Below are 132,263 nucleotides of genomic sequence, written 5' to 3' on the forward strand. Positions count from 1 at the left end.
TTTGTTTTCTTTCCTGGCTTTGTGGACTCTGTTGTTTTTCTGCTGTAACTTGACTAACTAAACCTGAGGAGGGTGATTCTTACCTGAGGGACTCAGGCCAGGGATCAGTCGGTTCCTGATTGAGAGTTAGCTCAGAGTCTTGTTGGCTTGTAGCTTTTCTGGACCAGGGGTTCACCACATTTTTATTTATTTTTTTATTTCACCTTTATTTAACTAGGCAAGTCAGTTAAGAACAAATTCTTATTTTCAATGACGGCTTAGGAACAGTGGGTTAACTGCCTTGTTCAGAGGCAGAACGACAGATTTTTACCTTGTCAGCTCGAGGATTCGATCTTGCAACCTTTCAGTCCAACGCTCTAACCACTACCTGCCGCCCCTTTGGATTTTAAAGTGGGCATGTCATGGTGTCTGTGTTCTAAGATGATTACCTTATACTAAACAAAAAAAATGAAAATCATATCAGCATCTGGTGAATACGATTTATCAATGGCTGTCAAAGCATACTTTATGAATGAAAACCTTGTTGAGTTTGTCTCCAGAACACTCCAGGGGTTCAGCATGCTGCTGCTGTGTATTTAACAGGCTAATGTCATGTTCTCCAGTAGGGCTGTGGTAGGCACCAGTACAGGAGGAAGTGGTCTCTGCCTCACCCCATTCTCCAAATGGGCACCAGTATGAATCAGTCCCTGCCTGGATGTTGTTATCAATCACGCTGGGTCCCAGGGGGGGCTGGTGAGGGGAGGGGAGCTTCCCTGATCCTGGTCCATATAAAAGTCTGTGATGTATTAGAGCAGATGAGCATCGGACTGTTCTGACACATGACTGACATCTCATTTGACAGCCCCGGGAAAGTGCGCAGTGGAACTTTCAATCTCATTTAACATTGGGAAAGAGTGGAATTGTGGTGGGGAGATTTAAAAAAGATTTTGTTTCACCCCCTTTAAGTCAATTGTAAATGAGAACTTGTTCTCAACTTGCCTACCTGGTTAAATGAAGGTAAAAAATAAAAAAATATTCCTGTCCATGCTCCACTCGAAATTAAATACAGACATCTAAACTATTCTTCCTGATTAGCTGCTCTCTCTCCGTTGGAGGTCCGGTGCTCCAAATTTGTATTGAGGGGAACCAGTCTTGAGTACAGTATTATTAGCATGTGGTGGTGCTGCCAAGCTAATGACCACTTGGCACATAGACAGCTATCCATCCCAATCTCAGGTCACACTAATCCAATTCATGCGACCTGCTTGGCATCAGAGAGACTCATCTGTCTTTACTGTTCATTAACAGACCTCCTCTTGGACTAAACGCATTCACATTCCTCCTCTGGATTTCCTGAAAGGGAACACTAGCATATAACCCCCGATCTAATCTGAAGAGTCAACAGAAGGGATGGATACACAGCATCAGAGATTGTACATAAAGCTAAAAACCACATTCAGTTCACTAAAGGGATATGTTTTTCGGTAAAACTGAAGCTCGTTTCTGGACTGTTACAGTACATGTTCCTTCAGACCAGTATAGGAAGATCTTCACTCAAACAAATCTAATCCCTCCATGTGATGAGCAGCAGGAGCAGCAGCAGTGGAGGGGTATGTCAGAGAGTCTGGAAGTGATAAGTACATCAGTTGCGGCTGTCGTGAGTAAAAGTGTGTGAAGCGATGTAATCATGGCAGTCACAGGGCTGAGGACCTAATCCTGGCCTAGCATCACAGCTATTGACCATGCTATGATAGGACGCTGTGGGTAAACAGACCTGTCCTGATAATCACACACACACACACACACACACACACACACACACACACACAAGTTCCATCATACATTACATCAATCTTTGAATCCAGATCCGGATGACAGGGAATTAATGCCTTTGACAGGAAATCATGCTCACTTTCTCTCTATATCTCTCTCCAACTGAGACGCTTGATCTAGTCCAACTGTTTCTCTTGATCTAGACACTGTCATACATCCAACTGTCTCTTTGAATACTCTCCATTCAAATAGCATGAAAAAGCTCTTCTGTAGATTTCCCCCATATCCTACTCAAAAATATATCAGAATACTTGTATTCACGTCAAATCCTATGCGTTTATTCCACACCATCTCAGTGTTGTCACAAGCTGAGTGGCTACATGGGATCCCCCCTCTCTTCTCTCCTCTCGCTCAGGCTGTGACAGGGACTTTATGTCTGGGGGTGGAATGATAATAATGTTTCTAATCTTGTTACATTGCACACAGAATTGTGTTCCATGTTAATGAACTGGCCCCCTCCCGGCCCTGCCGATCTGCTTACTTTCAATTTGTGTACTGTCATCTCCCCGCGACGCTGCTGAAATTGATGCACCCTCTTCCTTTTAATTAAATCAAACCCAGTCGGGGGCCGGGCAGGGGGGGGGGGGGGGGGTACATACCTCAAAAAGACCTGCCTGACTTCACGCCAAACCTGAGTGCTGGTAAAACTCTGGTTTGGGTTTGGTAATCCATTAGCTAGTGTGTACTTCACTGTTCTCTCTAAGTGTGTTTTGCATGGCAGTGTCTTTGAGGCAGACAGGACATCCAGCATACTGTAGTTTACCATAGAGGTGTAACCCACTGATTCCATGAAAATGTATTCAAAATATAGACAGTTGACATCCCGTGCCTATATTAACATGTAAAGATTTAACACAAAAGTTACCTTTCTTTGTCTCTCCCAATCAGCCAAAATAAGTAATACGATGTTGGTAGGGTAATGAAAATCAAGACTTTCTTTAATCTGGAATTATGTAGGCTACATCACAATACAATAGTCATAGAATAATTGATGGCAGCTGAAACGATCCAGTTTCCCAATCTCAATTCAGCCATTTTGGAGTTCTATGGACACTGCTCCTAATCTACAAAATCTCTGCTAGAAAAATAGTCCCTCCAACCTGCCTTGTAGCTTGCACAGGTACAGTGGAATGTTGGAGCCAGCCAGAGCATAAAAAGGGAAGCGTAAAATTCCCACAAATTATAGGGAGGATAATTGGATTCCGAGCTTTGTCCTGTACGGTGGGCTGTGGGCGGTGGCGCTCCTGAAGCTGTGACATTATCAATGTAACATAACCTGAAGGCTGCGGTGCTGTGGCGCAGGGCCGCCGGTATGGCCCGTCCTCCAGGTTCCACATCACTGCCTGCTTGGCTATTCATCCCGTGGACCCTGCAAATGAAATTATGGGAGGAAGAGCAAAGGACATTGTTTGGGAATTAATCCTATTTATGCCTAAACCCACTTCAAAATGTTATAGTGAGGTACTCTTAAAATGTAAGGCGCATTTACAATTAGACAAGGCACTGGGAGGATTGGAGCACACAGTATGGCTGTTTCTTGGTAAGTAGAACAGATGTGAGAGATATAGCAGAGTGTCTGGAAATAATCAAACAGATGGATAAACACTGAACAAATAAAGACATTCAATATACTGATTTCACACTCAAACAATCTGAAAGAAAGATTCTCACCAGGTGTCCACTAGACCAGGGTTTCCAGTCCTGGGGTCCCCCCTTGGTGCACATTGTGGTTTTTGCCCTAGCACTACACAGCTGATTCAAATAATCAAAGGGGAGTTTGGGAAACCCTTCATTTTGGACTGTATCTGCACCTGTTTGAACAGTTAGAAATGTATGTTTTGTCTTCTCCAAACCTACACCAAATTTAATTTAAATTTTTTTTTCAAAGGGTAGTCATCTCAAATATTTTGTCATTGTCATTTCCCACACACACACCTCTACACCAAAATATTGCCCTCTACAATGATGAAAATGTTGTTTTTGTTTTTATATCTAGGCGTACCTTAAACTCCAATAATCTTCTTCCTTGATCAGAAAAGGTGTGAGCATTGTTGTCGGTATTTATGGAAGATTTTTCATTCAATGGATTAAATTCATTAGATCTAGTCTACAGTAGAGGCACTTTGATGTGAAGGCATGCCAAAGTAATCAAAATGACCGCGCAACACATCAACAAGCACTGGCTCGACACCGTGCTTCGTTTTAGCGTCTGAAATATAACACTGTTTTGAATTAAATAATGTAAGAAAAAATATGTACATAGATTTTATGTTTGGTCTAGGCTTTTGATTTGTTTAGCCCATAGGCCTATAATTGTATTTTTATATAAAGTTTTCATGTATACATTTGTTCAAACTTCTGTCATTCTAAGAATAACATTGTTGTTTTGGTGAAAATAAAACAATCATTCTAAAAAAAGTTCCTCAGTCTCGATGGGCCTGTAGTTTGCAAACGTTTTTATAACGCATCAGTTTTACAGCGCATAGCAGTAGCCTAGCTGGTGGCCATACACAATCCACCTGGCTGTCACTACGAAACAGCGCGTGCTGTATATAAACAATATCAATGCATGGACTTTCTTGCATTCAAATGAAACACTGTCAAAAAAAGTAGAGCCTAAACGGTCACAATTGTTCCATTTGTTGAAATAATATACCTAATTATATTTAGGCCAGCTGTGGAAATCCGACAAAATCTGACATTTTGAATAAAGGCTACCGAACATAAATAAATGTCTGCTGTTTCGCCATTATTTTTAAATACATTTGGCCATGCAAATTATACAATTACAATAATATGACTATTACAGTATGGCCTAATAATTTAAATATGAATATGAATGAAGCATAAGAGCAATGTTAGGCTTATTGAGTGCTGCAATTTTGAAATAAAGTTGCAGGATTTACCTGTCATTTAACAAAGAAAACCCCAATCTAACCTGCAATTATGTGATCAGAATGTATTAAATCCTAATCAGCCAATTTACGTCAAAACACAATATACTGTTAGAACAAAACGATTAAACTGAAGCCAGAAATAGGCTACGGATTTTGACATGCCACTGCGTTATACGAAGTGAACCACACTGGAGCGTCTTCCGACCCTCTCGGAATTGCAGATAAACACTGCCCCCTGCTGATAAATACGAAAACAATGACGATTCAAAAATGCCTTTTAAAAAATCTGAAAATTGCACATTATTTTATTCAAACATAATTGCACAAATTATTATATTTCCATACACAGCAGCTTTGAAAGCATTCATTAAGAAAAAGCAAATCGAGCCTATATACCCAGTATGATTTTCACTAGAAATCTCATTGTTGTTTGTAACAACGATATGAATACAACATACATTTCTGCCTGTCCAAAAGAGTAAAACATTATTTGATGGGGCTTATATGACTAATTACTATTACCTGTCCCAAAAACATGGAGGTGTATATTGTAAAATATAAGATGAGGTATAAGCTTATTGTCAGCAGTGAGAGGTTTAATATCAGGTATCCTTGTATTTACAGTTGTTTTTATTCCAAAACATTTATATATTCTATATATTTAAATAAAAATCATGTTAGACTAGAAAAGAGGACAACATAAACACAGATATACTATATACACATTCCAGGGAGGGCAGTGGCCATTATGGTTCTATAGCCTAATTACATGATAGGTCCTTTACCCTCCTCATCAGGAGCAGCACAGACCCCAGCCAGAGTGAAGAGGCCACACCACAGAGCCTGTCTCTTCTCCCTGGTTACACGCTATCTCCCCCACCCACCGCAAACACACACGCAAGATGCACAGGAAAGAGGATACTGACACATACACACACGCAGATGTACACACGCACGTGTACAAACAAACAATAAAACACACACACACACCAGAGGAGGCTGGTGGGAGGAGCTATAGGAGGACAGGCTCATTGTAAAGGCTGGAATGGAATCAATGGAATGGTATCAAACATATGGAAACCACACATTTAACTCCATTTATTCCATCCAGACATTACAATGAACCCGTCCTCCTATAGCTCCTCCCACCAGCCTCCTCTGACACACACACACACGAACACTCAGTCAGACCCACAGCTACTGCTTCACCCTGCCATTATCCCCTCCTCTACCCCAAACACACAGTTTTAATTTCAAAGCTCTGATTAGCTGATGATTGCATGACAGCCGCCGACCAGGTTCCCTTTTCGCCTGGCTCCCAGACTGCAACTCAATCATGCCCAATTAGTGGGTCCCCAAACACTCTCTCTTATTAGAGGACTCATAATCGACTCATTGTGTCCTGATTTGGCAAATAAATCACTCTGGAGGCTTCTCTCTCTCTCTCTCTCTCGCTCGCTCTCATTCCCCCACCTCTCCCACTATGTCTTTCACTGTCCCCCCTCTTTACCTTGTCCAGGGGTACAGTGAACGTTTTCAAGCAAGCTTTTCAGTGAGGCTGACAGTTTGAGCTACTCTGCTGGAATCCTTTTTTATTCCCCCAGAAGAATAAATAATCATTTAGCAGCGAAGGCAAGGCAGCCAGCATGCGGGTGTCCTTGTCCTACAAGGTTAAGAATCCATTCCGTCTGAGCAAGAAAGGAGTGAATTAAAATAAATGACGGACAGATATTTATTGCGAGTTTGTAGATGAAGTTAAGTCACTCCAGCGGACCAGCGAGGGCTGGGCTGCCAATGGCTCTCCGTCACTGCATGACCTGCTAGCTCTTTTTGCGTGGGACAAGGGAATCACACTCAATGTCACATTACGCATTTCCTGATTTTATATATTTCTATTTATTTATATATATATAAATGCATGTGTTGCTGCGGACGTTAAGGGGTAGATGTCAAATGAGATAGTAAGGCAAATGAAATTATCTAGTGCTGGATGCTAAACATATTTGTAATTTGATCGAAAGAGAAGATCGTGAGAAATGTAAGCTTGGTAAAAAGACAGCACTGGCAGCTGGCATAGAAAACGAGATATAGAATGAAGGGGACGGATGGGATAAAAGAGGACAAAGTTTCCTTGATATTGTCATTGAATGTGGAGACACCAAACTCAAAGCCACTGCTTTCGTCCAGTATCTGTAATTGAACAAATATGATAAATGTTAATGTTCAGGAACAAGGAGACAGGTTGGTTGGGAGGGGGTGTGGCCCCTTGACACTGTCCATTCATATAACATTCCAGAGACTCCCAGCAGACATCTATATACAGTATGTTAGCCCCAGATCTCAGCACAAGGGTATAACAGCCTAATTAATTAAGTGGAGATGAAGTAGCTTCGTCATAGTAAAAATACCTCCTGTGCCAATGATTAAAATAAGGTTTTCAGTGTTTCCACACAGTGATCATGTGCTATGTTCATAGATAGTTGTGTTCTGTACGTCGCTGAGCTTCACAGGCTCTGTGGGGTGTACTGGGTTGAGCTCCAAGGGCTTGAGGAGCAGGCAGGAGGCCTATGAAGTGACAGACTTAGAGGGAACCGTCGGACTCTGATGTAGTGGACTCAGAACCCCATCTTACAGAGTGGAGTCAGCGGTCTCCTACTGTGATTCTGAGCCTGGCTATTGGGCTCAAACGGCTTCTGCCAGTACGGAGGATTTGCGCATGCTTAGTGGGCTCTCAGAGTGGTTTGTGAAGTAACCTCTGAATTGTACGTACCTGCTCAGAGACAGACAGTACAGTAGTCCCCAACAGGGTGTAGCTGGGGGGCTGTGCATGTTCAGATGTCCCTCGCATACCTTAACATGATGATTGTGTGAGCGGCCTTTACTGTCAGAAGCCTCATGCTCTCTACTGTGTCCATATCGCACAGCAGAACACAGTCCTCATCATAGTCTTTACTTTAACCACTTGACCCTTTGGCATGTGTGTCTCCCTTAACTCTGAACCAACTCATTTCCCCTTAACTCTCTCTTTCACACTTCACCCAGTGTGTGTGGATTGAGGCTGTGTATTTGTGTGTTGTGGTCATTAGTCTCTGTATAAAAGGTAAAAGGAAATGTCCTGGCCAGCTGGCGTGGTGTGGGGTGCAGAGTGGGGTGGTCTGCCACTGTGAGACTCCCACGGCAGAACCACTGAGGCCTGGTGCCCCCCGCCCACCGACGGACCGCTGTGAGCACCACAGGCGCTCAGCAGATGGAGCCTCCTGCTCTCCTCTCTCTCCTCTCTTCCACAGGAAGGCAAGGAGATTTGGGCTAGGACTGGCCTAACTAACCTCCGTCACAGATGCCAGAAGAAGCCTGGGCCTCCAGTGGAGCCCTGCTGGGGAGATGCTGGGCTGCAGCAGGTGTGATCTCAGCCTCTCTCTCTCCCCCCTGTCAGCACCTCAGTGGTGGAGCCCACACTCTGCACTCTCTTCCTGCCCTCGCTCCTCCTCACTTAGACACCGTCTGTGCTGAGGTAACAGGACCACATCCTCCCACTCACTAACCAAAGACATGTTCACTACAGTACATTTCACATCTCTTTAGATGCAGATATTCTGACAAACCAGGCTTTATCATTCACTAAAACGATGAACGAGGGCGAACTGGGACCAGAAATCGGCTCTGCCATTTCTAACACCCTGGCAAATTTCTTCCCCGAGGCCCCCACAACGGTCAAATGTTTTCGCCAAAAAATAATTTTATAATTATCACTTTCGCCACAAAAAAAACAAGTTAAACAGGTCCACTTGGCAAAAAATGGACCACCCCTTCTGGCATTTGCCAGATATGTCAGATGGCCAGTCCGCCCAAACGATGAATGAGAGGTTACTGACAGATGACTGACTGATTCTGGCTGTGGACTGAATTGGATATAACACATGAAGCATGAGGTATGGCAAATAATATGAAGTACCAAGATCAAAGTACAATAACCAAAGTATATGTTTTTGCCCCTTTGAGGGCAAACTGTCTGCCTGTTGACTCAAGTGTTTTCCACTGCTGGTGATGATAAGCTCTCCTTCTGACCTCACCACCGCCATGGGGCCCAGCCCACACTACCACTCTCCCTTCCATCAGCCCCTTCTTTATCGCCAGCAGCTACAAGACAAACAGGTTCTGCTGCAGGTCACACACTGCTGCAGCCAGTGTTCTCTGTGATGGAGAGGGTTTACATGGGGGTGCCGTCGCACCACGCGGCTGAGTCCCCCACCTTGACCTGTCCCTGTCTATAAGGCCTCAGTGAACGCTGTCCCCTGCCCCCCCCCGGTCCTCCCAGCCTCTCTGACCGCCGCTGAGTTATTATCATAATTTCCCAGAGAGGAATTGCGGGGCCTCCACAATGAGAGTGTCGCCCGTGTTTTACAGAATGTTTTGTGTTTTATTGCCTTTAAGTCACTCGTAGGCCAGTAGAGAGGCCCACAATGATAAGAAAACCACTCATGTGAAAAATGAAGGGCCTCATGTCCTGGACTGAGAGAAGAGAGGAAATAATAAAATCCATGGCAAATGTGGACCCTGACTGTAATTCATGTTCACACCTCCCCTCCAACCCAAACCAATTCCCCAAAATTGTAGAAGAATGAGGAAAAAAAGCATAATTAATTCAGCCAATCTCTGCGTTACAAAAAGAACAGCAGCTTTTTTCTCGTTTGGTTTGTACTTGAAAAAAACTCCCATAAAACACCACCCGCCCCTCTCATTCCCCCTCCCGACTCCCAAGCCCTTGACAACATGACACCTGTAAAATGCCCAGGGGCATTCCAAGCTGCCACCGTCCCAGTCATTTCATGTCCAAGCCCACCTGGGGTAAACAAAAAAGGGACCAAGAGCGATAGAATATTAACAAAAGAGGGGGGGGGGGGGGGGGGAGCACTGTCGAAACTGAAAACACCAACTCACACAACTCTGGACTCTTAAATATAAAGCCTTTGTCTCTAATGTGGTCAGGAGAGCCTCTCCCCCACAGGCCCCTGTGGCACCGCAGGATAAAGGTGCAGCATATCTCATGGAAAATAAAACATCTGTTTAATCTATTACTTTCAAACGCAAATCCCCTTTTGATCAAATAATGATATTGATCTGCCTGCCTCTGTCTATGACAGGGATTTCTCTTTCAAACTTGAAATATCATCCAGTCTGTGTGGCAAATTAATACAGGGGCTAAACAGCTCTCCTTTTTCAAGTCATTTTCAAAGTGCACTGAAACCATTTGAATATAGTTGCATTTGCATTTATTTCAACCATATAAAATACAAATTCAGCTTGCCCATGTAAACAGAACGTATGTAGTGTGGTAGACATTTGCCCTAGAGTTAAAACACTGCTAATGTTTCATCCTACATAGAGCCTACAAAGCCTAATAATGAACAGACTGAGGGTCTGATGACTTATTTACTGCATCTCTGGAATAATCAAACCAACATCAGAGATGCTGGACATCCAGGCTTGGTTCATGGCACCTGACTCAGCTTGTAAAGCCCTGATCAGGCCAGTGACTGACTGAAGACCTGTGACAGGCTAGGCGCCTGGCCCCTGGTGGAACGAGCAGGTCAGGTCTTAATATCCCGTGAGCTTTGGCGTGTCTGTCCTCACCCGTCACTCTGTGTGTGACGGGCCCTGGCTGAAGGCCCCGGCTATCTTCACATCTCCCCATTTTCTTAACACTTTAATTACACATCAACATATTGCTTTTGGGCCATATGGAAGGCAGATATTGAGACCAGATAAGATGTATAAACTTCTGTCAACACCACAGCATATTAGGGAGAGTTGGAAGCATAGTACCTCTATTCCTTCTTCCAATTAGCGCCCTGTATCAAAATACATTAAGACAAGCCCATCAACCCCGAACAGGAAAATAGATTTTTTAGGAGGCCTTGGCCCAGTTTTATTAAAATTGTATGACTTCCCCTGTTTGTTTCTTTGCCACAAAATGAAAAGTCATTTCCACACAGGGATTCAATAAAAACTCAGATAAAGGACCCAGTAAACTCGACGGCCTGAGAACTGGTCCTAGTCCACTGGCTCAGATTGGACTCTCAAGGTTCTACAGTTGGACTACAAATATAAGAAAACATCCATAAAAAAATAACCAGTAATAATTCACATGAGAATAAATAAATGATGAGAACTTAACTTTTACATAACTGATGTATATTTACATTTTATATGGGACCCTGACAAAGAGTTCAAACGAACAGTTATTTATTCCAATCTGCTGAATAAGGATATCATATTCCACATTAAATACTGTGTATTTCTTTCTGTACTAATGAGGTCAGAAGATCCCACTACAAAATCATTCACCATTCCCAAAGATGACCTCAACACAAATGAGACCTAATCCTCCTAAAATAGCTCCCTACGTTTTATCAGAGGCACACAAAGAAGTCTCTGCTCACCTCTGCGTGACACGGTGTTCTTCTGGAGCTAAATACATCTACACTGCGAGGAGCTCTAGGAGCAAGGGCCGTCTCTCTTCGTAGAAATAACGTATGTGTTACAGTTGGTTTGACGTGATTCAATTCAGTGCGCCCAGCTACCGAGAGGTCATTCTAAGCCTTGCTGCATCAGGATATAAGAGAGAGGAAGAGAGATGGAGAGAAAGAGAGAGGGAGGGGGAGCACGAGAGCGAGAAAGAGGAGAGTATGAGGGACAGAGAGAGGTCACTTTGAGGAGCTGGATGCAGGCACATGCCAAACAGCGTCTCCTCTCCCTCTCTAATCCCCACTATGATCCACTGGTGTTCCAGCCAATCGTCTGAGACAGGCCACAACCCGTGATCACTAGGCCCTAATCTGGGTCCTCCGCCCGTAAGCCGTCCACCTCAAACGCCAGCGGCCCGGCGCCAGCAGAGGACTGGCAGGCACAGCCATCTCCAGAGAGACAGCTAGAGGTTGTCTCTACATGGCTGGGCACTTCGCAGCTCCGCGGGGGTGGGAGGAAGGGGCAACGCGGCAGCTGCTCGGGGCATATGGGCAGAATTCATTAAGGCTGGCTAAATAAGCCAATTGTGGAGAGACTGTAAGTGTGTGTAAGTGCTGGAGAGAGAGAGGGAAAAAGAGAGATGGAAGAGGGAGAAAGGCTGACCACTCGTTACAGTAATTCTGAACATCCCCTCCATCTGTAATACCCATGAAGACTGATTTGAGGCCTACGAAATGACTGGCTGAATGGTTATCTATGTGTGACTGGAGATAATTGAGCTGTGAGCTGCGTAGATTGTGTCCTCCAGGCCGTTGGCGTATCCCCAACTGTCACGAGACCTCTCTCTGCTTCAGGGAGAAATAAACCTAATCACAGTCTGTAAATGTTAAACCTGTTTTCCCAATAGTCTCAGTGTAGCTTTGGAGGCCTGCGTCTTTATTCACACACATGATCCAAAGACCAATCTAAGTGGAGACAAGGCATAAACACACACTGATACATATTAAACATTTGTGTGCAAACTATGACAGTGAGAGGATCTTAGGTATAAATGATTCCATCCTTACATATAAAAAGGTAAAGAGCAGAGGACATACTCCACTGAAGGCTTCTTTGCTACTAATAATCTGTATTATGTTGAATTGGACTCATGTTCAGGCCCATAGGCATATATAGTATTACAGCCTCTCCTAAGGCCCTGTGGTTTGGGTTTGATGCATGGTTGTTATGTAAGTTTGGAGAGAGCATGCATCTGGACACCTCCAGCCATCTCCAAAGGAGGAAGATGTCTTCCTTATATAATGTATGCTAATCCCCCATTTGTCAATAGGAAGTGTGTTCAATGCATTTGAGATAATAGTGAAGAGGGGGCAGCTCTTTTTGAAGAGCTGGAAGATAAAGTCAATGGCACAGTCAATAACAATAAAGTTGTGGGCTTTAATGAAGAACGTTAATTTGACCACAATCAAGCGGATTTCAGCTTAGGTGATTGTCAACCTTGGACTAGTATCTGACTGAGGATGTAGGGGGGTAGATAATGCAGGTGGGAGATGAGAGGGCATTTTGATCTGTATCAGACCATTTAGGCATTCAGCATTTTTAAACAGAAGTGAGTTGTCTTCTAGCACTTTTGGTAGATTCAAACAGATAGCATTGCAGTGAAATACGTGTCGTTAAACTTCTGTGTCTTAGAGAAGATAATTTAATTTGCAACCTACTATAGAAATTACAGTAATTAATTTCACAATAAATATACCTACAAATGTGGTGTGTTTAAATTTATTTGAAAAAATAAATACATTTTGCATTGAATTTTGAATATGAACAACAAGCTACATATATTTGATGGTCCCTATGTTTGGACAGAGCATTGACATGCACCCACCCAGGTCCCAGAGGAGGCGTCCTGGTCCACCCTATCCCAACCTGGGGATTCTCGTCATCATAACACAGGCAGCGGAACCTGCTCCTCCTTCTCTCCTTGATCCCATTCCGTCAGTAGCTCTGAGGACACCTCCGTAAACAGACGATCCCAGTCCCAACCCACGTCCTCCTGATAGATAGAGAGAGAGAGAGAGAGAGAGAGAGAGAGAAAGAAAGAGGGAGGAAGAGCAGATGAAGAAAAAGAGGGAGAAAGAAGAAAGCAAGGAAAATAATAGGGGAGAAGCAGAGCAAGACAGAGCGAACATCCCAGGGAAGGTGGGAGAAAGATAGTAGAGCGTGTTAATGCACACATCATAAATCTTGATTACCTAGGAGAATGGAAGGCAACCTCCCCTGGTGCTTCAGAAACAGCTGGACACCCCCCTCACAGGGAACACAGCAGCTATATTTACAAAAAAACTCACTCACCTCCCGCACCTCCTGCTCTGGAGCCAAAACCTTGGTGAGGAGCTTCAAGTCAATCTCCCCATCCTAGGGAGAGGCATAGACCTTATGAGAACACCCTGAGCGTGCAGAAACATACTCCTCAGAGAGAGGGGATTGATATTGGATGCATCCTAAAAGGACCTCCTTAAAAGGCAGGCTGGGTAATCTATTACAAAGAAAAATAAATGAGCAGTTGAAACCTGGCTGTGTGTGTGGGGCCCATATGAGTTGTCTTACCAGGGTCTGGAAGGCAGAGTACTTCATGAGGTCATTGTCCAGATCTCTGTATGTCATTACCCGGTTCACCTGGATGCTGAGGAGAAGAACAAACACTAAGTAAACAAAAATCCTATAGTAGACGTGCTATACTAAATGTTGGCATGCTTTTCCTCATTAGAGGCTGTCTATTCAAATACAGTAGCCACTACCTGCATCAGTAAGATATCACCAATCGACAAACTGTATCATAGTACAGTACAACTTGCAAGTATAACTCTGTGAGACAGATAGCTTCTCAGAAGTTTAGGGTAGTGCTTACAGGGCACAGAGAGTTCATAAAGGACAGAGAGATCAGGAGATGGGCGCCAAGTGGTAACCGCCTCAAATTGAAACCCAGCTGCTTATCTGTAGTTGGAATTAAGAGGAGGGCTCTGAAAGTGGCGAGGGCCTAGCAGTGCATGCCAGTCCTACTTACTGCACATTACACGCTACATTGCCCCCTCAATAAGTTCAATGTGGATATTATCTCGTACAGAGCGGGCCCCAGCCTAATAACCCCTGCCGCTGTCATAGCCGCGCTACATAGCGGACACATGTCGGCGCATCTCTCACTGCCCTGTAAATCAAAGGGCCCCACTAGTAAGGGCCCAGCTAACAGCCGTGCATAAATCACACCTTAACTGTTATTTCTGCATAACGGCCCAATATGCCAAGACACCTTCATTACCATGATGAGAGGAGGCAAGGTAACAGTCAAGACACCATCTAAGACCAGTGTATTAGTATCTTTAACTCTCCTTGATGTTAAAATGTATCCCAGGTACTGTACATGGCACTGAGGATGGGCTGGGTCTGTAACCCTCCAGAGGTATCTGAACTCAGCTGTCAGGTCCTATTAGGTCACTTCAGAGACATGAACAGTTATGCAGCCAGTGAGGGTGAGGAGGCATGTCTGTATTCACAAGACAGACCAAATGGATACACTTCATCAACTCTGAAAACAGAGTGATGGGATACCATCTAGGAGTTTGAGTAACTGGAGTCAACTAAAGGGGAGGCTGGTGTTGTTTACAGTACCTTGGAGGAGCAGCAACTTGCATGGTAAGGTCTTCCTCTTGTACTTCATCAAGGTCTGGGATCACTGGTATATCTTAAACACAACAAAACATATCAATATCTCATCAATGTCACCCTCTCCATTATTTAGTCATTCAATCTGTACATCTAAAGTGTTAACTGAGACGCAATAGTGGTCAATCACATAAAAACTGGACATGGATTACAGAAACACTCATTTCAAAGATACAGTCTGCTTTGTGTTTAGTATGACAGTTTGTGTGTGTTTGTGTGTGTATGTGTGAGTGTCTCAGAGTAAATTGGCACCTGATTCATCCCCTCCCTCTCTCTCCCTACATCCTCCGTAGAGCTGCCCTGTCACAATAGCCAGGCGGCCATGAATATTCAGGAGGCCAGGCAGCAGCTCTTCCTGCTGCGAGAGGGGCGCTGGCCAGGGGCTCCCCGGAAAGCACCCCCCGCTACCCCAGCATTTGGGCCCTGTCAGCGCCGCCCACCCCCAGGACCCGCGGTGGCCGGCAGGCCGACCTCCGTGACCACTCTGCCACTCGGACCGGGGCGGCATCCAGCCATGTGCAAAAGTATTTGCTGGCGGGCCCATCTGTGTGGGGTCGGAAGTCACGGTGCGGCCTGGCAGGGGCTGCGGTGCCAGGAGCCGCCAGCCCGCTGCTCAAACAGTGGGAACTCGCTTTAATTGGCAAAACGCAACAGGACAGAGGATGGCTCCGCTCCCAAGAAGGACAGGGCAAACTTTCACAGCACTTTTGTTAGAGTGAGCGAAGGTGTGTGTGTGTGTGGGGGGGGGCAGACAGACTGAGGAAATAGGATGAATATTGAAATGTTAAAGACATTTAAATGCACCTGTATAATTCATATGAAATTAATACATGCATTATACCATGCTAGAAACAAACATTACAAAATATGAAATAGATGAACTACAAGTATATTACATCATATTTGAGGGAAGGTGGTCTCCGCTACTTCCACAACTGAAAACAATCAATTCATACTTGTGCAAGCTTGGCCATTAGAGTTGCCTGTCAACATCAAAGTCACAGAAATCTATCTAATCCTTGTTGCCATGTAACAACTCTAAATTAGCAGACTCTAAAACAACTCTTAACAACTCTAAAAAAAAACAGACAGAAACAACTCATGTGCACTCAGAGGACAGGTCTGATTTTCTGTTGTTTCGTCTCTTAATTCAATACTGGTTTTGGTTGAAGGCAATTGAAAAGTGCAGCTACATTTCCTTCTGACTTCCTCCAGACAGACAGTGTGCTAGGTGTCAGTGGAGAGGCTGGAAGAGAGCAGGGGAGCGGGAGGGAGAGAGGGAGCAGGAATGTCAGTAATCTCTTAACACAGCGCTGCACCCTGAGGGGAAAGTCAATAGTGGAGCTAGATAGAGGCCAGGAGATGGGAGGCACGATCTGATGGGAGGAAATATCTGTAGATCTGTCACTATACCTTCAAAATACTTCTTAGAAAATACACTGGTGGTTGCAAAATACATATTTTCTCGGAGGGTTAGTCTACTATTCTCATATAACAGTTAAGCAAATATTTCAGCAATGACAAAAGAAAAAGTTAAAAAGGAAGTTATTTATGTTCCTAGAATGAGCTAAATGAGCAAAACGATTAAGGTTTTGAAGGATTCTTCAGTTGAAGGAAACAGAAAATAACCCCAGCAAATCCCAGCAACTTTACACAGATAACAAACATCATCATCAGTTGATAACTAATTCCGTTCTCTTTTTTTAATTAAATAAAATTTAAAATGCCACACTCGTTTAGCCGCTGACAAGATTCATCTGTGTTTCTGATATCCAAATAAACGCAAGCGCGGGTATTTCATATTCATGAGGCCTCGGTGACACTTTGTCCTCTCATTTACAAAGTACAGTGTTCAGCAGAATCCATCCCCTCCGGACCCCCAATCAAATTTAATGGTCTTAGCGCAATGACATCAAAAAGCCTCGCTGTCCAGCTCTTTGCAAATAGCTTCCTGGGTTGTTTCCCGCTCCACTCTCTCAGCCAATAATGCACTATTAACACTATTCTACGAGAGTTCAACGTGAAGCAGCAAGGGTTAGGTTCTCTATATGCAAACACTTTACTTGACACCCAGTGTCATAACATGTTATAATGTCATAACAGCTAACATAACTTCTCATAACCCGTCATAATTTGGTCATAACACAGTCATGACCCATATACAGTACAAGTCAAAAGTTTGGACACACCTACTCATTCCAGGGCTTTTCTTTACTTTTACTATATTGTAGAACAATAGTGATGACAACTAAATGAATGAAATAACACATATGGAATCATCTAGTAACCAAAGAAAAGTGTTAACAAACCAAAATATATTTGAGATTCTTCAAAGTAGCAACCCTTTGCCTTGATGACAGCTTTGCACTCTTGACATTCTCTCAACCAGCTTCATGAGGTAGGCACCTGGAATGCATTTCAATTAACACCTGTGCCTTGTCAAAAGTTATTTGTCGAATTTGAGTTAATGAGTTTGAGCCAATCAGTTGTGTTGTGACAAGGTAGGGGTGGTATAAAGAAGATAGCCCTGTAGATCTTGTAGAATCTACCCTCCATGGTCGAATTGCTGCAAAGAAACCACCACTAAAGGACGCTAATAAGAACAAGACTTGCTTGAGCCAAGAGACACAAGCAATGGACATTAGACCGGTGGAAATTTGTGCTTTGGTCTAATGAGTCCAAATTTCAGAGTTTGGGTTCCAACCGCCCGTGTCTTTGTGAGACGCAGAGTAGGTGAACGGATGTGTGGTTCCCACCATGAAGCATGGAGGAGGAGGTGTGATGGTGCATTGCTGGTGACACTGTTGGGAGATTTATGTAGAATACAAGGCACACTTAACCAGCATGGCTACCACAACATTCTGCAACAATACATCATCCCATCTGGTTTGCGCTTAGTGGGACTATAATTTGCTTTTCAACAGAACAAGGGCCCAAAACAAACCTCCAGGCTGTGTAAGGGTTATTTGACCAAGAAGGAGAGTGATGGAGTGTTGCATCAGATGACCTGGCCTCCACAATCACCCAACATCAACCCAATTGAGATGGTTTGGGATGAGTTGGACCGCAAAGTGAAAGAAAAGCAGCCAACAAGTGCACAGCATACAGTTGAAGTCGGAAGTTTACATACACCTTAGTCAAATACATTTCAACTCAGTTTTTCAATTCCTGACATTTAATCCTAGTAAAAATTCCCCGCCTTAGGTCAGTTAGAATCACCACTTTTTATTTTAAGAATGTGAAATGTCAGAATAATAGTAGCGAGAATAATTTATTTCAGCTTTTATTTCTTTCATCACATTCCCAGTGGGTCAGAAGTTTACATTCACTCAATTAGTATTTGGTAGCATTGCCTTTAAATTGTTTAACTTGGGTCAAAGGTTTCGGGAAGCCTTCCACAAGCTTCCCACAATAAGTTGGTTGAATTTTGGCCCATTCCTCCGGACAGAGCTGGTGTAACTAAGTCAGGTTTGTAGGTCTCTTTGCTCGCACACGCTTTTTCAGTTATGCCCACAAATTTTCTATGGGATTGAGGTCAGGGCTTTGTGATGGCCACTCCAATACCTTGACTTTGTTGTCCTTAAGCCATTTTGCTACAACTTTGGAAGTAGGCTTGGGGTCATTGTCCATTTGGAAGACCCATTTGCGACCAAGCTTTAACTTCCTGACTGATGTCTTGAGATGTTGCTTAAATATATCCACATAATTTTCCTCCTCATGATGCCAACTATTTTGTGAAGTGCACCAGTCCCTCCTGCAGCAAAGCACCCCCACAACATGATGCTGCCACCCCCGTGCTTTATGGTTTGGATGGTGTTCTTCGGCTTGCAAGCCTCCCCCTTTTTCCTCCAAACATAACGATGGTCAGTATGGCCAAACAGTTCTATTTTTGTTTCATCAGACCAGAGGACATTTCTCCAAAAAGTACGATCTTTGTCCCCATGTGAAGTTGCAAACCGTAGCCCGGCTTTATTGCGGTTTTGCAGCAGTGGCTTCTTCCTTGCTGAGCGGCCTTTTCGCACCAAAGTACGTTCATCTCTAGGAGACAGAACACGTCTCCTTCCTGAGCGGTATGACTGCTGCGTGGTCCCATGGTGTTTATACTTGCGTACTATTGTCTGTACAGTTGAACATGGTACCTTCAGGCATTTGGAAATTGAGTTTTAAGGTAGGCCTTGAAATACATCCACAGGTACACCTCCAATTGACTCAAATGATGTCAATTAGCCTATCAGAAGCTTCTAAAGCCATGACATAATTTTCTGGAATTTTCCAAGCTGTTTGAAGGCCCAGTCAACTTAGTATATTTAAACTACTGACCCACTGGAATTGTGATACAGTGAATTATAAGTGAAATAATCTGTCTGTACACAATTGTTGGAAAAATTACGTATGTGTCATGCACAAAGTAATTGTCCTAACCGACTTGCCAAAACTATAGTTTGTTAACAATACATTTGTGGAGTGGTTGAAAAACGAGTTTTAATGACTCCAACCTAAGTCTATGTAGACTTCCGACTTCAACTGTATGTGGGAACTCGTTCAAGACTGTTGGAAAAGCATTCCAGGTGAAGCTGGTTGAGAGAATGCCAAGAGTGTGCAAAGCTGTCATCAAGGCAAAGGGAGGTTACTTTGAAGAATCTAAAATATATTTTGATTTGTTTAACATTTTGTTGGTTACTACATGATTCCATGTGTTATTTCATAGTTTTGATGTCTTCACTATTATGCCACAATGTAGAAAACAGTAAAAATAAAGAAAACCCTTTGAATGAGTAGGTGTCTCCAAACTTCTGACTAGTACTGTATTTATACCTGTTGTTACATATATTGCATTCTTTTATGGCAGGTACATAAGAGTGTCAAAAACCACATATTTTCAAATAAGTTTTCCCTGCCAAGAAGTGTCCTTCCTTTCTTTTGTTGTTGTATTTCATTATTTGTCATGTTTTTTTTCTTCATATTTCAAATAACTTGTAGAAAATAGATTTTATGACACTGTCAACAAGCATTATGACCATCCTGTGTCACTTTACTTGGACTAAGAAAATACACTTTAAGACACTGTCAAGAAGCATTTATGACCATCATAATCATATACGCAAGATAGACCTATCACGTACATGCTCTTATATCAGTCATCAGTAACAAAGAGGGTGTCTTGTCCTGCTCCTGAAATCTGCTCCTACATTCATCCGTCTTCAGCAACAGGGCACTGGGGTAGGGGCATGTCTGACATTAATCTGTGTGCAATTACAATGATAATGGAACATGGTACATTTTTAAAATATATATATATAGGTGTACCTGCGGATGTATTTCAAGGCCTACCTTAAAACTCAGTGCCTCTTTACTTGACATCATGGGAAAATCAAAAGAAATCAGCCGTTGACATGGTTTTGATCGTGGTTATGATCATGTCATAACGTGTTATGACGCTGGGTGTCAAGTAAAGTGTTACCCAAACTCTATTATTAAGTGACATTTTTTTTTCAAACATTTTAAAATGAGCTTCAAATTCAACCCATTACTGGACGTCAAGAGAGTATTAATAGGAGCTGCAAACAAGCTGCCGTTTTTCTTTCTGAAGGAAAGGGCAACGCCATCAGAAAGAGACGTCTGTTCCCAGCACTGCTGGCACACATTACCTGATACATTTCCTCCGTTCCCCATTGCAGCCTGGACATCTATCAAGGTTGCTTTGTCTGGCGGCGACTGGGCAAAGCCTATCCTTATTACACGGTCATGGCGAGTTTCCTCGCTGAAGCATGTAAATATCAAAAGGGGATAATTTGCTGTGAATGTAGACATACTCCCAGCAGGCACGCCGCAGTCAGCGACTTTGGGGACACCTCCACACATCACCAGGCAGGGCTGCTATAATCTAAGCAGGGAGGCTATGGGATGATTACCTAGGCACGGACTACATTTGAAAAGCTTATGGGACAATATTCAGCAGATCACTGACAGAGAGAGAGACAGAGACAGAAAAGAAACAGATTGAGAACAGTTTAGTGTGTTTGTAATGGCAGTTCTTTGCAATGAGACTGGCAGGCGACTGAAAGCCAGCCAAGGGGGAGAGGGGGAAAGGGCTAGCCCTCTCTCTCTCTGCTTCTAGCCAGTGGACATAAGGGATAGGGTAGGGGACATAATCAAGATCGGAGGGGCTATCTCACTAACCCTCAGCACTGCAATTTCCACTGCCCCAGCCGCCGGCACTGTATTAAGAGGTGGCCCTCCACTGAGGAATTATCTTTCCAGCTGCATTTGCTGGGTAAGAACGGTACCACTGGGGTCTCAGCACAACTGACCCTTTCAGTGTGTGTAAGCATGTGTGTGTGTGTGTGAATGTGATTATGACTGTGTGTGTGTGTTATCTTGTGAGCAACATAAAAGCATTGTCAAAAACATTTATTACCATTTGTTATAATCGTAAAAACAAAACAGAAGAACAATGAAAAATTAAAAAGGCTTTGTAAAAACAAAGTGGCCATAAAACTAAAAGATGTCAAATGTTCACATTATTTTGTAAATCTAATTCCAGTATTGAAGTTCATAACATCTAAACCTACAACATCTAGAAGATGAAACGTGCAAATACACTTTATTAGGATTCTAAGCACGTATAGTGCATTCGGAAAGTATTCAGACTCCTTGACTTTATCCACATTTTGTTACGTTACAGCCTTAATCTAAAATGGATTAAATTGCAATTTTTCCTCATCTACACACAATCCCACATCATGTCAAAGCAAAAACACATTTTTAGAAATGTTTGCAAATGTATTACAAATAAAAACAAAAATACCTTATTTACAGAAGTAAGTACCCTTTGCTATGAGACTGGAAATTGAGCTCAAGTGAATCCTGTTTCCATTGATCATCCTTGAGATGTTTCTACAACTTGGTTGGAGTCCAACTGTGGTAAATTCATTTGATTAGACATGATTTTGAAAAGGCACACACCAGTCTATATAAGGTCCCACAGTTGACAGTGCATCTCAGAGCAAAAACCAAGCCATGAGGTCGAAAGAATTGTCCGTAGAGCTCCAAGACAGGATTGTTTCGAGGCACAGATCTGGGGAAGGGTACCAAAACATTTCTGCAGCATTGAAGGTCCCCAACAACACAGAGACCTCCATCATTCTTAAATGGAAGAAGTTTGGAACCACCAAGGCTCTTCCTAGAGCAGGTCGCCCGGCGAAACTGAGCAATCGGGAAAGAAGGGCCTTGATCAGGGAGGTGACCAAGAACACGACGGTCACTCTGACAGAGCTCCAGAGTTCGTCTGTGGAGATGGGACTACCTTCCAGAAGGACAACCATCTCTGCAGCACTCCACCAATCAGGCCTTTATGGCAGAGTGGCCAGACGGAAGCTACTCCTCTGTAAAAGGCATGACAGCCCCCTTGGAGTTTGCCAAAAAGCACGTAAAGACTCTCAGACCATGAAAAACAAGATTCTCTGGTCTGATGAAACCAAGATTGAACTCGTTGGCCTAAATGCCAAGCATCACGTCTGGAGGAGACCTGGCACCATCCCTAAGGTGAAGCATGGTGGTGGCAGCATCATACTGTGGGGATGTTTTTCAGCGGCAGGGACTTGGAGACTAGTCAGGATTGAGGGAAAGATGAACGGAGCAGAAATAGAGAGAGATCCTTGATGAAGCCCTGCTCCAAAGCCCTGAAGAGCTCAGACTGGTGCAAAGGTTAACCTTCCAACAGGACAACAACCCTAAACACACAGCCAAGACAATGCAGGAGTGGCTTCAGAACAAGTCTCTGAATGTCCTTGAGTGGCCCAGCCAGAGCCCAGACTTGAACCATATTGAACATCTCTGGAGAGACCTGAAAACAGCTGTGCAGCTATACTCCCCATCTAACCTGACAAAAATTTCTACAAACTTGCTTTTGCTTCGTCATTATGGGGTATTGTGTGTAGATTGATGAGGGAAAAAACATTAAATCAATTTTAGAATAAAAGGCTGTAATGTAACAAAAAGTGGAAAAAGTCAAGGGGTCTGAATACTTTCCGAATGCACTGTAAATCCACAGAAGAGGGCTATAATGGTGGGTAGGTGTTTCATTAAGTATGAGATTAGTAACTCCAGCCGCAGACACAGTGCTTCTGTTCCTCATCAATATGTCAGTTTAATACCTCAAAGAAAACCTCCTTATACAACGCCATCCAGCCCGGCCATTGGCATGTACAGTGGGGAGAACAAGTATTGGATACACTGACGATTTTGCAGGTTTTCCTACTTACAAAGCATGTAGAGGTCTGTAATTTTTATCATAGGTACACACATAGGTATCACATTGTATGATTTTTAAGTAATTACTTTGCATTTTATTGCATGACATAAGTATTTGATACATCAGAAAAGCAGAACTTAATATTTGGTACAGAAACCTTTGTTTGCAATTAAAGATCATACGTTTCCTGTAGTTCTTGACCAGGTTTGCACACACTGCAGCAGGGATTTTGGCCCACTCCTCCATACAGACCTTCTCCAGATCCTTCAGGTTTCGGGGCTGTCGCTGGGAAATACGGACTTTCAGCTCCCTCCAAAGATTTTCTATTGGGTTCAGGTCTGGAGACTGGCTAGGCCACTCAAGGACCTTGAGATGCTTCTTACGGAGCCACTCCTTAGTTGCCCTGGCTGTGTGTTTCGGGTCATTGTCATGCTGGAAGACCCAGCCACAACCCATCTTCAATGCTCTTTCTGAGGGAAGGAGGTTGTTGGCCAAGATCTCGCGATACATGGCCCCATCCATCCTCCCCTCAATACGGTGCAGTCGTCCTGTCCCCTTTGCAGAAAAGCATCCCCAAAGAACGATGTTTCCACCTCCATGCTTCACGGTTGGGATGGTGTTCTTGGGGTTGTACTCATCCTTCTTCTTCCTCCAAACACGGCGAGTGGAGTTTCAGACCACATGACCTTCTCCCATTCCTCCACTGGATCATCCAGATGGTCATTGGCAAACTTCAGACGGACCTGGACATGCGCTGGCTTGAGCAGGGGGACCTTGCGTGCGCTGCAGGATTTTAATCCATGACGGCGTAGTGTGTTACTAATGGTTTTCTTTGAGACTGTGGTCCAAGCTCTCTTCAGGTCATTGACCAGGTCCTGCCGTGTAGTTCTGGGCTGATCCCTCACCTTCCTCATGATCATTGATGCCCCACGAGGTGAGATCTTGCATGGAGCCCCAGACCGAGGGTGATTGACCGTCATCTTGAACTTCTTCCATTTTCTAATAATTGTGCCAACAGTCGTTGCCTTCTCACCAAGCTGCTTGCCTATTGTCCTGTAGCCCATCACAGCCTTGTGCAGGTCTACAATTTAATCCCTGATGTCCTTACACAGCTCTCTGGTCTTGGCCATTGTGGAGAGGTTGGAGTCTGTTTGATTGAGTGTGTGGACAGGTGTCTTTTATACAGGTAACGAGTTCAAACAGGTGCAGTTAATACAGGTAATGAGTGGAGAACAGGAGGGCTTCTTAAAGAAAAACGAACACGTCTGTGAGAGCCGGAATTCTTACTGGTTGGTAGGTGATCAAATACTTATGTCATGCAATAACATGCAAATTAATTACGTAAAAATCATACAATGTGATTTTCTGGATTTTTCTTTTAGATTCCGTTTCTCACAGTTGAAGTGTACCTATGATAAAAATTACAGACCTCTACATGCTTTGTAAGTAGGAAAACCTGCAAAATGTGTGTGTATCAAATATTTGTTCTCCCCACTATATATAATATAACTTCTTAAATAATCAGGGGCTCACCACTCCTATCTTTGCTAAGGCAATTTCACCCTTATTTCCCCTGGTGCTTTGCTCCGAAAAATGGAACAATTATCCCAAGCCGTGCTTTGTTGAAATGTCTACTCCGACATTGTTTGTGATGCGGAGAACCAGGCCCTGAGGTGACCGAGTCAGAGGCTAGTGTTGAGCGTTCCCACTGGTTCAACGCTCTGAAGCACCTGCCCCAACATGTAGATGTGTGTGTGTGTGTGTGTGTGTGTGTGTGTGTGTGTGTGTGTGTGTGTGTGTGTGTGTGTGTGTGTGTGTGTGTGTGTGTGTGTGTGTGTGTGTGTGTGTGTGTGTGTGTGTGTGTGTGTGTGTGTGTGTGTGTGTGTGTGAAGACGTGTGTGTGTGTGTGTGTGCGTGTGTGTGTGTGTGTAACGCTCAAAGGGAAGAGACACTTAAATCCTGCTTCAGCCACTGAATAGGATATTTCATTTAGTGAATACTGTATTTGAGGTCTGTTATGGACTGTGAGTGATGTGATTGAATGAGGGAATAACCAGTGATCAGCTACAGTTCTCTAAACTTACCAAATGAACATATTCACCTGTCACTTTCATCTAAACGATTGTGTTCTCTGGTAAATTTTGGGTGTCTCACAGTAGGTGGTCAGAAGCAGATTTGCTACAGAGGATTACTCACTAGCACTGAGAACAAATATGTTGGGAGTGTTAAAGAAAGCGATAAGACGAGAGGCAGATTCATCTATTTTGGATGAATGTGCTGTGGAGGGACTGGAGGACTTAGCTCTGCCCGCCAGAAGAGACACGGGACTGGGATACAAGGGTGCTCTCACCTCCTTCATCATCCGAGCCCTGGGGGGTTTGTGGTCGAAGGCGTCGGCTGCAGAAACAGGAAGTGGGAGAGTATTAATTATTGAAGGGTTTCAGTGGTGAGGTCATCACAGGGAGCCAGACTTAGACTGGGCTGCTGTGCTTTGATGATGGGCCGGTTTCTGTGGGCTGAGTGAGGCTCTAGATCAGCCTGATAGGAGGCTTGCTCTGCCTCTGTCTGTCTGCTGCAGACTGACTGGGACTGTTTCTACAATACAGCAGCAGACACCACCTAAAAGCATCAGTGGGACTGCCTGGCTGATTGTCTCTGTGAGCAGCCCAGGGCTTCAGTGAACTCAACAGTATCCCTCTAAGAATGAATCAAAAACACAACGGAGGCAGCAAATAAATGGAACTGAGATGGGCTGGTGGTGAAAAGAACATAGATCAAAAGGACTATTTTGTAGCGCTGCCTGTGTTTCTTTCAAAGCCTGTGTCTCAAAAAATCAAATCAAATTTATTTATATAGCCCTTCTTACATCAGCTGATATCTCAAAGTGCTGTACAGAAACCCAGCCTAAAACCCCAAACAGCAAGCAATGCAGGTGTAGAAGCACGGTGGCTAGGAAAAAGTCCATAGAAAGGCCAAAACCTAGGAAGAAACCTAGAGAGGAACCAGGCTATGAGGGGTGGCCAGTCCTCTTCTGGCTGTGCCGGGTGGAGATTATAACAGAACATGGCCAAGATGTTCAAATGTTCATAGATGACCAGCAGGGTCAAATAATAATAATCACAGTAGTTGTCGAGGGTGCATCAAGTCAGCACCTCAGGAGTAAATGTCAGTTGGCTTTTCATAGCCGATCATTCAGATTAACTCTACCGCTCCTGCTGTCTCTAGAGAGTTGAAAACAGCAGGTCTGGGAAAGGTAGCACGTCCGGTGAACAGGTCAAGCATGTTCCTCCAGCCGTGATGAGTAAAACACACCATGTCCTCTAGTCTCCTTCCATCTCACTACTGTCTATTCAAGGCCTAATATGCAAGTTGGCAACATGGAAGAACTAAAATAACAGGCTAACTTGGCTCCCAACAACAATAAAAGTGATGACAACTCAGTCACACTGGCTTTTAATCATGTTAAGTGATTGTTCTTGGAAGGCGAGGATTAGTTGCAACCAAGTACAGCAATTTCCAAATCAGAGCATCGGGCAAACATTTAAATTGGTCCAATTTCAATTCCTGTATTTTTTTAAACCAAATAGTTATTTAATTTAATCAACAACTGAGGGAAATATTTCAGAGTGAAAAGACGAGACCAAGTGAACTTACTCTTCCACGTCCTCCACCATGGCAGGCCTTCTTCCAGACCTAAGAAACAAACAGTGAACATAATTGATAGATTATACAACAAAGGAACACAGACAAAATACTTTTGTGCCACATAAATAAAATAACCAAAATCTATTCAATTTTAAACAGACAAACCAATGACCAATTAGCTTATTGAATAGTTGTTGTATTTATATTTGAAATCTTAAAACCACTAATGGTTTCTGATGTAGGCTAGTTGCTCTGTCAGATTGGAGCCTCCTAAGGCCTAGGTGAGGGATGGGCAACTGGCAGCCCCCCTTTTGTAGGCCCGTGGATCAATTTCCCAAAAATGAAAATAGAAACAGAGTCAGAGTCTTAGCCTAGGCAGATTCAGGCTCCAAAGGCACAACTTTCCTCCTTAACTCATGTTAATGGCAACACGTCGGGAAAAAACGAGGAAAATATGTGTAATGTCTTAATAAAACTATTTTCGGATTTTCAGACAATTATGCCTCCTGAATGGAGGATGCTTTATCTGTACGTGCCGGTTCAAGGGGGACATGAGTGTATTACCAGGAATGCAAATCAAATTTAACTAAAGGCTCCTAAGAGGCTAGAGCTCTGACTGCATGTATAAGTATGGATGTGGGTACGCAACCCTGCGAGCCACTGCGTCCCCTCATGATGAATTCAGATTTTTTTGTGTCCCCAACCCCCATCAAAGTTGCTCATCCCTGTCCTAGGTTGTATTCTCTGTTGTTCCTCTTCTCTGTTGTTCCTCCCCTGCTGGACCACGGGGCTATTTTCAGACACCTCCATTTACACAGCCCAGCTTGACTGCATGCCACGCCCTACACGCACTGACAGAATCACTGTCTTTTCACACATTCTCACCTCAACACACTATTCTTGGCATAACACTGTTTCACACCAGGGTTAGGGGAGATAATAAAACAGGGCTACTGTCAAATAAAGGTATCCTCACCACAAGCAGCATTAGAACGGCAAATCAAGTCTTAAAATCTTAACATTTTAGACCAAGACAGTCTGTGAATTTTTGGCTATGAAGACAACTTTTTACAAAGTTACTTTTACATAAGAGTGTTTCAGGATAATGTTTTGGAGGAGATACACGGTACCGGCAGGTTCTACTGGTAGAGGAGTGCCCCCTACTGGTTTTGAAGAAAACAGATACTGTAAAATTCTCTGGACTGAAAACAGCTTTTTAAGGCAAGAGAATGTATCAATAACCTATTTTTTTATTTTTTATTACATTATATACGTTTATAAATTGTACTTTATGAATAATCCATTCAATAATCTCTGGAGGCTCCCCTCTCTACAATAGATCAGCATATTCTCTGGGGTTGAAGCCACCACAGGTCCATAGGAGTGTTAAGGGCTCCTCCATCGAGAAGCAGGAGACCAGTAGTGTAGATGGCAGACACTGGCCAGGGTCCAGACAGAGCTCAGGGGAGACAGAGACAAAGCGGACATGCCCCCCGAGCCAACCCCCTGGCCTTAGGGCCTCGTCTGGAGGGGAGCGGAAACAGACTCAGCAGAGCCTCACACATGGTCCTCATCCACCCTCTAGTCCACACCACAACCAGCTACGCTAGGGACACTTCACTGCTGTGCAACCTGATCTCTGCTGTATTATGTATTTGTTTATTTAGCCTTCATTTATAAAGGCTATACATTTATTTATAATTTTAGCTTTTATTTATACAGCCTTTATTGATCTTTTTGTTGAGACAAATACAATAAAAAAAATACTTCAGTCCAACCCACCTTAACCAACCCTGTCCATCCATTTTCCCATATTTGTATGCTATTCAAAGCGACAACAACAGCAACAGAAGCATCGTGATCAGCTCTGGAGCCTGATGGTCTGAGAGAGATCAGAGAGGGAGCCCTACCTTGCTGCCCTTGGACTCTGTCCTGGGCTGGTGACGCTTAAGACACATTACAGGCCCCTTGATTAAGACTCATGTCGACTGAAGTGGTAGACATGGTAAAACTGTCTGGAAAAAGTTGTTAGGGATCAAATATATTGTGACAACCCGGCTTCAAAAGGTTCATCAATAAACTGACAGATCATTTAGTGTCAATTAGGAGTGATAGATCGACAAATCCTGGGATTTCTGGGCTGGGATTAGTGGGAGGAGGTGATTGAGCACAAGGGTTGACATTGAAGGGAAAAGTCCTTGCCGGTTCCAGGGGGGCCCATTACTTACTTTGTTTCAGAGAGGATCAATGCACGTGAGAAACCCTTAACACCTCCGGTATTCCAATCTCTCTGAACGCAGGAATCAAGACGAGTTACGCTAACGCAAGGACGAGACACTCTGACCTTCCCAGAGTGAGAAAGATATATTTAGTTTGCTGTTGTCTTTACTGGCTCTGCAAATAAATAATAACTATGCAAATAAACCCAATTGAACCAGCTTGTTCGCTTCAATGTATAGATTCTCCCCGGCTCTCCTCCCCACAGAGACTGGAGTAGAGTGGTGGACGGAGCCATCTGGAAGAGTGCAGAGCCAGTTCCAGTCTGACTAGAGTCACACTGACAGCACATAGGGAGACGTACAGTAACGAGCGAGGGGTAGTGCATTTTCAGTCCTATAGTTGGCCCCCCTTTTCAAATCATAAAAAAATGGACAGTTAAGAGGAATATGTTACTTAATGTAGAGAAATAATTATGCATATTTTTGGTCATAAAGTTAATTTACAAAAAATGTCTATTTAACAAGCTAGCTGACTAGCTAACATTAGCCAACTAGCTATACATTTAGCTTGCTATATGGGCGTTTGACATTTGCATGAATTGTAATTTGTAGTTGTTTAATGTTTTAGGGACTTCTGAGCAAACCAGCAAGCCAGTGCCGTCATCTGTGAAAACCAGCAGATGTACATAATCTACCTAGAAAGCATTTACTGCTAATTGAATGTACAATATTGTCAGGTTGCCTTGCTGTCAATCACTTGTCAATGTTCTTTATTGTAGTAAGTAACGTAACGTTAGTGTTAGAGATTGAAGATATTTGCCATAGCAGGTACATAGCAGTAGCTAACTCTTATCTTGCTTATTGTGTAGTGGAGGATACAAAGACCTGTATGATATGGATGTGTAGCTATCTGTGTATGGACCGTAAAACATTTGGTATACATATTAGTTCAGAACAGTGGTTTTAATTGTTCTAGAATGCTTCCACTAGTAATGACTAAGTGAAGGAAATGGAACTGTTACATGTTAAACTGTTATGGAATGGAAGTCCTGCTTCAGTATTGAACCACAGCCAAAAGATGGGTACGTTACGGGCACATTGTTGTTCTGGTGCTCTCAAATGTTGCTCATATGGTAGGTAGTAAGTACGCATTTGTTGCATCAGAAATATAAGGAAAGCTGTTACTGCAACCAGTACGGGCATTGTGAAAACACATTCCAAGTGTCTGTGGTAGGAAATATTCCTACCTGTGCCTTTAAAAGAGAGCATGCATTGGTTAGACAGCCATCATAAGAGGTGATAAAGTGGCCTAACCCTGTGATGAAGTGGATAACTGACTAACAGTGCCCTCCTGTGGCTGATACATGAACCATGTCAATTGCCACCTCTCGCTCAGCTGAAGAGGATTTGTGGGGTTCACTACTCAGATAGGCTCCCTGGAATGTTGTTGATTCAGAGTGCAAAGTAGAGAAAATCTGCATTGATTAATAACCTATTCTCTGTTTCAGCATGAGAGATCATTAGTAACAAAAGAACATTGCTCCCAATCTCAAACGCATGCCAGAGACACACATTCTGGAGACTGTGAGGTGGAGTTACCTAGTCTACAGGCTGGAGGTGAGTAGAGAGAAGGAGATACTCACTTGGCTGATCCAGATCCAGAAGTCTCCTCAGCCCAGCCGCCCTGCCTGCGGGCTGGTTTAGGAGGGGGTACCTGAGGTTAGAGAGATACTTAATTACAGGCATAACAGACAACTTCTTTAAACTATTAGGCTAAATTCTACACTTCGGCTGAAAACATACAGGAGGAGGAAAAGGGGTCCAAAATAGCAAAAGGGTGTTGTGGCATGTAATGGTCTCTAAATCCATGTGAAGATTATGCTTTCTGTCAAGCTTAATCAGAAAAATAAAGTAAAAGCTTAGTTCCAAAACTGAGCAGACCCTAATACATTTTGAGACAATTCAAGAAAGGTCCCTCTTATCTTTAAAAACATAAACTTCCCCTGGAACTGTATTCTGGAGTTGTAGGCTAGTACAACAGACCAAGTAACCCTTGGTATCCCATATCACTGGGGAGAGACTATTTTATCTCAGAGATCTTTTTAAGTTACTAGAGGTAATATGTCATAAACCCTAAAAGTTCCAGAATGGGGTGAAAATGGCAGTATTATTGGTCAGCGTGAAATTCACACCACTCTAATTGAGTATTTGCTAAACCCCGCCCCAGGATTTTGGACAACCAATCGCAGCACACCAATGGATAGCAACTGCTCATGTTTGAAACGCATGAAAGCCAGTGAGGGCAGTGGGAAAAACAGAGTTATCTTTTTTTTAATTATTATTTTTAAATGGCTAAATAATTGTGCACCTGGGGTACTTGCCACTGTGATTCCTGAAATACAGAGCCAGTTGGAGTATTTTTCAAATAACTAGCTAGCTCTCAGTCTCATTCATTGACCACCAAATGTTGCTAACGCTAGCTAGCCCCTTAATATAAAGTTCCCTCGAAATGTGCAGTACCTATCAAAAGTTTGGACACACCTACTCATTCAAGGGTTTTTCTTTATTTTTTCTATATCGTAGAATAATAGTGAAGACATCAAAATTATGAAATAACACATGTGGAATCATGTAGTAACCCAAAAAAGTGTTAAAACAAATCAAAATATATTTTATATTTCAGATTCTTCAAAGTAGCCAACCTTTGCCCTGATGACAGCTTTGCACACTATTGGCATTCACTCAACCAGCTTCATGAGGTAGTCACCTGGAATGCATTTCAATTAACAGGTGTGACTTGTTAAAAGTTAATTTGTGCAATTTGTTTCCTTCTTAATGTGTTTGAGTCAATCAGTGTGTTGTGACAAGGTAGGGGTGGTATACAGAAGTTAGACCTATTTGGTAAAAGACCAAGTCCATATTATGGCAGGAACAGCTCAAATAAGCAAAGAGAAACGACAGTCCATCATTACTTTAAGACATGAAGGTCAGTCAAGTGCTGTTGCAAAAGTGCTGTTGCAAAAACCATCAACTGCTATGATGAAACTGGCTCTCATGAGGACCGCTACAGGAAAGGAAGAACCAGATTTACCTCTGCTGCAAAGGATAAGTTCATTAGAGTTAACTGCAGCTCAGATTGCAGCCCAAATAAATGCTTCACAGAGTTCAGATGACCTGGCCTCCACAATCACCCCACGCCAACCCAATTGAGATGGTTTGGGATGAGTTTGACTGGAGAGTGAAGGAAAAGCAGCCAACAAGTGCTCAGCATATGTTGTAACTCCTTCAAGACTGTTGGAAAAGCATTCCAGGTGAAACTGGCTGAGAGAATGCCAAGAGTGTGCAAAGCTGTCATCAAGGCAAAGGGTGGCTACTTTGAAGAATCTAAAATATGAAAAATATTTTGATTTGTTTAACACTTTTTTGGTTACTACATGATTCCATGTATGTTATTTCATAGTTTTGATGTCTTCACTATTATTCTGTAGAACGTAGATATTATAAATAAATAAAAACCCTTGAATGAGTAGGTGTGTCCAAACTTAGCTTAGCTTAATCGGCTATATTAGGAATATAACTCTCATCTGCTGTCAACATCAGCAAACGATTGGCTCCAAAAGTGGTTTGTAGCTTTGACTGCATGCACAGTGCATTCAGAGCCATTAAGAGGCTAGCCACACTACAAACATCATTTCACCTGGTTGACGTGAAGCAATTGTAATGACAGTTCACCACAACATACCCAAGATGATCCTGATTAGCCAGGAGTAGTCAAGTATTAATTTAATTGTGTATTAAAAACACAGTTGGAGATCATTGTGAGCGGATTTCGCCAGTGGTTAGAAGGGGGAATTGGGCTTCCCGGAAAAATGTTGTCCAAGGTTGCAACAGTAACCAAGGGGGGTGGGGCTTAGAAATAGTTTATACATGTTCTGTATAAATAGCCTCTAAAATATATGTGAACAGGCCATAAATGTCTCAATTTTTGTTTTCTTGGAAAGCTGTGAGTGCTATTATATGATATAATATCAGTACTTGTTGCATCATCAACTGATTTCAGCCAGTGATTGACTGCATTGTTTTAATGGAATGTTGGCATATAGGCAGTACATTTTAAAACTTAATGGAACCATTCCTCTAAAACTGACTGGCTAGGTAGCTAACAAACATTCTTCAAAGTCATTATTTTACACATTATCTTATCACAGCACTGGCAAACCATGGTTTACCAACTCCCTGACCAAAATGGCTGACCTTTATACCATCATAAGAAGGTTCATTGTCATTCTAGTATTCTAATTCTATATTTGATCAGTGTTCTGTCATTTTGTTTTATGCACTATACCATGCTACAGATAGATAGATGCATGTTTCTGGCAAAGATTACATGCCTTCTCACTAAGCCCACATACAAAATACTTAGGAATGGCATGCACAACGTCTTGCCATCTATATGCAAACCATTGTGATGCTTATTATGGTTTTAACTCCTGTCCAATCATAGAGCCTGAACAAATGGAGCAGAGTGTGGGAACTGCCACACAGAGGACAGCCCGGGTGGACTGCGAGTCTGACCTAAAATAGCTTCACATGAAAAAAATGACCCTCTCCCTCTCATTCTTTGATTCTGAAAATAGTACTGAAAATAGTGAATTGAATTTGGATTGTGGTCCTGAGACCGGGGCCCGGGGAGTTGGGGACCAGCACTTGAATGAATGAATTCCTCAGAGCACACAAGGGTAGGCAGCAGACAAATGAATTTGGAAAAAAAACACAACATTCTCATTACCAAATTGGGTCTGCAAAGGACATATTGGTCAGGAGGAATTTCTTACTTTCGACATGAAAGAGGAAAACATCTTTCATGGCTGGTTCCTTCAGCAAACCCATTTATAAATGTGAATGTCAGCGTCTACAGAGGAAGGGGAGGCTGGCTGATGGTATTAAGCTGGGAGGTTGAGGCTGAGCAAGTAATTTCATGCAAGAAGCAAGGAAAACTATTTCAACAAGAACATCCGGTTTGGAGCGAGCGGTCGCATTTGCATTCGCTCTGCATTCGCTCTGCAGGTAGTATAACTTTTCATTTCATTTTCATTACATTTCATTACATTTCATTATAGTACAACGGTTTAATTTGTCTAACCTTAGCAATTTCTTCTTAGCTAGCTACTTAGCCGTCTGTGTATAAAAGATAATTGCGTAATTATCGTATTCCGTCGTCTATCGTAGTCCACACTGCTATCTGCCCAGCAGCTAGCAAACGTCCACCGTCTACCGAATAGTAGTATAAACTCTTCATTACATTTCATTATAGTACAACGGTCTGATTTTCATTTTCACTACAGTACAACGGTTTGATTTGTTTGATCTTAGCTAGCTACATAGCCGTCTTTGCATCAAACATAATTGTGTAGTTATTGAGGTTCGCCAGCCAGCTATTTTCGCCCTAACGTAACGCAACGTAGCCAACACTGCTAGCTAGCCAGCTTGCCACCGAATAGCAGCATTGTAGAAACGAGTGCATTACAACGGAACGACTTGATCAGTGTAGTGTTGGCTGACTACACAGTTGTCTTTGCTATCTTTGATTTGTATTTGTTCGATCTTAGCTAGCTACTTAGCTGGCTACATAGCCGTCTTTGTATCGGTGATAATTGTGTAGTTATCAAGGTTCGCTGAGGTTCGCTAGCCAGGTATTCTCGCCCTAACGTAACGTAACGTAGTCAACCCTGCTAGCTAGCCAGCTAGCCACCGATTAGCAGCACTGTAGAAACGATTGCATTACAACGGAACGACTTGACTTGTGTAGTGTTAGCTAGCTACATAGTTTTCTTTGCTATCTTTTTATCTAAGATAATTGTGTAGCTTTGAGTAATTATCGGTTAGCTAGCCAGCTATTTTTCGCCTGCCGCGCTGCCGTCCTCCTACCTAGCCAACACTGCTAGCTAGCCAACTTCTACCGAATAGCAGCACTGTAGAAACTTACATTACAACGGAACGACTTGATTAGCGTAGTGTTAGCTAGTTGTCTTTGCTGTCCTTGTATCCATGATAATTGTGTAGTTTAGAGAACTTTAGTGAAATTGTCGAGGTTACCTAGCCAGCTTCACTTTCAACAACGTAGCCACTGCTAGCCAGGCTACTTCACCAGCCAGCAGTACTATATCATTTTAGTCAATAAGATCTTGTATTTTATTTTTATTTTTTTGCAACGTAAGCTTAACTTTCTGAACATTCGAGACGTGTAGCCCACTTGTCATTCTAATCTCCTTTGCATTAGCGTAGCCTCTTCTGTAGCCTGTCAACCATGTGTCTGTCTATCCCTGTTCTCTCCTCTCTGCACAGACCATACAAACGCTTCACACCGCGTGGCCGCGCCCACCCTAACCTGGTGGTCCCAGCCCGCACGACCCACGTGGAGTTCCAGGTCTCCGGTAGCCTCTGGAACTGCCGATCTGCGGCCAACAAGGCAGAGCTCATCTCAGCCTATGCGTCCCTCCAGTCCCTCGACTTCCTGGCACTGACGGAAACATGGCTCACCACAGATAACACTGCTACTCCTACTGCTCTCTCTTCGTCTGCCCACGTGTTCTCGCACACCCCGAGACCTTCTGGTCAGCGGGGTGGTGGCACCGGGATCCTCATCTCTCCCAAGTGGTCATTCTCTCTTTCTCCCCTTACCCATCTGTCTATCGCCTCCTTTGAATTCCATGCTGTCACAGTTACCAGCCCTTTCAAGCTTAACATCCTTATCATTTATCGCCCTCCAGGTTCCCTTGGAGAGTTCATCAATGAGCTTGATGCCTTGATAAGCTCCTTTCCTGAGGACGGCTCACCTCTCACAGTTCTGGGTGACTTTAACCTCCCCATGTCTACCTTTGACTCATTCCTCTCTGCCTCCTTCTTTCCACTCCTCTCCTCTTTTGACCTCACCCTCTCACCTTCCCCCCCTACTCACAAGGCAGGCAATACGCTTGACCTCATCTTTACTAGATGCTGTTCTTCCACTAACCTCATTGCAACACCCCTCCAAGTCTCCGACCACTACCTTGTATCCTTTTCCCTCTCGCTCTCATCCAACACTTCCCACACTGCCCCTACTCGGATGGTATCGCGCCGTCCCAACCTCCGCTCTCTCTCCCCCGCTACTCTCTCCTCTTCCATCCTATCATCTCTTCCCTCTGCCCAAACCTTCTCCAACCTATCTCCTGATTCTGCCTCCTCAACCCTCCTCTCCTCCCTTTCTGCATCCTTTGACTCTCTATGTCCCCTATCCTCCAGGCCGGCTCGGTCCTCCCCTCCCGCTCCGTGGCTCGACGACTCATTGCGAGCTCACAGAACAGGGCTCCGGGCAGCCGAGCGGAAATGGAGGAAAACTCGCCTCCCTGCGGACCTGGCATCCTTTCACTCCCTCCTCTCTACATTTTCCTCTTCTGTCTCTGCTGCTAAAGCCACTTTCTACCACTCTAAATTCCAAGCATCTGCCTCTAACCCTAGGAAGCTCTTTGCCACCTTCTCCTCCCTCCTGAATCCTCCTCCCCCTCCCCCCCCCCTCCTCCCTCTCTGCAGACGACTTCGTCAACCATTTTGAAAAGAAGGTCGACGACATCCGATCCTCGTTTGCTAAGTCAAACGACACCGCTGGTTCTGCTCACACTGCCCAACCCTGTGCTTTGACCTCTTTCTCCCCTCTCTCTCCAGATGAAATCTCGCGTCTTGTGACGGCCGGCCGCCCAACAACCTGCCCGCTTGACCCTATCCCCTCCTCTCTTCTCCAGACCATTTCCGGAGACCTTCTACCTTACCTCACCTCGCTCATCAACTCATCCTTGACCGCTGGCTACGTCCCTTCCGTCTTCAAGAGAGCGAGAGTTGCACCCCTTCTGAAAAAACCTACACTCGATCCCTCCGATGTCAACAACTACAGACCAGTATCCCTTCTTTCTTTTCTCTCCAAAACTCTTGAACGTGCCGTCCTTGGCCAGCTCTCCTGCTATCTCTCTCAGAATGACCTTCTTGATCCAAATCAGTCAGGTTTCAAGACTAGTCACTCAACTGAGACTGCTCTTCTCTGTATCACGGAGGCGCTCCGCACTGCTAAAGCTAACTCTCTCTCCTCTGCTCTCATCCTTCTAGACCTATCGGCTGCCTTCGATACTGTGAACCATCAGATCCTCCTCTCCACCCTCTCCGAGTTGGGCATCTCCGGCGCGGCCCACGCTTGGATTGCGTCCTACCTGACAGGTCGCTCCTACCAGGTGGCGTGGCGAGAATCTGTCTCCTCACCACGCGCTCTCACCACTGGTGTCCCCCAGGGCTCTGTTCTAGGCCCTCTCCTATTCTCGCTATACACCAAGTCACTTGGCTCTGTCATAACCTCACATGGTCTCTCCTATCATTGCTATGCAGACGACACACAATTAATCTTCTCCTTTCCCCCTTCTGATGACCAGGTGGCGAATCGCATCTCTGCATGTCTGGCAGACATATCAGTGTGGATGACGGATCACCACCTCAAGCTGAACCTCGGCAAGACGGAGCTGCTCTTCCTCCCGGGGAAGGACTGTCCGTTCCATGATCTCGCCATCACGGTTGACAACTCCATTGTGTCCTCCTCCCAGAGCGCTAAGAACCTTGGCGTGATCCTGGACAACACCCTGTCGTTCTCCACCAACATCAAGGCGGTGGCCCGTTCCTGTAGGTTCATGCTCTACAACATCCGCAGAGTACGACCCTGCCTCACACAGGAAGCGGCGCAGGTCCTAATCCAGGCACTTGTCATCTCCCGTCTGGATTACTGCAACTCGCTGTTGGCTGGGCTCCCTGCCTGTGCCATTAAACCCCTACAACTCATCCAGAACGCCGCAGCCCGTCTGGTGTTCAACCTTCCCAAGTTCTCTCACGTCACCCCGCTCCTCCGCTCTCTCCACTGGCTTCCAGTTGAAGCTCGCATCCGCTACAAGACCATGGTGCTTGCCTACGGAGCTGTGAGGGGAACGGCACCTCAGTACCTTCAGGCTCTGATCAGGCCCTACACCCAAACAAGGGCACTGCGTTCATCCACCTCTGGCCTGCTCGCCTCCCTACCACTGAGGAAGTACAGTTCCCGCTCAGCCCAGTCAAAACTGTTCGCTGCTCTGGCACCCCAATGGTGGAACAAACTCCCTCACGACGCCAGGACAGCGGAGTCAATCACCACCTTCCGGAGACACCTGAAACCCCACCTCTTCAAGGAATACCTAGGATAAAGCAATCCTTCTGCCCCCCCCCCCCCCCCCCCCTTAAAAGATCTAGATGCACTATTGTAAAGTGGCTGTTCCACTGGATGTCATAAGGTGAATGCACCAATTTGTAAGTCGCTCTGGATAAGAGCGTCTGCTAAATGACTTAAATGTAAATGTAAATGTAAACAAGGCAGGATAAATGAATGACAAATGTGGCAACTTATTAACAGTATTAAATTCCTCTGGGTAAATACTACTTTTACAGTCTGCTACCAAAAAGAACACTCAGAGCGCTCTATGTAATTAGGAATTAATGAGGATAAATACTGATGACAAAGACGATACAAAAGCAGTTGATCTTTGAAGATGAAGGCCTATCTTTAGCTTATGATGAGTTATTTGAACATGAAAAATAACTAAACTCAGCAAGAAATATATATAATTTTGAAAGCACTTACGCCTGTAATCATTTTCTGTGTGACTGTGAGAGGTGAGGGTCCAGGAGCAAGTGCAGGTATGAATTAGTACACGGCACTGAACAAACTTCAGACTAACTGAAATCTATCCTCTCTCTTCATAACAGCCGAAGATATAGAACGGGCAACGATGTACCAAAGCAAATAGCCTAGGCCAATTTAAAAATAACATATATGGTGAGTTTCCACTGAGGATTTACCCTGGTGTTTTACCAAAAATACTCTGTTTGCATCTATGCGGACCGGCCACCGTGTCTCATGGCTTCGGCGGACCTGCCCGGACTTGAGGCCAAACCTAGGCATCTGGGTACTATTCAGCTAGCGTTTACATAATAAAAGCTAACTGTGAACTTTAACACCTTCTCACAAAACAACTGTCGAATGATGCAGAGGTTGTTGATTCTGTACGCTCCAAGTCTTTACTGTCACACTCCTGATGGAAACACAATTACACTAGAGCAGGGTTCCCCAACTGGCAGACCGCGGGTGATTTTATTTGGCCACCCAAGTTTTCTGAGCAAAACATTTTTGGTTGTAAAAACAAAAGCAAATCAGCTCCAAGTGATTTTCATTTTGGAAATCTGTTCCAAAGTATTCCCACAGACCACACATAATAGAGATATATGTGGCCGTATACAAATGTAAGCAAAGTTTGAAATGGTTATGTTTTAGTCAAATAATTATGATATCTGTCTGGGCTTCTTGCAGTCAATTTTCAATCTACAAATAATTTGTAAATATGTTTTGGCTGAATCTACTTGATGATCCCCTGGTGTGGGGGTAAATCTCAATTGAAAAGTACCACTAGTCCCTATTCCTACAATTTCCTAACTGATGGAACTGGGTAGCAGGGCGTTTGCATAAAAAACAAGCAACTCAAGACCACCAGGTACATAGGACAACTTTTAAGTCAAAGAAACTGCAGGATCAGGGGTGTAGTGCTGCTGGTGCGCGGAGGAGTGGCACTCCCTCACTTTTTTCTATTTGAGAATACACAGAGCTGGTAAAACTATTTCTGGAAAATTCATGCGGATAAATTGTAAATTATATTTAATTACTACAAAAAATCCATGAAAAACGATAGATTGACAAACCAAATAAATATGTATTGCAGTCTTCTCTCTGGTTGTGGCAAGAATGATGAAGAAGTATAGGCTACGTGCACTTCGGAGGCCCGTCAGAGGCTTGACCACTTTCGCCAATCAGAATGTTAAAAAAATATATTAAAAAGGGCAAACTCCAAGGACCCGTTGTGCATTAGAATCCAGAACGATATGTGACCACTTGGTTAAGGCGACTACATTATGCAGAGGACACCCAAACCAGAGTGGCCACTGCAAACCCAAAGAGCCTGACCCTCTCTGTAAGTTGCTGTAGCCCTGCTTGGGATATTTAGCCTACATTGGCTATTGGTTGAGATGCAGGGCCCGTTCTAGCTTGGTATGTCAGGGTGGGAAATTGGAAATGTGAATTGGGCCAAGTTGGAGGTAATAATGCATTTAGGTTATCGTTTATTGAGATGCATGAATATACCACACCAAAAGCTTGATTTCATGGCCTGTTTTAAAACAAATGTCCTACTATTCTACATAGTGATAATTTATGCTCATTACATCTCGGAATTGATAGTTCACCTCTGTTTTCTTAAATTCTGTAATAGGGTATACTGTAACCATGAATTCAAGCTAATCAGAGTTTACTTATGATACAGCGTGTAAGATACACAATACAATGAAATGTCTACTCGCAATAAAGCGCTCCTCGCAAACAGTGCAATGATATTAAGCTATATGTATTTGTATTTAGATTAGGCTATAGCCTACAAATAGGTATACCACATAGTCGTAGGCCTATTAGGCTACAGGCCTACTGCAAATGATTGTTGTTTGTTTCTGAACTGGCCAAATGGCAGAGCTATCCTTCAGCACCACAAGTTGGTTCAACTTCTTTAGCATCATTGCGTGATCCTGGTGCTGACCTTTCAGCATCATGAAGGACGGTCCAATCGCTTAAAATTACATCTCATCAAGATCTGTTGCCTACGCCTAATAGTCATACTCATCACTTATTATTATTACAAATATAATATTATAAACTGGGTGGTTCAAGCCCTGAATGCTGATTGGCTGACAGTCGTGGTATACAGTGCCTTGCCATAGTTTTCCCCCACCCTTGGCCTTTTTCCTATTTTGTTTCAATACAATCTGTAATTTAAATTGATTTTTATTTGGATTTCATGTAATGGACATACACAAAATAGTCCAAATTGGTGAAGTGAAAAAAATAAAAAATAATTGCTTATTTCAAAAGATTCAAAAAAATGTAAAACTGAAAAGCGGTGCGTGCATATGTATTCACCCCCTTTACTATGAAGCCCCTAAATAAGATCTGGTGCAACCAATTACCTTCAGAAGTCACATAATTAGTTAAATGAAGTCCAACCGTGTGCAATCTAAGTGTCACATGATCTCAGTAAATACACCCGTTCTGAAAGGCCCCAGAGTCTGCCACACCACTAAGCAAGCGGCACCACCAAGCAAGTGGCACCATGAAGACCAAGGAGCTCTCCAAACAGGTCAGGGACAAAGTTGTGGAGAAGTACAGATCTGGGTTGGGTTATAAAAAACATCCCACAGAGCACCATTAACTCCATTATTAAAAAATGGAAAGAATATAGCACCACAACAAAACTGCCAAGAGAAGACCGCCCACCAACACTCACGGACCAGGCAAGGAGGGCATTAAATCAGAGAGGCAACAAATAGACCAAAGATAACCCTGAAGGAGCTGCAAAGCTCCACAGCGGAGATTGGAGTATCTGTCCATAGGACCACTTTAAGCCATACACTCTGCAGAGCTGGGTTTTAGGGAAGAGTGGTCAGAAAAAAAAGCCATTGCTTAAAGAAAAAAATAAGCAAACACGTTTGGTGTTCGCCAAAAGGCATGTGGGAAACTCCCCAAACATACGGAAGAAAGTACTCTGGTCAAATGAGACTAAAATTGAGCTTTTTGGCCATCAAGGAAAATGCTATGTCTGGCGCAAACCCAACACCTCTCATCACCCCGAGAACACCATCCCCACAGTGAAGCATGGTGGTGGCAGCATCAAGCTGTGGAGATTTTTCTATCGCAACCAGAAACCTGCTCCTTTTGCTCTCTGTTCCGAACGTAATAGACAACCAGTTCTGATAGACTTTAGCTGTACCCTTATCCTACTCCTCCTCTGTTCCTCTGGTGATGTAGAGGTTAATCCAGGCCCTGCAGTGCCAAGCTCCACTCCTACTCCCCAGGTGCTCTCATTTGTTGACTTCTGTAATTGTAAAAGCCTTGGTTTCATGCATGTTAACTTCTCTAGGGTAGGGGGCAGCATTCGGAATTTTGGATGAAAAGCATGCCCAAATTAAACGGCCTGCTTCTCGGGCCCAGAAGATATGATATGCATATAACTGGTAGATTTGGATAGAAAACACTCTAAAGTTTCCAAAACTGTTAAAATAGTGTCTGTGAGTATAACAGAACTGATTTGGTAGGCGAAAACCTGAGAAAAATCTATTCGGGAAGTTTTTTTTGTTTTGTTGTTGTTGTAGTTTTCTATTCAATGCCATTACAGTATCCATTGACTTAGGACTCAAATTGCAGTTCCTATGCCTTCCACTAGATGTCAACAGTCTTTAGAAATTGTTTCAGGCTTGTATTCTGAAAAATGAGGAAGTAAGAGCAGTCTGAATGAGTGGACCCTAAAGTGTGACAGAGCTTTTTCATGCGCGCGACCGAGAGAGTGCCTTTCTTGTTTACCCTTTATATTGACAACGTTATTGTCCGGTCGAATATAAACATCGTTTGACATGTTTCTATGAACTTTACGGATACAATTAGGATTTTTTTGTCTGCCTGTTTTGACTGCGTTTGAGCCTGTGGATTACTGAAGAAAACGCGCGAACAAAACAGAGGTTTTTGGATATAAAGAGACTTTATCGAACAAAAGGAACATTTATTGAGTAAATGAATGTCTGCTGAGTGCAACCATATGAAGATCATCAAAGGTAAGGGATTAATTTTATCTCTATTTCTGACTTGTGTAACTCTTCTACTTGGCTGGTTACTGTTTGTAATGATTTGTCTGCTGGGCTATGTTCTCAAATAATCGTAAGGTATGCTTTCGCCGTAAAGCTTTTTTAATTTTTTTTATCTGACACCGTGGTTGGATTCACAAGAAGTTAATCTTTAAACCTATGTAAAATATGTTTTGTTTTATGAATTTTTATGAGTATTTCTGTATTTGAATTTGGCGCCCAGCAGTTTCACTGGCTGTTGAAGAGGTGGGACGCTAACTTCTCACGTACCCAAGAGATGTTAACATTAGAAGCCTCCTCCCTAAGTTTGTTTTAGTCACTGCTCTAGCACACTCTGCCAACCCGGATGTCCTAGCCGTGTCTGTATTCTGGCTTAGGAAGACCACCAAAAACCCTGACATTTCCATCCCTAACTATAACATTTCCCGACAAGATATAACTACCAAAGGGGGTGGTGTTGCAATCTACTGCAGAGATAGCCTACAGAGTTCTGTCTTACTATCCAGGTCTGTACCCAAACAATTCGAGCTTCTACTTTTAAAAATCCACCTTTCCAGAAACAAGTCTCTCACCGTTGCCGCTTGCTATTGACCACCCTCTGCCATGGACACCATATGTGAATTGATTGCCCCCCCCATCTATCTTCAGAGCTCGTGCTGCTAGGTGACCTAAACTGGGACATGCTTAACATCCCGGCCATCCTACAATCTAAGCTTGATAACCTCAATCTCACACAAATTATCAACGAACCCACCAGGTACAACCCCAAATCCATAAACACAGGCACCCTCATAGATATCATCCTAACCAACTTGACCTCCAAATACACCTCTGCTGTTTTCAACCAAGATCTCAGCGATCACTGCCTCATTGCCTGCATCCGTAACGGGTCTGCGGTCAAACGACCACCCCTCATCACTGTCAAATGCTCCCTAAAACACTTCAGCGAGCAGGCCTTTCTAGTCGACATGGCCCGGGTATCCTGGAAGGATATTGACCTCATCCCGTCAGTAGAGGATGCCTGGTTATTCTTTAAAAGTGCCTTCCTCACCATCTTAAATAAGCATGCCCCATTCAAAAAATTTAGAACCAGGAACAGATATGGCCCTTGGTTCTCTCCAGACCTGACTGTTCTTGACAAGCACAAAAACACCCTGTGGTGTTCTGCATTAGCATTGAATAGCCCCCGTGATATGCAACTTTTCTGGGAAGTTAGGAACCAATATACACAGGAAGTTAGGAACTAGCCTGTTCAACCTCTCTTTCGTATCGTCTGAGATTCCCAAAGATTGGAAAGCTGCCGCGGTCATCCCCCTCTTCAAAGGGGCAGACACTCTAGACCCAAACTGCTACAGACCTATATCCATCCTACCCTGCCTTTCTAAGGTCTTCGAAAGCCAAGTTAACAAACAGATTACCGACCATTTCGAATCCCACCGTACCTTCTCCGCTATGCAATCTGGTTTCAGAGCTGGTCCTGGGTGCACCTCAGCCACACTCAAGGTCCTAAACGATATCATAACCGCCATCGATAAGAGACATTACTGTGCAGCCGTATTCATCGACCTGGCCAAGGCTTTCGACTCTGTCAATCACCACATTCTTATCGGCAGACTCAACAGCCTTGGTTTCTCAAATGATTGCCTCGCCTGGTTTACCAACTACTTCTCTGATAGTGTTCAGTGTGTCAAATCGGAGGGCCTGTTGTACGGACCTCTGGCAGTCTCTATGGGGGTGCCACAGGGTTCAATTCTCAGGTCAACTCTCTTCTCTGTATCCATCAATGATGTCGCTCTTGCTGCTGGTGATTCTCTGATTCACCTATACGCAGATGACACCATTCTGTATACCTCTGGTCCTTCTTTGGACACTGTGTTAACTAACGTCCAGACGAGCTTCAATGCCATACAACTCTCCAACTGCTCTTAAATTCAAGTAAAACTAAATGCATGCTCTTCAACCGATCGCTGCCCGCACCTGCCCGCCCGTCCAGCATCACTACTCTGGACAGTTCTAACTTAGAATATGTGGACAACTACAAATACCTAGGTGTCTGGTTAGACTGTAAACTCTCCTTCCAGACTCACATTAAGCATCTCCAATCCAAAATTTAATCTAGAATCGGCTTCCTATTTCGCAACAAAGCATCCTTCACTCATGCTGCCAATCATACCCTCGTAAAACTGACTATCCTACCGATCCTCAACTTCGACGATGTCATTTACAAAATAGCCTCCAACACTCTACTCAACAAATTGGATGCAGTCTATCACAGTGCCATCCGTTTGGTCCCCAAAGCTCCATATACTACCCACCACTGCGAGCTGTACGCTCTCGTTGGCTGGCCCTCGCTTCATACTCGTCGCCAAACCCACTGGCTCCAGGTCATCTACAAGTCTCTGCTAGGTAAAGCCCCGCCTTATCTCAGCTCACTGGTCACCATAGCAGCACCCACCCGTAGCACACGCTCCAGCAGGTATATCTCACTGGTCACCCCCAAAGCCAATTCTTCCTTTGGCCGCCTTTCCTTCATGTTCTCTGCTGCCAATGACTGGAACGAACTGAAAAAATATCTCCCTCACTAGCTTTAAGCACCAGCTGTCAGAGCAGCTCACAGATCACTGCACCTGTACATAGCCCATCTGTAAATAGCCCATCCAACTACCTCATCCCCATACTGTATTTATTTATTTATCTGGCTCCTTTGCACCCCAGTATCTCTACTTGCACATTCATCTTCTGCCCATCTACAATTCCAGTGTTTATTTGCTATATTGTAATTACTTTGCCACCATGGCCTATTTATTGCCTTACCTACCTTATCCTACCTCATTTGAACACACTGTATATAGACTTTTTCTACTGTATTATTGACTGTAAGTTTGTTTATTCCATGTGTAACTCTGTGTTGTTGTATGTATCGAACTGCTTTGCTTTATCTTGGCCAGGTCGCAGTTGTAAATGAGAACTTGTTCTCAACTAGCCTACCTGGTTAAATAAAGGTGAAATAAAAAATAAAATAAAAATGTAGTCAGAATTGAAGTTATGATGGATGGCGTTAAATACAGGGAAATTCTTGAGGGAAACCTGTTTCAGTCTTCCAGAGATTTGAGACTTGGACGGAGGTTCACCTTCCAGCAGGACAATGATCCTAAGCATACTGCTAAAGCAACACTCGAGTGGTTTAAGGGGAACATTTAAATGTCTTGGAATGGCCTAGTCAAAGCCCAGATCTCAATCTAATTGAGAATCTGTGGTATGACTTAAAGATTGCTGTACACCAGTGGAACCCATCCAACTTGAAGTAGCTGGAGCAGTTTTGCCTTGAAGAATGGGCAAAAATCCCAGTGGCTAGATGTGCCAAGCTTATAAAGACATACCCACAAGAGACTTGCAGCTGTAAGTGGTGCAAAAGGTGGCTCTACAAAGTATTGACTTTGGGGGGTGAATAGTTATGCACGCTCAAGGTCTGTTTTTTGTCTTATTTCCTGTTTGTTTCACAATAAAACATATTTTGCACCTTCAAAGTGGTAGTCAGGTTGTGTAAATCAAAAGATACAAACCCCCCAAAAATCTATTTTAATTCCAGGTTGTAAGGCAACAAAATAGGAAAAATTCCAAGGGGGGTGAATACTTTCGCAAGCCACTGTATCAGACCGTATACTACGGGTATGACAAAACATTTATTTTTACTGCTCTAATTACGTTGGTAACCAGTTTATAAATAGCAATAAGGCACCTCTTGAGTTTGTGGTATATGGCCAATATACCACGGCTAAGGGCTGTGTCTCCACGTTGCATCGTGCCTAAGAACGACCCTTAGCCGTGGTATATTAGCCATATACCACACCTCCTCGGGCATTATTGCTTAATGATCACTTCTCACAATGGTGCTTGTTTAGTAGATCAAAGCTGATTCAATGTTTTGCAAGATTACATATTGATTAATTTGCGTTTTACATTACAGAACCGAATATAATACCATAGCATAGTAGGCCTACAACATTACTGTTACACTAAAAACATTGTTAGCTGAAGCTGAATGGTCCCCAAAAAAGATAATGCAACAGAGTTTTGGCAGGATATATGCTTTGATTGAAATTAAATACAAGAAAGGCTAATCGTTTGTTAACACCATGAGCTCTAATTCGCTCACGAAACCGTAATTCAAGAAGACCTAAATGCATATGCCCAGAAACGGGGAATACGAAGAATGAAGAATTATCATTCATGATTGACAGTGATGATGGCCTATTTTGAAATGAGGTAGCATATGCCTAATTCGGTGTTTGAGAGTATTTTTTTTTTTTAGACAATACTGTATGTGTGAGCATATGCAGATGTTGCAATTGGAGGATCCATTTTATGCATATTCTATAATGATAGGCTATTCAATTGGCTACATCTGTCGGTAAAAAATTTGAGGAAATTATGACTCCACTTACTTTTTTTACGCTCCCGTCTAAAAAAAATAATAGCACTATACCACTGTGCAGGATTCACTTCAAACTCATTTTACATAAAAGTTGCAGTCTCCAAAGAAACAACTGTTCACTAATATGCCTACATCTATAAAGCAGAATAGAGAATTGAAAGCAACATGAAGTAACTTAATACCACAGTGTGAGGCACTCAGTGACAGCTGAGTTAGTATGTAGAATGACTACATTCAAATCATATGTGTATGGATTTGTGTATTTTTTTTATTTATTTACTTTACCTTTATTTAACTAGGCAAGTCAATTAAGAACAAATGCTTATTTACAATGATGGCCTAGGAACAGTGGGTTAACTGCAGAACGACAGATTTGTACCTTGTCAGCTCAGGGATTCAAACTTGCAACCTTTCGGTTACTAGTCCACCGCTCTAACCACTAGGCTACCCTGCCGCCCCATGGATTCAATCTATGAGGGTACAGTATATGTTCTTGTGGTATAAAGTTACTCTGTAGGGTTGGAAAATGAATACTGCCAAGCCATATCATTACTTAAGTGCCCTCATACAATACCTCTTCCTCTTCCTTGGTTCATGCATAAGAAATGATTCACATGTATTTAGGTGGAGTGTATGCAGTGACGTTAATGGCCATGACAAGTAATATATGATATTTGGTTTTAGGTAAATAAAAAGGCATTACAAGCAACACTGATAGTCAATCATAAATCATAGCTACCTCTCCCATCGACGTAGAAGAAGAGGATTTTCTGACGTGTCGAGACTCCTCCATTGAAGATGATTGCTCTGCAGCCTGGCGAGCCCGTCGACCTAACTTTGCAACCTGAGTGAATATCATAATTCGAGTCACTAAAAATTATCTTAAAATGACATGAACACGGTCGTAACTCTGAAGCATTAGTTAAATATTAACTTTATCACACAATTGCTGTAAAGCGGTGTTTAGTTAGCTGGAAGGCAATGCTAACGCGTTAGCTAGCTAAGTAACTGCCTGGAAAAGGCTGCCTCGACAAGAGAGAAACCATAATTCAAGTTCAAGGTTTGCAATGACATTCTAAACATTGCTAACGTTACTTATTATGTAAAGACTCTGTGCACAAGTTGAAATCGTAAATCACTTACATTCTTTCCAACTCCACTGTCTCCGAGTTGAAGATTATCGTCCATTTTCCCTTGCGTTTACAGATGGAGCTACTTCCTGGGGACCAGGAGCGTCACACCGCAACCATCTCCATGGTGATACCAATAAGGGGGAGTGGCGTAAGTAGTCCATGCTCGAGTGGCAGGGAGCGTGACGTTAGAGGCAAGCCAAAATTACATGATGGAGCTACATCCAAACCTTTCAAAAACTCTGGTCTGGTAGATGCTGAGGCTACCCATCATTGGGTAGAAGTGGCCAATAGACAGAGAGACACATCAGACAAAGATTTTCATTATAACCCTACCTACAGACGCCTCATTAGCATAACAGTGATAGGGGGGTATTTCTACTCCTGTGTAACTTCAGGTTACCTATAGTATAACCTTTTATTTTACTTTTGAGGACATTTTCTGTAGCCTACATCTAGGCTGGAAACATGTTTTTTAATATATATAAAACTAGTTAATTGCATCTGCCATGGAGCCCCATTTCATAATATTACCTTATGTCCCTGCTACTTGCCAAAGTTTTTTTAGGGCCTTTTTCACACCTATTAGTTTTATTGAGCACCGTGGCAACAACTCTTATTCTGAAAGTTCTATTTCCAGCATCACAATCTCAGTTTTGCAGTTGAGTAACAAATCCCCTAGCAACTGCACTAGGTGCAAGTGGTGGAAAAAAGTACCTAATTGTCATACATGAGTAAAAGTAAAGACACCTTAATAGAAAATGACTCAAGTAACAGTGAAAGTTAAAGTTGCTGAAACACCCAGATCCTACACTGCCCTTTGTGGTGGAGGTGGCCACTTCAGAATTGGGCATGGGGGCCATCCTGTCCCTAGGTCAAGGTAACCCACAGAAATTGTTTCCATGTGCATACTACTAAAAAAGACAGTCTCCTGCAGAGAGGAACTATGATGTCATCGATCGGGAGCTCTTGGTGGAGAAAGTTGGCATTAGAGGGGTGGAGACACTGGCTGGAAGGCACCAAGGACCCATTTCTCATCCTCACGACCATCAGAACCTGGAGTACATACGGATAGCGAGGCGGCTGAACCCGCGCCAAGCAATGTGGGCCCATTTCTTCACTAGATTCGACTTCACCTTGTCATATCGCCCAGGTTCAAAGAACATCAAAGGCGATGCCCTGTCCACTGTCTACGATTCGGGAGAAGTTCCTGTCCTGAGTGCACCAATCATACCGCCCTCCCGAGTGGTTGCCCCCGTGCTTTGGGACATAGATGTGGACATTCACTAGGCTATGGGGATAAGGGATGGGCTGTTGACCTGGGCGCAAACATCTCTCGTCGCTGGACACCCAGGTATCACCCGCACATCGCTCGCTATGTCAACTCCTGCTCCGTATGTGCCCAAACTAAATCTTCCCGGCACGCTCCAGCAGGGAAACTGCTTCCCCTTCCCGTGCCTCAGCGGCTTGGGTCTCATCTGTCCACTGGCTCTGACAGTGGCTTCTTCTCTAGACTAATATCTTCCGCAAGCATGCTTTGCTCTGCTGCCTCGCTTAAAGTACAGACCATGGAGCCAGTGTCAAGCATCCCATTCATTTGGAACTGGTTATTTACAGTGACTGGGGCATAAAACAGTTTGTCAAATGGCGTTACTCTTTGTATATTCTGCGCTATGACCCGAACCCCTCCTGGTGCTGCACTACATCCGTTCACATATCATAGTTCTAAATCTTCATCACACTCTAGGGTTTGTTTCTCTTAACCCACATATCCCCCCTCCAAATGTGGGCCTGCTAGTTTAACGGCTCCGCACCATGGGTTGCTTGTGTGGGCTCCTCACTGTATCTGGGCCCAGGCGTCGGACAGTTTTTTTTCCAGTGACCTGACTCAAAGCAAACACAGACCCTCCCTTCTACAGTGTGCAAGCGTAGAGTGGTTTGTACCATTACACACCCTGCAGTTCTCCTGTAAGAGTACCCTTGGTTAGGTGGGTGCTGCGGTCTTACTGTTGTCTGAGTGTTCTGCATTAGCACACGATCAAGTAGGCTTATCAAGGTTTGCATGCAGTTTCCCTGAGTTTGATTAGAGGGTGTGACAAGTTTTTATTTTTTTGTATTTCACCTTTATTTAACCATGTAGGCTAGTTGAGAACAAGTTCTCATTTACAACTGCGACCTGGCCAAGATAAAGCAAAGCAGTGCGACACAAACAACAACACAGAGTTACACATGGAATAAACAAACATACAGTCAATAATTCAATAGAAAAAGTCTATATACAGTGTGTGCAAATGAGGTAGGATAAGGGACGTAAAGCAGTAAATAGGCCATAGTGGCAAAATAATTACAATATAGCAATTAAACACTGGAGTGATAGATGACAAGTACCTCACTCTGGCTAGGAGACACTGGACAAGTTGTCACTTCATCTTCAAGTACAGCCATCTAGATATGTGTGGCCACCTGGCGCTTTGACCTGATCAACATTCAGGCTTTAATTGCAGACTGATAATCGTCTAGATGTTCTTGTATCTCGGCTGCCATCCAACTATCAGCTGTTTTGAACTTTTAAAACTGCAGAAAGAGAAGGATCTGGGCAGTATTTCACAAACATCATCGTTACCTCTCGGCTGGAGTCCTCAATGTTCCAAACCTGTCTCCTCAAACACATCTACTACCTTGCTCAGAAGGATCCAGTACTCCATGGTATTTTCTCCTAGTATGGGCAAAGTGTTATAAAAATCGTGAAGAGGCAAAGATGAATATGTTGACTCACTGAAATGCTGTTTCAGTATATCTATTATCACTTTATAGTTCTCGTGAGGTTTCAGAGATGTATTGCTGCGGAGTGTTATCTTTATGATGTCTCTAGCGCTCCCCATAAGCTTGGACATGATCTCCTGTGACTGTTCTATGACCGGCACGCCCCTCTTTCTCAGGTAAACGTCGATGAGCTCCCCCCATTCATGTACTGAGTACTTGTCAGACCCCTCCCTCTGAAACATGGAGGTTCTCTCATGTCAGACTGCATGACCAACTTCATACCAGATAAATTAAGGGAGGGTGTGTCAGTCAATGTCTAGCCTGCACTGGAGCTCTGAGCATGTGCTCCTCTATCCTCCTTCCTCTCACCTTCCTTCCTAAATTGAGCTGATATAGACTGTCCTATCTGATGAGCGAGTTGTGTGATAAGATTTCCCAAGTCAGGATTGGCCACCTCTGAACTATCTGAGGGGGTGTCACTAGGCATAATTACAGGAGCTGAAGGTGTGGCGTTAGGCACCTGAGTAGAGCAAAAATGTTGTGAATCTACAACATCTATAGTTGTAGCTGGGGTCTGAGGCAACTTCCTGAAAAACCTCCCTCTCCCAAGACCCAGTTCAAGCTCATCACTGGATACACGGTCTCCTTTTACAACAATATAAGTCATATTCACTATATGATACACAAATAAATGGATGAGTAATTAAATTAAATATACAGTTGAAGTCAGAAGTTACATACACTTAGGTTGGAGTCATTAAAACTCGTTTTTCAACCACTCCACAAATTTATTTTTAACAAACTATAGTTTTGGCAAGTCGATTAGGACATTCACTTTGTGCATGACACAAGTCATTTTTCCAACAATTGTTTCCAAACAGATTATTTCACTTATAATTCACTGTATCACAATTCCAGTGGGTCAGAAGTTTAAATACACTAAGTTGACTGTGCCTTTAAACGGCTTGGAAAATTCCAGAAAATGATGTCATGGCTTTAGAAGCTTCTGATAGGCTAATTTAGATTATTTGAGTCAATTGAAAGTGTACCTGTGGATGTATTTCAAGGCCGACCTTCAAACTCTGTGTCACTTTGCTTGACATCATGAGAAAATCAAAAGCAATCAGCCAAGACCTCAGAAAGAAATTGTAGACCTCCACAAGTCTGGTTCATCCTTGGGAACAATTTCCAAACGCCTGAAGGTACCATGTTCATCTGTACAAACAATAGTACGCAAGTATAAACACCATGGGACCAGGCAGCTCTCATACTGCTCAGGAAGGAGACGCATTCTGTCTCCTAGAGATGAACGTACTTTGGTGAGAAAAGTGCAAATCAATCACAGAACAACAGCAAAGGACCTTGTGAAGATGCTGGAGGAAACAGGTACACAAGTATCTATATCCACAGTAAAATGAGTCCTATATCGACATAACCTGAAAGGCCGCTCAGCAAGGAAGAAGCCACTGCTCCAAAACCTCCATAAAAAAACAGACTACGGTTTGCAACTTCACATGATGACAAAGATCATACTTTTTGGAGAAATGTCCTCTGGTCTGATGAAACAAAAATAGAACTGTTTGGCCATACTGACCATTGTTATGTTTGGAGGAAAAAGGGGGAGGCTTGCAAGCTGAAGAACACCATCCCAACCGTGAAGCACGGGGGTGGCAGCATCATGTTGTGGGGGTGCTTTGCTGCAGGAGGGACTGGTGCACTTCACAAAATAGATGACATCATGAGGAAGTGAAATTATGTGGATATATTGAAGCAACATCTCAAGACCTCAGTCAGGAAGTTAAAGCTTGGTCACAAATGGGTCTTCCAAATGGACAATGACCCCAAGCATACTTCCAAAGTTGTGGCAAAATGGCTTAAGGACAACAAAGTCAAGGTATTGGAGTGGTCATCACAAAACCCTGACCTCAATCCTATAGAAAATGTGTGGGCAGAACTGAAAAAGTGTGTGCGAGCAAGGAGGCCTACAATCATGACTCAGTTACACCAGCTCTGTCAGGAGGAATGGGACAAAATTCACCCAACTTATTGTGGGAATCTTGTGGAAGGCTACCCGAAACGTTTGACCCAAGTCAAATAATTTAAAGGCAATGCTACCAAATACTAATTGAGTGTATGTAAACTTCTAACCCACTGGGAATGTGATGAAAGAAATAAAAGCTGAAATAAATCCTTCTCTCTACTATTATTCTGACATTTCCCATTCTTAAAATAAAGTGGTGATCCTAACTGTCCTAAGACAGGGAATTTTTAGTAGGATTAAATGTCAGTAATTGTGAAAAATTTAGTTTAAATGTATTTGGCTAAGGTGTATGTAAACTTCTGCCTTCAACTGTAGCTAATGAACTGATTTCCAGTCCCAAAGAGAGAACTATGACAATACAAAAACTCAATTACAACAAAATATCAAATGTTATATCACTTGAGAATAATGAAGCAAGTCCTGGTCTAATGTCTATGCTTCTAATCTCAGATACAGAGACCTGTGAAAACTGCTTAACCTTGTGTGGATGAAGGTCCCAAAGAAAGCATCAAGTCCTGGAGAGACTGAAGGGTGTGTGTTCATCAAGTCCTGGAGAGACTATCGCCATGTGTTATGGTGATCCTTGCTTCTAGAGATCTAGCTAATGGTTGTGCAGGTTTCTCTTCCACCCTATCCCTGACATTCTGCTTTTTATTTGTATTAAACACTACTCATTTAACTATTGTTTTTGAGAAAGATGAATGTCTAAACCCACTAACCATTTACATAGGCATTCTTTGTATGATATAAAATAAAGTTTTGATTATTTTATGTAAAGTGTATTTTTTGGTCATTGAACATTCCCTGTTTGTCTGTTTTATTTGGTTGTTACTCACTTTCATTTTGTCTGATGATACTGCACAGATTTGAGCAGCAGCTGATGTCCTTGATCATTGGTGTGGGTGTAACAATCCCTGTATGACTGACCTAGGATGCAACCCCTGTCCATAGCAGCACTTCATACCCACAAAGCACCATCCATTATCATTCCAAAACCAGGATCTTGGTTGGTCTAGGATAACAGTACTTTAGGTCTCAGGGTGGGTAACCTCACCACACGATGGCTACTAGGGCATTCTCACTTTGTCTTTCCTTGATTATCTCCTCACCTGTATTGTATTGGAGGAGAAGATACAAGATCTCTCCCCTCTGACCTTCTTCTCCAATGGGTTTTTAGAAGGAGACGAGGAGAGGAATCAAGTAAGGATGAATTGAGAAAGTGACTAGCACTCCCCTGTCAACTAGTTCACGTGTGCTACACACTCACCCTTCAGCTACACTTACTGACCTCCTTCTCCTCATCAATCTCAGCAGCCAGCAGAGCAGACTTTGTGAACTGAGTCAATCTAATTTAATTCTGCTACATTGAGTCAGATCAGAGTTGGTGGCGTAGGAGGAGGTGAAATGGGTGTCACTGTAGCAGAGGTGAACTGCAGATAAGTTCTGGTAGCCACTGTGATGTAATGTCATCCCCCTGAGACTTGAAGTTGTGTCTCCTCCAGTCTATCATGAATTGATCTATATTTTAATGCTGTAAGCATCTCGGCTGCTGGAGGATGTCCTCTAATTTTGCACTGATTTGCTTCATTTTGCTACACTTATTGTCCTCCTTCTCTAGTTGTTGGTATGCTAGCTACAAGTGTACTCTGATTAGGGTTTCTGGCCCAGTCAGCCATACAAGGATGGAATTTATACATTACATAGCTACTTTGCAGCCCATGTAAAAGTTAACCTTCACTGTGGTCATGTCCAATGTACTTGTACATGTGGCTTGTCATTTCTATACGGAAACAAGATTGGCAAATCCTCACACATTGTTTACATTTTGCTGATATGTTTTCTCCATTTAAAATTATACTGTAGAAATAGGAAAAACACTCACACATCTGAGAATGTGTGTGTGTTAATCATTTGCTAATAACTTGAAAGAAAATACAACTCTGGTTTGATACTGGCAAGATCAGTGTGTGGGTTTTTCTTTTTTTCTTAGACAATTAACAAGGCTAACCATGTTGAAGGACAATTAACAAGGCTAACCATGTTGAAGGACAATTAACAAGGCCAACCATGTTGAAGGATACCAGATTTGACTTCTATGGCTTCTGTGCACCTCTCTGATTCAGAGGGGTTGGGTTAAATGCGGGATGGCACATTTCAGTAGAATACATTCAATTGGAGAACGGACTAGGTATCCCATTTCCCTTTCTCTTTACATGCCGTCAGAAAATGTATTTGTGCAAGCACAACCCTTGTAATGAAGGTAGGCCTTAAAACCTCTACAGGATCATGTTGCTTGAAATAAAGTTGATATTTGTTTGCTTCACGTAATGTATCATCCTGGTGTAATTCATATACAGTTCAACATTATCACCACAAGGTGTCAGTGATAGCATTTGTTTTACTACAAACCGCTAGCTTGGTCTCGTAACGTAAGGTCAATAAGACATGCCTAGCACAAGCTAGCGGTTCATTAAAACAACAGTATTGTAATGAAACAGGTCTCGAACCCTCGACCTTCTAGCCCGAGGTCCGGCGCGCTATCGACTGTGCCGCAAAAGCATGCTCGTGCGGTAGAGTCGATTTCCGCGCTTATAAGCCCAGGGTCGTTACACTATATTTCTTAATTGAAACTAGCTAAGTGGGCAATATACCTGGGTAACATATAGTTGCGTTTTGGAGGAAGCAGACGAAAAGCTAGGAGAGAGATTAGTGAAGGGGAGAGAGGTTGATAGTGGGGTAATTAGTGCTGCTAGACAACTTTGATGTAAACAATGCGGCCGTCAAACATTGGACTCGAATGCTAGCTACGTTTAGTTATATTGTTTTGCTGTCGTGAGAGAAATGTATCTAACTGGCTATCAAGGTACTTGATACTTGCGTCTATAAACCAATGAGGAGATGACTTTCAGCGCGATCTGCGTCAGAAATAGGAACGACTTCTATTTTAGCCCTTGGCGTCGCAGACGCTCGTTGGCGCAATAATTGAATAACATGGATTTCTAAATTTATTTTGCGGCGCACGTGAAGTGTCCGGTCTGGTCAGCATGTTACATGGAACCCAAACCGGCTGCGCGCATGCTGCGCTATCGTGCATAAATGTATTTTGCCCTCCCACACCAAACGCGATCACTACACGCAGGTTAAAACATTGAGTTGTTATTTTACCTGAAATGCACAAGGACCTCTACTCCGACAATTAATCCACACATAAAACGGCCAACCGAATCGTTTCTAGTCATCTCTCCTCCTTCCAGGCTTTTTCATCTTTGAACTTATATGGGGATCCATCTAAACTTTCATTGTATTACCACGACAACTGGCAACAAAGTTCGTCTTTCAATCACCCACGTGGGTATAACCAATGAGGAGATGGCACGTGGGTACCTGCTTCTATAAACCAATGAGGAGATGGGAGAGGCAGGACTTGCAGCGCGATCTGCGTCAGAAATAGGAATGAGTTCCATTTTAGCCCGTGGCGTCGCAGACGCTCGTTGGCGGGTGCAATAATTGAATAACAAGGATTTCTAAATGTATTTTGCAACGCTCGCGCACGCGACGTGTCCGGTCTGGTCAGCATGTTACAGCATGTTACCCAAACCGGCTGCGTGCGTGCGCCATCGTGCATAAATTTATTTTGCCCCCCCCCACACCAAACGCGATCACAACACGCAGGTTAAAATATCAAAACAAACTCTGAACCAATGACAATAATTTGGGGACAGGTCGAAAAGCATTAAACATGTATGGCAATTTAGCTAGCTAGCTTGCACTTGCTAGCTAACGTTAATTTGTCCTATTTATCTAGCTTGCTGTTGCTAGCTAATTTGTCCTGGGATATAAACATTGAGTTGTTATTTTACCTGAAATGCACAAGGACCTCTACTCCGACAATTAATCCACACATAAAACGGCCAACCGAATCGTTTCTAGTCATCTCTCCTCCTTCCAGGCTTTTTCATCTTTGAACTTATATGGTGATCCATCTAAACTTTCATTGTATTACCACGACAACCGGCAACAAAGTTCGTCTTTCAGTCACCCACGTGGGTATAACCAATGAGGAGATGGCACGTGGGTACCTGCTTCTATAAACCAATGAGGAGATGGGAGAGGCAGGACTTGCAGCGCGATCTGCGTCAGAAATAGGAACGACATCTATTTTAGCCCTTGGTGTCGCAGACGCTCGTTGACGCGCGCAAGCAGTGTGGGTGCAATAATTGAATAACATGGATTTCTAAATTTATTTTGCGACGCTCGCGCACGCGACGTGTCCGGTCTGGTCAGCATGTTAGCTTTATATGCCCTGTAGTCTGGCATCGCTGTAAAAGTTTTGGTATAGCTCATATGAGTTTATGGCATCTGAACCGCAGTATATTTTTGTTAGTCAATGGATAGTTGGGTGCATGCCAGCAACTGGAGGTTCAGTATTGTTTACTAGATTATTTCCAGTGAATGTTGATTTAAGGCTCTTGGAGTTCCATATATAGATATACTGATATGGAATCTCTCCCTGCAACTACACCAGTGACTTCATACCACTATATATGTTCATGTCATTCATGACCTAAAAAAAATCATGCTACGTCTCAATACATTTTAGTGGTAGAGATTTCTGCAATGTAAAATATCCTATCATGCAGTCCCAAGGGAAGCATGCTGAGAATAGTTTTACACCAAAAGCGACATTGCTGACATTTGATTGTATTAATAATTCGACAAACAACTTTAGCAAAGTTGAAGGACATAGGCACTTGTTGGACATTATGTCTCAGAACCAATAACTCAAACTTTTATTTTATTTACCCTTTATTTATACAGAGAATCCCATTTGAGACCAGGATCTCTTTTTCAATTGTGCCCTGTGCTATAACAAACAACAATCCAAACCGAGATAAAATTACATCAAACGTTTAAATTATATAGGCCTACAGAGAAACATGATTAGGTTTTCAATCACAAACAAATACTGTCAGCATACAGGCTAATTATAAAGGTATGACAGAAGTACGCCTATTCTATCACTAAATTATCTGAAAATCAAGTAATATGCACTGGTTTGGTTTCCCCCTCATGTTTTCCACATTAGCTTCACATATCCACTAGGGGGCATACTCTCACTTCTTGAAAATGTACACTGCTCTTGTGTGAACCCAAACTATTTTGTGACCTGACGTGCCAGCGTAGGCTATTATTTGTATAAATTGGATAAATACTACAAAGTTCAATCGCAAACAAAACAAGTTGTTTATTTATCTGTACAACTTGGCACATGGCCTCCAGATAGACAGACATAAACATAGTGTGAAATGCTTCTCCCCGAAATGTACTTCTGCAATGATGATCTGCAGTCCCTCCTTCCCAAACGTCACAACTACCGTTTACTATAAAGTATCAGTGAAAGGTCTGCGCGCCCATCGAGTACGAGACTCTGGTTGTGCAAAACGGGCAGGAGCGCGAGGGAGACCGGCACTGACTTAACACCAGCAACAGTTGATGAAAAATAAAAAGCAATGGAGAAAGTGAATTTTGTCATGATGAACTAATGAAGAGAGAAAACGGAAGACGTCAAGGTTGTGACAGAACATATGAAGAACAGAAAGGCAACAGGTTGAATGAAAAGGGGTCTCATATAAGATACAATTTCAAGAATGATCTGGACTATTCTTGGAATGCACAGCCGGTTAGCACCCAGATGACACTAGCCCTATCTTGACAAGATGGGATTCCTCGGGGGAAAAACTCGTTGACCACTTGAATGCAAAGAGATAGAGGGTAACATTTCTCCTGGAATTTAGTCCAAATTATTTGGTGTATTTCAAAGTTTCCACTTTACCATACTTTTAAAAACAGATTTCATCATATTATTAGCTAAGCAAGGGCAGATAGAAATATGCATTTGGGCAAAGCACTTCTGTTTTTCCTCCTTTTGAACTGTGTGACAATGACTTTGTCACTGTCCACTTGCACCACTGTGGACATAGACCACATAAAGAAAAAGAGAGTAGAGGCAATCCGAGGACAGATTCTTAGTAAACTTCGAATGACCAGCCCGCCGCAAACAGTGGGCCCGAATCAGGTACCGTTTCAGGTGCTGGCGCTCTATAACAGTACGAAGGAGCTGATCGAGGAGTTGGGGAGAGACAGACATCAAAGTTGTGGACAGGATAACACGGAGACTGAATATTACGCCAAAGAGATTTACAAGTTCAATATGATTAATGGACCACCAGAAAACAGTAAGTAATGTTCATATCTATTTACGCGTTTTACTCATGAAGGCCATTTTTCTATCATAATCCTGCCAAACAGCTGATCGTGTTGCCACCGTGGCCTTTATTATGTTAGGTATCATACTGATCAAAAGCCTGATTAAACGTAAATAGCCCATTGTTCCATGGTGAAAGTCTAAGCAGTCCAGGTCTGATGGTGCGTCATTTCTTAACCTGGATGCCACCGCTGGTGAGCAGCGCATGCATGTAATATCAATTTATAGTGGTTTGCCATGAAAATTTGTGAAAATAATCGAGCATACCTCTCCAATAAAGAAACAAGAGAGTAACTTTAGGATTTCCCGAAGAAGCCAATTTAGCCAATTTCTTTTTACTCCGCTTTAAAATATAATTATTCTGACTCCCCTCCAGAGTACAGAGATGTGTCTGTGTGCAATGCAATTTGTCTGTGTTTTATTTATAGAATTTGTCATTGTCTCTCTTCAACTGGCCATATGTTAATTTCAGCGGAATTAAATTATAAAAGCATCCGTAGATCTGCAGCATAGGCGAAATACTGCAAACACGTAGAGGAAATGTTAACAAATAATACTAAAGAACGCAAGAACACCTTCGCTTGGGGAGCGTTCCATCCGTCTGAAATGAATTGGCCAACACAACTTAAAGGCACACTCGCGTCTCTGAGCAGTGGAAAGACCGCGCGCAATGGAGAGGGCAAAGCAAACAGTCTAATTGGCGTAAGCGCCATTCCTCCCTCATACCTCACTCAAAAGCCATGGGAACTCCCAATAGCGCACACGACCGTCTGAGATGCCATTGGAACCATTTTTTTCTAGGACTCCATCGATTTGAGCATTCCTCCAACTACTGTGCCAATTACCCTTTCTTTCCCAAGTCCAAATATGCATTTATCCAAAACCTTTTTTATTAATTGTTTGATTATGTATTGTGTACAATACAGCAAAATATATAGATATTGTCTCTATTGAAAAGTTAAAACACAGCTAATTCAGCTGCAAATTGGCTTGTGCACTAGAGCAAAATTGCTCATCCTAGTTGGCATTACCTGTATAAACCACTCACAACTGATTTTTCCAGTCTAATCAGAGTGAGACGTTTATTGGAAGCTTGCCTCTAATGCAGTGAGTTTTCTTAGGAAGGGAATTGTTTACTAAGTGGAAGACTTGGAAGCAGGCCAATTCGCTGTTCAGGGGCTGGATCATTGCATGTTACTACTTTAAGATCAACATGGCAGGTGTTTCATGCTATTCAAAGACAGAGCTGTGCTTCCTCTGGCAACAGCTCAGGCCCCTGTGTCAAATCTGTTTCCTGGATCCCATTAGTGCATCTGACTCTGAAAATAATAACTACTACAACCACCTTGGTCTAGGGGTGTAGGGACAGGTGCTCTTTACTTGTCAGTGTTCCAAACAAGACATTATTTGTCTTTTTATCTAAACAAGCAAACACCATCAGATCAAATTCATAGCAAGCAATTCACTGTGTTAGTCAGATTTGATGAAATATAACAGAACAGATGACCTGGAATGGCATTCACTCTCATGGGATGGGTTGCCCAAAAAAACTAACTGAAAGCCACACCCCCAATAAGCCACGAATATGACCTAGAGGCGTATGTCACAGTGCTTCTATGTCTATATACACCATACCACTGCCTATTTCATTTGTTCATTTAGCAAACAAGACAGCTCATAATCCTGTGACTTTATCACAGTCAACACACCTTTATTTTGTCTTTAATCAGCTTTAAAAATGCAACATTTTCTCTTAGCCTCAGGGCAAAATGTGTAGAATAGCATGAGATGAGCTATACAACGGCACATTGTCCTCTCTGCCCCATAGCAAAATGTGTATAATTGTAGGACATTTGATTTTAAAAAGCCACATGAGATTAGCTATAAAGCTGCACATTTTTCTATGTGCCCCATGGCAAAATGTGTACAAAGTTGGCAGGTTTTTGGTGCCCACCCAAATTTCTGCAGTCCCACCCACCAACTAATTTATGGCTAGGCCACTGCCTTAGTCAGAGTCCGCAAAACAAACAGAGGTCTGATGTGTGAGCTATGGGCTGCACCAGTCATGGTCAGGAGCCCTAGTCACATCACCCTGTCAGTCATGATCAAAGTAAATAAACAAGGCCTATAGGCTACAGTTGTCACTCATTGGCTATGGAACTAGACAAATTATTTTTCATACACTGACGTAAATGTAGCGTACAATGCACTTTTTTGTCCCTGTTATTTGTTTGTTTAATCATTTTATTTGTTAATGTCTAGATACACCCTCCAGAGTAGACTGTAAGGGAGGGAGAGTGTTTATCCTCTCATTAACAAGGCCTGCAGTTTGAACAAATAACCACTTTTCTCTTCCCTTCACTTTCCATTATGTAATCTTCATAAGAAGTATCAGTGAGTGTAATGTCTGTCACCAAAATCTAATGTTATTGGTCTCGTACACATATTTTGCAGACGTTATCGTGGGAGTAGCGAAATGCTTATGTTACTAGCTCCAGCAGTGCAGTAATACCTAACAATACAAAAAGATACACACAAATGTATGCAAAGTCACTTCACCCCCACCTACATGTACAAATTACCTCAACTAACCTGTACCCCCGCACACTGACTCGGTACCGGTACCCCCTGTATATAGCCTCGTTATTGTGTTACTTTTTATTATTACTTTATATTTTGGTCTTGGTAAATATTTTCTTAACTCTTCTTGAACTGCACTGTTGGTTAAGGGCTTGTAAGTAAGCATTTCGTGGTAAAGTCTACACTTGTTGTATTTGGCGCATGTGACAAAAAGTTTGATTTGATTTGAAATCAACAAAATATAAAGAAAGGAATTAAGAAATATAGAAATATTAGAACGAGCAACCACGGTAATACAGTAAGACATATTTTAAATCCATTTCCATAATCTAATGGGTTATACATACTCTCTTTGGAAAGTGGGAATGTCTTGGATTATTGTCAGTGGTGCTTTTTCACTCTTTTTATTATTCAGTTACAGGGCTGTGTAAGATGAAGCAGAGACTTTTCCTCCCAGACTCATATGCTTTAATAGCTAGAATAATTTGCCAAAATACTCATTGTACCACTAGTTAGGTATCTCTGAATATAAACAGTGTTTATAAACAGTAAAGCTGTGGATATGACAAGTGCAGATGGGAGCCATTTGGCAAACACTGGTAGAGGAGCCAAACATCTCCATAACCCACAACACTCAGTCTTAGGTTTGGTTTGGGGAAAGAACTCCAGTTGTACTCACTCCTCCACATATATTAGTACTCATTCACTGTCTTAGTTTGCCGTAACATAGTAAGACTGTCCAAAGGCAACCATTGAACCATCTAAGAAAACCACCTGTTGGCTCTCATAGCTGAAAATTAGGCAGAGACAGGTTTCTTTAGAAGAAAAGCTTGTAGTGAGTGGTCGGTCTGGCATATGGCAATCATTGATTCATCGTCGGGAGGATAGAAGGATGTGGACCGGAGCTGAGGACAGCAGTGTTTCTGATATATGGAATAGTAGAAAAGTGATGTCATCCCAGGCAAACAGACACAGAGTTCTCTGGTCCATTCCGAAAGACGCCGCCTCCCCAGCCATTTTTCCCTCTTCATCCTTGATCAAGTGGAAAAAAGCTGTCTTACTTCAGCAGAGAACTCCATCACATTATCTCATCTAACGCAGTCAGCCACAGGCTCCATGTGTAGAGACTTACCCAGGACAGGAGGGCCTGGTTCACACTAAAGCATTGTGTTTAACCCTTGTGTAGTCTTAACATTCTGTATACTTCCCTTGTCCTAAGGGTAAAAAATGACTCACCTTCACTAAACCCCTAAAATAAAGCAGCTTAATTGAATTTTAAACCCCAAATCTATTATGCATGAAGAAACAACCTGTCATTCATCAAACTTTGTGAATATCTGGGTTTTCCCTCTTCACAACACAGAAAGACGGGGCGGCAGGTAGCCTAGTGGTTAGAGCATTGGATTAGTAACCGAAAGGTTGCAAGATCGAATCCCCGAGCTGACAATGTAAAAATCTGTCGTTCTGCCCCTGAACAAGGCAGTTAACCCGGCATTGAAAATAAGAATTTGTTCTTAACTGACTTGCCTAGTTAACTAAAGGTATAAAATATGCATTTAATCAGTGGACAACACTCATTTTTATTACAACACACCTGTCATAATTGTTTTCTTTACTAAAGTAGAGGTTTATTATTATTATTATTGCTAAAGGTACTGCATAGGTGTAAAAACATTTTTTAACAAGAGATAGCACTTGTATACCCTAAGAAAGTAGCAGAAATGTGCATAAAGTAGTTTTGAATGCATTGTATTGAAGGGAAACAATAACAGTCTTGAACTTTTTTGGCAACAGTGATATATTGTTATATACTGTACAATGAGGAATTCAACTACAACATACTAGTCTTCTCCCATTTTTTAAACCATTGCCCCACCCACAAGGTGTGTAAGCAACAACAATAAGAATAAAATAATAGATACAAAAACGTGAAGAACATAAATCAGTCAACTCTAATTAGCACATGTAAGGACAGTATGCAAGTGTGTGTGCATGGATTTTGCAGATGTATTTCTCACATGTGCAGCACAAAGTATTTGTTTTACAGTCCCTTCTTTGGGGGGAAGAATTGGCATCTCCTCCTCTTGCCTGCCCCAGCTGCAGCTTCAGGTGGATCAGGACAAGATTCAGCCCCCTAAACAGTTTTCACAAGCGCTGGAGAGGCTGCTGTGCTGGGAAGGTGCTCCCTTTGAATGTGTGGGGTTACGAGTGTCTTTCCCAGCTGCTCCAGGAACAAACCCCTCTTGTTCCGCTTATCAGGCATCCAGATAGGGTTGATCTTGTTCCATATCACGAAGGCATTGTATGAGGACACATCAATGATGTTATGGAAGATGACCAGGGGCCAGCAGGCAGTCATCCTCCTGCAGCTTTAAGTTTCAATCACCTTGTCCAGGTTGTCCACGCCTCCTTTGTTGTGGTTGTAGTCCAGGATGATGGCTGGCTTCTTGTCCTCACGATCACTGATCTCAGCCGTTTTGTGCAGTGTGCTCAGGAGGACCATATTCTTGTAACTCTTTGGGAGGTAAGAAACTAGAGTGGTAGTGGGGTGAAGGCAAACTTTGATGAGAAGGCCTATCCCCCCTTGTTGCGAGGAGTGCAGAGGGGAGCACAGGCTTGTTCTTTCTAACTATGCCAACCATGGTGATCTTCCTCTTCAGGGGCTGCTGGCTGAGTTCAATCAGTAGCACACAATCTCAATTTCTCATTTTGTGTGTGTGTTGTGTAAATGATTTTAACTGCCGGGTCACAAATGACCCTAAGACAATCTTTGTACCCTGGTGGTGTACAGCTTTCATGGAAATATGAACAAAGGCGATGTTTCACTTTTTCAAATGTTGGGGTCACTCTTGGAAAAGTCAACAAATTTCAAGTTGAAAAAATAGAATTTAGGTGGTTTTCTCTGCTGTTAAACATAGTGGCGGGTCATTTTTGACCCTTAAGACAACACACGGGTTAAATGATAGTACCACACACAGGTGATCAAATCTTTGACATAACAGTTTGTTTCTATGAGCATGATCAGTACTTCAGTTGCAAGAATTTGGAATTTACTGCTCAAGTTATTCCATTTAGTCATCTGGAGTTAGCTATATTCTTTTATTGACAGATTAGAAAGCATGATTGGTTACTTATTATTTTAAAATGGAAACGTTAGTTGAAAAACATTGTAATATTTATGGCCTTCTGGATAAGCCAGATAAGTCTTCTAAGATTCATTTGATAGGTAATTTAAATACATTATAATACCAGTTTTTGCAGCGCCGTTGCCGCTTTTCACTGGTAAACAAGGTCCAGACTCCTCAGCAGCTGACCAGCACCTGCTTTCTATGCTTCCCATTTCCTTTGTTTACCTTCACATAGCTTTGGAGAGACTGACATCATGGCACTGGGAATAGGCTGATTGCTGGGAGCTTCTATGTGATGTCACCTGCCAGGGTAGGGAGGAGCTAGTGTGGTGGGGCATCCCAGACACAGGAAGCAGAGGGTTTGAGGGTGGAGGATGGAGGGGGGCGCAGGGGGAGCAGTGTCTGTCTGGGGTGGAAGATTTATGAGAAGTTTTAGAGCAGAGATATTTGAAGTCTGTCCCTAGGCCTTCCTATGTGGAGGGTTTCACTACTGTTGCAACCCTTACCTAATACTCTTCTATTGACCTAGATCCCTCAAACTCAACTCTGGACCTCTAAGCCAGTTCCACTGCATTTCTTCATTGTTCCCCCCAATCAGGGACTGATTTAAACCTATGACACCAGGTGTGTGCAATTCATTATCAGGTAGAACAGAAAACCAGCAGGCTCTGGACTTCGTAGGGTAAGAGTTGAGTACCCCTGACCTAGAACATAAATATATCTGGTAAACTGCTCAAAATTTTGACTACATCACACTTCTGTCAAAGTGTTAGTGGATGGTTTCCAACTGGTCCTCAGAAGTCAGCTTTCTCAGCTCCACAGTCCAGACTCCATGGAAGTTATTGATGACATACTGCCAAAGAAAAGAGGTTACAAAAAGCAGGACCTCAGTTTCAGTCCCTTGGGAAAAGTGGGAGAGGTGATTGTACCACTTCATGTTAAGTGCCATGAAAACCATGTATTTACATAGTAGTTACATAGGCAGGTGATTAGTGTAATTACAGTGTAGATATACAATTCTAAATAGTACTTTGTTTGTAGTATTTAACTGTGATACCTGTTTGTGGTTTATGTCATTCCACAAAAAAAAGTTACTATTTTCACAATGAATCTCGAAAGAACAGAGAACAACCTTGAGAAATGGGGAGGGCTACAATGTAATAAAAGTTTGTCGCATTGACAAATACTCTATTTTGAGGGCCTAGAGAAGCTCTTTGGGAAATGTTTTGGTTGTTCCAGATAAAGTTCAGGTCCAGATTCCGCTGATATCAGCATCCTCACGCTGCTGGCCTTAGAACCATATCTGATAATGGAGAGGAGAGAGACTGTCAATTATCCTGCTGTGTATTTCACTCTAATTATACTAGCGATCCCCTGCACTCACAGCCATGGAACAAATTACCTTCAGACCCTTGGCAAAAATAAGCCTTAATGCGAAATCCACCTAAAACCATTGCAATGGGAAAAATGAGGTCATCCAAAAGGAAACTAAAGACTTGATTAGAAATTCAAATCTCCTCTCAAAAGTGGGGCTTTCCACCTTCTGTGGGGGAGGCAGAGGCAGAGGGACACAGGAGACGAGAGAGAAAGGGTGTGTGGGACAGGCCAAGGGAGTACTGAGCCCTTATAGATTGTGAGGAAGCACAGGACAGATATTTGGCTAGGGGTGAAGAGTCAAAACTGAAAAGGTCACTTGAAAAAAGTGTGGGGGTGGGGGGGGGGGGGGGGGGGGGCAGTCAACGGAAATATCGGATAATGGCAAAGCCGCAGTGAAATAGGATTACGGGTCATAGGAAGTTTAGGTAGACGTGTAAGCTCACAATCCATTATACACAAACATCCTTCTCCATTGTTATAAACAGATCTAGATGTCAACCAAAGGTGCAATGTCCTTGTTAACCACCACAGCGAATCAGAGGGTCTCTATTAAAGCTCAGGCTTGGGGTAATAAATTAGCGATGGCTTGGCTGTAAATGAGTGTTTCCACTTAGCTCGTAAAACGCTTGCCGTGTTCTTGTTTTGCTCAACACTGCATGCGCTCGGCCTGTTAAAATAAACAATTCAATGGTATTAGGATTGGAAAAAAATAAACGCTTCCTTGACTGGCAGTGCAACAGGAAGTATTTCAGAAGAGGGCCATCGAGAAGTGTTCTGTGGCTGTTACTGTACTACTGAAGCGGAGTTCACTGTCTGCCTTACACAACCACACCACACAGGTTGACAGGACTTGTTCCCCTTCCAATTCATTACTGAATTGATGGCTAAGAAAACCTTAAGGCGCTACTCTGTTATACACTCAGCCCCCCTGACAAACAGTCACCGAAGGACTATCTATCTCCCTTACAAACAACACATTGATTGAACTCGTATTCTGTATCTACATGCATGTGATTGCACATGTGCGCTGAGCTGGTTGGTTGGTTCCAGGGAATGCTTGGCTTCTGTCCTAGCTTTCTGAGCACCTGTTGAGCTCTGGATCGGGAGGGAGGAGGAGCACCCTGCCATCTTAGACCAGCCTATTCAGTTCCACCAACACATTTGACATTTGGTTTTCATTTCATGACTTCAACTTGTTGCTAACTCGCACTGCACGAAGTACAAGCAGATGGCCCAAGGCTTAGTTTTATTCACTGGCAATAGTTGAAGAATGGTTAACTGTATTTTTTCTGTTGTGAACAACATTTGTTTATAGTGTCAAACACTACGAAATGCAGAAGATAGATAACAGATTGACAAATCATTATATTTCAAAACAGATTTTAGGCTGTGTACAGAGTGACGACTTTAGTCACAGTCCTGCTGTGTGTAAGCAGGGAGGATTGCATAATTAGAGTGTTTTAAGGTGGCTCATCTTGTCTGTGACTAAAGTGAGTTCTGCTCTGCAGATGACCTTCCCTACTGCCCCAAGGGCATCACCTCCAAGGTGTTCCGCTTCAATGTCTCGGCCATGGAGAAGAACTCCACCAACCTCTTCAGAGCCGAGTTCCGAGCCCTTCGTGTCCCCAACTCTAGCGCCAAGAGGAACGAGCAGAGGATTGAGCTCTACCAGGTGTGTGAATGTACTATTTCATTCCCACTGTACTCAAGCATACAGGGGGGTCGTGATCCAATTATCACAGATGGCTCAATGCACATGGGACAGTGTTGGTCTACATGTAGTGTTGGTCTACAGCTATTTATACAGTTCCCCTAATTCCCCTCTCCTCTTTAAGTGATGATCATTATTCCAAGTGCCTCAAGTCAAATGGATTCTACGTAAGTCCATTTGTAAAACTTTGAGTGTGCTACAGCAGACTCTGAGCAACTCAAGATTACCGTTTTGCTATCTCTCCTTTCACAGCTGTCAATCTCCAAGCTTTTGTCCAACCAACCTTTCTTCAAGTTCCGATAGATGCACTTGGATTTGTGTGTTTAAATTATGTGTGTGATTTTCCTGGGATTGTGGGGTGGCAGGGATGGGTCTTTGCTCAGTTTTCTCATTCATCTCCAGTGAGAGACTTGGAGCCATGATCAGGTGCCAACATTTCCTGCCAGGGAGACAAGCGTCTCCGGCCCACATACTGCCTGAGGCGAGCTCTGCTCTGGCCAGGGCCGAGCTCAGCTTAGATTGACTGGGGGAGTAAACGGAGCGGCGCCCCCACACATAGCTGGGAGCTGATTGGCAGGGGCTGGCACTGGCCGCACTCTCTCGCTGGGTCTCCTGTTCCCACAGGAAACCAGATTAGATGCTGACAATGTTCAGGAAACTGGTTATCCAGCCTGCTGTGGGACTTGACGCTGAGCCCCCAACTTCACTGGCCTCTCCCTGTTCACAGAAACCTTAGGTGTTGTTTAAAGTGTGGATCTCTACATCCTATGTCTCAGTCCCGCAATTTGAGATGTAGAGTAAAGTACACTTTCATGCTAGTATACAGCACATACTCAGAGAGGCTCAGAGATCTGAATCAATGGCGTCTCTAGCACCATATGCAGTGCCTCATCCTGACTAGACCAGTGTAAGGAAACCCAAAATGTTGAGAGCCCAATTGTTTGAAGTGCAGATGGGAGGGACAGCCAGGTTCTCATTGGCAGTAGGGCTACACACAGGCATTAACTTGCAAAATGGGGATATCAACACAGGGAGTCACTTTTTCCATGAGGAGAAGACGTTTGGCCCAGGGCATCCTGGAGCGTCTGGCTCAGGCAGAGCTGGCTGGGTTGCCGTCTGGTGTGTGTGTGTGGGAGAGAGAGTGAGCATATGCAGCTGGGTCACTCTCTTACCTCTGGCTGGCAGATCCTGCGGCCAGACGACCACATAGCCAAGCAGCGCTACATCGGGGGCAAGAACGCCCTGACCAAAGGAATGCCAGAGTGGGTCTCCTTCGATGTCACAGACACAGTCAGGGAATGGCTTATGTACCGAGGTGAGAGGACTAAAGCCCCAATGTTCCCTGTCTCATACCATATGTTGCATATCAAAGCATGAGCAAAGGGTATTTGGAAACTCAAGTTCATTTGGACAAAGAAAAATGGCCTCAAAGTTAAATACCACTTCCTCTTCTTCCCCTCAGAGACCAACCTGGGCCTGGAGATCAGTGTGCACTGCCCCTGCCACACCTTCAACCCCAATGGTGACATCATCGAAAACGTCAACGAGGTGCTAGATGTCAAGTTCAGAGGTCAGATGACACGAGGTGCCTCATTTTGTATGACAATCCTTTTTGGCTTTTCCACTGCTCTTCACAGCCCCTCTTTCTTTCCGTACGAGCTCTGATTTAGAAAAAGATCCAGTGAACATGGGCCTCAATGGTTGATAGTTATTTGGCACTTTTTTATGAGAGAAAGAGAGAGAGAGAAAATATCATGGGAATACAATTGGTCTGGTATCTCACTTAGGATTGGGGGCCCCTGGTCCTGGGAACGCTGCCTTGACTGGCTTGGCCACAAGGAATGTGCTTCCACGGCGCTCAGATGCTTGGCCCCGAATTAAGAAGGGCGTCCGTATCCACCGGCAGCGTCTCTCCTGAGTTCTCTACTGCTTTTGCTATCAGAGGAAGATTGGATGAGCAGACACTAACCCAGGGGGAGGACAGAGGGACCAGCTCTGACTGGTGGAGGAGGAGGAGTGGGGCTGAGTGGGTGATGTCTCAAGTCCAGCCTCTCACCAGTGAAGACAATGCTTTTAAAACTTTACAGAAAGTACTATGACTAAAACAGCAGTGATTAATTGAAATTTGGTATAACTGACTCAGACACACTTATGCACAATTTTATAATGGACTAGGACTGCACTTCAGCTTGAATTAAACAAATTATCCAATTTTGTCCAATTTGAATATGGAATATTGCAATGGAATGGTCTTGGTCTATGTACCATTTCATCCACTGATGACACTTCCCTCTGAAACGTCTGACATCCCTGGATCATCCTCCTGTAGGTGTGGAGAGTGACTACGATGAGAGTCGCTGGGACCTGGGCAGCAGACTGAAGAAGCAGAAGGAGCAGCTCTTCCCTCACCTCATCCTCATGATGCTGCCCCCTCACAGGCTAGACACCCAGTCCTCATCCCGCAGACGCAAGAGAGCCCTGGACACCAACTACTGCTTCTCGTAAGTAACCACCTCACTCTAGTAATTCAATCACGATTTTAGAGTGCATGTCATATATTTAGATGAAAACTTGCTGCAGGATGAGTAGACATGTGTCTAATAGATTAATAGCCCCTAATTACTCCTGTAAGCAATATAGTAGGTCAAGGTGGATTTCAAATGGCAATGTGTGTTCTCTCATTTCTAATTTACTTGGCAGAGGAGCATTACGCATACGAATAAGCTGGTTAATTTGCTGTCAGATAGTCTCTGGAAAGGCAGAGGCATTACAAGTCGAGATCTGTCCTTGTGTTAAAGTGTATGACAGTGAAATAAGGACACACCTTCCAGTGGTATTTCTGGGCTTCTCAGACTGCATGCATGTAGTGAAATATACCCAACTTGGAATAGAGTGTTTCTCCTTCAGGTAATGTATGTAATTTCTTCCTAATTATCACTCTCTCTCCCCTGCCTGCTGTAGTAACTATGAGGAGAACTGCTGTGTGCGACCCCTCTACATTGACTTCCGCCAGCATCTGGGCTGGAGGTGGATCCACGAGCCGAAGGGATACTATGCCAACTTCTGCTCCGGGCCCTGCCCTTACCTACGGAGTGCAGACACCACACACAGCTCGGTGAGACACGACTTGTACACCACTAATGACTCATTACCCTGTGTTACAAATATTATTACCACACAAACACTAATTGACACAATGGAATGCAGGCACTTACAAGCATGCATGTTGGCACACCTAAACAGACAACACTCACCTAGATACTCTCACAATTTGATACCCTGCGCTTCCCATGTCAATATGACCAAATACCTACCCATAGTTCATCATCATATTTCCTAGTCTTAGTGCAACTTACATGTCTAACTTAGGAGTCTAACACATGTTTTATCCAAATGAAATGAAAAACATAGATTTTTGTAGTGATTGTCCCTGGTCTGACATCCCCTCTATTCCTCCGTAGATGCTGAGTCTGTACAACACCCTGAACCCTGAGGCGTCTGCCTCTCCCTGCTGTGTGCCTCAGGACCTGGAGCCCCTCACCATCCTCTACTACGTGGGCCGCACCCCCAAGGTGGAGCAGCTCTCCAACATGATCGTCAAGTCCTGCAAGTGCAGCTAAGGGCCCCAGCCCAGCACACTGGGATCTGACAGGGCCTGCACGGCACTGAGGGAGTGGAGGGTGGCGTGCCGTCTGTCCCACCACAAGAGTACCTCTGTCCACCCTCATAACACTCCACCCTCCTCATTCCTCAGCTGAGCACACGCAGAGGGCCTGCAGAGAGAGACGCAGCCCACCACTCTACCCACAATCCCCAGGCTGTGTCCAAATGACTTTCAAATACCACTCCAGACCCAGCAATCTCAACATAACTTTTTATTGGCCTTTTACAATGGCTTTTTTCTTTTCAACGTCAAGTGTTTTCCTCATTCTTTTGTCAATATTTCAGCCTTCTGAACTGCCTGTACCTTTTTGCCATATGACCACGGGCATTCAAAGCCAACCTCTGAACAGAGGAAAAGAACAGACGAAAACTGTTTGACCACTGCCTACTCAAGGACATACAGTAGTTGCAGTCAAAAAGAGAGACCCACTGAGAACCTGAACTTACAGTGCAAATGAATACATCAAAGGGGCTAAAGCAAAAGCTCTGTCAGGCTTTTGCTTCCTAAAGAGAACCATCCTTTTTAATGGAGGCATAACACAAGGCCTTGACGCACAGAACAGACTGTCTATGCTGGAAACTAGCGCGGTGCGCACCACAGCTCCCTGACATTGTTCTTCTAGGACACATGCTGATGGACTCAAATTACCGGTATCTTAGGAAAAATACAACATGCTGGAAAACAACTTTTATTCAACAACGTATCTTCATGGTTATGTTTACCTCTAATATGCAACAGAATCATGTTTTTAGGGATTTTTTCTCAAATGAAGCAGACTTTTCTGTTGTATAAGACGATAAATGTCACTAAATGAACACGTAAATGTTTTTATTGCTATTAATCTTAAACATCTTTTTTAAATAAAAAAATGGTCTTGGAAGAAGAGATGTTATTAAATGTTTTTATCTGAAAGTAATCATAATTTGTGGATATCAGTGTAAATTCAGCATTTAGGCCCAGCTCAACAATACAGCTATTCATATTGAGGTCCTAGTCCTGAAGCGTATTGATAAAAAGTGTTCACTTTCATAGGTGCTAGAAACTGATTTGATTGACAACCTGTTTTTTTAAAGATATTACTGCAACCATTTAGAGTACATATAGCATGATCAACATATTGGCATGATCAACATATTGCTACCGATATTAATGTACTTGCTTTGAAATGGTCACCACAATGTTTGGTCCTTACAGTACAACAGTTGGGGAGACACAGGCAAAAGGCTATTAATAATCCACTAAATTAGTATTACCTTGCAATACATGCACAACCCACCGTTTCTACTCTAGATAACAGCATGCTGTCATAGGTTTCCTACTTGTCAATCAACACCAATCACATTTCTGAATCTAAATTAAATATTGAGAACATTCTCCATCTGTGTAATGGACAGTACTTCTGCCAAACATCAAACCCTGAGTACGTTCACTACAAAAATATGCTCTGAGCATAGGGGCCATGAGACAGACATTCAATAGCTTTTTACCTCTCAGGTTGTAAAGGTGCCAACGCACTTTAAATGGTCAACATTGTCATTGCATTACAGCCAGAAACTACTGGGTACTATGTAGCCTACAGTAACACAAAGTAATACACTATAAAGTTAAAGCCGATTACAGTGCAGGGTTCTAACATTATACCTACAGTACAGTTCAAAAAAATTGGGGTCACTTAGAAATGTCCTTGTTTTTGAAAGAAAAGCAAAGTTTTTGTCCATTAAAATAACATCAAATGTATCAGTAATACAGTGTAGACATTGTTAATGTTTTAAATGACTATTGTAGCTGGAAACGGCAGATTTTGAATGGAATATCTACATAATATCTACACAAATGCTGATGCTCCAGATACTCAACTAGTTTAAAGAAGGCCAGTTTTATTGCTTCTTTAATCAGCACAACAGTTTTCAGCTGTGCTAATATAAGTGTAAAAAGGTTTTCTAATGATCAATTATCCTTTTAAAATGATAAACTTAGATTAGCTAACACAATGTGCCATTGGAACACAGGAGTGATGGTTGCTGATAATGGGCCTCTGGTACGCCTATGTAGATATTCCATTACAAATCAGCCGTTTCCAGCTACGATAGTCATTTACAACATTACCAATGTCTACACTGTATTTCTGATCAATTTTATGTTATTCTAATGGACAATTTTTTTTGCTTTTCTTTCAAAAACAAGGACATTTCTAAGTGACCCCAAACTTTTGAACGGTAGTGTATATTACTACTGTAAGCCCTAACGCTGGCGAAATAACTGGTGCACATCACTACAGTTCATAGTGGAAAATGCCTGGTATATACTGTTCCTGGAGAGCTACCCTCCTGTAGGTTCTAGTTCCAACCCCAGTTGGAACTAACCCGATTCAACTTTTCAACCAGTTAAATATTAGAATCAGGTGTGCCAGGACAGTATCTCTTAATGAACATGGTTGGAGCCATGTAGAGTATAGACAAACCATGGAGTGAAAAAGTGAGAACTGTAAAGGCAACAATAAAACTCATTCAAGCCAATGTAACAAGTCTTCGTGAAGAGAGGAATCCCTTCAGTATACATGATTGGAAACTGTTTGTGATACTCTCAGATAAATTAATTAATGAATGAATGGGGGGTGGTTGGTTCCCAAACTACTTCAAAACTGCCTTACCTGACAGGAGTTCCTTTCCTTGCTCATTTCTCAATAATACAAGAGATCATTGAGACAATCTCTAAAATACTGATCAATTGCAGGCGATATCTATTGCCATCCTAAACTTACATAGCAAACCTGTTTTTAAACGGAGAATGAGGGGAGTGGTGGAGCACTTCTCCCTGGCTGTACAGTAACTGCTATAAAGTATAAAGACTATACTCTGAGATCCAGAATTAGTGCCCATGGGGGCTCTGGTGGGAACCAGCTGTTGCTGGGTGTTTGTCTTTCTATAGCATAGACAAAAAGGGAAGAATGAGAGAGGACAACTGCTGCGATAGGGGTTATGGAGTGGAGGCCGGGTGGTGGGGAGATACAGAAGGGCACTGGAAAGTATTGGGCTGTGCAACGGATCCCGACCTGCATCAGGCAGGGATTCCTGACAGGGTAGGCTATCTTTCATGTTTGCGGCTCCTTCACATACTGTAGTAACAGGCCCTGATGTGATGTCAGACATACTGTCATGCTGTCACAGTGGTGGTATCTGTCTGTTGTTTCCTACCCAGCATGCACTTGTGGTCATATGCAGATACACCTCTGTCGGCAAAGTGGAGTGGCGTCGCTCCCAACCTCTCTCTGTCATCTGAGCTTGGTCCTCTGGCCCTGAAACAGTTGGCTGTACACAGAAAGACCTGCAGAGGAAAGAAGATAACTGACATGAACACAATAACTACATTGGGGTTAACATCTAATGTTGCGATTTCAAGGCCCGCTCTTCATTGTGCAGTAGTTAGAAACTATACTACCGTGGGAGCAGGTCAGGGCAAAAGCTGAGGAAGAATGTACTCCATAGTGATGACTGGTGTATCTTACACTTCAAAAAGGAGCATTTGGAGCCAATTTCAAAGACAAATAGTGTGAGGAGTTGAGCCAAACTTGAAAAGTTCTATATGGAATTTTATGGTTGCAACAGTATGCTAGATGTTTAAATTGTTATAGCCAGAAGAATGAGTCTGAGAACTATTAGAAATATAATAGTCTGAGGTATTGGATATAGAAATATTTGCTAAACATTATAAAGTTTCAAAGGAACGTGCAAAACCAATGGAGAGAAAGAGAGGAATCAGCTGGCACACTGTCCTGGTAGGGCTGTGTTACTTTTCATGGCCAACGCAAGTATCACTGGACCTGCCCAGGCAGCCACTGGACATCAGCCCCTGTCCTGCTGTCCCATCACCCCGTGCCCTCTTGCATATCACCTGGCCCAGAGCCAGGCATCCAGTATAAAAGGAATTCCAAGTACAGTTGGAGCTGCTGTGTTTGTGCTCCCAAACAGTATTCCCTTTCATTCCCTCTCAGCAGACTGTTTATTTTGGTGCTCTTTTACACTGTGGGGCCTGACGGAGCTGGAAAGCCAAAACATCTCCCCAACTTCCAATCCGATGACATGACCGCTGGAAGCGTCTTCTTCTAGCTCAGCAAAAGAAAGAGAGAAAGGCCAATATTCCCTTCCATTTCCCCCTGATAGTAGCCTAATGCAGAACAAAACCTAATGAAACACAAAGCCACAAAACAGATACTAGATTACTGTGAGAAACCAGGACCTGAGAATTTTCTGAATTGAACATGACAACTGGGTAAAAAATTTGCCAAGTGAGGAAACTAGTTGAAAAATAAGAATTTGAGTGATGTGTCTTTACTTGGTTGAAGGGTTGGAAATTAACACCGCTACACACGGGTAGATTTTCTCATTGGCAAGTAAGAATGTATATTAAAAACAAAAAAACAACATTTTAAATTAGAATAGGCATTGGTCTGAAACTGAAAAAGAAAGAAAATTCACATGAGTACCACAACAACTATTCCACCTATGCTCTACAAAGATTTTCCAGCATGCAGCTTTGACCTACAGTAGCTGTGTCGGTATTGTACTTCAAACTACACTAACGTTCAAAAGTTTGGGGTCACTTAGAAATGTCCTTGTTTTCCATGAAAACATTAATGAAATGAGGTGCAAAATGAATAGGAAATATAGTCAAGACGTTGACAAGGTTATAAAAGCAAACAGGAAACAGCTCACCCAGAGGTGGCGCTCCTAGTGGCCGGAGACTTTAATGCAGGGAAACTTAAATCAGTTCAACCTCATTTCTATCAACATGTTAAATGTGCAATCAATCAGAGGGAAAAAAATTCTAGATCACCTGTACTCCACACACAGTGACACGTACAAAGCTCTCCCTCGCCCTCCATTTGGTAAATCTGACCACAATTCTATCCTCCTGATTCCTGTTTACAAGCAAATATTAAAGCAGGAAGCACCAGTGACTCGGTCTATAAAAAAGTGATCAGATGAAACAGATGCGAAACTACAGGACTGTTTTGCTAGCACAGACTGGAATCCGGGATTCTTCCAATGGCATTCCAAGATGGCGTAGCAGTCGGACGTGTGTTTGTCTTGTCCCGTCTTGTCCCGCGTAAATAGTCCTCGTATTTTTTGTATACATTTCATATATATTTTAATTTCACTTTCCATCTAGGAACTGAATATACATTCCCGCAACCCGCCTCACCCAATGTGGTACGGATCTGCTATTTTTTTATACTTTAGAACCGTAACCCCAATCAGAAGCTAGCCAGATAACTAGCTACTAGCTAGTAGTCAGTTAGCCACTGCTGCGGTCTTCACCCTTAACTCGGACACCAGCCAGCTTCAGCTCGGGCCAATACCTGCCAGTCTGCAGGCGCGATATCAACCCAGAGCATATAGGACTGCTTTTTCTCTACCACATCACCGGATTCCTGATGCAAGCTCTGGACAATTACACCGGATCATCGTCGCTAGCTAGCTGCAACCAAGTGGCTACTACTGGCTAATACCTCTGTCCCGAAACAAGCACCAGTTAGCCTTGAGCTAGCCTCGAGCTAGGCCCATCTGCCGGCTAGCCGAAGAGGTCTACCAGCGAATTCTTGGGCTACAATACCTCTTTTGCCAATTGGACTGGACCCTTTATTGCCGACACGGAGCCCCGCCGATCCATCACGACTGGTCTGCCGACGTAATTGTCCGAGGTGGTTTCAACAGGCTTTTCCATTGCGACGTTTCTGAATACCCATCTGCTAATTATTAGCTGTCTTATCGGCTGCTATCTAAATAAGTATACCAGACAATTTTTTTCTTTTTCTTGGGTCACTATATCTATTTTGCCAATTGGATCGATCCCCTCTAACACACGGAACCCCACTAATCTACCGACGGAAACGAACGAGGTGACAAAAAAAAAAATAATAATAAAAAAATAATAATAAAAAAAAACAGACCTCCATCCTATGTTATCTTGCTACCGATAGCCAGCTACCCGGCCAGCTGTCTGGATCGCCGTGACCCCAACCAACCTCTACTCACTGGACCCTTATGATCACTCGATTAAGCATGCCTCTCCTTAATGTAAATATGCCTTGTCCATTGCTGTTCTGGTTAGTGTTTATAGGCTTATTTCACTGTAGAGCCTCTAGCCCTACTCACTATATATCCAACCTCTCAGTTCCACCACCCACATATGCGATGACATCACCTGGTTTCAATGATGTTTCTAGAGACAATATCTCTCTCATCATCACTCATTACCTAGGTTTACCTCCACTGTATTCACATCCTACCATACCTTTGTCTGTACATTATTCCTTGAAGCTATTTTATCGCCCCCAGAAACTTCCTTTTACTCTCTGTTCTAGACGTTCTAAACGACCAATTCTCATAGCTTTTAGCCGTACCCTTATCCTACTCCTCCTCTGTTCCTCTGGTGATGTAGAGGTGAATCCAGGCCCTGCAGTACCTAGCTCCACTCCTATTCCCCAGGCGCTCTCTTTTGATGACTTCTGTAACCGTAATAGCCTTGGTTTCATGCATGTTAACATTAGAAGCCTCCTCCCTAAGTTTGTTTTGTTCACTGCTTTAGCACACTCTGCCAACCCAGATGTTTTAGCCGTGTCTGAATCCTGGCTTAGGAAGACCACCAAAAATTCTGACATTTTCATCCCTAACTACAAGATTTTCAGACAAGATAGAACGGCCAAAGGGGGCGGTGTTGCAATCTACTGCAAGGATTGCCTGCAGAGTTCTGTTCTACTATCCAGGTCTGTTCCGAAACAATTTGAACTTCTACTTTTAAAATCCACCTCTCTAAAAACAAGTCTCTCACTGTTGCCGCCTGCTATAGACCACCCTCTGCCCCCAGCTGTGCTCTGGACACCATATGTGAACTGATTGCCCCCCATCTATCTTCAGAGCTTGTGCTGCTAGGCGACCTAAATTGGAACATGCTTAACACCCCAGCCATCCTACAATCTAAGCTTGATGCCCTCAATCTCACACAAATTATCAATGAACCTACCAGGTATCACCCCAATTCCGTAAACACGGGTACCCTCATAGACATCATCCTAACCAATTTGCCCTCCAAATACACCTCTGCTGTTTTCAACCAAGATCTCAGCGATCACTGCCTCATTGCCTGTATCCGTAATGGGTCAGCGATCAAACGACCTCCACTCATCACTGTCAAACGCTCCCCGAAACACTTCAGCGAGCAGGCCTTTCTAATCGACCTGGCCGAGGTATCCTGGAAGGATATTGATCTCATCCCGTCAGTAGAGGATGCCTGGATATTTTTTTTAAATGCCTTCCTCACCATCTTGAATAAGCATGCCCCATTCAAGAAATTTAGAACCAGGAACAGATATAGCCCTTGGTTCTCTCCTGACCTGACTGCCCTTAACCAACAGAAAAACATCCTATGGCGTTCTGCATTAGCATCGAACAGCCCCCGTGATATGCAACTTTTCAGGGAAGCTAGAAACCAGTATACACAGGCAGTTAGAAAAGCCAAGGCTAGCTTTTTCAAGCAGAAATTTGCTTCCTGCAACACAAACTCAAAAAAGTTCTGGGACACTGTAAAGTCCATGGAGAATAAGAACACCTCCACCCAGCTTCCAACTGCACTGAAGATAGGAAACACTGTCACCACCGACAAATCCACTATAATTGAGAATTTCAACAAGCATTTTTCTACGGCTGGCCATGCTTTCCACCTGGCTACCCCTACCCCGGTCAACAGCACTGGCCTCCCCTCTGCTACTCGCCCACGCCTTCCCCATTTCTCTTTCTCCCAAATACAGTCAGCTGATGTTCTGAAAGAGCTGCAAAATCTGGACCCTTACAAATCAGCCGGGCTAGATAATCTGGACCCTTTCTTTCTAAAACTATCTGCTGAAATTGTTGCCACCCCTATTACCAGCCTTTTCAACCTCTCTTTCGTGTTGTCTGAGATTCCCAAAGATTGGAAAGCAGCTGCGGTTATCCCCCTCTTCAAAGGGGGGGACACTCTTGACCCAAACAGCTACAGACCTATATCTATCCTACCCTGCCTTTCTAAGGTCTTCGAAAGCCAAGTCAACAAACAGATTACCGACCATCTCGAATCCCACCATACCTTCTCCGCTATGCAATCTGGTTTCAGAGCTGGTCATGGGTGCACCTCAGCCACGCTCAAGGTCATAAACGATATCTTAACCGCTATCGATAGGAAACAGTACTGTGCAGCCATATTCATTGACCTGGCCAAGGCTTTTGACTCTGTCAATCACCACATCCTCATCGGCAGACTCGACAGCCTTGGTTTCTCTAATGATTGCCTCGCCTGGTTCACCAACTACTTCTCTGATCGAGTTCAGTGTGTCAAATCGGAGGGTCTGTTGTCCGGACCTCTGGCAGTCTCTATGGGGGTGCCACAGGGTTCAATTCTTGGACCGACTCTCTTCTCTGTATACATCAATGATGTCGCTCTTGCTGCTGGTGAGTCTCTGATCCACCTCTACGCAGACGACACTATTCTGTATACTTCTGGCCCTTCTTTTGACACTGTGTTAACAACCCTCCAGGCGAGCTTCAATGCCATACAACTCTCCTTCCGTGGCCTCCAATTGCTCTTAAATACAAGTAAAACTAAATGCATGCTCTTCAACCGATCGCTGCCTGCACCTGCCCGCCTGTCCAACATCACTACTTTGGACGGCTCTGACTTAGAATATGTGGACAACTACAAATACCTAGGTGTCTGGTTAGACTATAAACTCTCCTTCCAGACTCACATCAAGCATCTCCAATCCAAAGTTAAATCTAGAATCGGTTTCCTATTCCGCAACAAAGCATCCTTCACTCATGCTGCCAAACATACCCTTGTAAAACTGACCATCCTACCAATCCTCGACTTCGGTGCTGTCATTTACAAAATAGCCTCCAAAACCCTACTCAATAAATTGGATGCAGTCTATCACAGTGCCATCCGTTTTGTCACCAAAGCCCCATATACTACCCACCACTGCGACCTGTACACTCTCGTTGGCTGGCCCTCGCTTCACACTCGTCGCCAAACCCACTGGCTCCAGGTCATCTACAAGACCCTGCTAGGTAAAGTCCCCCCTTATCTCAGCTCGCTGGTCACCATAGCAACGCCCACCCGTAGCACGCGCTCCAGCAGGTATATCTCTCTGGTCACCCCCAAAATCAATTCTTCCTTTGGCCGCCTCTCCTTCCAGTTCTCTGCTGCCAACGACTGGAACGAACTACAAAAATCTCTGAAACTGGAAACACCTATCTCCCTCACTAGCTTTAAGCACCAGCTGTCAGAGCAGCTCATAGATTACTGCACCTGTACATAGCCCATCTATAATTTAGCCCAAACAACTACCTCTTTACCTACTGTATTTATTTATTTTGCTCCTTTGCACCCCATTATTTATATCTCTACTTTGCACCTTCTTCCACTGCAAACCAACCATTCCAGTGTTTTTTTACTTGCTATATTGTATTTACTTCACCACCATGGCCTTTTTATATTTTTATTTATTTATATATATATTTTGTTGCCTTCACCTCCCTTATCTCACCTCACTTGCTCATATTGTATATAGACTTATTTTTCACTGTATTATTGACTGTATGTTTGTTTTACTCCATGTGTAACTGTGTTGTTGTATGTGCCGAACTGCTTTGCTTTATCTTGGCCAGGTCGCAATTGTAAATGAGAACGTGTTCTCAATTTGCCTACCTGGTTAAATAAAGGTGAAAAAATTGAGGAGTACACCACATCAGTCACTGGCTTTATCAATAAGTGCATCAAGGACGTCGTCCCCACAGTGACTGTACATACATACCCCAACCAGAAGCCATGGATTACAGGCAACATTCGCACTGAGCTAAAGGCTAGAGCTGCCGTTTTCAAGGTGCAGGACACTAACTCGGAAGCTTATAAGAAATCCTGCTATGCCCTCCGACGAACCATCAAACAGGCAAAGCTTCAATACAGGGCTACGATTGAATCGTACTACACCGGCTCCAACGCTCGTCTTATGTAGCAGGGCTTGCAAACTATTACAGACGAGCTAGCCAGTGACACAAGCCTACCAGACGAGCTAAATCACTTCTATGCTCGCTTCGAGGCAAGCAACACTGAGGCATGCATGAGCGCATCAGCTGCTCCGTACGACTGTGTGATCACGCTCTCCGTAGCCGATGTGAGTAAGACCTTTAAACAGGTCAACATTCACAAGGCTGCGGGGCCAGATGCATTACCAGGACGTGTGCTCCAGGCATGTGCTGATCAAATGGCAGGTATCTTCACTGACATTTTCAACATGTCCCTGATGGAGTCTGTAATACCAACATCTTTCAAGCAGACCACCATAGTCCCTGTGCCCAAGAACACTAAGGCAACCTGCCTAAATGACCACAGACCCGTAGCACTCACGTCCGTAGCCATGAAGTGCTTTGAAAGGCTGGTAATGGGTCACATCAACACCATTATCCCAGAAACCCATACCACCCAAACAGATCCACAGATGATGCAATCTCTATTGCACTCCACACTGCCCTTTCCCACCTGGACAAAAGGAACACCTACGTGAAAATGCTATTCATTGACTACAGCTCAGCGTTCAACACCATAATACCCTAAAAGCTCATCACTAAGCTAAGGATCCTGGGACTAAATACCTCCCTCTGCAACTGGATCCTGGACTTCCTGATGGGCCGCTCCCAGGTGGGGAGGGTAGGTAGCAACACATCTTCCACGCTGATCCTCAACACTGGAGCCCCTCAGGGGTGCATGCTCAGTCCCCTCCTGTACTCCCTGTTCACCCACGACTGCGTGGCCAGGCACGACTCCAACACCATCATTAAGTTTACAGACAACACAACAGTGGTAGGCCTGATCACCGACAATGATGAGACCGCCTATAGGGAGGAGGTCAGAGACCTGGCCGGGTGGTAAAAGAATAACAACCTTTCCCTCAACGTAACCAAGACTAAGGAGATGATTGTGGACTACAGGAAAAGAAGGACCGAGGACGCCCCCATTCTCATCGACGGGGCTGTAGTGGAGCAGGTTGAGAGCTTCAAGTTCCTTGGTGTCCACATCACCAACAAATTAGAATGGTCCAAACACACCAAGACAGTCGTGAAGAGGGAGCGACAAAGCCTATTCCCCCTCAGGAGACTAAAACGATTTGGCATGGGTCCTCAGATCCTCAAAAGGTTCTACAGCTGCAACATTGAGAGCATCTTGACTGGTTGCATCACTGCCTGGTATGGCAACTGCTCGGCCTCCGACCACAAGGCGCTACAGAGGGTAGTGCGTACGGCCCAGTACATCACTGGGGCTAAGCTTCCTGCCATCCAGGACCTCTACACCAGGCAGTGTCAGAGGAAGGCCCTAAAAATGGTCAAAGACCCCAGCCACCCCAGTCATGGACTGTTCTCTCTACTACAGCATGGCAAATGGTCCCGGAGTGCCAAGTCTAGGACAAAAAGGCTTCACAACAGTTTTTACCCTCAAGCCATAAAACTCCTGAACAGGTAATCAAATGGCTACCCGGACTATTTGCATTTTGTGTCCCCCCAACCCCTCTTTTATGCTGCTGCTACTCTCTGTTTATCATATATGCATAGTCACTTTATCTATACATTCATGTACATACTACATCAATCAGCCTGCCTAACTGGTGCCTGTATATAGCCTCGCTACTGTTATAGCCTCACTACTGTTATAGCCTCGCTACTGTATATAGCCTCGCTACTGTTATTTTTCACTGTCTTTTTTACTGTTTTAATTTCTTTACTTATCTATTGTTCACCTAATACCTTTTTTTAACTTAAAAATGTAACTGTTGGTTAGAGCCTGTAAGTAAGCATGAGGTGTTGTATTCGGCGCAGGTGACAAATAAATCATTATTTCAAATCAAATCAAAGTGTATGTCCTTAAAACCTTGCTTTCATCAAATAATCCTCCATTTGCAGCAATTACAGTCTTGCAGACCTTTGGCATTCTCATTGTCAATTTGTTGAGGTAATCTGAAGAGATTTGACCCCATGCTTCCTGAAGCACCTCCCACAAGTTGGATTGGCTTGATGGACACTTCTTACGGTCAAGCTGCTCCCACAACAGCTCAATAGGGTTGAGATCCGGTGACTGTGCTGGCCACTCCTTTATAGACAGAATACCAGCTGACTGATTCTTCCCTAAATAGTTCTTGCATAGTTTGGAGCTGTGCTTTTAGTCATTGTCCTGTTGTAGGAGGAGATTGGCTTCAACTAAGCGCAGTCCACAGGGTATGGCATGGCATTGCCAAATGGAGTGATAGCCTTCCTTCTTCAAGATTCCTTTTACCCTGTACAAATCTCCAACTTTACCATCTCAAAATCCCCCCCAGACCATCAAATTGCCTCCACCATGCTTGACAGATGGCGTCAAGCACTCCTCCGGCATCTTTTCATTTTTTCTGCGTGTCACAAATGTTCTTCTTGTGATCCGAACACCTCAAGAGATTAGATTTGTCTGTTCATAACACTTTTTTCCAATCTTCCTTTGTCCAATATCGGTGTTCTTTTGCCTATCTTAATCTTTTATTTTTATTGGCCAGTCTGAGATATGGCTTTTTCTCTGCAACAGTATCCCAGAGTCGACTCGTCACTGTTGACGTTGAGACTGGTGTTTTGCAGGTACTATTTAATGAAGCTGCCAGTTGAGGACATGTGAGGCGGCTGCTTCTCAAACTAGACACTCTAATGTACTTGTCCTCTTGCTCAGTTGTGCACCAGGGCCTCCCACTTCTCTTTCTATTCTGGTTAGAGACAGTTTGCGCTCTTCTGTGAAGGGAGTTGTACACAGCGTTGTACGAGATCTTCAGTTTCTTGGCAATTTCTCTCATGGAATAGCCTTAATTTCTCAGAACAAGAATAGACTGACGAGTTTCAGAAGAAAGTTCTTTGTTTCTGGCCATTTTGAGCCTGTAATCAAACCCACAAATGCTGATGCTCCAGATACTCAACTAGTTTAAAGAAGGCCAGTTTTATTGCTTCTTTAATCAGCACAACAGTTTTCAGCTGTGCTAATATAAGTGTGAAAGGGTTTTCTAATGATCAATTAGCCTTTTAAATGATAAACTTGGATTAGCGAACACACCGTGCAATTGGAACACAGTTGGAACACAGGATTGCTGGTTGCTGATAATGGGCCTCTGTACACCTATGTAGATATTCCATTCAAAATCTGCCGTTTCCAGCTACAAAAGTCATTTACAACATTAACAATGTCTACACTGTATTTCTGATCAATTTAATGTTATTTTAATGGACAAAAAATAAATAAATCTTTCAAAAACAAGGACATTTCTAAGTGACCCCAAACGGAAGTGTATGTTTAGGCAGGTTGCTAAGATTCAAACCTTCTCAAACTGCCTGATTCAAACTCTTAGAGGAGGTGCTTCCACAATAATGTGATTTGTAACGCATACAAGGTAAAGTATTGGATTCTTCACACACCACAGTAAGACATTTTCCCATTACACTACCTTTTCATGCTTTTTTTTTATTAAATGAAAGCAAGCGTTGCTTTTATACTTACAAGACCATCAGGCTTGATTGAGCTGTTTTGTGTTGTAGTAATGCGGTGCATGCCTGTATTTCCTTAAACCTACGTGTCATTGAAAACAAGTAATCATAACAAAATCCTTTTTTGGTTAGTAGGTGACCAACATTACAACAGGGGGTGGTGTGTTGGACACAGTAGCTCAGATAGACAGAACCTGTCTGAATTCCTATTTTCTGTAACTGTTAGCTTACCTGTGCATAAGCTCAAAGCCACTTGTGTTTCAATCATGGTCCCTGTTTTATCAATTGCTGTGCTGATCAATGGACAGTTCATTACCACTGTCAAAATAATGTGTAGCTTTAAGTTATGTTTGCAATACAGATGGTGACGCAACAATAATACACATTTACATAGGCCTACATCTAAAAATACATAAAGCCAAATAATATATGTATATACAGTGGGGCAAAAAAGTATTTAGTCAGCCACCAATTGTGCAAGTTCTCCCACTTAAAAAGATGAGAGAGGCCTGTAATGTTCATCATAGGTACACTTCAACTATGACAGGCAAAATGAGAGAAAAAAATCCAGAAAATCACATTGTGGGATTTTTTATGAATTTATTTGCAAATTATGGTGGAAAATAAGTATATTTAAGTGGGAGAACTTGCACAATTGGTGGCTGACTAAATACTTTTTTGCCCCACAGTATACTGAACAAAAATATAAACGCAACATGTAAAGTGTTGGTCCCTTGTTTCATGAGCTGAAAAAAAATCACATACATTTTCCATACGCACAACACACTTATTTCTCTCAAATTTGGTGTACAAATGTATTTACTTCCCTGTTAGTGAGCATTTCTCCTTTCCCAAAATAATCCATCCACCTCACAAAAGCCCTTTTGTGGGGAAAAACTCATTCTGATTGGCTGGGCCAGGCTCCCCAGTGGGTGGGCCTGGCTCCAAAGTGGGTGGGACTATGCCCTCCTAGGCTGAACTCCTTCCCAGTCATATGAAATCCATAGATTAGGACCCAATACATTTATTTCAACTGACTGATTTCCTTATATGAACTGTAACTCAGTAAAATCGTTAAAATTGATGCAGTTTGTGTTTATATTTTTGTTCAGATAGATACGGTATATAAACAGTGCCAGTCAAAAGTTTGGACAAACCTACTCATTCAAGGGTTTTTCTTTATTTTTACTATTTTCTACATTGTAGAATAATAGTGAAGACATCAAAATATGAAATAACACATATGGAATCAGGTAGTAACCAAAAAAGTGTTAAATAAATCCAAACCACTGTGTCTTTGTGAGACGTAGAGTAGGTGAATGGATGATCTCCGCATGTGTGGTTCCCACCGTGAAGCATGGAGGAGGAGGTGTAATGGTGTGGGGGTGCTTTTCTGGTGACACGGTCAGTGATTTATTTAGAATTCAAGGCACACTTAACCAGTATGGCTACCACAGCATTCTGCAGCGATACTCCATTCCATCTGGTTTGCGCTTTGTGGGACTATAATTAGTTTTTCAACAGGACAATGACCCAACACACCTCCAGGCTGTGTACGGGCTATTTGACCAAGAAGGAGAGTGATGAAGTGCTGCATCAGATGACCTGAGATAGTTTGGAATGAGTTGGACCGCAGAGTGAAGGAAAAGCAGCAAACAAGTGCTCAACATATGTGGGAACTCCTTCAAGACTGTTGGAAAAGCATTCTAGGGGAAGCTGGTTGAGAGAATGCCAAGAGTGTGCAAAGCTGTCATCAAGGCAAAGGGTGGCAACTTTGAAGAATCTCAAATATAAAATAAATTTTGATTTGTTTAACACTTTTTTTGTTACTACAAGATTTCATGTGTGTTATTTCATAGTTTTGATGTCTTCACTATTATTCTATAATGTAGATAATAGTAAAAATAAAGAAAAACCCTGGAATGAGTAGGTGTGTCCAAACTTTTGACTGGTACTGTACCTGCCATGGTGGCTGGTGGACCAACAAGTTAATTTCCGACCCTGCTTGGTTCACTTAGAATTGTCTTTAAGTGCAAAGTGCCAGCAAAGCAAAACTAACAAAAAACCTGGCTAGCTAAGCAAAAAAAAAAAACTATTGCTCTTGACATGATCGGTTTCTCAGTAAAATGAGTGCAGCATTAATTTCCTTCTCAAACAGAATGCAATACATCTCCCTTCAGCTGCCTTCTGTGGCGCACCACCCACTTCAGGAGAGATAGATCTTATACATTTGGGGCCAATTAGTATAAATATTTTCATAAGCTTTGATAGGTCCTCATTTGTGGAGGATGCACAAGAGAGTGGTGGTTGAGAGAGAGAGAAGAGAAAGTGAGGAAGAGAGAGAAAGAGAGTGAGTGAATGTGCGATTAATATTGGCTGACAGCTGACCAGAGAGAATGCTGTCTGTTTGGACCCAGTCTAACTCCCTGTCAGAGTGGATCAGAGGAGGCCAGTCATCTCACTACAAACGGACACTGGGCAGGCAGTGTTCCTAAGCTCCACTAAAGCTATGTCCACTCGAAAAAACAAAACAAAGCAATCCCGCTTGCCTCGGGACTGCTCCATTCTCAATGCATGGCTAAACCTGGTCTAGGGCTGGCTTATTAAGCGGTTTGGTACTGAAGTTTTTTTGTCCTCTCTCTCCCTAGCTAACTGCTTTCACGTTGTACGTGAGGAGCCAAGCATCTCCCCCACCCCGGTGACGTAAATAAGGATAAATAGGCATTCATGAAATTCAGGAGCTGCTCCCCACGGATCAAGTTACAGTTATCGATGAGTTTCTAAGATGTTTGTTAACCTACGCCAACCTTCATACTTTGAAGAGAGAAAAAGAGAGAAAGAAATGTTCTGGTTTACAGAGGCACACATTTTTGGGTTGGTGCATAGATGCTGTCTTTTTCCAGCTCCGTTTGGACAGATGCAGGCTGATCTGGGTTTCTCTGGGTCGGCTCAAGTGTGACGCTCACATGATGAATGGTGTGATACGCTAATGCTAACGAATAGAAGGACTATGGAAAAAGGCCCTGATCAGACAAACAGATGTGCATCCGGAAAAACTGCTTAATATCACCATTACTGCAATAAACTCAAAGAGTTCCACCAGTCCCTTTCTCAGGCTCCAGGATGGAAAGAGTTGAGCAACTGCAGGATGAGAAGGCGGTTCACACACACAACTTACTGGAATTATGGCAATCAAATGCAGGGTCTGTTGACTGCAATTTAAAATGAATAATGCTTTTCAAAATAATAATATAATAATATTCCATTTAGCAGACGCTTTTATCCAAAGCGACTTAGTCATGTGTGCATACATTTTACGTATCTAAGCAATAAGGCCCAAGGAGGTGTGGTATACGGCCAATATACCACGGGTAAGGGCTGTTCTTAGGCACGCTGCTAAATGGAGTGCCTGGATACAGGCCTTAGCCTTGGTATATTGGCCATATAACACAAACTTTTGAGGTTCCTTATTGCTATTATAAACTGGCTACCAACTTAATTAGACCAGTAAATAGGAATTTTTGTCATACCCATGGTATACAGTCTGATATGGCTGTCAGCCAAATCAGCATTCAGGGCTCGAACCACCCGGTTTTGAATATGAATATATAGCAGCAATAAAATAACAGGAGAAAATGTTGAGCAATGAATACCACAATGAATACCGCAATGAGACCACAATGAGTACAACAATGAATACCACAATGAATACCACAATGCACCTACCGTAACTAAGGTGTTTTCCTATGGAAGGCATGCTCAGTCTTGTGTGTGATTTCTGGGACACAACTGGCCATGGATTTAGGTGGCTGGGCAGCGATTAGGATGGGAAGCACGGCCAACAGCTGGGAATGCCCAAACTATGTCTATTTCCCACCATTACAAAAGAAAGATGGCCATCACACTAATGCTCCTTTCTACGCCAGCAGTCATGTGACCTCTACAGTTAGAGATACGTGGAGCCTATCTGATCAAACAGCAGATCATCAGACTAGTAGAAACCTAATTCAGAGACGCCGCCTGTAAATCTTTTGAAACAGACCCGTCAGGCCTGGGATTGTGTACACTGGGAAGAGCCTTGCAATAGTCATAATCTGGTGTGAAGCAGTCAGGCCTGGGATTGTGTACACTGGGAAGAGCCTTGCAATAGTCATAATCTGGTGTGAAGCAGTCAGGCCTGGGATTGTGTACACTGGGAAGAGCCTTGCAATAGTCATAATCTGGTGTGAAGCAGTCAGGCCTGGGATTGTGTACACTGGGAAGAGCCTTGCAATAGTCATAATCTGGTGTGAAGCAGTCAGGCATGGGATTGTGTACACTGGGAAGAGCCTTGCAATAGTCATAATCTGGTGTGAAGCAGTCAGGCATGGGATTGTGTACACTGGGAAGAGCCTTGCAATAGTCATAATCTGGTGTGAAGCAGTCAGACCAAACGGGATGAAAACATCCAAATTGTGTTTCTCAGTCCTTGATGAAGGAATGACGTTTCCCTCAACACTAACACTCCAACATAACACATAGCTTAACTAGTAGAAAGAAGAGGAAGGGAAGCGCTACTAAGGTACACAATAGTACATTTTGGTAGACAGAAGGTGCTCTTTGGTAAAAGGGGTGAATTGGTCATCAAAAAGAAAGGAGGACCAAGGCTGCAGCCGAAAAGCATCGGATTTTTAAAACTTTGTTTCTATTGAGCATGCCATACAAATAAAGGCATTTTAATTCATTATATGAAGAGTGCCTTGGTCCTCCTTTCTTTTTGAGAACACATAGCTTGTAGGGTTAGCCAATATGGTTGTGGTGTCAGCTGTGCCATTTGTGTAATTACCTGTGTTTTTTAAATAGAAAAGTCATGAGGACAGGAGATGATTGTGGACTACATGAAAAAGAGGACCGAGCACACCCCCATTCTCATCGATGGGGCTGTGGTGGAGTAGGTTGAGAGCTTCAAGTTCCTTGGTGTCCACATCACCAACAAACGAACATGGTCCAAGCACACCAAGACAGTTGTGAAGAGGGCACAACAAAACCTATTCCCCCTCAGGAGACTGAAAAGATTTGGCATGGGTCCTCAGATCTTCAAAAGGTTCTACTGCTGCACCATCAAGAGCATCCAAACAGGTTGTATCACTGCCTGGTATGGCAACTGCTCGGCCTCCGACCGCAAGGCACTACAGAGGGTAATGCGTATGGCCCAGTACATCACTGGGGCCAAGCTTCCTGCCATCCAAAACCTCTATACCAGGTGGTGTCAGAGGAAGGCCCTAAAAATGGTCAAAGACCCCGGCCATCCCAGTCGTAGACTGTTCTCTCTGCTACTGCACGGCAAGCGGTACCGGAGGGCTAAGTCTAGTTCCAAGAGGCTTCTAAACAGCTTCTACCCCCAAGTCATATGACTTCTGAACATCTAATGAAATGGCTACCCAGACTATTTGCTCTGCTCCCCCTTTCTTTTACGCTGCTTCTACTCTCTGTTATTATTTATACATAGTCAATTTAATAACTCTACCTACATGTACATATTACCTCAATTACCTCGACTAACCGGTGCCCCCGAACACTGACTCTGTACACTGACTTCTTTTTTTTAAAGGTATTTTTCTTGAAACTGCATTGTTGGTTAAGGGCTTGTAAAAACACATTTCACTGTAAGGTGAAACCTGTTGTATTTGGCGCATGTGACAATTAAATTTCATTTGATTTGAGATCCCATTGTGGCTGATACTGTATGTTTCATGAAACCAGGGACCAATGGAACTTCTATCCAGCAAGTACTACCAATCTGTACATGGCACTGCATCTCACAACACTGTCTCTCACAGAAGCAGACTACACAGGGAGAATGTGTGTACAGCTTCTCAGACTAAATCAATATGGGTGGAAGAATGGTGTAAAGCAGGGGCTAACAAGCCTGTAACTCTATACATTAAATCTGTTAAGCATTTTTGGGGGAACAATAAATAACCTTAGCTGGTATTAACCTCTCACCCCATAACATTGGCTTGCCAAAGCAGCATTAACAAGGTAATGAGGGCACACACTGCTTCCTTGTAGGGGCTGCACAGTTGTTCCTTCATACCATTATGCAACCACAAATAAGACTGGCCCATTAAAGTGTGGCATAACTATACAGGAAGAAACCCTTTCATATTTAGAGAAAGCTTGACCTTCTTCACATATCACTTTCTTTGTCAACAGTCTCACTTCTCCGTCATAAAGTGTACATCGGCCAGCGCCACAGTACGGAAGGGCTCAAATGCTGAACATGTATCTCATCATGGAGTATGCACCTACAGCTGGAAATTTAGTAAATAACTGTACTGCCTTGTAAGATGCTTGTTCCTTGAGAGTGGCTTGAGTGGATTTCTCCAGATAGACAATGAACTACAGGAACATGGTTGCCTGTGGTTGTGTTTCTTTGTATATGGAGAAAGTGAGTGTTTCTTTATGTTATCTGGACGTTTTACTGAGGGGGGATTAGTGTTCATTTACAAACAGAGTTTTGGCAGCATGGTGTGTTTATACTATCAAGTCTTTCCTACAGCTGACTCTAATAGGCAGTGAAAGCAGCAACCGGTCCGACATTAATGGTGCTGCTGTGATTGTCACCCTATTAAGAATGCCATACTACAGCCTGGGTTTCCGTAGCTACAGCGGCAAAACTCGTCAACCCTTAAACAAAATAACAAACACACATTTATTTGTGTCTGAAATCGTGCCTTTCAAATTTGTAACTGAAGTGATACCCAGTCTGAGACCATACTGTACAGTCTGTAAATTGGTAACCATGACAGGCCAATACACACTTGAAGGTCCTCCCCTACTGTATGTCACAGCTAGCAATTTGGTTAGTATATGGGTGAAGTTTGGAATTTGATTGACATTGTCCATAGTCATAGAGACAAGCGTTGATGCTTTGGTGTCCTCTTAGAATATCTCACAGAGGCAGTCATTGTTGCGAAACTAGTGTGTGGTTCCATTCGCGTTTTTTTGGTCTTCTCTCTCTCACCAGTTAACATTTAATGAGACAGAAACAAGTGCTGACAAGTCTGTCCAATCAGTGGCTGAACTGAGTTGGCATTTCCTCATGATGTTCTGCTCTGATTGGCTGGCAGCTTGGTGGTGGATCCAGTGAAAGGGCTGTTCTCTTTTCACATCTCAGCCCTCGGACAGAGAGAGGAGACGGTTTGGCTGCTCCAACATATAAATCCCCTCCCCTCTTTATTTGACTCCCAAACACAACTGCTAATCTTTATCCTTGTTAGTCACCATTGTCAAACAAATCTAAAACGGCATGTCATTCAGATCCTAGATTCAATAACAAAGACTAACTCTCTGAGTTCATCAATTTATGTATTACAGTATTACAGAGATTCATTATGAGTTGGACAAGCTAAGGCTAAAGTGGAAGGTTTCAGATGTTTTTCAACCAAGGTATTGAGTTGCCCCTGAAATGAGTTTAAAATGAAAGGAAACAAATGATTATACTTTTTCTGCGAACAATCATCTCATCTCTTTCTATCTGTCATTCTTTCTTCCCACTCCTTTCTTTCGTTGTTTCCACCAGTGCATTTTTGGTCTTGAAGCATTCGTTTTTCCCACACTCTCCCCTGTCACACAGGCCGACCACAAAAATGCAGGACAGTGGAGAGTGTGAGGGGGCTCTGGAATTCTGCATGCAGAGGGTAAACACAGAAACTTCCAGGAAGACACACACAGAGGAGCAAACAGTGCACCTACCCTGCCCTAACCTATCATCCCTCTGCCCTTAACTCTTCACTGCCCTCCCTCCCCTCTGACCGTGCAGTTTGTCCAGGAGAGCTCTCCTCACACATCAGCAGCATAACACAGCCACTTCCCTCTGGCCTCTCCTGCTCCCTGGCTGGTATCAGCCGCCACATCAAAGCTGCCTCTGAGACGGCCACTCAGGCTTTGTGCCATTACCTAAATCCTTGTAACCCTGATAAAATGGAATCAACACGGATCCTCTGATACAGACAGAAAGACAAGTGGCATGCACACGTGCCCACCCACACAGTAGGAGCAGACACATAGAGCAATGGCTTTACCATACAGTTCTATAAATATGCATACTTAGCAAAAAAAGACAACATCTAATGTCCAGGTCCTTATAAATCTCACTGATGCTAATACCAGAGTAGCACACAGCAGGACCGGGGGGGCTCTGCAGAATGACAGAGTTAGGACCGCTGCGCCTCACAGGGGCTGGAGCCCTGTCCTCACACTGGGAGAGAGGAGCCCTCCACCAAAGCCATGTGCTTTAAACAAGCAGCCCTATCGCCGAGGTCTGCCATCGTTGTGTAATTTGGCCAGATGTTGGGTAATAAAGTCATACTGCAGCGTGGGAAACAGATGGCAGTTTCAGGCTCCGCTCCGTTTTCTCGCTCCCTAACTTTTCTTTCTTTCTCTATTTTTCCTCCTCTCTTCTTCTGTTAATCTCCAAACAAAACAGGGTTTAAATGGCGCTCATAAATAGGCCCTGCATTTGAACCGCAATGTGTTTACTGAGCAGGCACAAATCAGGCCTGTGATGAGGTTGTTTACTGAAAGGGCAGATACAGCCTGAAGCCAAGGGACTGGGACCGTACGCTTCACGCTTCAAGTAGTCTAACTCTCATTACCCTCACCACCACCTCCTCTTAAACTCTCTACTGCTGCTGGACCCTAGTTCACCCCTCCAGCACAGCAATAGTCCTCTAGACCCACTAGCCATCACACATACTGCATTTTCATGGTCCAGTCAATGTGGTAATAATGAACTCTTTAGTGATAGAGTATTGAACAGCAGCATCCCAGTGCTGTGCTGTTGTGTGGTGTAGCGTGGCGTGAAGGCAGTTCTAGCTCCAGGTCTTACTTGTTGAGGCTCTGGTTGGCTGGGGCCGAGGGGCCGTCACATGATAGGGTGGCATCATGGCCTGAGCAGCCAACATGGTCTAGGGAGCAAAAAAAACGACATTTTAGCTTCAGATTCAGTGTCCAGTAAGTTATAAGGACATGACAGTTGTGAGGAATTATAGAATAGGGCATATTATGTACACTATATCTACAAAAGTTGCTGACAGGTATATAAAATCAAGCACACAGCCATGCAATCTCAATAGACAAACATCGGCAGTAGAATGGCCCATACTAAAGAGCTCAGTGACATTAAACATGGCACCGTCATAGGATGCCACCTTCCCAACAAGTCAGTTTGTCACATTTCTGCCCTGCTAGAGCTGCCCCAGTCAACTGTAAGTGCTGTTATTGTGAAGTGGAAACATCTAGGAACAACGACTCAGCCGTGAAGTGGTAGGCCACACAAGCTCACAGAATGGGATGGACGACTGCTGAAGCCCGTAGTACGTAAAAATCATCTGTCCTCGGTTACAACCCTCACTACTGAGTTCCAAACTGCCTCTGGAAGCAACGTCAGCACAAGAACTGTTCGTCGGGAGCTTCATGAAATGGGTTTCCATTGGCCAAGTAGCCGCACACAAGCCTAAGGTCACCATGCACAATGCCAAGCGTCGGCTGGAGTGGTGTAAAGCTCGTCGCCTTTAGACTCTGGAGCAGTGGAAACGCGTTCTCTGGAGTGATGAATCACTTGCGGTAATCATATTACCACCACACCGGCGGTCACGAGTCATGAATGCAGTCAAATTCCAAGTGATAGTTTAGTCATGGTAATTAGGTGTCATGACTCTCCTGTGAGGATCCAAAGATCATGGTTTACAATGGATCTGACTTCCACCAGACCCCTCTCACCTGCAGAGGGGAGGAGGGATTGATGTGGGGCTTTTATGACACCTCACGCCCAGTCGTAAATTGTATGCAGCAGAGGACTCTTTTTTTGGTCTTCAGTAGGGGCGATTGGAATCTTTGTTACAGAGACGTTTTGCAGCCAAAAACTCTAACGTCCAAAAGTGAACACCGGGAAAATATTTTTAACATCCAAATGTGGGGAATGATGAGAGATGGAATATGGGAAATTAATGTCTATTTTGTGATGTCATTAAAAATGGTATAAAAATTATATTACAAAAATATTGTAACATGAAGAGTTCGCACTGTATGTCAGGTTTTCATCCTTTACGTTGTGTAGGAAATACCAGGGATGAAGAGAATATTTTTGTTAACTTCTTATGGCTGCAGGGGCAGTATTGAGTAGCTTGGATGAAAGGTGCACAGAGGTGCCCATAGTAAACTGCCTGCTCCTCAGTCCCAGTTGCTAATATATGCATATTATGATTAATATTGGATAGAAAACACTCAGAAGTTTCTAAAACTTTTTGAATGATGTCTAAGTATAACAGAACTCATATGGCAGGCAAAAACCTGAAAAAAACAGGAAGTGGGAATTCTGAGGTTGGTAGATTTTCAACACAGCCCCTATTGAACACACAGTGGGATATGGATGAGTTTGCGGATTCCACTAGATGTCAACAGTCTGTAGAACCTTGTCTGATGCCTCTACTGTGAAGTGGGGCCGAAGGAGACAGGAAATAGTCAGGTCTACCATGACCTGGCCATGCTCTGACCATGCGCGTTCACATGAGAGGGAGCTCTGTTCCATGGCATATCTGAAGTCAATGTAATTCTCCGGTTGGAACGTTACTGAAGATTTATGTTAAAAACATTCTAAAGATTGATTCAATACATCGTTTGACAGGTTTCTACTGACTGTTACGGAACTTTTTGACATTTCGTCAGCTTTTAGTGAACACGCTTTCTGACTTTGGATTTGTTTAACAAACTCGCTAACAAAAATAGCTATTTGGACATAAATGATGGACATTACCGAACAAAACGAACATTTCTTGTGGAAGTGTGAGTCCTGGGAGTGCATTCCGACGAAGATCAGCAAAGGTAAGTGAAGATTTATAATGCTTTTTATGAGTTTTGTTGACTGCACAATTTGGCGGGTAACTGTATGGCTTCCTTTTGTGGCTGAACCCTGTTCTCAGATTATTGAAAATTGTGCTTTTGCCGTAAAGCTTTTTGAAATCTGACACAGCAGTTGCATTAACTTCTTGACGCTAGGGGTCATATTTTTTTATTTTTTTAAAATAACGTTCCCAAGGTAAACGGACTATTTCTCAGGTCCAGATCGTAGAATATGCATATAATTTACAGATTAGGATAGAAAACACTCCAAAGTTTCCAAAACTGTCAAAATATTGTCTGTGAGTATAACAAAACTGATTCTGCAGGCGAAAACCTGAGAAAATATAACCCGGACGTGATATTATTATTATTTTTATCTGTGTTTCCTGGCCAGTCTTTCTTCCATTTAAAGGGGTATCAACCATATTCCTTTTCCAATGGCTTCCTTAGGCTGTGACCAGGCTTTAGACATAGTTTCAGGCTTTTATTTTGAAAAATTAACGAGATTTTTCAAAAGTAGTCAGGTGTCCTCTGAATAGTTCCTGCGCGCGAGAGGGGAGCTCTCCATTTCCCTTTTCTCTCTTATTGAATAGGTTGCGGCCCGGTTTAAATATTATCGATTATGTTTGTTAAAAACAACCTGAGGATTGATTATAAAAAACATTTGACATGTTTCTACGACCATTACGGATACTTTTTGGAATGTTCGTCGAACGGAACGAGGCTGTAGTTCTCTGAACATAACGCGCAACCCAAACAGCGTTTTTTTCTTATAAAAGTCATATTTATCGAACAAAATGGATGTCATAAGGTGAATGCACCAATTTGTAAGTCGCTCTGGATAAGAGCGTCTGCTAAATGACTTAAATGTAAATGTAAAAAGAACATTTGTTGTGTAACTGGGAGTCTCGTGAATGCAGACATCCGAAGATTATCAAAGGTAAGCGATTAATTTTTTTGCTTTTCTGACTTTCGTGACCAAGCTAACCAAGCTAATATAAGGCTAACTGTTCTAGCATTGATTGATACACTCACAAAAGCTTAGATGTATTTCGTTGCAAAGCACATTTTCAAAATCTGACACGATAGGTGGATTAACAACAAGCTAAGCTGTGTTTTGGTATATTTCACTTGTGATTGCATGATTATAAATATTTTTTGTAATATTTTTGTATCTGATACGTTTGGGAATTTTCTTCTGCCTTTCAGCACCGGAACGAGGCTGTAGTTTTCTCAACATAACGCGCAACCCAAATGGCGTTTTTTTGTTATAAAAGTAATATTTATCGAACAAAAATAACATTTATTGTGTAACTGGGAGTCTCGTGAGTGCAAACATCCGAAGATTATCAAAGGTAAGCGATTAATTTTATTGCTTTTCTGACTTTCGTGACCATGCTAATTTGGGGCTAGCTGTTGTAGCATTGATTGATACGCTCACAAAAGCTTGGATTTCTTTCTCTGTAAACGCATATTTTCAAAATCTGACACGATAGGTGGATTAACAAGCTAAACTGTGTTTTGGTATATTTCACTTGTGATTGCATGATTATAAATATTTTTTGTAATATTTTTGAATTTGGCACCCTGCAATTCAGCGGTTGTTTAGGGAAATGATCCCGTAATCGGGATCTGTGCGCAGAAAGGTTAAGAACAAGTGTATCTTTAATTCTATGTAAAACATGTATCTTTCATCAAAGTTTATGATGAGTATTTGTTATTTGACGTGGCTCTCTGCAATTTCTCCGGATATTTTGGAGGCATTTCTGAACATGGCGCCAATGTAAACAGAGGTTTTGGGATATAAATATGATCTTTATCGAACAAAACCTATATGTATTGTGTAACATTAAGTCCTATGAGTGTCATCTGATGAAGATCATCAAAGGTTAGTGATTAATTGTATCTCTATTTCTGCTTTTTGTGACTCCTGTCTTTGGCTGGAAAAATGACTGTGTTTTTCTGTGATTTTGCGGTGACCTAACATAATCGTTTGTGGTGCTTTCGTTGTAAAGCCTATTTGAAATCGGACACTTTGGTGGGATTAACAACAAGATTACTTTTAAAATGGTATAAGATACATGTATGTTTGAGGAATTTTAATTTTGAGATTTCTGTTGTTTGAATTTGGCGCCCTGCACTTTCACTGGCTGTTGTCATATCATCCCGTTAACGGGATTGCAGCCATAAGAAGTTTAAGACAGGAATGTGATTTTAGTTTTCTAATGAGATCATAGTTTTGATGATACTTTGCACAGTAAGTAGCCATGCCCGAGGGAGCTCAGAGAGCATGTCAGCATGACGGAAACGCCCCCTTTTTACAAGAGTGTATGAAGGATGAGTTGAGAATTAACATATCAGACCAGAAGGACTCAAGCTGGAGCTTAGGTCTCCATTGGTTACAACCCTAAAAATCAACACGAGGTGAAGATGACAAATTAGCCTCTCTAACAATCAAGGTTACGGTTGATTAGCTGTTCTAAGTACTGTATCTAAGAAAGTCAATTTAAGTAAGACCATCCTGTTACTCTCCTCAAAACATTGTTGACAACACTGCTCTCATCACACCATTGGGGATCATCGACCTGGCTGATTAGCTGTCTTCAGAGGACAACTCTTCCAGAACGCGTGAAAGTAAACACCATCCTGTTATTCTGCTAAAGACTACAGGACAAGGCATTAAAGCCACGGACAACTAAGAAGAAGGACATTGTGACCTCTTGTGGACAATCAGAGCCTTACACTTAGAGTTTGGGAGAAGGCCCAATGGTACCCTTTTCATGAAGGCCTGGGTCCAACAGAGATACACGACAAAGGAAGACATCCAAACACGTAAATACATTCATTAGTTCTTTAGCCCAAACGGGCGGCGGTTCGGCGCAAAGTATTATGATTACTGTGAGCATACTTCCAAGTGTATAAGTTTGTATCTCTTTCTTTCTCCATTTGTTCCTCTCTACTCCTCTCTCTTTTGATAAACAAGCAGTCATGTTGTTGTTAGTCTACTAGGGACCGGTTTCCATCGTATTATGTTTCTAATCAATAACCTATACCGTGTGTGTGTGTATCCTGTGTTATCCTTTAGTTAGTTAGTAAATAAAGAATTAAATAAATTTGTGTGGTACAGAATGATCAGTAAAGCTGGGGTTTGAGCAAATGCAAGGAGTATGCGACATTCAGAATTATGAGACTGATATGAGGTAATTATTAATAAATGACTTATCGATATTTGTCTTATAATACATCTAGAGTTTAATTCGGGAGATGGTAACTCGTTAAACAACTTCTTCCGTGGTGCCCCAAATCCTAATATGTTAATTGTTACATGATTAATTGAATCGAGTAACAATTAAACATAGTTAGTTGATTCGATACTTAACAGTCATCAAGATTAACGAAAGTCAAGTCACAGGCTTCTCCAAGCTCTGATGCTGCTGATGGTCATTAGTAGCCTACCAAACTTGCTAACTGCCTGGTACTCCGCACCCTATTGTCCCTCTAATCACTCTGACATCAATGCAAATGTGTTTGAAAATCTAATTAAACACTTCATGAGAGACTGAGTTCATGTTGCGCAGCATTTCTATAGGCTATGCAATTGCACGAGAAAATGGCCTCTACTACAAAGAGGAGGATCCCATCAGCTTTCTATAAGCTAGGCCTACTATATTTATTTCTCAACTTTCCTAATACTAAGCACATTGTTTATCTTTACAACAGGTGTATGGCCTACCTGGCTGGCATGAAAATGAACCACGGGAAAAGCATCCTCCATTCACTATTTAAGTGCATAGATGACATGTATTTTTTCCTGCTGTCCCTGTTTCGAAATTGGACCGTCAAAAGTGTAGAGAGGAGTAGGCAGGAGGCTGTCGCAGGTTTAGAACTACTGAATATATTAAAGCACTTTATACTGTATATACAGTGGGGCAAAAAAGTATTTAGTCAGCCACCAATTGTGCAAGTTCTCCCACTTAGAAAGATGAGGCCTGTAATTTTCATCATAGGTACACTTCAACTATGACAGACAAAATGAGGGAAAAAAATCCAGAAAATCACAATGTAGGATTTTTAATTACTTTATTAGCAAATTATGGTGGAAAATAAGTATTTGGTCAATAACAAAAGTTTATCTCAATACTTTGTTATATACCCTTTGTTGGCAATGACAGAGGTCAAACGTTTTCTGTAAGTCTTCACAAGGTTTTCACACACTGTTGCTGGTATTTTGGCCCATTCCTCCATGCAGATCTCCTCTAGAGCAGTGATGTTTTGGGGCTGTTGCTGGGCAACACGGACTTTCAACTCCCTCCAAAGATTTTCTATGGGGTTGAGATCTGGAGACTGGCTAGGCCACTCCAGGACCTTGAAATGCCACTCCTTCGTTGCCCGGGCGGTGTGTTTGGGATCATTGTCATGCTGAAAGACCCAGCCACGTTTCATCTTCAATGCCCTTGCTGATGGTAGGCTTTGTAACGTTGGTCCTAGCTCTCTGCAGGTCATTCACTAGGTCCCCCCGTGTGGTTCTAGGATTTTTGCTCACCGTTCTTGTGATCATTTTGACCCCACGGGGTGAGATCTTGCGTGGAGCCCCAGATCGAGGGAGATTATCAGTGGTCTTGTATGTCCTCCATTTCCTAATAATTGCTCCCACAGTTGATTTCTTCAAACCAAGCTGCTTACCTATTGCAGATTCAGTCTTCCCAGCCTGGTGCAGGTCTACAATTTTGTTTCTGGTGTCCTTTGACAGCTCTTTGGTCTTGGCCATAGTGGAGTTTGGAGTGTGACTTTTTGAGGTTGTGGACAGGTGTCTTTTATACTGATAACAAGTTCAAACAGGTGCCATTAATACAGGTAACGAGTGGAGGACAGAGGAGCCTCTTAAAGAAGAAGTTACAGGTCTGTGAGAGACAGAAATCTTGCTTGTTTGTAGGTGACCAAATACTTATTTTCCACCATAATTTGCAAATAAATTCATTAAAAATCCTACAATGTGATTTTCTGGATTTTCTTTTCTCATTTTGTCTGTCATAGTTGAAGTGTACCTATGATGAAAATTACAGGCCTCTCTCATATTTTTAAGTGGGAGAACTTGCACAATTGGTGGCTGACTAAATACTTTTTTGCCCCACTGTATATATAGAAGTGGGACAAAACCCAAAGTGCAAAATAATTAAGTACTCAGGAAATAGTAGGAGAGATTCCTCTCAGGAAAACAAGCACCATTTACAATGACCGACAAAGACAAATGACAGAGGGAGTATACATACAGTAATAGAGTGGGGATTGGAACCAGGTGTGTGTAATGATGACGAGACAAGTCCGGGGTTGATGAGTGAAGGGCGTTTGCCAGCAGCAGCTAGAAGGCCAGCGACGCCGAACGCCTGAGCTGGACAGGAGGGCGAGCCAAAGTGAAGGCTGGTGTGACAAGTAAATGTAAAGAAAAAATTTAATCAAGAATAGTCTGATTGGTGACAATATTAGCCTATCACCTGTGAATTATATATCACTTGTGAATGATGCCCAGCATAAGAATCTGCCTTTTATTGTGTGTGGCTTTTTCGAATCATAGTCGCACACCTCATGTAGCCTAGCCCATAGGCCTATATGTTTTGATAAGGTTTGTATCACAACTAAGCACATTAATCCGCTTTACAATAGGTTTAGAGCCTAACTGGCATACATAAGCAGCGTGTGAGTTTCAAGTTTGGGGAAGATCATTTTCACCACAAAAATGCACCTGTTTTCCTGCTAATGGAGCATTCGTGCTTATAGCCTACTACCATGTGTGCATTGCTGCGCTTATAATGTGAAGAAATAGCCTAATAATTTAGCAACATTTTAAACAAAATGTTCTGATCTGTTGCATCAGCCACATTGCATCAGAAAACATTGGGGATGCTAGTGGTTGTATTCATTTGGGATCTATTGCATCCCACAACTGTCCCAGACTATGTTTGGAATATTTATTTCTCGCAAAGAATAGAATAGGTTGACTTTTGTATTATGGGAAATAGTAGATTGACATAGGCTAGGGCTTTTGCTGTTCATTAGGCCTACTCATCTTGTTGGCTGGCGAAAAGTGAATGTGGACAGTTCATCCAATATCTTCAATATGCACCTCGGAATTGGATAAGGATGCACACAGATGGGTCCCCGATGTGTCTGTCTTCACTTGTAGCCTGTGAGAAAGACCCGATCACGTGATGGACAGCCATGTGAGTGAGAGTTACTTTAGAGCGTGCAGCACTCAGGCATAAGGGCACACCGCAGCACTCCGGCCACTGACTGCAAAAGGCATGGATTATGGCCACAAAGGGGATGCCGCCTTGAAATTCGAGGCATTATCAAGTGCTTGTCAAATTGTGAATGAGAGACTGATGTATAGTGTGTGCAGCCTGCACAAAAAACAAAGCAGAACTCATGCCTTTCAAGCAACTTTTTTCAAATCGTCATTAGAGTCGCATCATGCAGCCTTACAATGTATTAAAAATCTAAACATATAGCCTAACGATTGTATAACAAATAGTTACATTACAACTCTAAATTAAGCATATAGGAGTTCCTAAACACGGAATAGCCGCATGTGCGCTTAATAAAATATTAATATTTTATTCAGCTTTGTTCAATTGTATTCTTCATACTATAAAATAATGCCATGGAATTCTAAGCAAATCCTGTCTGCTAAATTAACTAGTGTAGCCCACAGCCATTTGGCATAGCCAGATCAGGACCCTAACATAAGGACAACTCAGAGTATGCTATGCTGTTCTTCTGAAATAGACTAGATTTTCTTCATGTCATGCTTCTTTAGACCTGTCTAAAATAAATAATGGATTTATTGTGAAGGTGTAGGCTATATTACATGGATTTATTACACTTTTTAAAATGTAGATGTTCCAAAGGTCTGCATCAATGGCTTGAATCCAGGAGATGCTAAATGTGTTTGTTAATTAGCGGTCAATTACCACGAGAACAACTTTTATTTGCTTGACAATCTCCGGCTGACAAAATGTTGCGACCGCCACAGCCCTAACCACGCTTCACCATCTGCCAGTCCGACGGATGAATCTGGGTTTGGCAGATGCCAGGAGAACGCTACCTGCCCGAATGCATAGTGCCAACTGTAAAAATTTGGTGGAGGAGGAATAATGGTCAGGGGGTGTTTTTCATGATTTGGGCTAGGCCCCTTAGTTCCCGTGAAGGTCAATATTAATGCTACAGCATACAGTGACATTCTAGACAATTCTGTGCTTCCAACTTTGTGGCAACAGTTTGGGGAAGGCCCTTTCCTGTTTCAGCATGACAATGCCTATGTGCACAAAGCAAGGTCCATACAGAAGTGGTTTGTCAAGATCGGTGTGGAAGAACTTGACTGGCCTGCACAGAGCCTTGACCTCAACCTCATCGAACACCTTTGGGATAAATTGGAACGCCGACTGCGAGCCAGGCCTAATCGCCCAACATCAGTGCCTGACCTCACTAATGCTCTTGTGGCTGAATGGAAGCAAGTCCCCGCAGCAATGTTCCAACATCTAGTGGAAAGCCTTCCCAGAGGAGTGGAGGCTGTTATAGCAGTAAAGGGGGACCAACTCTATGTTAATGCCCATGATTTTGGAATAAGATGTTCAACAAGCAGGTATCAACATACTTTAGGTGGTTAGGTACACTACATGACCTATCTATCATAATTGTAAATGTTCTCAGTACAACAATAAAAGGATCAGACTTTGATTTCAGGTCCAGGTCACATAAGGTGAAATATCACCGATCTAAAAGACCACTACATCAATTAGCTTTGAAAAAAGTGACATCCTTTATCAAAACACGCTCTACATATTTTGAAGTTGGACGCAGTGCAACACATAGTTGTTTAGACAAGACGTCTCTTTAATGACTTCTAGAGACCAGGTAAACAACATGTTCCTCCTGACAATATTTAAGAGCTATCTTTGCTTGTGTTGCTGGGGAATGCTTCACGGACATTCCTTCCACATCTCATGTCTATGCTATTTTCTCTGCCACTTTATATATCTATCTAACAACCTAATGGTTTTCCAGCTTCCCAGCGTAGGATTTCAAAGGGCCGGCAGCTTGACAGGGAATATTTTGATGTAATTTCTGTGTTGATAAATGAGAAGCTGAATTTCCAGGTTGGAGGGGCTGCGTCTGTGCAGCAGTTGAGCAGGGCCAGGGAGGGCACCTTTCTTTGGCTGCCAGGTGGCCCCAGGCCAAGCCTGTGGAGGAGCCGCGCACCCAGTAACTGGAACACGAAGTAGATCACCGGAACAGCACATGCGCACACGCACACACACAGCTCCCCTGGACACACACACACACGCACACACACAGCTCCCCTGGACACACACACACACGCACACACACACAGCTCCCCTGGACACACACACGTTTTTGTGTTCAGTTAAGCCAAATACTTAAATCAATTCTCCCGTAAGGCCACAAGGCAGCAGAGGTGAGTGCAGGGATGTAGAGAGTATTTGTTTCAATAAGACCTAAACCCTTGATGGTTTTTCACATCATTACAGAGCAGGGTCAAGGCATTGACTTATTTTCTGACCAATTGAGGGACACAGTCTGGGAAGGAGGGTTTACTGGGCAATTCAACTCTGAGCCCAAGACATGAATGAGCTTTAAGGCCATGGAACACATGGAAAAGCTACAGGATTGCAGGGCATCTGTTCGTATAGACTCCCATTCAGGCCAAGCTGGCCAGAGTGACTGAGGATCAGAGCAGGTGGATCAGGGAGAGGAGATTAAAAGGAGGGTTCCCTGATTGGGTAGTGACTCAAGGCGCACAGTAACACATCCATTCACCATTACCAGGTAGGGACTGGGGAGGAGCAGGGCCCACCTCTGACCCTGATTGTGATGCTAAATTGCAGGAAATAGTTTGCAGCATTAATTGCTGTGTGTAATCATATGCCATGAAGGGCGCAGAATTGAGAGATAGAGAGACCCAACCTGTTATTCTGATCTCGAGTAACCCCTCCCATGAGCCCTTTACTGAGCTCATGGGAGGGGTTACTCTGGATTCTGTGTGGCTGGCTGTGGGTTGGTGTGGCTTGGTGAACTGGTAAACTGTGCTCAATCAGAGAGCTGGTAATTGGAGTGGATGGAAGGGGAATGGGGATCAGGGGATCACTTTCACAGGGGATCACTTTCACAGAGAGCCTTGTGTAACACAGCCTGTCTGGGCCAAGAAAAGTATCACCTCAATTGCATTAATTAGACCCAACCTGGACCACAAAATGATTTGAGAGCAACTGCATTAAAAACATTTATTAAATGAATGCGCGCATCCAATCATCCCACCCCGAAAGCTGACGTCTCTCCCCAGCCTCCACGCCGCCTTGTCCATAGAACGACTACAACAAATGCAGCAAGAAGAATAAACACACATTTCCTGTTTGCTTTGAAAGGATCCACTTTCAAAGCAAACATACAGATAAACCAAGAACCTATCTGTTTTCTCAGTGTCAAAATAACTGTCAAGTAACCCAAAGCTCTCAGTTTAATCTCCTTCAGCAAATGGCAGAAATCACATCTGTCATGACGACTAGTCAAGCATGACTAATAGGTTTTGTAACTACGAAGGTTTCGAATAGTTATGCCTGGAAAAAAATGTCAGGGTTGAAATGCGAACCAAAATGAATGTAGAATCTGATATGAACTGTGAATGATGGTATTAGACTTCTTATTCGCTGTCGAATCAGTGGCGTGGCCTCACCAGAGCCCTTGTGGACAGCCAGCCTTGATTACTCACCTTCCAATTTAAGCACAGCCAACAGTAGACTCAGCAAAACAAATAGTTCTCTTGGTGTGAAAATTCATGTTTGCTTTCAAGGAACGAGCTCCCTGTGAGGATGTTCCCACCGGACACCATTTTGTTCGGCGGTTGGAGGACAAATTCCCAGAATAGCTTTGCAAACGCTAACTTTAAGGCTTTTGTCCACAAGTGATGGGGAACCTTTTTACAGAACTTTTGGACAGTATCCTCATTGCTTAACAAAAACAAGCAGTTGATATTGCCCAGACAAAAAGAGATGAGGGTTTTCCTGATTTATAATCCAATAGTAATCAAATGCCCAGCTAAGTGTTTACATCTATGCTTTATTTGAGCAAGAGTGAAACATCAAGAGAGGAAAAGGGATAAATTGCAACTTCTAATGTTTTTCTGAACCCCAATCAGAGAAAATCACAAAAAGTCTCTAAAATGGTTTTGGCACAAAGCTGAACACAGGTTCCAAGGATTGGATTGTGTGCAGCTTTCAGCCCAGTCAGAGAAGGAGAGTTTCTAAAGCATGCTCACCACACTGTATATAGTCTAGCAGGGTTTACAATCTGGGTCTACCTGAACATGAGGTTTTCCATGCTCAGAAGGACAATGTCTCTTCCTTACAGAAGGACAAGACATTTTATTGGGCTGAATAGTCCCAAGGAAACCAAAACTACACTGTTGTCTCTCATATCTTAAGCCACGAAGAGCAGTAATCTTTCTCTCTAAACTCCACAACCATAGTTACCCTATCATCCAGTCCGTGATTTTGTGGTCTGCAGCTCACTGACCTGGTGGAGGGTGTGGCTCTGGCCCAACAGTTGGAGGGACTGGAACTTCTGCTGCTGCAGGATGGCGAACTGGAGCTGGTATCTGCCTGGAGTGGGATGCTGCTGGGGGCTGACACCTCTCACCAGGTTGTAGGGTCTCTTGGTTTCCCCATCCCAAAGACCCTCCTCATCTCGCAACTGCCTGGGGCTATTGGAGCAGAGGAAATTAGATCAAAGATAGTTCCAAAGTTCATGTGTACTGTATGCTTGACAAATTAAGAGTGCTTTTTCTGATGCAAAAGTTAGGCTCAGACAGCAGTGGAACAGAAATACCACTGCTGTGGGTTAGTCAAGTGAGTATTTAGGCCTTCTACCATCCTCTCATTGTCAGTCACTTGACCATGTAACCAGACTGAAATGTGGTATTAGCTCATTAACTGGCCAATTTCTCTCCACATATTGAGTAGTAAGACGGCGAACGAGAGGTAAAGGGGACAGGACAGCGTGCGGCACCCCAGCCACTGCACCCAGATGTCTTCCTGTCAAAACTGACCAATCACAGAAGCAAAGCAGAGAGTAGACCCGTGGCAAACATGGTGCTCATTGAAAACATTGAAACCTCTCCCGCCTCACAAAGGCACAACCTGGAAAGCCAACCTTTGAACGGCTCCACGCGTTTCTAACTGAATTACCTCTCATTAGTACTAAGCCTTTTGTATTTTTGGCAATGGGGGAGTCAGGGCTCGCCTCCCAAGTTCACGGCAGAGTCTGTGACAATGAAAAGCACCCCTTCAGCCAAACAAATTATGCCCTAAAGAACAAGGAGCTAAGAGAAAAACATGTAAAGGAAGAAAGAGAGAGATTGAGGGAGAGAAAGAAATAGAAGCCCCAGGGTCTCATTTCACACAAAAAAAGTGAAGAGTTCCTGGAAATTCCTCCCATAAGATGCAATAACATTTGCATACAGTAAGAGTTAAAGAAAATATTATCAGACTAGAAATATCACAATTCGACAAGACATTTTAAGAACATAACTGAGATAAGGTCTGAAATTAGAATTCAATTAATCTTGAATAACAACATGCGCTGCGGGAAAATAATCCAGTGTCGCTCACAAAGGCTACATGAAAAAAATTCCTTTCGGGCGTAACCAAACAAAGACACAAGGGATCTGAAAGTCATGTGAACAAGCTATCCGCCCATGCATTTCTCATTTCACATAACGGCATGTATATTGCAAAAAGAACTGGTGCAATCCAGAGCCATTCAAACTTGTTTCCCCCTCTGCTGCTATCAAAGGTCTGTCTGTGAACCCTTTAAGACCACAGATTGTAGATGACCACAAGACAAGAACAAAATCCTGATGGATGGTTTCATCTCCATTCATTATTATTTAAGTTTTTTCCCCCAAAACTATTCCAAGTACTGTATGCTTCCGTTAGTCTTTATCAGTATCGCTCTACTTGAGCTACATGGGAGTCCAAATCACACATCCCCGCAGTCCCACATCAGGAACCTCAGTTCCTGGCTATTCAATTCCAGCACAATAAATAAATAGGGAAGGGAAAAAACAGCCACATCTGAGTTTCCCATCACTGGTACAGTACAGTACACTACATGTGTGAGGCTTTAGCAGCCTGGGGCCTTCCCTGCCTGGTCTGCCTGTAACATGTGGGTGTCAGTATGATCCCTGCTGCGCTCACCGTACTGTAATATGCTGATATGACTTACAATAACACAGCAGTGCGAGCTGAGCACATGTGCAGCCTCAATCTAACTCAGCACTGAATGTGGGAAAAGGCCGTTCTGAGATGACATCATGCTGCTGCAGCCCATCATACCTCTAAGACCTGGTCTGGTCTAGCTGGCCAACATGGACATCATCAGGCTCAGTGGTATTTCCAGAACTTATTTATTTTCTCTTCCCTGTCCTTCGCCTAGTGGGGTATGATAGCTATGAAACACGGAGTACTAGAGCCTAAAATGTTGAGAAGCACAGAGCTTGTGAATGGGTTCAGAATGGTAGTGTGCATCAGCCCATCTCTGATGTGTGTGACTGACATTCAGGTTTAGATGGATGGAGAGAGGGGTTTAGTCCATGCTGCCTGCTGAGAGGGGCAGGGCTATTACCAGGGTGTCTATGTCGACTCATTAGCATGGCCGCCTTATCCCAGGGTGGATTTTCACTCTCCCCTACTTCAGGGGATGCCTCACTCCCGGCACTACATCTGGGTCCAATTTAGGTTTTTATTAAAATGAGGAAGACATCAAACCATTTTTTCTGTGCATTTTTTTTTACCCAGTTCATTTTTAAGTTTCTCTTGAGTTTTCTGGTGAGCCGAATTGGCTCTGCAAATGGACAGTCACACAATGTACTGGAATGATCTTGATCTTCCTGTCTGGGTTGGCGCCCCCCCCTTGGTTTGTGCTGTGGTGGAGATCTTTGTGGGCTATACTCGGCCTTGTCTCAGGATTGTAAGTTGGTGGTTGAAGATATCCCTCTAGTGGTGCGGGGGCTGTGCTTTGGCAAAGTGGGTGGGGTTTTTCCTTCCTGTTTGGCCCTGTCCGGGGGTATCTTCGGATGGGGCCACAGTGTCTCCTGACCGCTCCTGTCTCAGCCTCCAGTATTTATGCTGCAGTAGTTTATGTGTCGGGGGGCTAGGGTCAGTTGGTTATACCTGGAGTACTTCTCCTGTCTTATCCAGTGTCCTGTGTGAATTTAAGTATGCTCTCTCTAATTCTCTCGTTCTCTCTTTCTTTCTCTCTCTCTGAGAACCTGAGCCCTAGGACCATACGTCACGGCAAACCGGGCATGATGACTCCTTGCTGTCCCCAGTCCGCCTGGCCTTGCTGCTATTCCAGTTTCAACTGTTCTGCCTGCGGTTACGGAACCCCTACCTGTCCCAGACCTGCTGTTTTCAACTCTTAATGATCGGCTATGAAAAGCCAACTGACATTTATTCCTGATTATTATCTGACCATGCTTGTCATTTATGAACATTTTGAAAATCTTGGCTCTCTCTAATTTTCTCCTTCTCTCTTTCTTTCTCTCTCTCGGAGGACCTGAGCCCTAGGACCATACGTCAGGACTACCGGGCATGATGACTCCTTGCTGTCCCCAGTCCACCTGGCCTTGCTGCTATTCCAGTTTCAACTGTTCTGCCTGCGGTTATGGAACCGCCACCTGTCCCAGACCTGCTGTTTTCAACTCTTAATGATCGGCTATGAAAAGCCAACTGAAAATTATTCATGATTATTATTTGACCATGCTTGTCACTTATGAACATTTTGAACATCTTGGCATAGTTCTGTTATAATCTCCACCCGGCACAGCCAGAAGAGGACTGGCCACCCCTCATAGCCTGGTTCCTCTCTAGGTTTCTTCCTAGGTTTTGGCCTTTCTAGGGAGTTTTTCCTAGCCACCGTGCTTCTACACCTGCATTGCTTGCTGTTTGGGGTTTTAGGCTGGGTTTCTGTACAGCACTTCGAGATATTAGCTGATGTACGAAGGGCTATATAAAATAAACTTGATTGATTGAACTTGATTGAACTTGACTGCCCCTACAACTTTCGACCAAGTAAAACAACGATCTGACAAAATATTGAGGAAAACCAAAAATACCAGTATGTGTGTTGCAGTGACCAGGGTCTGACATGTCCTTGAGTACTGCAGAACCAGAGATGGTGGCCCTGTGGATATCAAGGAGGAGATGGAGTTAAGAGTGTACACTCGTAGAAAAAAAGATGCTATCTAGAACCTAAAATGTGTCTTCGGCTGTCCCCATAGAAGAACCCTTTTTGGTTATAGGTAGAACCCTTTCTGGTTTAAGGTAGAACCCTTTTGGGTTCCATGTAGAACCCTCTGTGGAAAGAGTTCTTCATGGAACACAAAAGGGTTCTGCCTGGAACCAAAAAGGGTTATTCTATGGGGACAGCCGAAGAACCCTTTTGGAACACTTTTTTTCTAAGAGTGAAGAGGTTGGGTGCCAAGGTAGAGAGAGACACACATCAGTGTTCTCCTCACTGAGGGGAGTAGAATGCACCAACCATGACGTATTCCAAACCAAAATACACAATAATCATGGTGCTCCATCACAATTTTAAACCACAGCTATTACCAATCCAGAGAAGTACCCAATAACTTACTGGAAATGAATTCTTACCTGAGCCAAGAGTCTGATCCAGGATTGGGTAAAATTACCAGAACACATCAGAGGCTGTAGACAATCTGTCCGTCTTTTACTGCATATGCTGGTCGTAAACGAGCAAAAGAGAGCTAACAAGACACCATGCACCTATTGGTCATTCAACCTGATGTTGGAGATTTTCAGGTCAATATAATGCCTGGGAGAAATCAAACATAATTTTACATCAACTATGTGGTCGGGAATATTCAAAAACCGGGAAGTCAAGCGTTTCTCCTGACAGCAGAGTTGTGAGTGGTGCGGTGGGTAATACATAGTAGAGGGATAATGGTGTTTATGAATGTAAGTGTAGCCAGCAGCCCCCTGCCCCAGGCTGTCAGCAGACTGGAGTGGAGAAGAGTGGGGAAGCAGCGTCTCTCTCTCTCTCTCTCTCTGTTTCTCAGAGTGCTGAGGCAGCATACCTGGCAGATCCTGGCAACGTGTCGGCACAACAAAGGGCCCAGCTACTCTTTGAAACCCATCATGCTTCACCCTGTGGTTGCTGCTTAAAGAGCCAGTGTGCTTAACGGTTTCAGTATGTTTGGCACAGACCACCGGCCCCAGTTGTAGGGGGCTCAGGAAATCCTACATTAAAGAAACAGCACTCAAAGTCGAAATCAAGGTAATTTATCCTAATATCTGATCAACAATGTTATACCGCATTCTAAGATCCCTGCGCCAAATTTACTGTTGCGGGTAAAGGGGGAAAAAGAGGGTTTTGTGTTGGTGCTCAGTGGGTACCAAATGGAAAGTTACAGAGAGAAAGTGATGGCATGTTCTTATCAGAGAACTTTTTTACCCGAGCTGTCCAGTGACGAGGTGAAGAATCTCATAAAAATCTCTTATGAAAAATTGACCGCATAGCTCATAAATGGCAACTTACTGTAGTGCACTCAAGAACAGTCTTTTATATGTTTTTTTATGAGAGGATTTCCAGTTAAAAAGTAGAATAGTCCTCACATGAACTGGGATCCAAATAGAGTCAAAATGTGTAAAAGGTAGACAAAAGGAAAAAGTAGATCAGATAAAAAGGACTGACAACAGAAAGAAGGATAATCCATGAAGGTCAAATGACAATTAGGCAACATTTAAAATGTGAAATGTAAAAGTGAACTTGAACTCTATACAAATACTCTTTGAGATAAATTATATTAAACCCATCTTCCTTCGTTTGTGGAAATAAAAACATTTTAAAAAGGGAAAGGGCCAGACATTCCAGGAATTCCCTGACAGTTCCATACATAAGGAAGGGCTTGACTGGAAAAACAGAGATCAGGGCCAAACTGTCTGAGACATTGTCACTCACATATCACTGTAAAAATAGAGAGCAACCATGTATGCTTAACCCTTGCTCAGCCTCCTCTTCCAGAAGCAGCATCCAGCAGGTTGAACTGCCCCGGAACTCACGTGACACAGTCTGGCACACATATTCACGTGTCCATGTGCTCACTTTTCTTCTCTCCATCTCTCCCTCTCTTTCTCTTCTCAGTCTCCCTCTCTGCAGTCTGCACTGTCCCAATGTGAGGGGAGAGCATGGTTACGGAGGAGGGCTGGAGCAGACTGTGGCTGACTTATTGTTGACTCTGACCCCCTCTTATTAATGCAATGTATTAGGCTGCCAAGATGCTTCACACACACACCAGGCAGCTATCTGTCAACTCCTCTGCTAGCCCCTTAGAAGCAAAATTAAAACGACTAACAAAATGTTTATTTTCATGCACAGGCCTAATTAAAATACCCCACTAATCCCAGAAGTGTTGGAAGTTGAAAATACTTTCCCAAAGACTATCAGTCTTCAATATAAAGGTTCTTCAGAGACCATTAAACCTGCCTGAAGGTTTTATTGACTGTGACCAAATAGTCTGCCACAAATTAAAGCGCCTATAAAATTGTCCAAAGTAAATTATACAGAAAATAGTCAAAATGTTAATTTTCACCTACATGAATGACGCTGTCAGAATAGTCACACTAAAACCCTCTCAAGGAGTTGAGCACAGCTCTTGTGAACCTCTCACTGGCAAGCACTATCAGGGAGACCAAGAGAAAGGCACTCGCATTAGGAATAGCCTAGAACTTTGAAAAGCACACCCAAGACACACACTTGGAGAGCCCTCTCCAAAATGACTGATGTGATCCAAGCTGCTTCTGTAAAAACAGATGGCACATGGGGGTAAAAAAGAAATGTGGCATTTCCTTTAGACCAATACAGTGCCTTCTATTGATGGCAGTGATGCATTAAATCAAAATTAGTGTTCAAGTCACTGATCATAGATGTTCTAAGAAATGGAAGGGTTGCAACCATCCATCACAATAAAGGCTTAAGCCTGTCGAGAGAAAGAGAGCACAATATTTCTAATGCCCCAGCAGTTTGGAATATAAGTTACCTTTGACCATCAGACCGACATAAAAGAGTGAATATCTAGTCCAGTAATAAAAAATAAAAAAATGTTATAAAGAATTGCATGTATCTTTAAATCTCATGTGCGTAGCGGCATACAGTTGAGCTGACACGTTTTTAGGATTTCCACACATGGGGATTTTTTTTTAGCAGGGTCTGGGGTGTAAAAAAAAGTGTATTTTATAAACGCATTGCATGCAATTCTACGTCATTTACATGATAGAATCATGATAGAATACATTAGCATATTATTTTTTTCGTACCACACAAAAGGCCAAATGCAGCCTACTGTGCAACTCCCTGTTCAGGTAAGATGTAATTTTGGAACTTTATTTGAAGACATTTGTATTTATAATTTTTATAATTTAACATTCTTTTGTATCATTGTTGTTATTGTAGGCTTATTTATTCATCTAAACCAGTTCTTTAAATATGCAAAACGTGTTTTGTAGAGACATTTTCGTTGGCTAAATGAAGTTCGATCTGTCTTTTTAATTGTGTGCCCCTATTTAGCTGAAGATAGGTTCTAAAGTAGGCGTTTTGAAAAATAAATATCTTTAGCCTATTGCTGTCATTTGTTGGGTACAATATGCCCTTCTTTGTAATTGCTGCAATTGAAAACCCTAGTCATTGGCGACTCTATTACCCACAGTATTAGATTTAAAACGAATAATCCAGCGATCATACACTGTTTACTAGGGGGCAGGGTTACCAACGTTAAGGCTAATCTGAAGATGGTGCTGGCTAAAGCTAAAATTGGCGAGTGTAGAGAGTATAGGGATATTGTTATCCACGTCGGCACCAACGATGTTAGGAGGAAACAGTCAGAGGTCACCAAGCGCAACATCGCTTCAGCGTGTAAATCAGCTAGAAACATGTGCCGGCATCAAGTAATTGTCTCTGGCCCCCTCCGAGTTAGGGGGAGCGATGAGCTCTACAGCAGAGTCTCACAACTCAATCGCTGGTTGAAAACTGTTTTCTGCCCCTCCCAAGAGATAGATTTTGTAGATAATTGGCCCTCCTGGGACTCACCCACAAACAGGACCAAGCCTGGCCTGCTGAGGAGTGACGTACTCCATCCTAGCTGGAGGGGTGCTCTCATCTTATCTACCAACATAGACAGTGCCCTAAGTCCCCTAGCTCCACAATAAGATAGGGTGCAGGCCAGCCTGCCAGCTTAGTGGAGTCTGCCACCAACACAGTCAGTGTAGTCAGCTCAGCTATCCCCATTGAAACCGTGTCTGTGCCTCGAGGTTGGGCAAAACTAAACATGGCGGTGTTCGCTTTAGCAATCTCACTGGAATAAAGACCTCCTCCATTCCTGTCATTATTGAAAGAGATTGTGTTATCGCACATCTCAAAATAGGGCTACTTAATGTTAGATCCCTCACTTCCAAGGCAGTTATATTCAATTAACTAATCACTGATCATAATCTTGATGTGTTTGGCCTGACTGAAACATGGCTTAAGCCTGATGAATTTACTGTGTTAACTGAGGCCTCTCCTCCTGGTTACACTAGTGACCATACCCCCTGCCATCCCGCAAAGACGGAGGTGTTGCTAACATTTACGATAGCAAATTTCAATTTACAACAAAAAAAACAGACGTTTCGTCTTTTGAGCTTCTAGTCATGAAATCTATGCAGCCTACTCAATCACTTTTTAAAAGCTACTGTTTACAGGCATCCTGGGTCATATACAGTGTTCCTCACGGAGTTCCCTGAATTCCTATCGGACTTTGTAGTCATGGCAGATATTTTAATTTTTGGTGACTTTAATATTCACATGGAAAAGTCCACAGACCCACTCCAAAAGGCTTTCGGAGCCATCATCAACTCAGAGTGTTTTGTCCAACATGTCTCCGGACCTACTCACTGCCACAGTCATACTCTGGACCTAGTTTTGTCCCGTGGAATAAATGTTGTGGATCTTAATGTTTTTCCTCATAATCCTGGACTATCGGACCACTATTTTATTATGTTTGCAATCGCAACAAATAATCTGCTCAGACCCCAACCAAGGATCATCAAAATCCGTGCCATAAATTCTCAGACAACCCAAAGATTCCTAGATGCACTTCCAGACTCCCTTACCCAAGGACGTCAGAGTACAAAAATCAGTTAACCACCTGAGGAACTCAAGTTAACCTTGCGTAAATCCCTAGATGCAGTCACACCCCTAAAAACTAAAAACATTTGTCATAAGAAACTAGCTCCCTGGTATACAGAAAATACCCGAGCTCTGAAGCAAGCTTCCAGAAAATTGGAACGGAAATGGCGCTACACCAAACTGGAAGTCTTCCGACTAGCTTGGAAAGACAGTACCGTGCAGTATCGAAGAGCCCTCACTGCTGCTCGATCATCATATTTTTACAACTTAATTGAAGAAAATAAGAACAATCCAAAATACATTTTTCTATACTGTCGCAAAGCTAACTAAAAAGCAGCAGGAAACTATCATCTCGAAAACAAAACACTTAGTCTTTCAGTGAAATGCGGAACCGTTCTGTATTTTTCTAACGGGTGGCATCCATAAGTCTAAATATACCTGTTACATTGCACAACCTTCAATGTTATGTCATAATTAGGTAAAATTCTGGCAAATTAGTTCGCAACGAGCCAGGCGGCCCAAACTGTTGCATATACCCTGACTCTGCATGCAATGAACTCAAGAGAAGTGACACAATTTCACCTGGTTAATATTGCCTGCTAACTTGGATTATATATAAAAATATATACTTCTGTGTATTGATTTTAAGAAAGTCATTGATGTTTATGGTTAGGTACAGTTGTGCAGAGATTGTGCTTTTTTCGCAAATGTGCTTTTGTTAAATCTTCCCCCGTTTGGCGAAGTTAGCAGTCTTTGTTGGGAAGAAATAGTCTTCACACAGTTTGCAATGAGCTAGGCGGCCCAAACTGCTGCATATACCCTGACTCTGTTGCAAGAGAAGTGACACAAAGAAATGCATGTTAGCAGGCAATATTAACTAAATATTCAGGTTTAAAAATACACTGCTCAAAAAAATAAAGGGAACACTTAAACAACACAATGTAACTCCAAGTCAATCACACTTCTGTGAAATCAAACTGTCCACTTAGGACATTTTCCATTTGTGGCCTGCTGGAGGTCATTTTGCAGGGCTCTGGCAGTGCTCCTCCTGCTCAAAGGCGGAGGTAGCGGTCCTGCTGCTGGGTTGTTGCCCTCCTACGGCCTCCTCCACGTCTCCTGATGTACTGGCCTGTCTCCTGGTAGCGCCTCCATGCTCTGGACACTACGCTGACAGACACAGCAAACCTTTTTGCCACAGCTCGCATTGATGTGCCATCCTGGATGAACTGCACTACCTGAGCCACTTGTGTGGGTTGTAGACTCCGTCTCATGCTACCACTAGAGTGAGAGCACCGCCAGCATTCAAAAGTGACCTAAACATCAGCCAGGAAGCATAGGAACTGAGAAGTGGTCTGTGGTCACCACCTGCAGAATCACTCATTTTTTGGGGGTGTCTTGCTAATTACCTATAATTTCCACCTTTTGTCTATTCCATTTGCACAACAGCATGTGAAATTTATTGTCAATCAGTGTTGCTTCCTAAGTGGACAGTTTGATTTCACAGAAGTGTGATTGACTTGGAGTTACATTGTGTTGTTTAAGTGTTCCCTTTATTTTTTTGAGCAGTGTATATACTTGTGTATGGATTTTAAGAAAGGCATTGATGTTAATGGTTAGGTACCTTTTTCGCGAATGCGCACCGCATCGATTATATGCAACGCAGGACACGCTAGATAAACTAGTAATATCATCAACCATGTGTAGTTAACCAGTAATTATGATTGATTGATTGGTTTTTATAAGATAAGTTTAATGCTAACTAGCAACTTACCTTAGCTTCTTACTGCATTCGCGTAACAGACAGGCTCCTCGTGGAGTGCAATGAGAGGCAGGTGGTTAGAGCGTTGGACTAGTTAACCGTAAGGTTGCAAGATTGAATCCCTGAGCTGACAAGGTAAAAATCTGTCGTTCGTCCCCTGAACAAGGCAGTTAACCCATCGTTCTTAGGTCGTCATTGAAAATAAGAATGTGTTCTTAACTGACTTGCCTAGTTAAATAAAGGTGCAAAAAAAAGAAGGAAAATACAAAAATCTGCCAAATCGGTGTCCAAAAATACCGATTTACGATTGTTATGAAAACTTGAAATCGGCCCTAATTAAATCGGCCATTCCGATTAATCGGTCGACCTCTATCTACAACCACTGTGATTATTATTATCATCTATGAACATTTGAACATCTTGGTCATGTTCCATTATAATCTCTACCTGGCACAGCCAGAAGAGGACTGGCCACCCCTCATAGCCTGGTTCCTCTCTAGGTTTCTTTCTAGGTTCTGGCCTTTCTTTGGAGTTTTTCCTAGCCACCGTGCTTCTACACCTGCATTGCTTGCTGTTTGGGGTTTTAGGCTGGGTTTCTGTACAGCACTTTGTGACATCAGCTTATGTAAGAAGGGCTTTATAAATACACTTGATTGATTGATATAGCCTGTTAACTTTTGTGAAGGTTTAAACCAGTTCGCAAGTGGTTTGTTTAATTCTGTTGAGCTATTTTTTTGGGCCAAATTAAGTCCCAACTGTAATGCGTTTGCCGTGATATACACTACATGACCAAAGGTATGTGGACACTTGCTTGTCTAACATCTCACCCCAAAATCATGGGCATTAATATGGAGTTGATACCCCCTTAGCTGCTATAATAGCCTCCACTCTTCTGGGAAGGCTTTCCACTAGATGTTAGAACATTTCTACAGGGGCTTGCTTCCATTAAACCACAAGAGCATTAGTGAGGTCGGGAACTGATGTTGGGCGATTAGGCCTGGCTGGCAGTCGGCGTTCCAATAAATCCCGAAGGTGTTCGAAGGGGTTAAGGTCAGGGCTATGTGCAGGCCAGTCAAGTTCTTCCACACCGATCTCGACACACCATTTCTTCCCCAAACTGTTGCCACAAAGTCGGAAGCACAAAATTGTCTACAATGCCATTGTATGCTGTAGCGTTAAGATTTCCCTTCACTGGAACTAAGGGGCCTAGCTTGAACCATGAAAAAAAGCCCCAGAACATTATTCCTCCTCCACCAAACTTTACAGCTTGCACTATGCATTGGACAGGTAGCGTTCTCCTGACATCCACCAAACCCAGATTCGTCCTGCCAGATGGTGAAGCGTGATTCATCACCCCAATGAATACGTTTCCACTGCTCCAGAGTACAATAGTGGCAAGCTTTTCACCACTCCAGCTGACACTTGGCTCCCAATGAACAGTTATTGTGCTGACATTGCTTCCAGAGGCAGTTTGAAACTCGGATGTGAGTTTTGTAGCCGAGGACAGACAATTTTTACAGGCTAGGAGCTTCAGCAGTCGGCGGTCCTGTTCTGTGAGCTTGTGTGACCTACCACTTCGTAGCTGAGCCATTGTTGCTCCTAGACGTTTCCACTTCACAATAACAGCACTTACAGTTGACCAGGGCAGCTCTAGCAGGGCAGAAATTTGACGAACTGACTTGTTGCAAAGGCGGCATCCTATGAGGGTGCCATGTTGAACGTCACTGACCTCTTCAGTAAGGCAGTTCTACTGTCATTGTTTTCCTATGGAGATTGCATGGATGTGTGCTCTGTTTTATACATCTGTCAGCAACAAGTGTGAATGAAATAGCAGAATCCACTAATTTGAAGGAGTGTCCACATATTTTTGTATATACAGTGCATTCGGAAAGTATTCAGACCGCTTGACTTTTTCCACTTTTTGTAGCTTTACTGCCATATTCTAACAATTTTTTATTTTCCTCACAAATCAAGTGTTTGCCTGTATTTAGCTCCATTCATTATTCCCTCTATCTTTCCAAGTCTCAACTGCCGCTGAAAAGCATCCCCAATGTATGATGCTGCCACCACGCTTCACGGTAGGGATGGTGTTAGATGGGTGCTGAGCTGTACCTGTTTTTCTCCGTACATAGCGCTTTGCATTCAGCCCATAGAGTTACATTTTTGTCCCATCAGAACACAGAATAGATTGTCTTATGCTCTCAATCATTCACATGCCTTTTTGCAAACTCCAGACGTGCTGCCATGTGCCTTTTTCTCAGGAGTGGCTTCCCTCTGGCCACTCTGACATAAAGGCCAGATTGGTTATTTATTATTATTGTCTATATTGTAGAACAATAGTGAAGACATCAAAACTATGACTTGAACACGATCAAACATCTCTGGAGAGACCTAAAAATAGATGTGCTGCAATGCTCCCCATCCAACCTGACAGAGCTTGAGAGAATCTGCAGACAAAACTTCTAAAAACATGTTTTTGCTTCGTCATTGAGGTATTGTGTGCAGATTGATGAGGGGAAAAAACTATTTCATCAATTTAGGAATAAGGCTGTAAAACCTAACAAAATGTGAAAAAGGTCAAGGGGTAAGAATACGTTCCGAAGACACTGTATATAGTGTAGGCTACAAAATAAACTTTCCAGTGACACTGACTCACCCAATGATGAAGATGAAGCATAGGCTAGTCACCAGTGGTGGCTGATGCGCTCATGCCAATATCTCAAGATAAGCTCATTTGAAAAACAGTGATGTTCGTTCATGATCGCTCAAAAGCTTCTACAGACAGATTAGTCTTCTCCTTTCAGCAGTAGGCATTTGCTTTCCAAACGGAAGGCCTGTGTTTTTTCTCGTGATTGTATTTAGAAATTTGTGAAAGGCAAACTGACAGCTGCAACCAAACATAGAAATATAATCCATAGATGGCAGTCCCCATTCAATTCAGGACAGGCAGTCATTGCTAGTGTACCACTGAGATTAACAGTCAAATTGCCAGGGTTAGAGGTTCCAAAATCCTTGTATGGATTATATCTATGGCCACAATACAACAAGCTGTTCTATATTTGGCACGTGTGCTGCCCAAATTGTGGACTTCCCGACTTAAGTGTAGTAAAAATGAATTCACAGATATTTTTTAAGAAGCTATTGATACATATAAATTATGCTCTATGGTGTAGTATTTTATTTGTCTATTCAGTCAGGAGTAAAATATTTTTTATAGCGTAATTTTGGCAAAATTATTTAGATTTATCAGGGGGTGCTGCAGCACCAGCACTCCTACTTCCCGTGGCTATGCAGCACAGAGTCAACTACAGGAGCAGGTCTGTAAAAACAGTGCTGACTATTCTTTATGAGGCCTCCACTGCCTCAGCACCACTCTAAACCTGCTGCTCTGTGTGACTGTATACAACTGCCCAGCATCTCAGACTCCAGTCTCTCTGAGGAGAGGAATGGCTGTTTATCTTGGCAGTGAAGCTCGTTGAGATTGCGAAGAACCATTCCATCTCCACAGCCTTTGGGGAGGGCAAATACCACTGGTGAAGCACAATGGTAATGCTGCCCAAAGCAACACAAAAGGTCTCAGGAACAGAGGTGAAGTGAATGACAAATGAACAAGTGGCTGCATTGTTTTTATTGCTTTTATTGAACCTTTATTTAACTAGGCAAGTCAGTTAAGAACAAATTCTTATTTACAATGACGGCCTACCTCGGACAAACCCTAACCTGGACGACACTGGCCCAATTGTGCACCGCCCTATGGGACTCCCAATTGCGGCCGGGTGTGATACAGCCTGGAATCGAACCAGGGTCTGTAGTGACACCTCGATCACTGAGATGCAGTGCCTTTGACCGTTGTGGTGCCACTCGGGAGGTTGGTGGCACATTAATTGGGGAGTATAGGCTTGTGCTAATGGTTGGAGCGGAGTAGAATGGTATCCAATACATGGTTTCCATGTGTTTGATGCAATTCCATTTTCTCCGTTCCAGACATTTTTATGAGCCGTCCTCCCCTCAGCGGCTGGTATGCTGGTGACAGGTGGAGAAATTATTTTACTATTCAAATAGTATCATGAATTTTTGTCGGATATCCAAAAGACATAGTTTTTAACCTGAGCATTGCTGTGTGAGGGAGAGGCTGGCACTCTATTGCTGCAGCTGCAGAGTGGGAGCGAGCAGATGGCGGCAGAGAGCGAGACGCTACTCGGCTACAACCAAGACTAGCTAATTTGTAACAGCCACAATGTTATTTATCATTCCATATAACAGTACATGTCTTGACTGGAGTAGCCTAGATAAACTAGCTAAGCTAACCAGCTATAGCTAGCTAGGCTAATTGAGGCCACACTGTGCTTTCTCCCTAACCCACTCAGATAAAACAACAGCCTACCTGTTGGTTGCTCGTTCTAGCCTACTCCTCATTTCGCAAACTTTTAATTCCGCAATTTTATTCAATCTAGCATTGCATTAGTGAACTCTCACTCCACTTGCTACACATTGAGCCGCTTTGATTGATTGGCCAACATAAACAACAAATAACATGTGAAGGCTAGGGTGCGCACGTCATAAAAACTAACGTAAACTCACTCCATTCCGTACAAATGTGCGCAACCGCAACATTCACAGGAGGCTACAAAGAAAACTAATGGGACTATAGCTTCAAAATCGGGGTGTGAACTAGGTTTCTATTCAAGCGTTGATCGACATGGTAATGGCTCTATAGCACAGGTGTCAAACTCATTCCACGGGGGGCCGAGTGTCTGCGGATTTTCGCTCCTCCCTTGTACTTGATTGATGAATTAACATCACTAATTAGTTAGGAACTCCCCACACCTGGTTGTCTAGGGCTTTATTGAAAGGAAAAACCAAAAACCTGCAGACACTAGGCCCTCCGTGGAATGAGTTTGACACCCCTGCTCTATAGTACTGGAGAAAAGTTTAAAAAAACGGACCCTCCGGTACATTGTGACATGTCATGTCACAAGGTACAGCACGCATAAAGAAACTATTTCTGTCTTACAATCTCTCTCCACCAGGTGTAGCACTTCACTCATCGTTTAAAAACAAGAAATGGACAGTGACGGGGGTAAGGGGGATCCCGAGTAATTTTTTGCGTCATCATTGCATGCGATCATCATTCTCATAGCCGCTGTTCACTTCTATGATCACTTTAGCACCACCCTAAAAACCCGATTCAAATTCGACACAAACCTTCAAATAGGTACAGTGGGGCAAAAAACCACCCCAAAAACGTAATACTTCCAGATCAACTGTAATGTCAATACCATTGTAAAGCACAATTTCTCCCCTTTCCAACAGAATCAATTACATGACCTAAACGCTGCCTGTTTCTGCATAATTCTAGCAGGCAATGAGCCCTGTCGGGTCTTTTTAAAAATGGCGGGTGGGGAAGCAAAACTAATGCGTGATAGTGAGATGGGGAGATGCTGTGTGGGAAAATTGCTTTTTTTCACTCGATCTGTCCAACTTATCACCTTATTGCCTTTAAAATGTAAATAAAACACTATAAAGAGTTTATATAATGTGTCATTACATACAGTGGGGCAAAAAAGTATTTAGTCAGCCACCAATTGTGCAAGTTCTCCCATTTAAAGAGATGAGAGAGGCCTGTAATTTTCATCATAGGTACACTTCAACTATGACAGACAAAATGAGAATTTTTTTTTCTCCAGAAAATCACATTGTAGGATGTTTAATTACTTTATTTGCAAATTATGGTGGAAAATATGTATTTGGTCAATAACAAGAGTTTATCTCAATACTTTGTTATATACCCTTTGTTGGCAATGACAGAGGTCAAACGATTTCTGTAGGTCTTCACAAGGTTTTCACACATTGTTGCTGGTATTTTGGCCCATTCCTCCATGCAGATCTCCTCTAGAGAAATGATGTTTTGGGGCTGTTGCTGGGCAACACGGACTTTCAACTCCCTCCAAAAACTTTCTATGGGGTTGAGATCTGGAGACTGGCTAGGCCACTCCAGGAACTTGAAATGCTTTTTACGAAGCCACTCCTTCGTTGCCCGGGCAGTGTGCTTGGGATCATTGTCATGCTGAAAGACCCAGCCACGTTTCATCTTTAATGCCCTTGCTGGTGGAAGGAGGTTTTCACTCAAAATCTCATGATACATGGCCCCATTCATTCTTTCCTTTACACGGATCAGTCGTCCTGGTCCCTTTGCAGAGAAACAGCCCCAAAGCATGATGTTTCCACCCCCATGCTTCACAGTAGGTATGGTGTTCTTTGGGTGCAACTCAGCATTCTTTGTCCTCCAAACACGACGAGTTTTTAGCAAAAAGTTCTATTTTGGTTTCATCTGACATTCTCCCAATCTTCTTCTGGATCATACAAATGCTCTCTAGAAAACTTCAGACGGGCCTGGACATGTACTGGCTTAAGCAGGGGGACACGTCTGGCACTGCAGGATTTGAGTCCCTGGCGGCGTAGTGTGTTACTGATGGTAGGCTTTGTTACTTTGGTCCCAGCTCTCTGCAGGTCATTCACTAGGTCCCCCCGTGTGGTTCTGGGATTTTTGCTCACCGTTCTTGTGATCATTTTGACCCCACGGGGTGAGATCTTGCGTGGAGCCCCAGATCGAGGGAGATTATCAGTGGTCTTGTATGTCTTCCATTTCCTAATAATTGCTCCCACAGTTGATTTCTTCAAACCAAGCTGCTTACCTATTGCAGATTCAGTCTTCCCAGCCTGGTGCAGGTCTACAATTTTGTTTCTGGTGTCCTTTGACAGCTCTTTGGTCTTGGCCATAGTGGAGTTTGGAGTGTGACTGTTTGAGGTTGTGGACAGGTGTCTTTTATACTGATAACAAGTTCAAACAGGTGCCATTAATACAGGTAACGAGTGGAGGACAGAGGAGCCTCTTAAAGAAGAAGTTACAGGTCTGTGAGAGACAGAAATCTTGCTTGTTTGTAGGTGACCAAATACTTATTTTCCACCATAATTTGCAAATAAATTCATTAAAAATCCTACAATGTGATTTTCTGGATTTTCTTTTCTCATTTTGTCTGTCATAGTTGAAGTGTACCTATGATGAAAATTACAGGCCTCTCTCATCTTTTTAAGTGGGAGGACTTGCACAATTGGTGGCTGACTAAATACTTTTTTGCCCCACTATGTAATGACACATTATATAAACTCTTTATAGTGTTTTATTTACATTTTAAAGGCAATAAGGTGATAAGTTGGACAGATCGAGTGAAAAAAAGCAATTTTCCCACACAGCATCTCCCCATTTCACTATCACGCATTAGTTTCGCTTCCCCACCCGCCATTTTTAAAAAGACCCGACAGGGCTCATTGCCTGCTAGAATTATGCAGAAACAGGCAGCGTTTAGGTCATGTAATTGATTCTGTTGGAAAGGGGAGAAATTGTGCTTTACAATGGTATTGACATTACAGTTGATCTGGAAGTATTACGTTTTTGGGGTGCTAAAATAAGGGCAATTGTACGGACCAAGGCGATGTATGAGTTTACATTACATTGAAAAGCTTGTTTTCATTAAATTAATCATTTGAAACGTCATGGTATATCCTTGTATGTAACAATGTCACATGGATATTTTAATTTAGAAAATGCATTTTCGGTGTTAAAGTAGGCCTATAATTTTTTGGGGCACAAAACATTATGAATACTCACATAAGTATTTGAATACTAACATCTGTTCGGATATTCGAATATTCCAATAACTGTGCACACAGGAGATGCAGTATCAAGGGGTATTGGAGTCATGCACCCTGCCGTTCTTTATTCAACCCTGGATAATTTCTCATTGTACAAGCAATCAGTGGCCTAAACAGTCATTATCAGTATATGAACAGAGTATGGTAGTGCACTAAACCAATAGACTCAGTCGGTATTAGATAGGACGTCATGGGCCCCCCACCTGTGGGGAAAACAACCTGTGGTTACCCCATTGATTCACAGCAAATACTTGGCCTTTTCAAACGCAATTTTATTTTTGTCTGCTTGTTTTAGTCAATTACAAAACTACATTTAAGAATGTCTAAACATTACTTTTCAACATTGCCTGCTCCCGAGTGTTCTCACTACTTATGTAAGAAATTGTAATAGAGACTGGAAACTAGCAATAACTACACTTCAACATAAGCCATATATTATACAAAAATACACATACTCCTCATTTCTCTTGGACATATGCTGGACTTAAGACGCCAACTACAGACACACATAATTCCCCTCCCCCATAATAACCACAGAACACACTCAACCCATGGTTGGAGCCCAGGACAAAGAACTATCTCAGGAACCAATGGAACGTGGACACCAGGCCTGATCAGGACTACCCAAGACCCAGATCGACCAATCGGAAGGCCAGACTCGCAGATCTACCTACTTGGCTTGTTGTCTATATAGTACTGTACAAGTCTTGAAACTACCTCTTTCCCGGACGATTCAATAGGAGTCAGACAGAAAGAGCCTTGCTGCAAGATTTTACTAAGATATCTTTACATGTGATTAAACGGCCTTATTATAAAATTATCCACCTCGTCCTATTGTCTCCTCTTGTTCTCCTGTCAACAGTAATCGTTTTACTAACAGACTTGGTAGCAGAGGATGGTTAAAACATATTTGAATTCGGCCCAATAGAAAATTCATCGGACAGGAGACGAGAGGGAGAAAGATTCCAGAGGAGAGGTGACCTTTGAGGGAGAATCGCGATTCAACCCACACAGGAAACTGATCAGAGAGCTCGAAACTAAAGAGGTGAGCAGATGCCCGTTTAACCAAAATCTGTATATTGTATTATAGCCAATATCTAAATTCAATGATCAGGAGTACTGTGGTGAGTGTGAATTGTTGCTAAATTTATGTGGAATTGTTTAGAATTTAAGGCATTGTGTACAGATATCTAAGTATTAATAGGTCAAAGACTTATTCACATAGTCTGACACTACGTGGTATGCTGATCGCGTAGGTGTACAGTGAAGGATAAGCTTTATAACGATTCACATAGTCGGGCCATATTTGACAGTCGATCAGATAGGGGTTACCGTGAAGAATCCACAATTAAAAGATGGGATCCAAATAGCCGGGCAGTAGTTAGATTTGGCAAATCAGCTAAGTGTTACCGTGAAGACCCATAAAAAATATTTAAAAAATATATATATAACGATTCACACAGTCGGGCCATATTTGACAGTCGATCAGATAGGGGTACCGTGAAGAATCCATAATTAATATAATACGATTCAAATAGTCGTGCAGCAGCTATATTTAGCTAGGTGTTACGTGAGAAATCTAATGTGAATTCAAATAGTCGTGCAGTAGCTATACTTAGCTAGGTGTTACGTGAGAAATCTAATGTGATATTGCATGTGTAAGTTGTGTTGTAATTGTATGTGTAAGTTGTGTTGTCGCAATGTGGGGGATTGAACGTTCCACGAGACCGAATGCTACTAATTAGCTATATGCTAAGTTCAGGCTGCAGTTCATAGTGACCGCCGAGTCAGAATCTGTGGGCCGCGTTGAAGCAGCCATTTGCGGCTGATGAGTTGACCTGCTTTTCCCCTCTTGTGCTGTTGGCAAATCCTTAAGGGTTAGAATTCATTTGAAAATTATTATAGAAGCGCGTGAATTACTAGTATATTGTCCCCAAAGGAAATTTCTGAAATGTTTTGGCAAAGTATTTAATTAATCGGAAAAAGTTCAAATGAATCGGAAAAGTTAAAATAAATAATATCTTTCGAATTAAGGATCTTATAATTGCCATTCCAATTATATCAGGAGCGCCTGAATTCATTAGTATATTGTCCCCAAAGGAAACTTCTGAAATATTTTGCCAAAGTATTTAATTAATTAAATAAGCGAAAAGCAATAATATTTTTTATTATAAGTACCTAAAACTGTCATTCCAATTATAACAGGAGCGCGTGAATATATTCGTATATTGTTTCAAAAAGATATAGCTGAAATATTGTTGGAAAACGAAAATAATTCATCGAATACACGGCAATAAAATTCTTTGTCAACGCGAGTCGGACACGAGACTGAGGGAGGTTAGAGGAAGAAAAATACATCGCTGGTTTCGATCAGTGACGGGCTAAAGTATACAAAGATAATAATAGACCCAGACATAGCTTAACGACAAAATGACCACGACTATCGTCCCCAAACACAAATTCAACGAATATTTAGATCACAGAATGAAAGACAGAGCAGGCGGGAGATTACACTACAAACCCGTTAAAAGAATTTGGGAAAAAGTGAGGCTGAGATGGACTCAAGCAGGTTTCCTTAGTGGAGTCGCCCCATCAAAAGGGCAACTCCTCATTATGGAGAAAGAATTGGAGGAAGCAGTGAAGCAAGGGATAGAATGTGAAGTTGATAAGAATAAGAGTCACTTATTTAAAAAGGAAGGGACAAAGCAAAAGGAAAAAGGCAGAGGCTGAGATGAAAATAGGATTGTGGGCGATTGAAGAGATCAGAAGGGCACTCCCCTACAGAAAACCTGACACGTTGGGGGTGGGCACTGGAGCACCAACTGACACCAAAGAGGGCAGGCCCAACAATAATGACGCCCCACCTACCACCACAGCAACCCCATCGGCCCCCACCCATCTATACCCAGAACTGCCACAGGGAGAGAAAAAAGCACCACCTCCCTATTTTCAAAATCCATTCACTCAGCAATCACCTCCCCCTTTCCAGGGCATGTCTGACGAATATGCGCCATGGCCCTGAAGCTGCTCACCACTAACCTACACTCATCATTGACCTGGACTACTGAAGCATCAAAGGCTTTTGCACTCTTGAAAACAGATCTCTAAGTGGCAGTAGCCTTAACAGCACCTGACTAAAAAAAAACAAGTTCCATCTGGATGTTTCTGAAAAGGAAGGATTTACATCATCCATCCTTTTCCAGAACCTAGAGGGGGAGAGTAGAGTGTTGAGGTATCACTCCTCCAAACTGGGCCACATTGAAGAAGGACAAACCACATGCTCCAGGTATGTGGCTGCAGTGGCAAAAGCTATTGGAAAAACAGCCCACATGATAATGTGCCATCCATTGGAAATCCACACCCACATGGGGTTGCAGCATATCTGATGAGCAATGGCTATACACAGATGGATGCCGCTATAGAGGAGAAGGGAACATAGCAGCATACACAGTGGTGCAGCAGCTCCCGGATAGATCACATGTGACTTTGGAATCGGCCATCATCACACACCTGCATCAGCCCAGTTAGCTGAAATCATAGGGTTGACACAAGCTCTGGAAAGAGCTGAAGGGAAGACTGTGAACAACTACACCGACTCAGCTTATGCTCATGGAGCAGTCCATACGAATGGATCACAATGGCTGAGACGCAACTTCATCACCACAGGAAACCTTCCAATCAAACACAAGACACAGATGGAAAAACTGATTAAATCGGTCTCACTACCTGAGAAGGTGGCCATCATGAAGTGTAATGGACATCAACAACTGAAAAACAGAGTCAGCGAGGGAAATGATGCAGCTGACAAAGCAGCCAAGAAAGCTGGTGGATACACCCCGAGACAAATGGTACTACGGACCCAACCAGCTCGGACTGAGCTCACAAAGCAACACATAAAAGAACTCCAGTTCACAGCAGGACCCTGTGAATACTCAGTATGGGGACAGAAAGAGGCCACCAAGGGACCTGATGAACTGTGGAGATGCCATGATGGCAGACTAGAGGCCCCAGCAAACCTATGTCCAGAACTAATACGAGAAGCTTATGGGCACACACACGAAGGCAAACTAAAGACTTTACAGAAGGTGTCCCACATCTGGTGGCACCCACACATGAAAGACATGACAGATTTGTTTTGTGACGAGTGTAGCATTTGTGGTAGCCACAATCCAAAGAAACCATACCAAACGCCCATGGGCTCATACCCAGTCCCAAATGCTTGTTTTCAGGACATCAGCATAAATTACACAGATATGGGGAAAGACAATGTGACAAATGGAAAAAGGTACCTGTTAGTTATGGTAGACAGGTTCTCTAAAATGGGTTGAGGCAATACCAACAGCAGGGGAGGATGCAAAATAGGTCATTAAGTGGCTGCAAACCCAACTCATGTGTATTGTTTAATGACAAACGCTCCATGTACCAATAGGGTCGGATGTGTAAATGTCAACTGATTAATGGATGTTGTTTAATGATGGGGTTAGTGTACAGGCCACAATCTCATAAGTCTCGTGGAACGCGCCAATCAAATGTATGTGCAGGTTTGAAGTTGATTTGGGTTGAAGTCCTGCCCCTGGCGTTGCTGGCCATGAGAGCCTCTCCAGGTGCAGGCACCCATCTCTCTCCTCATGAGACAATGGCTGGAGGAGTCATGCTGGGTTCACCAAGGGAGGGAGGTCATATGCCCTCCCTTGATGTACAACAAATTGTAATGTCTGATAATTGACGGAACCTTCTGCAGCTCTCTCCACACAGATTCACAAGGTCCAATGGGGAAGCTGACGGGAGATCCGGCACTACTGAAGGTAAAAATTGGTGACTGGGTGGGGTGAAAGTCCACAAGAGAAAGTGGCTAGAACCCAGGTGGACTGGACTGTACGAAGTGAGGGAGGTTACTTCACACTCAGTCCAGGTCAAAGGTAAATCAGGCGCACCTTGGCACCACCTCACACATTGCACTCCAGCCCCAATCCCTTCTAGAACACTGACAGAAGTCAGAGCTGATTTAAACAGCTTAAATTCGATTCCAAATGAAGACATTCCTGACTCAGGTGATGCGGAATCAAACTCCGCCTCCCCTGATAAAGGAACCTCGCCCAGTTAGAGGGATATTTCTCCCTCCCTGGGCAAGGCTAGGGATATCTGGCCCCTTATTTGTGATATTCCTACTGATATTTGGGGTGTCCCTGGGCACTTTCACATGGTTAATAGAATAACTATAACCGGATCCCCATGGATGTATGTCACGGACACTCTAGTCTAACTAGATAATAATAGATTAAAAAAATAAAAAAATAAAAAATTTGGAAAACAATAGTTAAAATAAGGAACTAACATTGCTCAAATTGAGTAGGTTGAATAAGAGTGGGTGGAGAGCTGTGCAGAGAATGGACAGAAGATGGCAGTATTGCAGCACCCAATGGTCTCCCAGCCGACGGGGGGGCCTGGTTGAATGCTGGTGACATAATTTTGTTTTTTGGAGTAAACATTAAGGTTAAGGGTTTCCGTGTACCCAGAGATAAGATATCTTAAAAGAATACACTCATATGGGAATAGGAGTTTTACTTTCTGAGTTTTATTTAGGCAAGGGACTTTAAGAAGATAAAGGGTTCTTTTGGTATGTCTAGATATGGAACACGAATGTAGGTGTAACATTTTGACCTGTTTTCTGTTTCCATTGCATTTTCCGGCGACTTGATCACTCGCGGGGAAATGTAGTGAGAGTAATGAGATTGTGTCATTTGGGATACTAGTTGAGGTAAATTGATTATAATAGAGTTTATAACTCTTGACCATAAGGTAAGCATTTGTATTGGCCATTAGAAGATAGGGATAGGTTAATTAAGGTTATGTTAGGACTTTAAAGATTGACACTATAAGACCTGTTGTTATTTTTAAATCCATGCAGATAAAGTCAAAACAGTGAGACACTTAGTTAATATTGTAAAGGAACACATAGAAAAAGGCAGACAGATGGGTCTACCCCGCACTGTTGAGACCTTGAAGGTTTGAGAGCAGAGTGGGGAGGGTGGACCAGGAAATGAGCAAGGTAGGCTGTGAAATAAGATAGGAGAGAAAGGGGTTAACATATATAAGCAGCACAGATACATTTCAAAGTAGATAAGTCACTTGACAGAGAATTGGAAAAGAATAGATATGAATGTACGCCCAAGGGAGAATTGGATATGCGGGGAATAAAAGGGACGTTCCTAGAATATGAAGTACTAAGTTATTATTTAGAGTAGGTAAGGTTGATACCTGGCCAGAGCCAGGTATCAAACGAAGGAGGGTACATTGTGGACTAGGAAAGGATGGGGCCTATTGGATAATAAACTTATTTAAAATTTAACATTTATAGCTAAAAAAAAATAAATAAATTAGGCATAGAAGTTAAATATATAATCAGAAAGAACAAATGAGGAACTGTTTGTTAACCAAACCTGTATGTCCAAGAGTTTATACATTGCAGGTGAATTAAGGGAGAAGGTGAATCACTCGACCTGGGGGCATATCGCACTTGGAGGGTGAGACACACTGACACTGCCGAATGATCACAGAGTTAAGGAGAAGAACCGTTGCTAATAGAGCTCGGGGATCAACTCCTTAATGAAGAATCCCTGACCCTGACCTCTCAACCCTGTGTACGTTCATAGAAGGGAAAGTGTTGCTTGGTCTCTGGCTGATGATGTGTTCTCTGGGAGAGGGTGGGGTTTTACAGGACTGCTTGTAGTCCTGGGCTGTCTGATCAGGATACGATGGGGATGTTACCATCGCAGTGCTGCCAGAACCACCACCAGTTCCAACGGACCAGGGTTCAGCCGGCCTCCTCCACCACTTCAAGACCAAGTCCCACGCCATCACCTAAGCTCTCCAATCTGGTACAGATAATAAATATAAAAGACATCTCAGATAGTGAACATTTGGGGACTGAAACTGTTGAGGAAATGAGGAATATGAGGAAAGGGAGAATATGTGGTTGGCCTACAAAACACTTAATGGAAAGGACTGTGTCGTATGTGGACATGCCAGACCTATTCTGGCTGCTCACCCATTTGTCCTAAGTAATGGGGAAGGCTGGATGTGCATATTGGAAAGTTCAAGCCAAATTTAACCCTGTGTAAAACTCTGAGTCTTGTGTTCCCAGAAGTCCCTCCCCAGAAGGTACCGTGGGGAGTTAAGGCATATGGGGGACAT

General features: G+C 43.0%; 3 protein-coding genes across 3 annotated transcripts; 1 reads left to right on the forward strand and 2 right to left on the reverse strand.

Annotated features, from left to right (window-relative positions):
- Positions 1–12,939: 12,939 nt before the first annotated feature.
- Positions 12,940–48,499, reverse strand: LOC129812887 (intraflagellar transport protein 43 homolog A). The gene is made up of 9 exons (XM_055864849.1): positions 48,364–48,499; positions 47,960–48,064; positions 30,656–30,726; positions 26,803–26,841; positions 25,499–25,545; positions 14,841–14,913; positions 13,782–13,857; positions 13,527–13,589; positions 12,940–13,227 (listed from the first exon to the last, which is right to left on the reverse strand). The coding sequence occupies exons 1-9, from the start codon at positions 48,406–48,408 to the stop codon at positions 13,117–13,119; spliced, it is 630 nt and encodes a 209-aa protein (XP_055720824.1). The 5' UTR covers positions 48,409–48,499; the 3' UTR covers positions 12,940–13,116.
- Positions 48,500–58,554: 10,055 nt separating this feature from the next.
- On the forward strand, positions 58,555–72,762 carry LOC129812888 (transforming growth factor beta-3 proprotein-like). Its single transcript, XM_055864850.1, has 7 exons — positions 58,555–59,390; positions 68,013–68,176; positions 69,401–69,530; positions 69,678–69,785; positions 70,545–70,716; positions 71,177–71,330; positions 71,677–72,762. The coding sequence occupies exons 1-7, from the start codon at positions 59,045–59,047 to the stop codon at positions 71,833–71,835; spliced, it is 1,233 nt and encodes a 410-aa protein (XP_055720825.1). The 5' UTR covers positions 58,555–59,044; the 3' UTR covers positions 71,836–72,762.
- A 1,321-nt stretch (positions 72,763–74,083) lies between these two features.
- On the reverse strand, positions 74,084–107,309 carry LOC129813348 (tubulin polyglutamylase TTLL5-like). Its single transcript, XM_055865710.1, has 4 exons — positions 107,302–107,309; positions 106,928–107,114; positions 94,329–94,407; positions 74,084–75,203 (listed from the first exon to the last, which is right to left on the reverse strand). The coding sequence occupies exons 1-4, from the start codon at positions 107,307–107,309 to the stop codon at positions 75,151–75,153; spliced, it is 327 nt and encodes a 108-aa protein (XP_055721685.1). The 3' UTR covers positions 74,084–75,150.
- Positions 107,310–132,263: the final 24,954 nt, after the last annotated feature.

Source organism: Salvelinus fontinalis, chromosome 16, assembly GCF_029448725.1.
Source record: "Salvelinus fontinalis isolate EN_2023a chromosome 16, ASM2944872v1, whole genome shotgun sequence".
Lineage (NCBI taxonomy): Eukaryota > Metazoa > Chordata > Actinopteri > Salmoniformes > Salmonidae > Salvelinus > Salvelinus fontinalis.

What these genes read in the sequence shown, in the direction of transcription:
- LOC129812888 (XM_055864850.1), top strand. Translation starts at nt 59,045, where the DNA reads ATGCATTTGGGCAAAGCACTTCTGTTTTTCCTCCTTTTGAACTGTGTG. An exon ending in TAATGGACCACCAGAAAACA is followed by an intron (nt 59,391 to 68,012) that starts GTAAGTAATGTT and finishes TCTGCTCTGCAG; the next exon opens with ATGACCTTCCCTACTGCCCC. An exon ending in CAGACACCACACACAGCTCG is followed by an intron (nt 71,331 to 71,676) that starts GTGAGACACGAC and finishes ATTCCTCCGTAG; the next exon opens with ATGCTGAGTCTGTACAACAC.
- LOC129813348 (XM_055865710.1), bottom strand. An exon ending in AGAGCCACACCCTCCACCAG is followed by an intron (nt 94,408 to 106,927) that starts GTCAGTGAGCTG and finishes TTTGCTCCCTAG; the next exon opens with ACCATGTTGGCTGCTCAGGC. An exon ending in GCCAACCAGAGCCTCAACAA is followed by an intron (nt 75,204 to 94,328) that starts GTAAGACCTGGA and finishes TTTCCTCTGCAG; the next exon opens with GTCTTTCTGTGTACAGCCAA.
- LOC129812887 (XM_055864849.1), bottom strand. Translation starts at nt 48,408, where the DNA reads ATGGACGATAATCTTCAACTCGGAGACAGTGGAGTTGGAAAGAAT. An exon ending in CAAGTTGCTGCTCCTCCAAG is followed by an intron (nt 13,858 to 14,840) that starts GTACTGTAAACA and finishes TCTTCTCCTCAG; the next exon opens with CATCCAGGTGAACCGGGTAA. An exon ending in ACTCTGCCTTCCAGACCCTG is followed by an intron (nt 13,590 to 13,781) that starts GTAAGACAACTC and finishes GCCTCTCCCTAG; the next exon opens with GATGGGGAGATTGACTTGAA.